Consider the following 140,557-nt stretch of genomic DNA (forward strand, 5'->3'; position numbering starts at 1 on the left):
TAGCGTGACTGACTCCATTTTGAGTTGTAGCCTGATCAGTCGCCGATCTCCAGCAGAGGATTAGTCCCGAACAATGGCTTCCCGTACTTGTTATTCAACATTGACTTGAAGAGCCTTGGACAGCATGGCCACCTGTTGGGAGACGTCCATCCCCTGGGCCTCGGCTGGCGTTTGAGGCTCCTCCTCTGGTGACCCTCCGATGGCTGCTGTGGGTGCAGTCCGGGGCTTTCTGTGCATCCTCCCCTGCTCTCTCCCCAGCCCCCACCCGCCGAGTGAGCTCATCCTCTCTGTGGTTTTAATTACCATCCGGAGGGTGATGGCTTTCCAGTGCGGGCTTGTCTCTCAGAAAGCAGCCTGGGAATATCTAGCTCGGGTGCCGCCTCGGCCCTTCCCACTCCACATGGGCGAACATGAACACATCCTAGATGTCCTCCTGGCCTTCCACCGCGGTCGGTATCTCCGCCAGCGACCCCTTGGTCGTTGACCATCGGAAATCTGACTTGATTCTTATCTCCTCCACCGGAATCCATCCTGCTGTGTGACTTGTGCAATTGCTCCTTACTTTCCCCCTCCTAATTAGCTTTCCACACCCACCCCAATACCATTTCCTGTGGTCTCCACCCTAATGGTGGAGGCCAGACTGGTCATGGCCTGCTCTGGGGCTCCCTGTCTCTGGGTCATGTGTGCTCACGGGGTCTAGCTCTTGGGTGGTGGGCCATCTGTCTGTTCCCTTCCTTCAAGATTAGTGTCATGGCTCACAGGGGTCTGGGGCCCATGGCCTAGTTCACATCCAGAGCCACTCCTTACTGGCTCTGGGATTTGGGACAAACTTCAGTTTCCTCTTAAGGGCCACTGAGAATGAAGCATGTCCCTAGCTGCTTAAGCGTCCAGCTGGTGTGGGGAAAGTCTGGCCTGTGCGCCATAGGAGACCCATAATCATTTGGTACATGAGGGACAGAGACGTCTCTTCCTGTCAGCTGCCGGTGGCCCTCTGCCTCTATTGGTAAATTTTTATGGCCTGTGAGTGATGCCACAAATGTCCAAATGGCCCTGGTTCCCTACCCCTGTGAGAAAGGCCCATCATGGCGTGTAGGGAGCCCAGGTCTTCGTTTTGAAGCATGAGCCCCTGGGAGGTGGAGGAAGTACTCCGGCCTCTGCATGCAACTGGGGAGAGAGGACGAGGTAGGGGCTTTCTACACATAAAAGTCAAGCATCATTTAACCAGGAAGAGGATGAGAACCAGGGCAAGGGCAGGGTGGGCGGGAGGGTGAGCGGCCGAGGTTCAGGCCTGGAGGGCAGAGGCTGGAGCGAGAGAACACAGCATTCCACTTCATGGAGAGAAAGACACAAAAAAATCTCACTGAAGGGAGGGGACAACCAAAATTGGCCACAGCTTATTTTCTCAACTCTTCCCCTGACAGCCAGTCCACTAATGGGGACACATGGCTACTGGTGACATTGTACAAGCAGGGTCATCGTGAGGTGCTGTGTCGAACATCTCCCAGGGCCTATGTGTTGAAGGCTGGGTTCCCAGTCTATGCTGCTATGGGAAGGTGGGCCTGGCGGGAGGCAGTTAGGTCATTGGGGGGTGTGTCCCTAAAGGGGTCGTGGGACCCTGGTCTTCCTCCCTTTGCTTCCTGGCTGTCTTGAAGTGAGCAATTTCCTCTGCTGCACGCTCTCCTCATGGGGTTCTGCCTCGCCACAGGCCCCAAAGCAGCAGGGTCCATTGTTGCTGGGGTTCTTAATGCTGCTGGGCCCAGAAAACAAGACTCCAAAGTACGGCACTGTGCTGTGCTGAGCACTTTGAACTAAAAAAAGCAAACTCAGAACCAAAGGAACCTGTGACAGTATGAGCCCAAATAAACCTTTTCTATTATCAACTTGATCATGTATATATATATTCACAATCGCAGAATGCTAGCATGCTGACCCTATCTGGAAATGTCTATTAAAAAACAAACCCATTCTTTTCCATAAGTGTCATCTTTAATGATGCTGCTCTTCTCCCTCTGTGCCTCCAGAGCTCCTTCTGTCTGTCTCCAAGCTGATCTGTCAACAAGCACTGATCTTGGATGGCTGTTTTTCTTTTTCAGTGTCAGGGACCTGGCTGGATTTCACCTGTGTTTTACTGAAATCGAATTGTTAGTTGTAGTTCCATCCTGTCTTCTCTTTTCTTGCTTTCCATTTTCCTGAAAGCTCTTTGAGTCAGAATGGAATCAAATGGCCACTTCTCTTGGTGCCCTGTGTCTTATGCACAGTTGCGGCTCCAGGATGTTTGCTGTAGCCCTGAGTGTTAATTCTGTTCGGCTTTGAGGGCAATATTCCAAAGTATGGTGCTTTGACATGAGGAATTAGAATTTTTTAACAGTAATTTTAGTCCAGGTGCCACTTAGGAGGCTGAGATTGAAGATAGCTATTTGAAGCCAGCCTGGGCAAGAAAGTCCATGAGGCTCTTATTTTCAGTTAACCACCAAAAAGCTAGAAGTGAAGCTGTGGCTCAAGTGGTAGGGCACAAGCCTTGAGCAAAAAAGGTAAGGGATAGTGCCCAGGCTCAGAGTTCAAGCCCCAGTATGGCCACAACAAAACAAAACAAAACAACAACAACAACAAAACCCTGAACAAAAATTCCCTACAGTGACTGAAATGGTTTCCATGAACCGCAACCAAACCGGGAATCTCTAATCCTGAGCGTACATGACTAAATTTTGAACCTAACTAAAAGAGTTTGCGTTCATCCGTGACACTTTATTTATTTTTGGCTTGTACAAGTATTGTAGACTGAGAATTTAGCTACACAGAATGTTCCTGACCCCTCTCTTCTCTTTCACCCATACAAGTTCAGTAAGCACAATTTCTATATTCAAGGAAATAATAAGAAATTTAGGTGGTGCCAGGCCAAGGAGAAAGCTTGGCTCTGTGGTGCTAGAGTCCTCCCAGTGGAGGAGCGAGCATTCTGTCACTCACGTTTTTTTCTATCCTCCCTTACAAAAAAGGAAGTGACGTCATTAGAAGATGTGGGCGGGCCTCGTGGAGATTTGTCTTCTTTAGGACATGATGCTTGCCCTAGCTACTCTGAAGGCGACCTGTTCTAACTCCCCACTCAGTACTGCCTACCTGGGCAGGTCTGGCCTCCTCCCTGCATTCTCTGGCCCCTTCTTGGCTTGGGAGAAAGGAGCTGGGCTGTGGGCAGAGAGGAGACAGTGAGGGCATATTATAGCCTCTCAAGGCAAGGCCCAGATGGCTCCTGGACCCTCTCGGCCGCTGATGTCAGAGCTGGCTCCGGAGACGCACCCTGTGCCAGGCCTAGGGCTCAGCGAGTCTCTATCTATGGTTTCTGGGCTAGCTCTCTGGGCTAGCTGAGGAGAACCAGGTTGGAGAGGATGGGACTAGAAACTTGATAGCCCCCAGAAGTAAGAAAAGCGCACCAATGGGATCCCCTAGCCTCCTGGGCCTCCTGGGCCTCGAAGGTGGACAGAGGGACTCGGTCAGACCACGGTGTGCCAGGCTCTGAGGGCCAGGAGGCTGTGGTGTGGGCCTTAGGGATCCCCCCACAGGCCTCACGCCCCTTTGTCCACCTGGAGGTCCACTCCACATGGGGCCGGAGGGAGGGGTGAGGCTCTGGGGGGCTGGGTGGGTGTCTGTTGGCGCTTCCCAGGCTGGCTCACACGCAGCAGGTGGGGTGGAGACGCCTTGTGTGATGGGAGCAGCCTTCTCCTCACACAGGCCCAGGAACGGTGCCCGGGGAGGCAGGAGGAGGAGGAGGAGGGAGAAGGGGACACGGGCACAGGTGGGCAGCCAGCTCTGGGCGGCGGTCTTCCTGGGTGTGGGCTCTGAGGTCCTGGGCTTCCCATCCAGAGTTCCAGGAAAAGAGAGGAAGAGGCAGGCAGGATGGCAGACACCACCGTTGCTCCAGGAGCTACACTTCGTCTCTGCTTACTTCCGTCTACCACGCCCTCCCCCTGGTGCTGGCAGCTGCCCCTCCTCAGGCTCAGGAGCTCAGTCCCAGCCCAAGACCAACTTCTCCTGTACATCACAGGCGAGCCTAGCCGGGAGGTGGAGAAAGAAAGGCCATCTCTCCAGGGGTAGTAGCAACTTCATGTCTGAGGTTCTGAGGTGACCTTTGCCTGGCTCCTCCCGCACCCCAAGCCCTGGAGGGGAGGTCTCGGGTGCTGTCCACTCCATCCTGTCTCGCACCCCTACTTGAAACCCCACAGCTGCTTCCTTAGGGAAGCTTACTTTTGGGAAGGTTCTAGACTAGGGTGTGGAAGCAAAGTGTCTTTCCTGACCTTGCCAGCAGGGGGAGCGCTGCCTCCCAGCTGCTGTGTTCCAGGGGCTGACAGGCTCTCAGAGATGCAACAGGCCTCTCTGCCTGGCTCTGCCTACTAAACTGCTGAGCCAGACAGCCTTGGAGTAATGACTGGCCGGGTCTGCTGGCTCTGGGGACGCATCTCAGCCCTCCGCCTGGCCTGTGTGATATCTGGTCTCCTAGGAGGTTGGACGAGTCTTGGGCCATTCCACTCCCAAGCCCCTTCCCAAGATGAGCCTGTCTCCCTGCCCTCCCCCCCACCCCCCTACACCAGGTCTGGAGAAGAAAGCAGGTCACCTGAGATGGTAGTGAGGTTCTAGGGGGAAAAGAAACTCCCCTGGAGGGAAAGAAACCCCTCCCCAAAGGCCTTGGCCAGCAGCTCAAGCCTGCACAGACCCCGTCTGCGTGGCCCAGTTCGGGGCAGGTCATAGGTCAGGGCAGTGCCGTCAGCCTCCAACTGGACCACCTGGTCCCCTCTGGGCAGTGGGTTCAGGGGAGGGCACCCTGGGCTGGGGAACTCAGGAGGCTGGAACTTTTCTTGTTTCTTTTACTGGGACTTGAACTCAGGGCTTGGGCATTGTTCCTTAAGCTTTCCACTCAAGATTAGCACTCTGCCACTTGAGCCACAGCCCCAGGTCCAGTTTTGTGATGATTAGTTGTAGACAAGAGTCCACCAACTTCGAATTGTGCTTTGCATTGTGCGTGTAGGTGGCAGCCTCCTGAGTCGCTAGGATAACAGGTGTGAGCCACCCACCCCCAGCGTGGAAGCTTCTCCCGTTTATTCCATGGTCCTGCATTCCAAGGCCAGGCATGGAGGGTGTGTGGGAGCTTCTATCCACCCTGCCTGCTATGGTTGCTCTTGACCAGTGTGCACTGCCACTTTGTGGAATCCTGGCAACTGGGAGCCTTGATAGCTTGCTTGGTGACCCATGCTCCCAACCATGACGTAAGCCAGACTGACGCTGAGCCCTCTTGGCTCAGCTCTGTGGTTCCCCCTCCTCTTCCACCCCAGGGCCCGGAGTTCTGTCTCCTTAGTTCAAAATTATACTGTGTGTGTGTGTGTGTGTGTGTGTGTGTTCAGTCTACTTCCTAAGGAGGATTTGAGGGAGCTAACCTGTTATTTTACAAACGAGCTCTGAGAGGGTTGGGGACAGACTCAAGTCACGTGACCTCTGAAGTCCCCTGTGGCTCAGAGACCAGAAAGTTCCATTAACGCAGACGTTGGTCTCTCATCCCCACCAGGACACCACCTCCCCGCAAGGGACTGTGGGGAGGACTGGAGGCTGGGGATGGACTGCAGGCTGTGAAGCTTGGAGAATGAGCTCAGGTGGGCCTAGAGCCAGGAATGCTAGGACGCCGTGCTTCAGGGCGGCAGCAGGCATACTCCACATACTGCCCGGCCAGAGGACTTGCGTAGAGCAAGGGTTTACTGAGCAGCTACTATAAGGCAGGCAGAGTACTAGGTATGTGAGCTGTGTCCTCTGGTTGAACACACTCAACAACCCTGGAAATGGCTCTGTTTAAAACAGGGGTTCAGCCACCTGCCCGGTGTCACTCAGCCGGGAAGGGCTGGGCTGAGCCAGCTTCCCAGCTGTCTCTCTCCCCCCATGGCGGCCCCACCCTCCCATGGAGAGCACTGGGGGCCCTGGCTGAGCATGTGCTTCCCGGGGTGCTGAGACGCAGGACCCCGGCTGTCGGGAGAGTTACAGTCTGGCCGGGGTGCTCCTGGCAGAGCCTGGTGTTTGATGGGGGAGCCCAGCTTTGATCTCCTTTTGAAGTTCTGGCTGTGGAACAGCAGCTTCAGCAGAGAGATGGTGCGGGGTGGGGGAGATGAAAGGGCAGGGAGCCAGGGAGGGGGGCAGGCCAGAAGAGAGAAAACAGATGTGTGAAGAGGAGGGGAGCGAGGCAGCTGGGGAGAGGGACAGGAAGACATCAGTGGGAAATGGGAATGGGGCGGGGGAGGCAGGAGGGAGGGGCCGGCGTGGAGGGAGGGGCGGTGGGGAGAGAGGCCTGGGGAGCCCAGCTTCCCACTTCTTCTGCACTGGAGTTGGGGCTCCAGTCTTGCCTGCCTCATTCACTGCCTCCAGTCTCAGATCTCTCCCTTGCTCCCCGGGGAGGCACCTGTCCCCTCCGCTTGGTGACATCCACAGGGTCCAGCAAGTGTCCAGCCAAGGCCTCAAGATGGCGTCAGATGGCCTCAGGGAGGGGTGGGGGCGGTGTGGGTCTCGCTGGACTTCTCGGGGTGGATGGCAGAGGCCTGCTCCCCGGTCCAGGAGGCAGGGAGGGATGGGGGAGAGTCCTCCGCGGGCTCCTGCACCTGCTCCTGCCCCTCCCGCAGGGCCGGCGGCCCCAGGCAGGCGCATGAGCAGGGTGGTGAAGGGGCCCTGGCAGGCAGCGCCGATCCCATGCCTTTTCCTGTTCTCCCAGGCTCCCCGCCCCCCAGTTCCTTGTGAGCGCCTCCCTTGTCCTCAGTGCTGGTCCAGCACCCAATGGAGGGCCTCTCCTGATTGGCTCCCCTCTCCCCTCCCCCCCCTCTGCTGAGGGTAGGAAGGCTTAGTGAGGGATTGAGGGGGGCCTCAGGGCCCGTTCTGCCAGGAACACCCAGCTTTATACCTGCCCCAGCTCCAAGCCCTTCAGAGGGGCTGGGAGGGTGTCCAAATGAAGACTTATTGGATTAATGGCTTCCCCCTCCCCCAACCCCGGCCTCCTCTCTCCCCTGGCCCCCGGTCTCCCCTACCCTGAGCTCCATGCCTTCCTCCTGCTGTTGGCCGCCCCGAGCCAGACCTCACAGGAAGCTGGCTCAGCTGTCCGTGGGGGTGGGAAGGCACCCTGCCCCTCTTCTGCCCACACGCCCCTCCGCGGTGAAACGTGGGATTCAGAGTCCATGTTGTTTGTGGGTCTCGGACCCTGACTTGGTTTCTGGAAGAGGGAACTTTCTGTAGGGGTTTCCAGAAAAGGTGGCTCCAGTGACACCCCCAGAGGATCTACCCCTGCTGCCGGGGGGAGGGGCGCGGGGAACCCTCTGGCACTCACTCCTCTCTCCTGGCCTGTCCACCTCCCTTCTGTCCTGCCCTCTGTCCTGCCCTCTGTCCTGCCCAAACCAGGGTCGTCTGCCACTGTCACCCGCAGCTAGTGGGGGGAGAGGCCCAGCCCCTGAGACCAGGGGCTCATGTGGAGGGTCTTTAGCTTCCTTTGCCCCCCTCAGGAAGGGGCCTTGATGTCTCCTTGTGCCAATGTCTGGCTTCTGTACCGAGGCTTCCCAGTATCTTCCACAGCCCAGTTGCTCAGCCTCTGTGGAGCCCATGCATGTAGAGGTTCCCCTGGCGGGGAGCTCCTTGGGGCTAGGGCCCTCCCTGAACCTGGGGTCCTCAGCGCGGGCCTATCTGAACGGGTACCCGGTGAAGGTTGTTGGTTGGCTAGTCAACTGGACCAAGGGAGGCCAAGGGGAATGCGGGCATGTGGCTTGGAATCTGGGAACCCCTTGGTAAGAAAACAAAGTGGGGTGCACTGGGAGCCATGGTAGATAGATAAGGAGGAGAGCTGGAGCAGCACAGAACCCTGGAGGTGGTCGGGTCCAACCTCCTCTCTTCACAGGTGGGGAAAATGAGGCTCAGGGAGAAAGGAAAAGGGGTGCTCAAGGCCGCAGCAGTTGGTGGCAGGAATGGAGCTAGGTGTCTGGGCTTCTGGTCTGCGACCCTTCTCCTGGCCCCGCCCCTGGCCCTGCCCCGCCCCCTTCAGGGCTGGGCTTCCCCAGCTGGCGCAGACCAGGGTGGGAGGGGCTGGGAGGAGCAGGAGGGCATGCGCAGGCTCTACCTGTTGTCCAGAGCGGGGCGGGGGGGTTAGAAGTCCATGCTAAGGTGGGCCCGACTGGATGGTGGCGTATTCTACAATGTCTCCAGACCCTGGCAGGGTGGTCTGTGGCCCGGGCACAAGCTCCAAGGCTGAGGTGTCCAGCTCTGCATAGTAGATGTCCTCATCCTTGCAGCCAGAACCCTGGGAATAAGGCGGAGGAAGAGACGGCAGGACAGGGAGCCATGGTGGGGAGGGTTAGGTGGGCCAGGGAATTCCCATGAGGTGGCAGGTTGGGTGTGCAGGGAGAAACGGGGTGGGGAGGGTGAGGGAGAAAGAGATCAGAAAAACAACTCATCCGTGATGACAGAGGAAGCAAAGCTTTTAGAAGAGGCGTTCACAAGATTGTGCTGTGAGCCTGGCACTGGTGGGTCACGCCTGTAATCCCAGCTGCTCAGGAGGCTGCTCAGGATCTAAGGATTGCAGTTGGAAGGCAGCCCAGACAGGAAAGGCTGGAGACTCTGGTCTCCAACCAGCTACTCAGAAAAATGCCAGAAGTGGTGCTGAGGCTCAAGTGGCAGAGTGCTAGCCTTGAGCAAAAGAAGCTCAGGGTCAACTCCCAGGTCCTGAGTTCAAGCCCCAGGACTTGAAAAAAAAATTGCCATGAGGTCTCTGAAGGTGTCACGCGGTATCTGTGCTCGGCACGGCCATCTCTCCCCGTAGGCCGGGGAGACAGAGGCCAGGCAGGCCCCACTTCTGGCCCTGCTGGGGCTGAGAGAGGGAGGCTCTCAGTTCATAGCAGGAAGAGACAGGTGAGGAGAGGTTGTGCCAGGCCGGGCCACCGCTGTTTCTGTTGCAGAGTGGAGCGAGGCGTGAGGGCCGGATGAGGAATGCGAGGCTGCGTGGGGACCAGACGCGCTGCCTTCCTGTTGGAGCTGTTACTTGTTGGCAGATCGTCCAACCCATCCGAGCCTCATTTTTCATGTGTAATGTGGGGAAATGAAATTGATGAGCGGTTTATCACCTTTGTGAGAGCACAGGCCTCCTCCCCCGCCGGGGTCCCTGAGAGCGCTACGCGATGTGAGCTTCTGGCGTGATTTGGAAATTTGTGTGTGTGTGTACATGCACGTGCATGCACGCAGTACTGGGGCTGGAACTCAGGGCTTTGCATTCTTGCCTGACTTTTTCCATTCAAGGTTAGTGTTCTACCACTGGAACCACAGTTACAATTCTGTGTGTGTGTGTGTGTGTGTGTGGTTTATTAGAGATAAAAGATTCTCATGGACTTTCCTGCCTGGGCTGGCTTTGAATGAGGATCTTCAGATCTCAGCTTCCTGAATAGCTAGGACTGCAGGTGGGAGCCACTGGCGCCCAGCTAGCACTTCTGATAACGGTACCGTGGCTATGTCCGTTTCTCCTCCAGTAAAATGTGAGGGTGGCTTGGTGACCAGGAGCCCTTCCAGATCCACCTCTTCCTCCTCTCATCTCCAGGGCTCCGTGCTAGTGTTTAGGCAGACAGACGGATGTCCTGTTCACAGAGCAGGGCTGAAGGAGAGCAGGCCAGGAGGGCAGGAGGTCTGGGGAAGACGTGGGCTTTGGGCAGGCGTGGGCCCTCTGAGCTGGCCCTAGCGGGCGCATGCTCGCCACTGCATTGTCAGCAGGCAAGGCTGAGTGTCCTGATTTCTCTTGTCCTCCATCAACGCCGGCGCGTGCCCATCAGTGGAGGTCAGGGGCTCGTGGCAGGGCTAAGATTAGCCCAATTGACTCCTGACTGCTCACACCTAAGTCACACTCTCACACCTCGCATCTCCACCTTTGGGCCTCCAGGGCCTGCCTGGGGCAGGGGTGAGGGGGACACCTCTTCAGAAGGAAGAAGCCCAGGACAGGAAGCTGCCCGAGACAGAAGGGAGAGGAAGGGACTGGACAGGAAGGAGGTTGGGGTCCTCACCCATGGCCTGGAGGTGGCTGTGGGGTAGGGAAAGTAGGGGGGGAAGGGGGAGGGGATAGGCAAGCAGGGGTGTGTGTGAGGGTGGAGGGCCGCCTCGCCGTGTGCCATCCTCATGGCCGTCGGAGCAGGAAACACTGACTCCTTTGCAGCCACGGTTGCAGGTGGCTGCCAGGTGGAGATGGAGATTGGACTCAGGGACCATGGCTCATGCACACACCGGCGTATGAGGCGGGACACAGCAGACCCCCTCCTCTCCTGCCGCATCATGGCCAGGGTGCCTGGAGGGGGGTGTCAGAGGTGTGGCCGGCAGTGTCCTGGGACAGCTGTGTCTGAGTTCACCACCAGGGCATCAGCAGGGCACCCTTGGTTCTGATGACCTAAGTGAGGTCTGGGCATTGGGGGCAGCGGGGAGGGGGCAGCCATGGCTTGGGAGCATCTCGGTGGGGAGAGGGGTGTTCTGCAGCTCGTGCCCCAGGCTGTGGGCCGCACGGTGAACCCAGGCACACTGCCATGGGCCTTGACAAAATCCGTCCCAGAGATGACCAGCCTGCAGTGACCCGAGACTGGCTGGCAGACACACGGGGAGGGGCCTGAGGGGAAAACAGGTACAGCAGGGGAAATCGAGTCCTGACTTACTGCCTGCCAGTGAGGGGGACCCCATCTCGAAGGTAAGCGGGGCACAGCGCACCCCTGGCCTGTCTGATGAAGACTTCAGGGATGGTGGTCTGGGAGAAGGTACGGGAGGGGTTGGCTCTGGGGACAGCAAGGCGGGCAGTAATGATGTATGGGGGCAGGGGTGGGGGAGGGAGGGCTGGCTATTGGGAAATCATGCATAGGAATGAATGAGCTCTGAGAACCATCAGCCGTGAAGGTTCTGTGTGCGAGCTAGCACCTTCTGGGAGCTTCCATCTGCTGCAGAGGAGCAGACAGGTCATGAGAGTATGGGTGGGTGGGTGGGGGAGTCATGAGAACCCCAGAGCTCAGGCAGCAGGCTTGCTGTGTGAAGGGCCCTGGAACCGAGGTGGGGTGAGTATGTAGAGATCTCCAAGGCTGTGTCCTCAGAGCAGGCAGCGTGGCCCACCCCCTTCCCTAGTAAGAGCTCCCCGCCATGGGCTAGCAGATACCACCAGCCCACCTAAGTTGGATTATGTAATTTCCTTCCTTCCTTCCTTCCTTCCTTCCTTCCTTCCTTCCTTCCTTCCTTCCTTCCTTCCTTCCTTCCTTCCTTCCTTCCCTCCCTCCCTCCCTCCCTCCCTCCCTCCCTCTCTCTCTTCTTTCTTTCTTTCTCTCTCTCTCTCTCTCTTTCTTTTTTTGGTGGTACTTAGGTTTGAAAGCGGAGCCTCACACTTGCTAGTCTGGTGCTCTGCCACTTGAGCCATGCCTCCAGCCTTGCTTTATGCTGGTTATTTTGGAAACAGAGTTCAGTAGACTTTTTGACCTGGGTTGGTCTTACACCATAATCCTCCAGACCTCAGCCTCCAGAGTAGCTTACAGGGAGGCCTGAGTTAACATCAGAGCTTCAGAACTCTACCCCTCCAATGGCTATTCAAGCAGGCCTGAGCTCACAATGCTGAGAGGCTGCCAAGCCTCTCTCCTCAGAGGTAAGGCCATGCCTCTCTTCCCTCCACTCCTGGATCTTCTGAGGTCTCTCTAGGATCTAGTCTCCATCCACCCAGCTCTGCAAACGCATGCATCCTCCAAGCCCGGGAACCTCAGCAGGCACAGGAGTGCATGCAGTGTGGGCCTGGTTTACGCACAAGGCCCGGACCCTGTCAGGCTGAGGCACGGAGACTGGTCAGGCTTGCAGGTGCTGGTCCTCCCAGCTCCCCACAGCCTGCTCAGCCCCAGAACTCCACCTTGGAGAAGGTGCAAGCTCCCTGCTTGTTGAGAATTGATGACAGCATCAATAATGCCACTTGTATACAAGCTGCACGGACAACAAACCGGAGTACTGGGGATAAATCCTTGGCTGGCCCAGTAATTGCTCTGTAAGCCAAAAGGAATTACACTTCTTTTGATCATAGCAGTGGGGCCTCCCCAGGGCGCTGGGGGACCTGCACACACCACCCGCTGGCCCTTCTCACAAGCACCTATCCATCCAGACGCCTCATCACAGGCCCTGGGACTCACGCTGGACCCCTGGGAGGACACACTCTCCCCATCGCCCGGCCCCTCCTGCCCAACGCTGGTGGGTGGGGGTGGCGCCCTCTACTGGTTGTCCCAAAAGGCAAATAAACTCATCCAGCCCAACTCGGGCAGAGTGGGGGAGGAGGGCTGGCGGTCTGGGATCCGAGCTGTGGGCTGGGGTCTGGTGTGCCCACATGGAAGGAGGAGTGGGCAGAAGGGCCTGTGGGTGGGAGCTGACCTCGAGCTGGGGCTGCCAGGCCCCTCCTGGGTCCCCAGGGAGGGCTGTGCATGCCCAGCCGTGGGAGCAGCGGTCAGACAGCAAGACGGAGACGCCAGCGGTGGGGATTAGCGCCCCTGCAGCTGTCCTGCAGCTCACGGCGATTTTTATGCTCAGCTTGGACCTGCTCCACACAGGATCCACTGGAGTCTCCCATGAAGTTCCAAATCGCTAACTTCCGCCGTCTTCTCCCTCTGTGCTTCAATCCCCCCCCCCCCCCCAAGCCCCTGCCCCTTCACCCTCCTGACGGGAGGCGGCTCGTGACTGGGCGGCGAAGGAGAGCATCATTGCCTACATCCTGGCAGGGACCTGGCTTTCTCTCTCCATCCTGAGCTTGCTGGGGTCTGGTGGCTCACGCCTGTCATCCTAGCTACTCAGGAGGCTGAGTTCTGAGGACCAGGGTTGGAAGCCAGCCTGGGCAGGAAAGACTGTGAGATTCTTATGGCCAATGAATCACTAAAAAGCCAGAAGAGGAGGTGTGGCTCAAGTGGGAAAGTACCAGCTCTGAATGAAAAAAAAAAAAAAGAAAAGAAAAGAAAATTTTCCCGAGCCTCAGTTTCCCCCTGTATCCAACGAGCAATCACAGGGCTCACAGCTTAGATTGCTGTGAGGTTGACATGTTTGAAAAGTGGCCGGGGCTCTGCTCCTTCGTGGGAGCTGGCAGGCCACGCGGTGCACGCCGGGCTGCGGCACACTCTCTGGTGGTGAGGATAATGGTACCCAGTGGACCAGCTGCTGTCTGGGGAGGGGGTTCCCATGTCTCCCCCTCCCTGGAGGTTCGGCTCACATCCAGGAGTGACCAGCGAATGGCCCTTCCCTCCTCCCACCCCTGCGTTGTATCAGAAGGTGTAGGCCCAGCACCCAGGGACGGAACGCCACCTCCTTGAGCAGGATCTGGCATCTACAGTGGGCCTTTGCTGGCACTTCCAGCCAAGAGGGAGGATGGACGTGCAGGGGAGACAAAGGCCTGACTCTCCCTCGGGTGCCAGGAGAGAGGGTATGATCATTGGGCCCAGGCGCTCTGGCCTGGGACTTGGGGCTGGCACCGTGTGGTTCCATCCCCAGCTCCCGAGTCTGCTGAAAGGGGCCGGGGTGTGCACAGAGGCTGCAGCCATTCTAGTGGGTGCTGGCCCTCTCCACAGCCACCGTGCAGCCAGCGCTGGCTTCAGGTAGAACTTGGCGTGTCTGGGGATTGGGGTGCCGGCTGCAGAGCTGGGGGCGCGTCAGGCTGGGCTCCGTCTCTTTGGAAGGCCCACCTCCCCGCTTGTCTGTCCAGTGTTCAGCACCCCTTTTTGCCCAGTGCCGCAGGACCCAGGCTTCTTTCTCGAGTGAGCCTCCCACATCCCTCCTTTCCCCCCACCGTCCCCTTTCCTTTCTAGTCAATAGGGGAGCCACTGTTTTCAGGGTTCAGTCATCCTTACCAAGGGCTGGTAGGCAGGGGTGACCCGCAGGTCATAGTACGGAGGGAGTAGGGGTGCCAGCTGTAATTCTTCTTCCTGCTGTGAAGGCCGCTGGGACTCCAGGTGAAGGATCTAGAAGAGCAGGAGAGAACACTGCACAGGCCTCTTTCTCCATGCCGGCTCACACAATGGCCGGGGGGGCCCTAACGCGTACCCTGAGCCTGCAGCATTGCAGCCTCTGCCTGGAAACAGCCCAGAGCTAGATACTTCATGGAGGCTCATTGAACACTTAAAGAACAAACAAACAACACCCCCCAAAACAACAAAAAAAATACAAATGGAATAAAGGAGCCAGGCACCAGTGGCTTAAGCTTGCAATCCTAGCTACTCTTGGAAGCCAGCCCAGGAAGGCCCTGAGTTCGAGGCCCAGTACTGGCACAAAATCAAACCAAAACAAAAATGAATGAGTGGTAGGGGAAGGGGGCTCCCTCCCTATGCCCCAGGGTCCTAGGTAGGAAGAGTTCCAGTTTGGCACCTGGCAAGATGAAGGCAGGGGAAAGGCCGGTATCTGTCCGTGTGGGGTCTGCCCACGGGTGTGCGTCCTCTTCGGGGCTGTCTTCTATTTTATCCTCCCACCCCCAACTTAGACATTCGGTTCTCTGCTGTCCCAGGCCCACCTGGATGTCCACAGGCGCCAGTTGACTCTGCCTGTTGGGAAAAGGCTCCAGCTTCTGGGAGGGAGACAGGTCTGTCCTGGAGGAAAAGAGCAAGGGTGAGCTCACCGCATTGGGCTCGCTCTGTGGGACACCTGCCTGTCGCTCTGAGAGGCGCCAGGCCTCTGTGGCCAGGGCTGGGGGTGCGGTGGGTTATCTGGATGGCGGGTGAGATGCTGAGGGTGGTCTGGCAGTCTTTCCTGGGTATCTCAGCCCATCCGGTAAAACTCCCAGATTTCTGAGAAATAAAGAGGCTGGCATCCAGGGCCCCGGGAATGAGACCAGGGGTAAAACAGTGGAGATGCAAAACTAAAACCTCACCCATTTCTGTAAATAATATGCAGTGCGATATTTCAAAATGAAAATGAATGCAAAAATCCATGATGAACGGAACATTTTAACTAAAGACAGGATCGGTAATAGAGGCATGCTGAGCCGTAGCGGAGCTCAAGGCAAAAGGAAAAAATAAAATCAGTCATTCTACTCCTTGCTTTAGTTAAAATGTGCTTTTGTTCATCATGGAGTTCTCTTCACTTTTTTTTTAATTAGGAAAAAAATTGTCTCTCATGCCTATAATCTGGAGATCAGAGGATTGAGATTTAAGGCCAGCCTGGGCAGAAAAGTCTGAGAGACTCTTCTTTCCACAATTGTCAGCAAAATGTTGAGCCAGAGGCATGGCTCAAGTTGTAGTTCAAGGCCATGAGTTCAAACCCCAATACTACCATCACCACCATGTGGTGGCACATGACTGTAATCCCAGCAATTGGAAGGCTAAAGTGAGGAGGATCACATGAGGCCAGGAGTTCAAGGCCAACTTGGGCAACATAGCGAGACCTTGTCGCAAAGAATAAAATACAATAAAACATTACTCACAGAAGTCATCTATAAGTAGATGCCATCTCTGCATGGAAGAACGTGAAGCAGGGCCTATTATTGAGGCTCTTTGGGCAGTGTTTTGGGACATCTATAAATCATGGATTATAATTGCACATCTACTTCTTCTAGCCGTGGAGGGTATAACACATCTCTGTGCTGGGCTTGAAGTCTTCCTGCCCAAAGTCAGACACCTCTGGCCCGCAGGTGGAAGGGAACCGAACCGCTGAGGGGCCCCGAGTGCCAGGTGCGGGACGTGAGGGAGCTGTGGGCAGAGGCGCAGCCTGGCCGCCACTCACCCGTCACTGTCCACCGCTAGCTGGCTCTTCTGCTGCTGGCAACACAGGAAGAAGACAGCCAGAGCCACACCGAGGATGAGCAGAACGGCCACGGTGCCTCCCAGGAGCCTGGCTGTGCTCCCCAGGCCCCCTTGGTGGAGGGGCTTTTCTGGAATAGAGAGGGGGGGGGGTGTGTGCCTGAGAGGGGGAGAGTCAGCCAGGCAGGTCAACAGTGCTCCGAGGACACTCGGGGCAGGAGGGACTGGCTGGCCCCAGAGCGGACAGAGCCCTGGCGCCCAGGACTCGAACCACAGACCTGGCTGTGATGTGGGATCTGGGTCATGGAGGTGGGGTGTGAGGGTGGGTGGGGTGGGCAAGCTGAGAGTGTTTGGAGATGGAGCTTCCCGGCCCCCCCCCCCCTTCATCCTCCTGTTTCTGGCCCTGCAGGGAAAATCCCTGTTGAGTTCAATTTCCTTCCCCTCCCCACCCAATTAAACAAGCAAATGTGCTAATTGGAGCTTTGCCCTCCTGGCTCTGAAGAGGAAGAGGAGCAGGAAGGGAAGAAGGGAGTTGTGAGGTTGGAGGGGAAGGGGGCACCTTGGGGACTCCCAGGTGAAACGAAGTCTCTTCTGTAAGCCCTAGAAGCTGCAGCTTATGAGAGGGAGCTCTGCCTCTTGGTCCCCTGGGAAGGAAGTGGGGGTGGGGAGGGAGGAGGGGGCAGCACCAAGCAAGCTGTTCTAGGTTGGAGCAAGCACTCAACCTCTCTGAGCCTCAGAATGAAAAGGGCCCTGGAGGTTTGGTAGCGTTTGTGGAGCTGATTCTGTCTGGGCTGAGCCATCCATCCATCTCGGGGCCAGGGGCTTACAGGTCTCTGGGCATGGTGTGTAATGCCATGGAGGGTGGGAAGCTGTTTGTGTCCCTCCCTCTGTGGGGCTCCATTCCCCACCTCTGTTCTTTCCAGTGCTCAGAGAGGAAGGACTGAAGAGAGAATCACACACACACACACACACACACACACACACACACACACACACACACACACACACACTCCTGCTGGCTTCCTCCCTGCCAATGTATTATGTGTAATTAAGCATGGGGGGGACCTGAATAGAGATGCTAAATTGTGGTTTGCAATACACATCATGTAGCCAATTTTCCTAAAGTGGTTTGACAAACACTTGCATCCCTTCCCCCCCCCCCGCCCCCCCCCCCTCCGACTCCATTTCAATATCATGAAGGAAGGGGCATCTGGCAGGGGCCCCATACAGCCCATCTCCTTCACCCCTCTGGACAAAGGCTGTGGTCCAGCGTCCTTCCATCTGTCCACAGCCACTGGAACTAACAGACCAAGGGGGGCGGGGGAGTGGTGTCTTTTGGAAGGCAGCTCTGGGTAAGAATTACAGGTTCCAGGGCTGGGCTCTCTGTCTCTGTCTCTATGTGTGTGTGTGTGTGTGTGTGTGTGTGTGTGTGTGAGTGAGAGAGAGAGAGAGAGAGAGAGAGAGAGAGAGAGAGGGACTTAGATGTCCCAACATCAAATCTTTTGTTCCCAGACCTACCTCTTTGGCAAGGAAACTACCTTGGTTAAAGAAAACCCTTCTCCCCTTTTCTCTAACCCCTGGCATCTTTGCACCTGCGTTTTTCTTCTGTGCCTTCATCCCTCTTGCTCTGCTCCCCGGGCCTCCCTCTCTGCTATAGAGCAGCACCTGTGGCGTCGGGGTAGGCAGCGGTGGGAGTTGCAGGTGCAGATCTAGCGCCTGCCTCTGATCCCGTGAGATTTCCCAGCAGCTCCTACATCCCAAATAGCACACATGTCCGGGGCTGCCTCAGTGAGCTAGGCTGTGGCCACAGCCAGCCAGCCCCCCGGCCTCCAGTCGGCCTGGGCACTTGCAGCTTTTCCTCTTGCTTGGGTGATGCAGGAAACACTCTCTCTTGGGAGGGCCTCTCTCCCTCCCCCCCTGCCAGGTGATCCAGCCTCCCGGTGTTGTTGAACACGCTTCCCTTCCGGCCTCCTGCACTGCGATGGCTCTCCTCCTCTCTGGGACTCTCCTTTGTCCCTGGACTGTGGGTGCCTCTCTGTGTGACTCGTTTGGCACAGCCATCCTGGGCAGGAAGGGCTTGCCCAGGGTGCTCGGTGAACCTGGCGGCCAGCCCTGGCCACTCCAACCTCACCTTCCACCAGGAGGCGCTCTCACCTAGAGGCCTCAGGCTGTTTTCCTGAACATGACCCAAGGATGTATGTCCCCTTTCTATGGGTCCAGCTGAGGGAGGCTGGCATTTCCAAGGGGCTGAGTGGGTGTGGCCGTGGGGAAGCCTACAATGCCCTCTCTGGCTTACGAAGTCCAGGGTTTCTTTTTCCTACTATAACCAGCCCAGCGTGGCTGGCCTGCCCCATAAGAGCCCACAGGAGGGAGAAGATGAATCAGAACCAAGAGTTGGGGTCTCAGCCCTGCCCTGACTCCATGCTGCCAGGGGTCCTCTCTCTGGGGCTGACCCCTTACCCCCTCAGGGATTCTGGGTCTACTTGTCAAGGGAGAGCCTTTTGCCTTCCTTAAATTGAAAACAAGAGTATGTGGTAGATTAGCTGGGCACTGGCAGCTCAGGCCTTTAATCCTAACCACTCAGGAGGCTGAGATCTGAGGATTTGGGGTTGAAGCCAGTCCAAGCAGAAAAGCCTTATCTCCAGTCAACCGGTAAAAAGCTGAAAGTACAGCTGTGGCTTGTGTGGTAGAATGCCAGCCTACCTTCAGAAAAAAAACAACAAAAAAACAACTAAGAGACAAGTGGTGCTGTACTCCAAGTGGTAGAGCACTAGGCTTGAGCTCAGAGACAGCATCCAGGCCCAGAATTCAAGCCCCATGACCAAGACACACAGACACAGACACACAGATACACAGACACAAAGACACACACACATACACACACACACACACACACACACACACACACACACACACACGCACACACGGAAGAGACAGTGCTTAAGCCCTGAGTTCAAGCCCCACTCCTGGAACACACAAATGCACATGTGTGTGCATGCATGCACACACACACACACACAGGAGGAGGAAATGTTAGCCTCCAGTCTGTGGCATGCCAGGCTCTGTGCCAGGGGCCTTGGCCGAACTGGGGTCGTTTGGATCTTCATAACATATCTGCAAAGTTAGATAATGCTATTCTTCATGAGCAAACTTAGGCTCAGGAAGGTGAAGTAATTTGCCCAAGGTCCCTCAGCTGACCAGTGGCCCAGGGGATGCTGGGACTCAGGCATGTGTGGCGTTGCCTGGCTTGAGTTGGGAGGCTTTGTAGAGGCCCTGGACTCTCACTGGGTACCGCCATCCTCAGATGGTCCCTCTGCAGACACTACAGGGCTACCTAGTCTCCCTGCCCCAAGCGGGGCCCCTGGTTGCTTTGTCTCTGAGCCCCCCCCCCTTGACAGCTGTGAGGAGGGGGCCTGGCCAGGGCCCCAGCTGGAGCTCTGGCATGGAGCCCCCAGACGCTCTCTGCTTACACCGTGACCAATCTGTTTTCCCGGGCCTAGTCCACAGCTTTAGCGAAGGCCTTGTCACCTGCAGGCAGCTGGGCTTGGCTGGGCTGGGGCTGGAGCCTGGTGCCCGAGAGAGCTGGGGCTACACCCCGTCTGTGCATGGGCATCACGCCTGTGTGTGGCTCTGTGTCCCTAATTCTGAGAAGGCTCAGCTGTCTAGAGACTGCCACAGCTAGACTTGGGTTTCGGTGACTTTATTTGTACCAGGGCTTGAACTCGGCAGGGCCTGGCTGCTGTCTGTCCCTTAGCTTATTCACTCAAGGCTGGTGTTCTACCACTCGAACAACAGCTCCACTTTGGGCTTTTATGGTGGCTAATTAAAGAGGCTCACAGATTTTTCTTGCCCGGGCTGATTTCAAGCCTTGATCTTTAGATCTCAGCCTCCTGAGTAGCTAAGATTATAGGCCTGCGCCACTGTGCCGGGCTGACTTAGTATGAGGTCTTGCTACGTTGCTGAGGCTGATCGTGAAGTCACGGATCACGTGATCCTCTTGCGGCAGCCTGCATTACAGGCATGCCCCTTGGCTCAGGGTTGGCCGTTCGAGTCTTTTTTTTTCCCTCACACATCAATGGGCCTGATCTCCTCCCGACTGCTTCTCTCCCCTGGCGATCATGACAACACCCCTGGGTGTGCCCATCTCAGATGAAGTGAACCCCCCCATTAGGTAGCACCACAGGCCTGGGTGTGCGGATGAGAGGGCTGCTAACCAGGGCCAGCTAGGATCCTGGCTCTCCCAGAGGCCTACCTTCCCAGCCCCCCGGAAATGGGAATCACTTGTACCTGTCACATGACATGGAGGTGGAGGTGAGGGGTGTTAGAGTCCCCAGCACAAAGCCCAAAGCCCTGCCTGCCATCAGTGTTGGTGGTATTTCTGTGTGGGTTTAGGAGGGGGTCAGGATGCCCCAGTGTGTGTGTGTGTGTGTGTGTGTGTGTGAGAGAGAGAGAGAGAGAGAGAGATTCAGAGGTGCCCTCTTTGGGGAGGGTTGAGGAGCATCTCCCTTTCCACTTTGCTCATGATATACTGTCCATCTGGAATGTTCTCCTCCCCCCCCCCCCCCGGCCCCTTCCCACCTTGAGTTGTCATTAGGTAGGAGGAGGGGGCTCTGAGCGGAGCCTCTCCTGGGTCAGGCCCAGCTGGAGGGCGTTAGTGGGATTTCATGCACATTCCATCTCCCTGTGGAGACCCTGTCCAGCAGGGACCTGACCCCCCAGCCCTCTTAGACAGAGGTGGGGGAGCCAGGGCCGGTTGGGGGAGGGCCCAGGGCCCGGGGAAGCCATTGTTCTGTCACATTTCCATCCCTCACCCTGCCAGGCACCCAGTTTCTCTCACAAGCCGCCACCTTGAGTGATGGAAGTGCCAGGCAGCCGACCCTGGGAACCCAGGCTGGAAAGGCTCCGGCGCAGTGGGAAGGCTGACAGCGGGCTCCCCAGGGGCTGCTTTGGAGGAGCGGGTGATAGGATACTAAGGTTTGAACTCCAGGTCTCGAAACTTGTGAGGCTGGCGCTCTACCACTTGAGCCATGTCCCCAGCCTCGTTTGCTTCAGCTTGTTTTTTTTTTTTCAAATAGAGTCTTGCCATTTTGGAGGGGGGCGGGCAGAGTGCTGAACTATGATCCTCCTGTGTAGCTGGGATTTCAGACGCATCCCACCATACCCACATTTCTTGTTGAGATGAAGTCTGACTAAGTTTTGGCCCCTGTGGACCTTGAAATATAATCCTCCTGAGCTGTTATCTCCTGAGTAGCTAGGATTACAGGTGTGAGCCCCCAGCTCCGCTCAGCTAATCTGGTGGCTTTGAGTGGTTCTAGCTTAGTGGGGTCTTCTATATCCAAGGCATGTCTTCCTGGCCAGTATGGCTAAAACAAAAAGGATGGCTGATACCAAGAATAGGTAACACGGCAGAGCCATGGGAACGCTCGGGTGCCGCTGGCGGAGTCTCTGTCAGCCCTACCCCTTTAGAAAACCGCATCTACAGCCCTAATTCTACCCTGGGGTAGGTACACACGGGAGTGAGTGGGGTGGGCCCCTGTACCAGTGCTTGTAGCAACTTGATTTATAATTGTCCAAATTGGACACAAGTCATATATTCCTTGCTGACAGCATGAATGTATTGTGGCCCGTTCCCACACCAGATCACGCTCAGGGGAGCGTGGTTGTACGATACAGGAGCCTGTTAAGGTAAAGGCACTGGACACTCAGGTACATGTGATATGCAGATTCTATTTCTTTGGATTCTAGCATGAGGGTGTGGCTGGTGGAGTTGGGGAGGGTGAGGGAGCCCGTCTTAATCTGGGGGGTGGGGTGACATCTGTATACACACAGGACTGGGCCCTGGAGCTCTGCATACTTCACCGTTGGTAAGGCATCACTTAATTAAAAATGTTAAAAAAAAAGAGCTTAACAAACTACTAAAACCTTACATGGAATCTTGATTAGTTGAACAGACCCACGTTGAGGCCTGTCTTCTTGCTTTCTGCTTTAAGGAGTTCTGGGACCTTTCTCTCTCTCTCTTTCCTTCCTTCCTTCCTTCCTTCCTTCCTTCCTTCCTTCCTTCCTTCCTTCCTTCCTTCCTTCCTTCCTTCCTTCCTTCCTTCCTTCCTTCCTTCCTTCCTTTCTTTCTTTCCTTACTATCTTTCCTGTGCTGTGTTATCAAACTCAGAGCCCCATCCATGCTGGGCAAATGTTCTACCATGGGACCTTGGAGATTTCTGCCCATGCCACTTTGGAGGCTGCACTAAGCATTTTTGTTGTGGAGCAAACAGGGCCTCATATCCTTCAGCTGGCCCTAGGCCCCATGCACGAGGGTGGTCCTGTGTGGGTTCCCAGCCAGGACCCTGCTCTGAGAGACACACCCCAGCCCCTCCTGTATCCCTCTACCCAGCTGGGGGTGATGTCCAGTGTGCAGATCAGGAAAAAAAAACCCAAAGAGGGTGGTGGTCTCTACATAAGTTGGAAGGCACAGAGCTAGAGTCTTACCTAGGATTTGGCAAGTGTCCTAATACCTGATAGCATTTCCCTGGCAGGTTCTGATTCCCTGCCTGGGGCAGATTATGCAGTAGTGAACATTGCAGTAAAGAAAAAATACTATTCTCACCAAACTTGTCTGAGCACTCGTTCTGTTCCAGGCACTGTGTTGACTATTTGACAAGAAGATTATTTTCTTGTAATCCGTATAGCAACTGCCTGTGGTAGGTGCCATTCTTATCTGTCTTTCTAACAGCAAGTACTATCTCTGAGGCATCTGTAGCCACCCCAGCAAACTGTTCACATAGATTGAGAAATGAAGCTCTGGGAAGGCAAGCACTTCCCCCAAGGTCCATGTGGCTCGTGAACAGTGACGAGGGATCGAATCACGGTCAGTCTGACCCTCCAGCCCTGTGTCTTTCCTTTCACACTGCTTCCAGGACATATTGGTGAGCTGATCATGGAAGAGCTTCTGAGGTACTGCAACAGCTCAAATGTTGACCCCAGTCATTGAGATAACACATAGCAAAGACACACAAAGATCCCCACACTGGGGGTAAGATAGGCAGTCCAAGTACGAGGGATGTTGATCAATTTAGGCCAAGCACACAAGAAAAGATTCAGAGGTTTACTTGCCTATCGAAACATCCATCAGTCTATCCATCCATCTGTCCATCCACCCACCCACCTACCCATCCCTCTTTATCCAGGGCTGTAACCACTAGGACTGAGTCCCACTGCCAACCCCATGAAGTCTAAGAGTTGGTTGTGCCCACTACGTAAGAGTAGCAAGGCCAAGGTTAAAGTGTTCACTCCTGAACTCTCATCCTCTACAGGTCAGACTAGTTTTCAAAAACAGTATTTTATCTCAACTCCTTTGGAATGAGAGGGAAATGGTAATTCCCCCCTTCCCCCATGAACACCTGGAATAACTGGAACTTTCAAAAAATAGATTTGATTTTCTATTTCACAGTGTGGGCCCAGGAAGGCACAGCGTGCCCTCCCGCACCGTCAGCCATCTCTACCAGAGTGGTGCATTTGTTATACTGCATGAACTCACCCAGAGGCATCATTACCTCCTGTAGCTCAGAGGTGACTGGGACTGCGATGCTGGCTGAGCGCTCATTCGCTCTCGAGATCGTGTTTCCCCACAGCTATTGACCAAGGGGGCCAAGACTTGAACTCATCTTCACCTGACTCCAAAGAGCAGCATCTTGGCAAAGTGGTTTGTTGACCAGTGACCATCCTCCAATAGCTGACGATGCTGCACCAGGCTCACACAGGAGTTCTCCTGCCTGGGCTTTTAGCTCAGCGTCTAATTCTCCCTTTAGGCAGATTCCCAGGAATGGTGGAAACCACGGTGGAAACCTGCTTCCTGAAGCTCACAGGTGAGGCTTCAGGATGAGTGTCTCGGGGAGGCCTGGCCCACGGGGGAGGCCTGCATCACGCAGGCTCTCACGTCTTGGAGGTGGAGATGAAGATGATTAATGACCGATGATGGCAACAAGAAAGAGCGGAGCTGGCACTTAAGCCTCACGTGGAGCCATTCACGGAATCACCGATACCCACAAGAGGCGGAGTTTGTCTCAGGACCCGCCTCTTCCTCATGATTGACACCTGGAGCAGCCCTGACTCCACCCCCGACTTGGCTGCTCATCTTTTAGAATCTCCTGGGAAGCTTATTAACAAGTCCCAGCCCCGGAGGCTCTGCCCTACTTGCCTGGGTCTGGGGCCTGTTGTTTTCAATCCTCGGGGATCCGGGTGTTATTCTGGGCCAAGTTCTCTGAGCTCAGGGGGTGTCGATGCCCTGATGCTAGCTCTCGAGCCCAGCTCAGCCATCCCGGTGCCTTTCCCAGCCTAGAGCTCAGTGTGCACTTGGCCATGGAGCCAGACATGACACCGGTATGGTGTGCGTGCATGTGCACGCGGCTGCAAGGGAGCGGTGGTTGTCCGTGGCTGCCTAGGAGTTGGTGGTAGCGATGGGGAGAGCCAGTAGCAGCTGTAGAGGAGGACCTAGCCTGGCTGTCTTTAAAGGGAAATAGGGCCTGGGGCCACAGGAGCCAGCACCCAGGAGCCGAGGGGCAGGTGCACAGTGTTCCTCCACCCTAGGAGGTTCCCCACCCTCTCCCAGATCCCCTCCTTCCTCCTGCTGCCCTGTCTTGCCCTTGAACATGGTTGGCACACGCTTTCTAAGGTGGGTTGGGGGCAAATGGCAAGCTTTTTCTGAAGACGTTAGTTCTCCATGTGCTAGACTAATGTAAGGGGCTAAAGTCTCTGCCTGGAGTCCATTGAACCTGGAGATCTCTTATACATCCTTCAAGGCCCAGGTGGAAGATGACCTCAAATCCTCCTGAACAAAGTTAGCCACTCCTGTCTTGTATTTCCACAGTGTTCACATGCGGCTCTGCATAGCCTGTGGACAGGCTGACACTACCAGTATGTGAAGCTGGGGTCCCTGGGGTCCTTGGGTCACTCAAAGTGTGACCTAGGTGAATGAATGCACGTGAATGAATGAGTCCTTCTACTCACTGAGTCCACCCTCTTTACCATCTTGCAGTCAGGAGCAGGTGGGGTTAAGGGGATGGAGGGAGCAGAGTCGGCAGTCTCCAGGTATCTGAGAACGAGGCCTAGCAGTCGGGAAGGGGCAATGGCAGGCCGCAGGGAGGATGGGCGTGGCCACTCGGGCAGGCCACCTCCAGGCAGGCAGTCTGGCTTTGGCTCCTCAGCTCTACTGAGGGCGGGGCGGGGCAGGGCAAGGGCTGGGATTTGGGTAGAAGGAACTATCACCTAACTAGTAGAAAGTTCTTTCTAAGCCAGACACAATAGGAGTTAAGAGTGGTAGCTGGGCGCCGGAGGCTCATGCCTGTTATCCTCAGGAGGCTGAGATCTGAAGACTGCGGTTTGAAGCCAGCCTGGGCTGAAAAGTCTTTATCTCCAACAAATTACTCAGAAAAAGCTGGAAGTGGTGTGTGGCTCAAGCAATACCCTTGAGCACAAAGAGGCTCAGGGATAGCACTCAGGCCCTGACTTTAAGCCCCAGGACTGGCAAAAGAAAAAAAAAGAAAACAATCACTGGACTCTGGTATCCTGTGGCCAAGGCCTGGGTTGGTTTCTCTGGCACAGAGCTCCTCCCAGAGAGGTGGTGCTTGGCATTCACTGGCTTGCCCTCCTTCAGCACAGCCAGAGAAAGTCTTGGCTAATTTGCCGGAACGCTCTAGTTAAATGCCAATTAGGACGCTCTGTCCACTGCTCTCTTCCAATATATTAATAACGTAATTAAGCATTTATTGCCTGTGCAAATTAAAAATTAACTTAAACAGACAGCCTGAAAAACCAAGGAAGTGACCACTCAAGCAACCTATTTGCATCGCATTCGAAGATCGGCATCGGAAGGCTGCCCTGTCCATGGTGGTCCCCCCTGTCCACGGAGAGGGGCCCAGCCAGCTGCCAACAGCTGCCGGCTTCTCCTCTACGCTGCATTCTGCCGGACCGTCCTGCCCTAATCCTAGGTGTGGAGGATGTGGCCTGGCCTACACACGGGCAGGACTTTGTGCTCAACAGCTACCGTGGCATCTGTCCCTCCCCCTCTCCCAGGGGTCCTTGGTGTGGGTTTCAGTGAAAAGAGATGCTACTGGCCAGGGGGCCCGGGGTGGGCAGTCCCCTCACCCCCTACCCCTCCCACCCAGGTCCAATTTGTCCTGCATTCCAGTCCAGGAGATGGGAAGCAGATGTTGCTGGCATGGGGAGGGGGAGGGAAGCAAGGAACACGGGGATCTTCCCCTCCCCACCCTTAACCGGGTCCTTGGGGAGAGATGGGGTTGTTTGGCTTGGACTGGCAGGAGATGGTCCGGGCAGGATGGATGTGAGGATAAAGCGCCTTTCTCTGGCCTTGGGACTCCACCCGGGCGGGCGGGCGTGACCCTGCTGGTTTTCTGTGCCAAGGAACCATGGGAGGAAACCGAGCAGAGCTTCAGGACACCTTGAGAGAGACTACGGGAGAGCAGGGGAGGGGCAGGAAGCAAGATCTGGGGACAAAGGACAATGCCGCTGAACAGTAATATTTATTGAAATAAATTCCAGGAAAGGAAACAGGATGCTTCCCACCCCCCCCTCCCCCCCCCCCCCCGCTGCTGTTGGTGAAGATGGCGTTGTCTGTTTTTGCTTTTTGGTGGTTTTTATTGTTTTTGTTTTGTCTTGTTTGTTTACCTGTATTTAAGAGGAGGGGCACAGAGGGGCATAGAAATGGAGGGACAAAGGGTGACCAAATGTAGCTGTGATACTCAGTAGACACTATGTTGAAAATGAACTGCACAACTGTGGCAGAGGAGAGGGAAAAACTGGCAAAGAGTAAAGGGGTGACACTGCCCAAAAGAAATATACTCTTTACCTGACGTATAAAATAGGAGCCCCTCCACACATCATCCTAATTTAGAAAAAGATGTGTGCAGCAGAGGCCTCTCCCTGGCTATGCCCCTCAGCCTCCTTTCTTGTTTTTGGTTTTGTGCCAGTATTAAGGCTTGAACGAAGGTCCTCACACTCTTGCTTGGCCTTTTCTACTCAAGGGTGGCTTTCTACTACTTGAGCTACAACTCCGCTTGGGCTTTTGGCTGGTTAATTGGAGATAAGAGTCTCCTGGATTTTTCTGCCCAGGTGGGTTTTGGACCACAATTCCTTCTTGGATCTCAGCCTCTCGAGTATTTAGGATTGCGGGAGTGAGCCACTGGTGTCAGGGTCAGACCGCCTTTCCCCGAGGGGCCCTACATCAGCCCAGGCTCCATCCACAGCCCACAGTCTTCCCATTCATTGGGACATTTGTCCACAGCCGTCTGCAGCTTTATTCCCCCACCCCTACCTTGGTAATAAGAGGCAGTTGGGTTTGTTTTAAACATTTTATTTATAAAAAAGTACATTTTTTTTCCTCAGTACATTTTTCAACCCATCATTTTTTTTTCTTTTATACAAGTAAAAGGGGGGTGTGGCAAACACCCCGGGATCAGAACCAGGAGAATGTGCGGGGCCGTCCCCAGGACCACAGACAAAAATGGTGACATAGAAATCGAAGCAAATCACACTTGGTGATGAGGGTGGCAGCTTCTCCTGGATTTTGTTTCCATTTATACAAAAGAGAGAGAGAGAGAGAGAGAGAGAGAGAGAGAACCAACTTTTCTGGCCAACAAGCCTGATCCTCACAGCAGCAGCCAGGCCTGCAGCCCTCCCCTTGTGGGCAACTCTGGTCCCAGAGTGACTTTAGCCACCTGCCCTCACTAGGAGCGGGTTTTTGTTGGCAGTCAGGCTTGGAGGTCTCCAGCTCAACCCCTCAAGGCCTGGAAGCATCCCCCCCCCCCCCCCGCCTCCTCCAGGAGAGGAAACACTGATGTCTGCTGGGCTCAGGTGAGCCGTCACATCCACCTGACATGAGTCCTGATTCTCCTGCTTTGATGGCAGTAACGTTATTGCACCGGTGACTGGGGCCCGTGAGGGGACAGCTGGCCAATCTGCCCTGGAACCAAGCACTAGGAAACGATTGCTTCCCCTGAACGGCGCTCCGCAGGATGCACCCATTCTTCTGCTGTGTCTGCACTGACTGTCCGTCTGGCCGTGTATGTGTGTGTGTGAGTGTGCGTGCACATGCACAGGTGTCTGTGCCTGCTGGCGGTGAGTGTGCCCATGTGCGCGTGTGCTGAGCTTGTGTTCACTGATTCCGTGCTGCTGCCTTTTAGCTCCTTCTGGCAAAAGGGGACACAGAGGGTTGTCGCACACTAGAACAATATCAAAATCCATAGGGAACCGGGGGCCGGGGGCCGTGGGGGGCCACGAGAGGCAGGATGACAGCTGGGCAGGCCTTGGCACGGTAAACACCAGGTTTATTTTATTTCCAGCGAAGCGGAAGCTCAGCTCATGCTGGGGGCATGAAGAAGCAAAATGTCCTCATCTTTCTGCTGGGCTGGCCCTCCCTCCGGCAGCTGGCTGTGTCTGCCACTGTCCCAGGGACACAGGGCACAGGAACCCCCAGCTCCCTGGGCCCGAGCGCTAACCCGTGCCTCGCGCCCATTCTCACCCCAAGGCAGCAGCTGCCCGGTGAGCAGGCAGGGGCCGGGCCCTCAGCCCCTGCTGCAAGGACCCCATCATTTGTGCTTTGCTTGTGGGGGGTTTGGAGATGTTTTATGGGGGACTCAGTGCTTTGGCTGGGCCCAGGGCCTCTTCAGTCTACCACAGAGGGGCGGGGAGGGGGCGACTGGTCCCACAGGGATAGGGACGGCCTCTACCAGGCAGACCCCCAGGCTTGCCCCTGGGGGGGAGACAGAGCAGTGGGACCCATGTGGCATGAGGAGGGAGGAGGGCAGTAATGTGGCGTGGGAAGGGACCTTGGCCCTAGGGGACACTAACACTGCTGAGGAGAACAGCCCAGCTCTTCCACTTCCCTCCGCCTTGTGGCTAAAAATCCTTGAATTTCCCCTCCCCATCCTGCCCCATCCAGTGCCTCCAATGCCAAGAGGGGAGAGCCGCCCCCGGGCTGGCATGGCTTCAGACTTCTGCTACATGGCTACTGGGCGGCCTGGGCTGGGGCTCCGGCAGTGAGGGCCAGCGGGGTGGCCAGGGCAGAGATGGAGCTTCCGGCTGGGGGTGGGGGTGGGGGTTCAATAGCAGCACCTGGGCGGAGAAGAGGCTGGGGCTGGAGGGCTCCCTTGGGAAGCCTATGGCAGGGTGGTCAGTGCCCCTGGGGCACAGAGTAGTCTGCTCCTCTTCCCCCAACATCTTCCACAGTACACAGCACCCTGGGCTGTTAGCCGAGATTGTGATGGGCAGGCCCGAGGGTCCTCCGACCCTGCCTGTCCATCCCAGGGGGTGGGCATGCCCATGTCGAGTGCAGGGAACCTGGGAGGAGAGGCAGGTGGAGGAACTGAGGCACTTTGAGCTGGGGGACAGAGAGGGCTGGGAGAGGCCAGCATGGGAAGGCCTAGCCCTGGACCACTGAGGAGAGAATCTGAACTCAACGCAGGGCTCTCCCTCCCAGGCCGGGCGCCAGGGGCTGCTGAGCAGGGAAGGGAGAGTGGACCAGCAGCAGTCTCCTGGCCGCGCCTGGCTCTGCACTGGCCCTGGGCCTGCGGTGAGGCCTTCCTGTCCTCCCCAGTCTACCCAGCTGTCCTCGAAGCTTCTCCCACAAGGCTTCCTTCTCCACAGAAATCCTTGGCCTCCACCTCTTGGACGGAATTCCCTTCGGAGACCCCAGCCCTGAATTGCCAAGAGAATTAAGTGTTGCTGGCAGTTGATAGGTAAGAGAGGAATCTGAGAAACTTCTATACTATAGGGAGAGGTTGGGGCCATCCTGCAATCCTAGAGTGGCAGCAGCTGGAAGGCTCATCCTAGCTGTCCCTAGAAACTTGCAGATGAGGATTCATCTGGAGAGGGGGAGAGGCAAAGCAGGAAGGGTGGGCCCTGGGCAGCGTCCAGCCTGGGCAGGATGCAGGAGCCCTGGGAGATTGGGGCAGGCCGAGTGGCGTGGACATGTTCCCCTGTGCATGTGTGGGCAGAGGTGTTCAGGAAGGAGGGGTGAGTCCCCCCGGAGTGTCTCACAGTGTGAGGGGCACACCCTGGGGGCACAGGGAGGGGCGCACCAGAGCTGGGTCAGCTTGACTCCGTAGGCCAAGGGGGAAATAAAAAAGGTAAGACCACCCTCACCGAGAAAACATACCACCCAAGGCCCTGGGGTAGCAACCCTTAACAAGACTCCTCTGCGGGGCTGTGGGACGCCTCCCTACCCCTGTCTCTTCGGTGTGCTGGGTGTCTAGACCAGGGTCCCAACCCCCTGGCTGTGTCAGCTTACGGTGGGGTGTTGGGTTCCTTCTGTCTGGAAAGAGGAGCAGCATCCAGGAGTGAGGGGTGTGTGTGTGTGTGTGTGGGGGCTCTTCCTCTTGGAGCCCCGTTAGCCCTGCACCCCCAATGAAGAGAATACGAACAAATTTCCAGTGTTAGGGGGTGGGGGCAGGGCGGGCTCCCCAAATCCTGGAGGGAGGCCCAGGTACACAAGACAAGAACGGGGCTCCCTACACAGTGGGTAGCGGGTGGGGTTGTTAAAGGAAAGATACAGCAACACCAAAGCCACAGTGGAACACAACACCACGGGGAAGGGCTGGGAGAGGGAGGAAAGAAAAAACAAAGCCAAGGCGGCTGCCCTGGGCTCCCCTGGCTCCCCAGGGTGGAGGCTGGCTTTGGACAGAGGGGCGCGGGAGTCTCTGTGGAGCTCCTGGGGGAGCGGGCAGTAGGGGGTGGACAGGGGGCGTGCGGGTAGGGGCGGGGAGAAGTGGGCACAGACAGAGGCTCCGCAGATGGGGGGTGGGGGCTACACGTACCACTCCTTCTTAGAAATGAAAGACCCGTCGTTCTGAGAAACCATGTTCTCAGCCAAGTCCAGCTGCTCGGGGTCGTACTGGTAGCCCAGAGTCCGGTCCCCATAGCTGTCCTGTCGGGCCTCGGCTTCGTCCACAGTGAAGTAGGGCCGCTTAGCATCCTCGTCGTACTTAGGGTGGGGGGCGCCCACCTTGCGCTCGCCCCCTCCGCCGCCCTCCTCCTCGTCTTCCTCCTCGTAGCTGCTCCCGCCCAGCGGGCCGGCCTTCTTCTCGTCGTCCGAGTCGTCGGGGTACTGCAGGTTCTGCGCCATGGGCGGGTGGTGCTGAGGGATGCCCGCCTTGCTGTAGCCGTTGCCGTACACGTGCTTCTTGGTGCTGTAGTCACCCTTGAAGGTGTGTCGGCGCCGGCGCAGGGACACCACGATCCCGCCGACCACAATCAGCACCAGCAGGACGCTCCCCGCCACGCCCCCAATGATGGCCGTGGGCACCGGCCCCGCACGCAGCCCATGCTCAGGAGGAGATTGGGTATAGGGGAATTCTGGGTGAGGAAAAGAGATTGCAGGGGAGAGTGTCAGCATCAGCTCTTTGGGAATCAGTGGGGGGAGGAAAGTGGAAGGAAAGGCCAGGGTGTGGTCCGGGGCTAGGGATAGGATGTCTGCACCCCAGGCTCAAGCAGCTCTGCTTCCAGAAAACCCTGGGCACCCGCCCTCCTGAAGCTCAACCGAGGTAGGCGAGGGGAGAGGCTGAGGACAGATCCGCAGGGTCTGCCACCATGTCTGTTCTTGGAGGGCGGCCGTGCACTCGACCCCATGTGCTGGGGCAGAGAGGCACACGGTCCCCGGACCGTAACACCAGGCACCACTCGCTGTCGCAGCCATGCCAGGCAGACTGTTACTCATTTCTAGTTGATTCACGCAGCAGATGAGGCGTACGGAGGTTAGATAACTTGCTCAAGGCCACCCAACGGATGATGCAACCGTGATTCCAATAAAGCCTGTGCAATGTCACCACTGTCCCTTTGCCGGACACCTAGAGGTCACTGTACCCCAACACTACGGCCTTGAGACTCAAAGCTCAGACAAGACTAGGAGATCCATGACTAATCTAATCTGCTCCCCAGGACACAGGAAAATGAGTTCCCTGGTTTTGGCTCAGTAGATGCCAAATTTTGGCTGACTGTGAGTGCCAATCAGCTGCTGAAGGTGCCAGAAACCAGGGCTGGGGCTCTTGGCTGTGGTCTAGGCCTGCAGGGCAAGGTGGAGACGTGGTGGTGCTGCCCACCTGGGCTGCAGGCATGAGACACGCAGCATGGCAGGTGGCAGGCTCACAGCAGGGCTGAGCACAAAGGGGAAGTGCACGCACGAGCATGCACTGAAGACTTGAGTCTCCGAGGCTGCGCATGTGCATGGGCTGCAGCCTGCCCTGGTGTGAGGAATGCTCTGGTTTGTCTATGTGTACGCTGAGGACAGAGCAGAAACAAAAAAGCAGGTGATGGAATGAATGGAAAGGAAGAAGCTGGGCACCAGTGGCTCAGGCCTGTAATCCTAGCTACTCAAGAAGTCTGAGACGGTAGGATGGAGGTTCAAAGGCAGACTTGGCAGGAAAATCTGTGAGACTAATCTCCAATTAACCAGCAAAAAGCCAGAAGTAGAGGTGTGGTTTAAGTGGTCAAGTGCCAGCCTTGAGTGAAAAAGCTAAGCAAGAGCACAAAGCCCTGAGTTAAAGCCCCAGTATCAGCATAAAAAAAAAAAGAAAAAGGAAAGGAAAAGAAAAGGAAGAGGAAAGGGAGAGAGCGGATGGGAGAGGCCGGGTCGGTGGCTTTTGCATCAGCAAGCCATAGTATTGTGGAGCTCTGGGCCATGCATGCTGCTCCTTCCTTTTGCTTCTAGAGCCTAGGGGGTGGGGAGGTCAAACCAAGCCATACTAGGCAGAGGCCAAGAGGTCCCAGGTAGAGGCTGAGGGAGGTGGTTCCTGGCACTACCACAGGGTGGCATCAGAGACCGTGACTGTAGGCCTAGAGCAAACCTGGAGGGCCATCCCTAGCTGCGCTCCCTCCCCTCTCCTGGTCAAGGCCAAGTTGAGAGCCAGGGTACAGGGTCTGTCTGTCTTGGCCCATGCTGTTACCCCTGGGAGTCCGTTGCTGCCAGCTCACTCCCTGATTCACCCCATCAGAATCACGTCCCTCCCCGGAGCCCATCCCCTGCTTCCGATGGAGCCCAGCCCTGAGTGAGCCTGTAGGCTATGGGGTGGAGACTTTGGAAAGAGGAAAGGCCTCTTGAAGGGCTAACGAAAACACAGGGGCCCCAAGAAGGGGCGGCCATTTGTCCATGATCACATGGCTGAGCTGAGGTCACCCAGATGTCTCTGTGCTTGGGGCTGGAGAAAGAAGCACAAGCCCGAGGACTCGGTCCCCCATTTGTCGCCTTGTGTCCTCAGTCAGGCCACCGAGGGGCTGCTCCGCATTGACTGCCCATATCTAGAACCTCAAGCACCTGCTACCCCCTGAGACGTGAGCCGCCTCTGCATCAGGTGTGCAGGGCAGCTAGGAAGAGGCTGCTCCAGTCTGTACTTCCAACCTGCTGCTCCCTCTTTGGATCTCTCCAGATCTGAATTCTATACCTGCTTCCATCTTTACACTCAGCAAACACATCCTGAGCCTATCTTTGCTGGTCACAGTATCTAAGAAACTCAGCCTCTGGAGGGATCCAAAGGGTATGCTTAGAGTCAGAGCGGTAGGCAGATACCACGGAACTGACAGTGAAGTGGTCAGGAGTACGGGGAAATGGAAATACGGTGGCACAGACAGTAAGCAAAGGGCACCCGGATGGAGGGACCTGCCTGCTGTTCCTCACACATGTCCCTTGCCTACCAGGATGAGGATTCCGGGATCCTTGGTGTTCCTGAGTACTCTGTCTCCGGCACAGAGCTGGGCCGTCTCTCTGCCCCAGCTGTCTCCTTGGAGGCTCTGCCCTTGGGCCGTCTGCTGTCTTTCCTAATGATAGACTACTCTCGGTTTCATGAGTTATCTTTATCTTCTTGGCTTTCCAAACATTTCAGGTATACAACGCTCACCTGACTCCAGAACTTTACCTCCAAAGGCCTTGCAGACACAGTTTCCAAACTGTACAGAGGAAACTTGAAAAATTGGCTCAACAGTCAGCAAAATCTTCAGGCCAAACACCCAGGGAAACACTGGCTTAGATACAGCCTCAGGTTCTCACGCACACTGGAGGCTACAAGAGGTGTAGGGTGGGATGTTCTCTAGCTTCTGGAGTGTGAGGCCCAACCCTCCTGCTCACAAGACATCACAGAGATCCAACATTTAAGTCGGGCATTTGAGAAGCTGTCTCTGAGCCTTTGCTGTATCTTGGAGCGCCCCACCCCCTGGGGGGGGCGGATCCTGAGTTCACACTATCATGGGCTCAAGCACCAGCTTCTGGTGGAGGCCATGCCCACCCAACCACATTGCCGTGTGTGAGCCCTCTGCTCCCAGCACCTCTGCTTCCCCCAGATCCCCCCACTCCTCTGTTCTTTTTTCCATTTTACTTCAAAAGTATTACAAAAACTTCACGGGACAGGGGTGTGGTCCTTTTTTGCTCACAGATCGATTCCTGAGCACCTAGAAGGCTCCCATGTGGCTGGAGTTCAAAAATCTCTTTTCAAATGAAGGAATAAATTGTCTCAGAGGTGAGCCCCGGTGTAGGGCGAACACGGGCTCAGGGGACACTCAACTGAACCAGGCATGGGGCACCCTGGGGACCTCATTTCACTGGTGTGGGGCACAGGAGTGGAGCGGTGGCTCCTGAGCAGATCGCACATGGTTGCCTCCCTGATCTGGGCTTTCTGCTTCACTTGTTTGTTCCTAGGGCCTATGGAGGTTTACTCTTCCCTAGGGATCTTCTGGGATCAAAAGGAGACTTTATTTTTGGCTACTTTAGGGTCAGGCCTGAGTAAGAGGCAGAGGGAAGGTTAGGATGACCTTCCAGCACCGGGAGAGGACAGAAGAAAAGGGTAGGTGTGGGGACCTAATCCGGGTGCAGGCGGAAGGGGCTGTGTGCCGTGGAGCATCCTCCCCCTCCCCCTCTGTCCCTCCAGCTGTCACATTCAGCCAGTAGCTGCTGTCTCGGTGCCAGGAGCCGAGCCCCAAGGGCCGCAGCTGGGGGGAGAGAGAAGGGCGGGGGGGAGAGAGAAGGGCGGCAGTGGAGTCGTTTGTGCGGGCGGGCAGGGGCCCAGCCCTCCCACTCTCACAGAAGGGGCAGTTTTGCTCTGTTTCTGAAGGGTTGCTGTCTCTCCTCTGAGATCTCAGACTGGCTAGGCTGGGACGGCAAAACCGTGCAAGTGGGGCTTTGCATTCCTCTGGGGCTCTGGCTCCCTGACCTAGGTGGATGGGTTGTGTGGGGATGTATCTGTGGTAGAGTGAGGGACAGAGTTCACAGTCTGGATCTAGAATCTGGAGGTTTGGGGGTCAAGGAGAAATGTTTTGGATTGTTTCCACAGTCAATGCGCGATGCTCCCTCAGACAGGAAATGCTCTAGCATCTGTCCAGCATCAGATCAGGCTGGGAAACGGTGAGAACTACATCTCCCAGCATGCAGTGCAGATGGCTGCAGGGAGAGTGGGAAGGCCTGGGGTCACACTCTGGGAAGTCTGGCCATCCTGCAGCTGAGTATTGGGTCTGACCACCAGGGGCCTTGCTGGAGGCCTCTGTCCTCCCAGAAGCATGGGCTCGGCTGCCTCCTAAGACTCTTGGACACACTGCTCATTTGTCAACAGCTTCAATATTTGCACACTCAACATGAAGACAGTGGCAAGCCTGCTCACAGTTACACGCTCACAGAAACACATATCCACACTCATGCCTGAGTGTGCACACCTGCACATCAGGCCTTGAAAACCAACCATCCACGGAATTCCTGGTTTGCTAGGTAGAGCCCATGACCGCACACCCAAGGGAGTCCAGACTGCCCTGGAAACAGAGTTAGGTCTGGTGCCTTGCCCCTCGCAGCCTCCCTGACCTGCTCTTAGAAGAGGGGCAAGAGGCTGGGCCCCTGCCAGAGATGTCTGGCTACGCCCCTCCTAATATCCTGGGAGTAGATGCTATACCATTTGGTGTCCTGAGCTGGTCAAGGTGACATTCTGAACCCCTTCTCTAGCCTTGGCATTAGCCCCTGAGGAACAATGTGGAGAAACTCTACGTGTGTGTGTGTGTGTGTGTGTGTGTGTGTGTGTGTGTGTGTATGTGTGTGTGTGTATGTGTGTGTGTGTGTGTGTGTGTGACCACTAAATCCTTGCTTGAAATTGTTCCTCAGCACAAGGGCTTGGGCAGGGTGGGCTTTTCTGGTGCCACGGAAGTTCCCACACACACTCAGTTCTCACCACTCCCACAGACACAGCCTGGGCTTACTGTTTTATACTAGATGTGACTTGTTGCGGCAGCCCCTAACGGGCATCCAGTGCCACCACGGAGCCTCCTGAATGCCCAGCACTCAATCTAACCCGTGTGCTGGATCTGCTGCTTTCCTGAGAGCCACCCAGAGCCCCTCTGCAGTCCTGCTCCTTCCGTGCCTGCCAGAGCTGCAGCCTCTCGCCTCCCGCACGCCCTCCCTACCCCCTGCCTGGCACCCTGACCTCCACGGCTTCCACTTATGCCTCTGTGTCGCCCTGTCCATGTGCATCTACACACACGAGTGACTTTGCGCATGCCCCGCAGCTTACAGCGCCTGGCCTTGCCCTTGCTGCTCTTCATTCCCCTCTCCAGATGTGCGCAGGGCAAAGCTATTACCTGAACGGATGGCCAGAATGAAAAATTAAATTTCTACTTATCCGTCTCACTCAAGCATTGCCTCAGGACCAGTGGGGCTTGGAGCACAGGGCCCAGCTCTGCCTCGTGGCTCCCCCCTCCTGGAGAATTCCCATGTGGGATAAAGGGTGCTAAGGTCGGCTGCTAATCAGAAATTGACCGGGAGCATGACAATAAGCAGTCCTGAAAAGGCCTAGGTTACCTGGAGCAGTTCTCTAGAGGGGGCTCGGAGATGCCCTCGATAGGGCAGGCCAACAGTTCCGGAGCATGGCAGTGATTTGGTGAACGTGGCATGCCTAATGGGGCTGTCAACAGCAGAGTCCCGATATGTCCCTCTTCTAGCCACAGTTCTCAGGGGGGCCTTGTCCATCTGCCCTCCAGAGGCAGCACTAGCGTAATGACTGGCACAGCCAGGATAGCACACCACCACCGAGATGGAGCGCCAAGCTGACCCTGGATGCCACAGCAGGTATGGGGGAGTGGTCTCCCATCCCACAGGGCTTTCTCTCCTCCCAGCTCCAGATCTGAGCCTTGCACTCTTGGCTGTCACCCTGCCCCTTAGTCTTTGGAGATAAAAAGCTGTGATCCTCTTGCTCCCAGCTTCTGGGGGACAGGCACACGTTATAGCTTAGCAGGGCCTCTGGCTGGTGCTCTTACACAGGGGAAGACCCTGCTGTTGTGTTTCTTGGCTTATCCTGATTTCCCAATCAGCAGTTTCTCCAGAGAGCCCAGGATAGAAGGTGATAGATACATCATGACACGGGCATGCCACCCTTAAGGGAAGGCATCACCAGCCACAAGAAGCTTGAGATTCTAATCATGAAAACCAATGACATCCACATTACAGAGTAGGAAGCTCAGGCTCAGAGAAGTGAAGAACTTGCTCAGGGCTACACAGTCCAGAGCTGATCTTGAGAACACGTAGGCCAGGTTATGCTGTCCCGCACCACACTGCCTCTGAGAATTGTCCATTCCCCCTCTGACTGCTCCCTATGGAAGGGGACCCTGCATTTCCTCGTCTGACCCAGGGGGCCCCTGGATCACAGCTTGGCTCAAACCTGCTCCAGAAGGAAGCCGTGTGACAGCTCCTCCTTTCTGTTTGCCAGGCTGTGGGAGTCCCCGATCTCTGTGTGTGTATGGAGGAGCCTTTCCCAGGCTCCAGCCCCGACCCCAGGAAGCCAGGCATCACTACCTAAATTCCTGGAAGTCCGACGCCCTTTGCACATATTACGTTACTTCTTGCCCACCTGGCAGCAGCAGGGTATCACTTCCTGTTCTAGAAGGTTCTTTCTGTCACTTTCTCACCCTGCCATTAGCTCCAGGAGTGACATTCCTTGTGAAGTTTGATGGCAATGACTCCTCTGTTGCCTTGTTTTGATGCTTCCCTTAATCATGATAATGACAGAGGTCATCATGATAATCACAGAGCCCTGGCCATTTATGAATAGACGGATCTGTGCTCGCTAGGTTACCTGACCTACATTGTGTATCATTCTGACATAGCCTGTCCTGCCAGCAGGCCACATTATCCCCACGTTACAGATAAGGCCTGCCGTGGGGCTTCTCCACGGGACATGCTGGCTTTGCTGTTCCTTTGCCCTGAGAGCATCACACATGCTGACAAAGATCAGGGGGGAAACAGCAATTCAGTTGCTGCTGGCTTTGGGCTGTGTCCTTGCTCCCATCTCCCTGCCTGAGGCAAGCCTCACTCCTGCAGCCCAAAGGGTTTCTTCAGCTGCAGATGTTGAAGATGAGCTCTGTGTACAGACTGCCCTGCTAAGCTCGCATGCCACAGTAGAAGATCCCCAGGCAAGTCTACCCCCCCCCCCCCCCCCACCGTTCGCCCCGCAAACAGCATCCCTGCATCCTCCTCCTTCCTGGCCCTCTCTGATTAGGGCCAGGGAAGGGAGAACCCTAACTGCTCCATATAGCCTTAAATAAAGCAAAAAAGAAAGCAAAATTAGACCCATGGCTAGAGCTCCAGGGAGAGCCAGCAAAGCAGAAGACACAAAGAAGACACAAACTTTCCAGAATGATAGAGCTTAAAGATGTGTGTGTGTGTGTGTGTGTGTGTGTGTGCGTGTGCGTGTGCGTGTGTGTGTGTGTGTGTAGAAGAGAAACCCCAGGGCGGGACAGCCCGAGCAGGTGCAGCTTCCTACCTGTGATATTGACCTCCACCTGGCCCGAGCGGGTACCGATGGGGTTGGTGGCCTCACAGATGTAAGTCCCTGCCAGACTGTAATTGATGGGTCCCCTGAAGAAGAGGGTTCTGTTCTGGGCCTCCACACCCTTCGGGAGAGAGCCGTTCAGCCTGTAGGCATGGAGAGACAAGGTGTAAGGTTAGGAATCTTCTAGACCTTTGGGCCAGGGGCTTGGTTCCAAGACTTCTAGCTCTTTTGCTGAGTGCCTATGGTAGTAGTCAGTCTTAGAAGGAGGAGGAAAGAAATCAATAAGGACTGCTTGCATTTGGCAGTTTTATATTATTCAGCATACTAGATCATCATGTCACTGAAATGTATACAAAGCAGGTTTAACAGATAAAACCTGAAGTTCAGGCCAAGGAACCCAGCTAGCGAGCAAGCAGCAGGATGAGACCTCTAATCAAGTCTCTGGACTCCCGGTAGAGTACTCTTTCTACTGGTTGTTGGTCCTCAGTCTTCTGGGTACTGGGTAACAACGGGAGACACCTTGATCCTGACCTCGGATCTCCTGAAGCAGGACAGAAGCCTGGGCCTCTGCATTTTAAGAAGTTATTAGGGACAACGAGATGGGAGCTGTTGTGCTCCATGCCACTCGGGGCCTGGGGCTCTTGCTGGGCACGCCACAGCACTTTTTCAGGTGGAAGAATCCTGGAGTTTGCAGAGCACAGAGAGCTTCCTTCCTTCCTCTTGATTCCCAGGACCATAAAGCGATTGCTCAGTTAACGGAGCAGCCCCTCAGCACACAGGGTCTGCTGGCCGGTAGCCTCTACTCACTTGTACTTTCAGAAGCATGTTTTGTTCCCAGAAGTGGAGGCGAACAGACAGGGCACACCAGGGTCCCCTGCTTCTTGAGACGGTGTAGACTTGCTCTGTGCTGCTGTCCTCTGGCCACCCAAGTGACCTTTCTTGGCTCCCCCCACCCCTGTCTCTGTTTCTTCTAGATCTTGGTGGGAGGAGCCATGCTTGGAGCTGGCTGGAGGGGATCCGGATCACTGTGGTCCAGGCCCCAGACCAGGAAGGCAGGAATGGGCAGAAGGGTGAGGGGTGGGTATTCTAAGGGCACAGGCATTCTAGGCTCATGACTGCCTCCACTCCAAGAGTCTGCAGAGAAGGAGCAGGAAAGATCTGGGATGCTCCAGAATGCCAGCTTCCCCGGGGACACCTCGATAAAAATAACTACCAGGGGGGGAGTGACTCAGGCTGAATCACCAAAGGAAAAATGACAAAAGTTCTTTCTTAGTGACAGGGAGGGAAGCAACTTGAGAGGGGAGCCCCTACTGGCAGGATAGTTTGTCCTACTGACCCTGGCACTCAAATAGAGGTGCGTGCGTGCGTGCGTGTGTGTGTGTGTGTGTGTGTGTGTGTGTGTGTGCATGTGCTGATATGAGGTCTCTTAAGGTTCCCGTCTTACTGAAAAACCTCAACACCGTCTTCCGCCTCCCTGCTAAGGCTCCTGACCTCACTGTGAGCTGGCAGCGAGTACCTCACGCACTTACGTGGTCCAGTGGTACTCCGTGGCCGGGGGGTTAGCGTCAGCTTTGCATGTGAGCCTCACATCTGTCCGCTGCAGGTACCAGTTGCCATCAAACCCCTCGATGGTCACCTCGGGCTCATCTGTGGGGCAGAGGATGATTTTGGAAGGAAGTGAGGTCAGCAGAACAGGACCTGGGGTGAGTGGCCCCCAGAGAGGGAAGGAATGGAAGGAACAGAGACATGGGGACAGTTGGGAAAGAGAGAGGGAGGTGGCATTGTGGGACCTCAGAGCAGAAATGGCAAAGGGGAATGGGAGGGAGGAAAGGAGGAGGCAGGTGCCAGTACTGGGGCTTGAACTCAGAACCCCAGAAGAAGAGGGAGCCTGGAGGGTGGGGCTGGAAGAAGCCGCCCTGCTCCCAGTCCCAGCTCACACTGCACATTGAGAGTGAGGCTCTCCTTGAAGCGGTCCAGATGGTAGTTGACAATGCAGGCCAGGGACTGCCGGTGGGCCTCCCGGCTGGGTATGAGGCGGTAACGGCTAATGACTGTCACGGTGCCATTGGGGTTTCGGATCTCCTGGTACTCGGCTTCGCCCTTTAGCCGGGTTTCCCAGGACACCACACTAGGAGGCTTCCCATTGGCTGAAGTGCAGGTGGCCACCAGGACCTTGTCATCTTGCCCCTTCCGGACTCGAAGCACCGCCTGGGTGCCTTCTATCCAGTTGGTGGGTTTGGCTGTGGGGAGTCAGAAAGCAGCAGCAGGTCAGTTCTGGGAAGCAAGGTTCCCCCCACCCTGCCTCAGCTCCCCTTGGCTGCCTGCCTTTCTGCGCACAGCTCACGCACGTGTTCCCTGCTGCACTGGCCAACGTCAGCCTTCCTGGCATCTACCTGAGCTTTCTCACTCACGGTCGGTGCTCCACCACTGGAGCCACAGCTCTGCTTCCAGATTTTTTTAAAAAATCACAGTCAGTCTCACTGGCTTTCTTGCTACAACTGGCTTTGAGTCGCGATCCTCAGATCTCAGCCTCCTGAGTAGCCAGGATGACAGGCGTGAGCCAACAGCGCCTGGCTTGTGTCATGGTATCTGGCCATGTAGCCTGGCCACTCACAGTGTCCCGAGGCAAGGCTTCCTGCTTAAATATTGACTCTATTTGGTTTTCTTCCCCACCTTCCTCCCTTCTTTTTTTTTTTTTAAATGGTGGTGGGGATGGAACCCAAGTGCTCTACCACTGATCCTCTATTCTGTCCATAGCTTTGTCTAGCCCAATCCCTAGTAAATTGTGGACAGTCTGGCTAGAAGCCTAGAGCTTTGCCCAAGGAGGGTATCAGGGCCACCGAGGCAGCATTAGAGACGGCCAAGCTCCAAGAGCACAGGCATCTGGAGAGACACGGAGGGCGGCCAGCTTACCCATTACAGTGAGATTGAGTTGGCTCTCCCGGTTGCCGGTTGGGAAGGTAGCAAACTCGCAGATGTAGACGCCCTCGTCCTCCAGCTCCAGGCGGGAGAGGCGGATGGTGCCGTCGATGAAGGATGGCCGCAGGAACTTCACTCGCTCACGGTAGGGAGGCAGCACGGACACACCCATGGCTGGATTATAGATGGCCACATTCTGCTTGGAGCCGTTGGTGGCCTTCTGCCATGTGACCTGGGTAATCTTCACAGCAGGCAGCGGGTTGGCAAAGCTACAGTGCAGTACCACGTCTGTGCCGATGAAGCCATACATGGAATCGTTCACCTGAACCACCTGCGAGTGGGTGCCTGGCAGGGGGAACGGCAGGGCACGGTCAGGGCCAGTCCCAGCTCCCTGTCCCCCTTGCTCCCTGTGACTTTTACAGCAGTCGTTAATTTTTAAATTCTTCTTATAATTACTTGTTATAAAAACACTCTGGGCAGTACTGAAAACTATTGAGAAGAAAATTACACCATCACATCTGTAGAATCCATCTTCTCTCTCCACATAAATGAGCAAAATCACAATTACACCATACAGATTACTCTATCACTCCTTTCCCATTTAGTAACATATTGCTATCTCTGCATGCTATCTATCTGTCTATCTACCTACCTATCTACCTACTATGTATCTATCTATCTACCTATGTATGTATGTATCTACCTATGTATGTATGTAGTATGTATGTATCTATGTATGTATGTATCTACCTACCTATCTTCTCCACCCCTGTGAGACAGGATCTTGCTATCTATGTAGCTCAGCCTGGCCTTAAACCTCCTGCCTCAGTCTCTTGAGTGTTGGGGTGACGGACATCTATCACCACAGCCGGTACATCCTCATTTTGGGAAGTGTCAGATGCTCGGCTTGCAATTAAGAGTCCCGGCCCATGAGCTCTGAGCTTCTTTACTTTCCTGGCCTCAGTTCCCTCATCAGATAAATGGGGCGGATAATCCAGTCTTCTGTACCTCAAGGGGTTGCTAGGAGAAGCAAAGGCACAGGGGAGAAAGTGCGTCATGCGACAGGAAGCCACGGGGGAGCATGAGGGCTCACGGTGACCCACATTGCGGCCACTGCACTGTCTTCTCCCTCATGGCTCCCTCGTGTGCTGGGTCAGCCATTTTCTGGTGGCCAGGCAGAGGGACATAAATGCCACCCAAGGCAGGGTCTCTGCTGGTTCTGATGCCTTTATAATCAGGTCTAAATGCCTTAACTTGGCTTTTGGCGTCTATGGCGGTTGCCTTTTATCCACACCTTTCCAGAAGCTGGGCTCTTCAACCACATCAGACCTGTCCTCAACATGGTTAATTTCTGTTTCCTTCTCTCCCTCCTAATTACCCCAGAACTGTTTGCTGAGTGGCTATATGCCAGGATCTATTATTGGTACTTAGGTCCTATCAGTGAGTAATTAATTCAGCCAGCCCCTGGCAGATACAGCCAGCCGCGTGCAGAACCCATCCACACAACCCTTCTCAACTTCTGTTCATAGAGTTCCTTCAACTGTGTGGGTCGCTCTCCCTCCCACCTGGGGGGAGTTTGTGGTAGCCCCCTCCCAGCCAGAAGCAGCCAGCTACCTGAGCATGGCTCTTTCTGCCTTGGAGTGATGTTTATGTACCTTCTATGTCTGCTCACGTATCTGCTTAGGTATCTTATGTATCTAGTGTCCAGACCAGCCCCTGGCCCACAGGACAGGTTTCTAGGTTTACTTTTCTTTACTACTAGCAAACAGTTCTCCTTGGATGAACTGCAAGGGAAGGCCCGATAATAATGATTTGCAAGGAGGGAGCAATGGGTGTTGTGGAAGGAACAAATCCCCTCCTGAATCCCCACTGATGACATGGTCACGTCCGGAATGTTTTGGTTGAGCATCCTTTCCCTTGAAATTGGCTGTCTCCTCTATCCTGGCCTGGCCGTCCCCGGCCCTAGGCTCTGCCCTCCGCCCCCCAGCCTGTGTTCACCTCTCAGCCTGTCAAGTCTGCATCCTTGACACACATTTGTGTACTCATGTCCTTGCAGCTTTACTTCACAGAGTCAGTTTATTGGAGGACCATCCGTACTGTCAATAATGCAGACTCAGAGATAGGGGGACGGGCTCCAGGGGAGTCTAAGATCTAAGGTGAGAAATGGGGGCGTGTGCATGATGGAGACTCAGGAGCAGTGTGGGCTCCAAAGCCCACGGTCAAGGTGTTTCATGGCTCCCCACCCTCTCCTCCAGAGCACAGGTGACTATGGAACCCCAGAGCTCAGTACACAGCAGGAACTCCACAAGTGCTTGCTCAGCCAGGTATGGTGGTGCACGCAGTAACCACAGCACTCTGAAGGCCGAGGCAGGATCTTGCCAGGCTGAGCTTGCAGAAAAGGGTGAACGAGGAACCAACAAGGTCAGTGTAGTTTATGTGCAAATACAACAATGAAACATGTTGAAATGTTCTAAGAAGGGGCAAGTGGATGGGGAGCGAGACAGAAGGTGAGGTGGAATGGGGTGTTCGTGTATGGAAAGGTCATAAGGACCATCCCCCAACAATGCACATTAATACTAACTAAATAAACAATAGAGAAAGAAGCAAAACTGTACTTGAGTCTGTGTGTGTGTGTGTGTGTGTGTGCACGAACGCTAGCACTAGGGTTTAAACTCAGGGTCTAAGTGCTGTTCCTAAGCTTGTTTTGCTCAAGGCTGGCACTCTACCACTTGAGCCACGGGGCTTTTTGGTGGTTAAGTTGGAAATAAAGAGTCTCAAGGACTTTCCTGACTTGGCTGACTTTGAACTGAGCTGCTAAGAGCTCAGCTTCCTGGGTAGCTAGGATTATAGATGTTAACTACTGGCGCCTGGTTCTGTATATGGCCGTCTGGGTGTCCCCATCCCTTCCGCTGCTCCCTGGGCTGTTCTGTGGGTGCCTAGTACCCAATAGCTTTCAAGCAGAGGCAGTGAGGGTAGAGGAGCTGCAAAGGGACAAGTGCCACCGACAGTCAGAGGCTGGGCTCTGCCTGCTTGTGCCTTTGACTGGTCACTGTGAGACCTTGGCCAGTCGCTTCCCCCTTTTTGAATCCTTTCTCCTTCTTTTGCAAAGGAGCCAGCTGGGCTCCCAGTTTCTCCTGGCTCTAACTGACAGCAGCCCAGCCCGTGCCTCACCCCAGAGAAACAGTCCCACAGAGAGGTCAGTGGGTCAGACAGTCCAGCACTCTTGCTGACTGGCTGGCTGGAAAGCGGCTAAGCCCCGGAGGATCCTCCCCATCCTCGGGCAGGAGAAGTGGGTGCTCCGTGCCCGCCCCCCCCCCCCCCCCCAGCTTCCACTCCCCAGGCCTGCTGGAGGCTGCCCAGTAGCTGAGATAATATGGGCATAATTGGAGAACTTGCGCCACACAAAGCCAGGAACTGGAAAAGCCAGTTGGAGGGCTTGGGCCCTAGGTGAGAGAGGGGGATGGGGCAGGATCTCAGAGCCATCTTGAGACTGGTACCAAGTGTGGTGGGTCTATAGAAGGACACAGCCTCCTCCCTTTCCCCCTGCCATGCACGGGGCCCAGCAGGGCACGGGCCCAGGCCCACGGACTGACAGCCACCCACCGCCTCCCAGGTGACCTCACGCTTCAGGCCAGGCCAGGGCAGGAGGGGAGGTCCCTGTGTGGGCCGGGAAGGGCGCTAAAGGGCCTGGGTGCCTAGGCAGTGAGCTCTACCAGCCGCAGCCCTGTGGCTGGACAGTCTCCTCACTGCACATGGGCGTGTCCCCAGTCCTAATGTGGTAGTGATGGCCAGGGTGGGGCCGGAGGACCTCTGACGAGGCGGCTCCCTCACTTTCACTCTGGTCTGTCATGGGTGACTATCAGCAGCGTCAGGGAGGTGGCCCTGGAAGGGCCTGACGGACTCTTGGAGCAGCGAAGGTGAGGACAGCTTCCAGCCCGAGAGGGCTGGCGGCTCTTCAAAGTCCTCCTCTTCCCTATTTCACCCAGACCCAAGCTTCTGCCAAGGGGTGCCTGGCCTGGTCAAGGGTTGCAGAATAGAGACAGCATTCCTAGCTTTGAGAGGGCACACGGGAGGCCTCCTGGGGGGAGAGCAGGGGGTGGCCCTGAGAAGGGACAGGAGGGGCTGGAATCCTGAGCCTTCCTGGGAAAGCTTCGGAGAAGGGTCCAAGATTAAAGGATGCTCTGGATGGGGGGGGGGGGGGGTCATGTCCACTGAGACTGCCCAGCCTCAGGCAGTCCCAATGCCATGACTTCTGAAGCTGGGGATGGGGGTGACGGCTCCCACCCTCTGAAGAGCTCCAGCCCCTCAGGAAGAGCCACCATGTGTTTTGTTTTCTGCCTCTGCAGAAGACTGGCCCTAGGCCAGTGACTTAACCTCTCTATGGCTCAGTTTGCACTAAACCGTATGTCTCCAAAACAGGGATTCTTATCATCAACACTATAAAACTATATGCCCCAGAAAACTGTTGTGAGAATTAAACGAAGGAGTATAAGCAGCATTCAGTACACAAATGCTTAATGAATGTTGCTACCATGCCTACTACCACCACCACCACCACCACCACCACCACCATCATCATCATCATGACCATCATGATCATGATCATGATCATGATCTACTGAGCATCAATCCCGTCCTGGCCATTGTACTGGGTGCTATGAGACCATTCCTCTATTGGGACACCCTTTCCTTCTTGGCTGACACGTACACCTCAACAGTATAGAACCTGCACCTCTACCTCGTTATTGTCCATTTCCAGACTGTGTAGGGTCTATGTCCTGTGTCACAAGAGTTGGCAGACCCCTGTGAGGGAGGCAGGAGCAGGCTGGGCCTTGGATTGCATTGAGTGCACTATACCTCACCCTTGTAGATCCGGGGCTTGAGGGACATCTGCCCACCCTCTGTTCCCAGGCAGGGATGCTGCTCACAGAAAGCACCACCTACCCCCCACCCCCAAGGCCGTGGGAAATTGGACCACTCACATGGCAGCACATGGGAGCTCAATAGACCAGGCAGCCTGTCACTTTCCAAGTCTAGCAGCCTCTGGCCTGGTGCTCTCCCACCCTGACTCAGACCTGACTCTGGCTGAAGTCTTCCCAGAATGCACTTTATAAGCCTCAGACATCCCCTACAGAAAGATACAAACTCCTGTGACGGTACGCAGCCGCAGTATCTGCAGGCACCCCACCTGCACTGAATTTTGGGGAGCCCAGGTGACAGTATCTGCAAAAGGTTGCTCTGAATAGAACAAGATGAAGAGAGAGATGCCCGCAACACCTGTGCCCGCACAGAGGGGCTCTTGTATCCTGGGGATACAGAAGTTCCACCTATATTTTCTCTGACAATCCCTAACATGCTCAGGGTACAGGACACAGGTTCCTGGGGCCTGTGCTTAGGTGCCTCAGTTTCTCCCACAGATGCGTTGGGCTGGGCAGTTTGGGTGACCTGGCTTTCCAGAAGTGCTGAACCAGCAGGGCAGGCGTCGGGCCTGCCCCCCCCGGAACGTCACAGAGCTGCAAAAGCCCGAGCTCAGCAACAAAACACAAAGGCTCCTCAGTTGTGGTGGACAAACCTGCTCCCCAGGCCCAGCCCTGCCTGCCTCAGAGCTAATCTGCAGGTGGGAGGCGCAGGTTCCCACAGAGGGTGTGGCACACGGGCTTGGAGCAGTTTCTCTTCTTGCCCTGTTAGGCCTCAGACCCCTTCATGTAAGCCACACTGGCTGGGACTGGGCCCAAGTGAGTGGGCAGCTGAGCAGGGGGACTGGGTGACATGAGGGGGAGTTGAGGGTTCTGTGGACCACCTTGCCCCCCTTTTCCTGACAACTGAGTGAGCAAAAGTGGCAGCACACTGTAGAGAGAGCAAGTCTCTGCGTGTGTGTCCATGTGGGGTGCTGGGCTCCCCAAGGATCCCCAAGGGATCTATTTCTAGGGCTTTCCAGGGACGCTCCCTGTCCCCTCCCCCATATCTAGGAATTGGCAGGAAGGATGTGAATTCTGGTGAGAAACAGCTAAGTGTGAATGGGGATGGCTCACCCATGGAGAAGGAAAGGGTCCCTCCCTGCCTTTCCCCCCCCCCCCATATTAGGATCCTCCTCTGGTGCAGCCTCTTCCCCAAATACCCACTCCCCAGGCTGGCTGGCTTCTCACCCTCCAAAGCCCAAGCTGGATCCACCTGGGAGAGACTGGCAAGGCAGAGGGGACTGGCAAGGCAGAGCGAACCGCCTCTCTGGGGGTCTCCTCTTGGAAGGTTTTGCCAGTCAGTGTCACTTGCACCTGATCAGGTTTTGCCTGCAAGAACCCACAAGGGCAGGGCTCTTGAAGCCCTTGGAACTTGTCCTGTCTTGTATCTATGCCCCAGGCACAGTTCCCCATTAGTTTAGGGGAGTCCTGGGCCATATCATCTGCCTCTAGACTCTCCTCCACATCTGGGGCCCAATGGACAGAGGAACGGGGCTCAGAGGGGCCAGTGGGCAGAGAGAAGCAGCAGCTGACCCAGTTCTTGTCCCAGTAACCAGCCTGCCCCCCAGGGCCAGCAACTGGAGTCCAGTGGGAGCTTTGGGTGCTGGAGTTAGCCCAGCATCTTGGTGCCCTGCTGGGGGCTGGTGGGAGGAGGGCCCTGGAGGATTCTTTCTTGGGGACAGTCCTTCTGAGGAGGCTCCAGGTGTCCTGGAGCCCCCAAGCCCCTTCCACACCCCCTTCAGCAGCAGTGGTGATAACATCCCATGATCCCAGAGTCGGGGGACTAATTGCTACTGTCCAAGCCCAGGCGCCTCCATCCCCCTCCGGGGTCACAGAAACTGCCCATGTTTTCCTCTTGGCTGAGGCTCCCCCAAGTCCCCACACAGAGCTGGTTAATGATGGGCTGTGGAGTTGGCGCCCGCCGCCTTGGGCGGGGGAGCACAGCGCGTGGGAGAAGAGGGGGTGCGGCAGCCTGGGAAAAGCCCCGAGAAGGAGCTGGATCCCAGGATCTTTCAGACAGGCCAGGCCGGCCCTGCTCTGCCAGCAGCTCAGGGGCCCTGGGGTGGCAGCAGCCATGGGGGTGCTCTGACAGGCCCCTGAAACCTGGAAGGACAGGTTGGGGGACAGGGATGAATCAGCGGTGGGGAGGGGAGAAGGGGGGCTGGGTCTTGCCTTTTCCCACCAAAGAGCAAGTGGCTGAGGATGCCTGAATCCTGCAGGCCTATGTCCTGCTCTTGGCTCCTTTCCAGGGGCCCTGGCAGGCAGATTCTGACCCAGCCCTTCGCTTTCCCATCAGCAGTCAGGGGCCTACATGGCGGTTCCCTTCTGGCCCTGTCCAACTCCATCTCTAACCGTCAAGGTGGCACCTCTCTGCCTATTCTACACCTCCCATCCTGTGTCGCACCCACTCTCCCTCTGGGCAGGTGGGAGAAGGGAGGGCTCCAGCTGAAAAGTGGGAGAGGCTGTTGTGGTTCCCTCTGCCCGATCGATCACTACTTCTGTCTGGAAATGAGTGCTGTGCTCTGGACTTGACTGGCCAGGCCCCTTCCCCCTCCCAGCTTTGCTCCCTGCCCTGGATCAACATCAGTGGAGTGTGTGGATCCAGTGGCCCTTGGCCTTTGTTTACTGGCTGGCCCTCCAGGAAGTCCTCCGGGAGGGGCTGAGCTCAAAGCTGGGGTTCATAGGATCTTCTATCGTCAAGCGCTCAGCCCAGCCAGCTGATAGGAGTTGCTTAGTAAGTTTTGTTGACCTCCCCCTCCACCTCTATCAGTCCAATTCACTGCTTTGCGCCCCTTCCAACTACTGCATCTCTGACTCCCTCACTTTCTTGGCACTCCTGGGAACCTTATACCTACATCCCACCCCTCCCCACTCCCCACGCTTTGCACCAGTGCAGCCCAGGCCAGCTCGTACCAGTCTATGGCAGGACAGTGCTAAGTCTCCAATCCCTCTGACATAGTACCCCAACCCTTAGAGGCTCAGCAGCCAGCGTAAACTTCCTGTATTTCAAATCCTCCCATGGCAGTCTCCAACATCAAGTCCAAGGTCTTTCTGGGTTCTGGACTTTATTTTGGATCTCTGTAGTCCCCAGCCACCTCTTCTCCCTACTTTCTCTCTCTCCTGCTACACTGAACAATTCTCAGTTCCTTGTCATGTTCTTCCTTCTGCTAAAAATGTCCACTTGTGGTTTTCAGCCTTCTGGAATCATCTTAGACCTGGATCTTGAGGAGATGGCATCTGGGAGCCTCCCTCTTGCCCATCATGAAGATCCGGTGTTCAGGCAGGGACCTGTGAGGATTTCTGCTCAGTGCCTGACAAATAGGAACTGCAAGGGTGCCCCCAGTGGTTGATAAGGCTGTATGCTAGTTGGGGGTCCTGGGCCAGGAGGCTGACTTCCTGGAAACTGTGTTCACCAAGGGAACTACAAAGTGAGGCCTCACGTCTGCACAAGAGAGACACAGGTCAAGCCTGGAATCTTCTCTTTCTTTGACTAAAAGCAGGAAGTGACATCCCAGCGTGTTCCAAGCCCATACCTCCTCTGCTTACTTTCCAGACTTTATTTCTTGATTCCTTTCCTGTCTCCCCCGGCCTCAGTTCACAGCATCCCTCCTTTCCTCACACCAGACCATAAGGTGAAAAATTGTTTTCTCACCAAAGCCAGTTGCAGCCCTGAGGCATTGCTCCCAAGATTGCAGTCCTGTTTGTGTCTGCATGTCCCCCCCCCCCCCCCCCCCCCCGCCCATGCAGCCCGGCTGCTCCCCTGCCCCACCCTTCCACAGCCTCCCAAAGCCTTTGACTCGAAGGCCAAGATTGTGAAGGGCCAGGCACTTGAGATGATGCCAGCCCCCTCTGCCCCAGTGGTGGCAAATGCCACTGTGTCCCAGCAGACGCACAGCTCGGGTCTTCCTCTGCAGACGTGCACTGACACTGACGGGTCTCAGGGTGTATAGGCAGCAGCCTTTTGGAAGGCTACTGAGCAGGTGGGAAAAGATGGGGGGGGGTGCTGAAAAGGCAGAGGGAGAATTCCCCAGGCTTCCCCAGGGAGCCTTTGAAAAGCTCAAGGTTGATGCCTGCATTGTCTCAGCCCTTCGGGAGCCAATGCATGTTGAACACAGGGCTCTCAGATCTGCCTTCTACCACACAGGCCCCATTGGACCACCTCACAGCCCAGCTCTGTGGATGCCCTGTCCAGCTGCTGCTTGCGTCTTGGCGGTGAGGAAGGGGAGGAGGTCAGGTGGGTACAGGGCTGGTTTTCAGGGAAGGAGCATTCTAGAGCAGAGGTGGGTGGAAAGTGTGCTACAAGGAAGGGGTTGAAAGGTTCAGTGTGGAGGGGTGTAGGATGGTGGGGTATATAGTCTATGAATAGTGACTTTAAATTCAGACAGACCTGGGTTTGTATCTACTCTGCATTAGCTGGGCAATGCTGACTAAATGGCATTCATCTCTTGGGGTGGGGGGGAGTGAGTCAGTTTTCTCTTGTATAAGATGAGGTAGCAAGTGGAGGTGTGGCTTAAGCACCGCCTGGAGCAAAAAGAAAACCTAAGGAAGAGCGAAAGGTTCTGAGTTCAAGCCCCAGCGCTGGCACAAAAATTACATAAAATAAAACAAAATGTGAATGATAGCACTGCAGATGAAATAGAGTAGTACACCTCTGTTCTCAGCACAGTGCCTGGTACACAGGATGCGACACAGATGGTTGTGCGTGACAGGGTGGGGAAAGACTTGCCTAGGGTTCAGGTGAGCCGGCTGCTATCCCTGCAACCACCCCACATGACCCTGGGTAAGGCCCTCCTGGGCTAAGGCCACCGCCCCAGAGCGCTGGGGACCACCGAGGACCACTGATGCGCTAGGCCAGGCAATTCTGTCGTGCATGGCAAGATGTCTAGTGACACCCCTGGGCTCTCCCCGCTAGATGTCAGGAGCACCGCCTCCACTTCTGACAACCAAAAAAACATCTCCAGACACTGTCACACAATCCCCCAGGGAGCAAAATAACCAAGGATTCAGACTGCTGGCCTAGATGGAGAGGGGCTGAGCTCAGGCAGGGGTGGCAGAGCTAGAGCTGGGTGAGAATGGGGTGCAGGGCTGCTTCTGGAGGAGATGGGGGGGGGTGACCAGCATGTCCCTAGAGGAAGCAAGAGCACAAGCAGGGGCCAGGAAGCAGGTGGGGAGACATGTGAGGGAGGGCCGGGAGACCCTGATCAGGGCGGGCAGGAGCGCAGCTACGCCTCTGCTTCTCAGAGCAGAGAGGAGGCCAGGTAGCGTCTTCCTTCGGCGAGTAAACGGCTATCATTTCGGAAGGATTTTCACCTCATTTGGTTCCTGCTTAAGTGAAATCCACAACATGTGTTCTCTGCATTACTGGAGTGTTTGTGCTTAATTAGTGGCAAATTCTTTCATATTAAAGTCATTAAGTTTTGCCGTTTGCTCTCCTTACCCTGGGCCTGGCTCTCCTTTTAATGTGGGCAGGACTGACTATAGATGCACAGGTTGTTCTAGCCTGTCTCTGTCTGTTTCTCTCTCACACACACATGCACGTGCGCACACACACACACACACACTGTGCACATCTATTCCCTGGGCCTTCACAGCACCAGCCTGTGTGCCTCCCACCCAGAACTGACCTCTGCCCTTCCATCCACACCTGGCACCGACTCACAGTGGGCAGCCTCCTCCTGCTCTTCCTGGCTCCTTTGGGCCTCCCGGCTTTAGGGACAGGGATGGTCCCGGCTGTGAGGTATATGTTAGGCCCTCCTACAGAGGGGTGACCCTCACAGAAGGCCAAGTTCACACAGTTCCAGAAGGCAGCAGGATGGAAAGCTGAACATGCAATACTGGATCTGGACTGAGGGATGCTGGGCTGAGCGGAGGTGGATGGGCCTGGCTTTGTCCCAGCCTCTCAGGAAGGACTCGGTCTCACCAGTCCCTAGGCCTGGAGCTCTGTGACCTCTGGGCGGTGTTTTGAATCCCAGCATCATGAGGACCCGTGTCATGAGCCTCCGTGTCTGAAGCAAGTTGTTCCTTCCCATCTGTGGTCAAAGCCACTTTGGAAGGGCCCCTGCCCAAGGAGGCCGCGGCCTGGCCTTGTCTCAGTGGGAGTCATCTGGACCCAGGCCCTGGGGGGCCTGGGCTCTGTCCCTGAGCTTCTTTGTGCTCAAGGTTCCCGCTCTACCACTTGAGCCACAGCACTACTTCTGGCTTTTTCTGAGTAGTTTATTGGAGTTAAGAGTCTCACAGACTTTCATGAGTGGGCTGGTTTCGACCTCCATCCTCAGATCTCAGCCTCCCGAGTAGCTAGGATTACAGGCATGAGCCACCAGTGCCAAGCCTGATTAACTTTTAGCTCCTGCCCCCCAGCCCTGGTTCAGCTAAGGCTTAGGGAGCATGAAGATGCCAGGCAAGATCTGGTGCTGGGTCCCCTGAACTCTGAGACTACTAGTGTTAGGGGTCATAGCCAACTTCCGGCACCCACCCCAATGTCAACCCCCTCAGCGTCCTCCCCAGCCACCCACGTGAACCTCCACAGTAGTCCCAGCCTAGCTCGATGCCAGTGCCAGCTGAGACCACCACAAAACCAAGGGCATGACCCCAAAGCCAGACGCCAACCTCTTCCTGACTTTAACCACGGAGTGCAGCCAACCCCAAACACAGTCACACTTCAGTGATGGCTAACCCCTCTTGATTTTAGACATGAGTTGCTCTGTCAGGACTCCAGCCAGCGAGGAACATGGGTCCACACCACTGCACTGGCCCAATCTCAACCCTGGTTGGCCCACAGGACACTCCCAACTCTGTTTCAAGCCCCTTGAGGGGGCAGAGAGAAGATGCGATCTGTGAAGGATCCTGATAGGGCGTTTGGGGGAGAGGGAGGCTGTACTGGAGGCCCTCCCACTCTGTGGGAGCTATTGGATTGGGGTATCCTGTGCTCAGCAGGCCTGTAGCATAACAGGTCCTGACAACTCTCCTGGGCTGCCCTTTCCTCCAAAGTTCCCTCTTTGTCTTGGTCACCTGAAGCTGCCCAGCCTTCACAGCTTTTAAAGGAGTCCTTAGCAGTGAGGCACTGGTGGCTCATGCCTGTAATCCTAACTACTTAGGTTAGGATCTGAGACCTGAAGACTTAGGTTCAAAGTCAAATCTCTACAGGTAACCAGCAAAAAGGCCGGGTAGAGTTATGACCCAAGTGGTAGAGCACTAGCTGTTAGCAACAAAGCTAAGGGACAGCACCCAGTCCCTGAGTTCAAGCCTTAGATTGGCACCAAAAAAAAAGAAAGAAAAAGAAAAAGAAGAAAGAAGAAGAGGGCCCTCATACGTCCAGCTCTCTCAGCTGGGGTGAGGTCACCCACATAAGATGACCTCCCCAGTCTGGGGCAGTCTTGTGGGAGACTAGCTCAGCCTCCTCCATTCCCAGCACCACGCTGTCATCCTCGTCCCCTCTTCCTCTCCAAATCATCACCCTCCACTTGGTAAGATGCTGAGGGGAGCACATCCCGACGCCCGCCCCGCCACAGCCCGCCCCGCCACAGCCCGCCTCCTTCCTGCCCCGCCAGGCAGGGGTGCGCAGAGGTGAGGGGACCAGGAGATGTGTGTGGGAGCACTTGCGCCCCTCCCCCAGCTCTGCTCATCCTCAGCTCCCTGTTTCCTGTGCTGTCAAAGTTTCAAGTGTGGGGGTCTCTCCCCCCTCCTCCCCACGCCCACCCTCCCTCGGCCCAACACCAATCTACCAGAAGCCTCGCCCGGTCCTGCTTCCAGCTCAGACTTGTCGAGGTTTCTGGAGTCACTGGTAGGGGCTGGCATGCCAGGGCCTGCTCCTCATCCTGCCTTGCAGAGGAAGTCAGCACGTAGGCACAGGGCAGGGTGCCCAGCTGCAGGGATGGATCCTGGCCGCTGAGCCACCTGCTTCTTTTCCCTCCCTTCTCCTTCCCATCTTCCTGTGCCCTCCTGTCCCTTCTCAGCAAGGCCTCTGAGAGTCCAGGATGGCCCATTTCCTTAGCAGCAGCCCCTAGGCACCCAGGTGCTGCTGGGTGAGCAAATACAAGAGGGTCGCTCTTCCTGCCCAGCTCCCTGCCGGGGGCTCCTCCCAGAAACACAGAATGGTTAGTGCTGGCCTAGGTCTGAATGTTTACATGTGCTAATTTACTTCATTCTTTTTTTTAGTTTTAGCATTCTTTCTTTCAAACTTAGCATACTTTATTTACCTAAGGGCAGATTTCATAGTGTCATTTCTATGCGTGTATACAATTCACCTAATCTCCATCTCACCCCCTCTACTCTCTCTTACCCACTCCCTCCATCCTGAAACCATTTAACAGGCTTCCTCGTTCTATCTTCATACATGTGAATTATCTACTTGGACTGCATTCATCCTCATTCGTCATTTGCCTTTCTTGTTAGTCCAAGCCCTCCTGCTGCCACCTCTAACCCCCCACCCCCAACAGAGCCATTCACTTAATCCTTACAACTCCAGGACCCAGAAATTATGATTGGCCTTATCTTAGAGACAAGATGCTGGGATGCAGCTTGGAGACAGGACACTTTGCTAGCATGCATGAGCCCCTGGGTTCCATCCCCAGTACTGGAATTCAGAGGGTGCAAGGCAAGCAACCCACCCAGGGTTAGCTGTGTGGGGCCCGTTCTGATCTGGGAGGTGTCTCCAGAGGCCACGCCTTTCCTACCACACCTGCCACCCTATGGCTTGAGCTTCCCTTCCTGGAGCAGCAGTGGCTGGCGCTCTAAGCCCAGGGTGGTAGGGAAGGTGTCCACTTGGAACCCTCATCCATCGCCACCCTGGCTGAGTTTGATGAGAATTCTTTGCAGGCTGGAAAGACGCCAAGCCCTCTGCCTTAGCCTTGATTTAGGGAGAGGCTGGGCCTCTGCCACCCTCTCCCTCGTAGGACATGGCTAAGGGCCAGCCTACCCACAAAGGGCCACGAAACCTATGTACTTGGGCTCTCCCCCTGCTCCCTGACTTCTGTTCTGCCATTCTGGCTGTGGTCTTTGTCTAAGCAACTCAGCCTGGGAACCAAGATGTTGGTTGGGCTCTGCTAGGAACTGCACAGGGCTAATGATGAGGGGAGCACCTGAGCCTCCACTGGTATGGGGAAATTACAAGTATAATCTCATTTAATCTTCATAAACATCCCTGAGGGTCCCTCCACCTCAGGCCCAGAGTGGAGAGGGACTGCTAAGGCTGGGGAAGTGCAGGTATTCCCCCCCCCCGCCCCCCTTTGGTGTGGCCTAGGGGCTTGAACTCACACTCAGGGTCTGGGCTCTGGCTCTGAGCTTTTCTGCTCAAGGCTAGCACTCTTAACACTTGAGCCACAGCACCATGTCCTGCATATTTGGTAGTTAACTGGAGGGAAGAGTCTTATGGACTTTCCTTCCTGGGCTGGCTTTGAGTCTCGAGTCTTAGATCTCAGCCTCCTGAGTAGTTAGGATTACAGCTGTGAGCCATGAGAGTCCAGCAAGTGCTGGTATCTGTTTACTTCCTTTCCACCTGTCCCTCCCACTTCCTATGCTACATACCCCCACCAGTCTTTCCTACTCTGACTTGTCAGTGAACTCCAAAGCCATGGGAGCCAACAGGAGGTACTCATCAAATATCACCCATTCCCCGAGGGTAGACTTGGAGGCTCAGCTGAGCCCCCAAGGGGAACAGGGGCCCATCAACTCTCCCACCACTACTACCATCACCAAGCACCGAAGGCTGGTCAGTTCTACCTCCGGGCCCTCCCACCAGAGGCAGCCGGGATAGCATGCCAAGTTAGCTTAATGAGTGAGGGCCCCAGCTTTAATTGGGGCCTTCTGCAGTGCTAACTCCTGCTTTCCTTTTTAATGCAGGGAAAGGGTAGGCTTTATTTTTTTTTCTCTCTCTCCTTCTCCTATGCATTTTCACCCTGGCTAATGGCTCTTCACTCAGAAAGGCCCCTACCACTGCTAATTGGATTTAATTGCTGGGGTAATTAATGATTCGATTGGCAAACTAAAATGCTGTGGGTGAATTTTGTGTATAAATAAATAGGGATGTCCAAGGGACAGAGAACTCAGACTGACCCGAGGAAGGTCTGGGGGTGAACGGGAGGAACAGGCTGGGGACCCTTCAGCTGGCAGACCAAAACTGACCTGGGGACCAGCTGGTGCTGGCTCCTCCTTTATAGATCAAGAGAAAGGTACAGAGGAAAGCAATTCTGTCAAGGTGGCGACGCAGTTGGTGGAGAATGGGAAGCAGGAGCTGGCAGAGTCACCCTGGAAGAAGAGAGGTGAAAAGGTGTGACTTGCCCTGCCAGTGGCTCCATCCCATGCGGACGGCCGAGGGAGCACCTGGGGAAGACTTATCAGCCAGACACAAGCCGTAGAAATGTACGATGGTTGTTTCTCTTGTTGTGGTTACAAAGGCCCTGCCTCTGGGTCACGAGATAAGCACACAGCTCATGGAAACAGGAGGCTGCCAGGTGCAAGAAGAAAGAAAGAGCAGTGGGTGTGAAGCTGGAAGGCCACCCCTGTTAGATGTGCACGTGTCCCCTCTTGGCCTCTTTCTCCTGGCCCAGATGTCTCTTAGGGCCCTTGACCTGCTGGACCTTCCCTGCTTGATTCGTGCTAACTTACAGACCTGCAGCAGCAAGATGGAGGCTGGAGAGGGTGGTATAGGCAAGACCTCCTAAACCTCTATGGTGACTTACAGGCCTCTACAGTTCTGGGAAGAGGAAGATGGAAATGGAATAGCAGATAAGGGTGTGGAGCAGGGCTGGTCACCTTCCTCTGTGTGTGTCTGTGTGTCTGTGTGTGTGTGTGTGTGTGTGTGTCCCACCCGTGTGGGTGGGTCCTGGGTGAGGGCCTGAATCCATGTGTCCAGCGGCCAGCTGGACATCTTGCTCGCCACGTGCCTCTACTCAACTCTTCTCTCCAGCTGCCCTCGCCCTACCTCCAGGGCCAAACACACCTGGCACAGCATGGCTGTGAACTTTAGCTCAGACCTTGAGCTTCCTGCAGCTCACAGCAGTTCACCTGGGAGTCTGCCTCTCACCATTTCTTACCTGAGATAATCATGGGTAACACTTAAGAGAGGGAACAAGCGGATCACTTACGAATGGCATCAAAGTCTAGCGGCTGTGACGTTACCCAATGGAATCTCATTTTATCCTCACACAAACTTCGTAAGAAGATGCACGTCACAGTCATGCTGGGAAACTGAGGCCCGGGCTGGTGAGAGTGACTCTGTTCAAGCCATCTTGCTAATAGGACCCAAGTCTTCAGTCCTCTCCATTGCCTTGGGACAAAGCTAAACGACTCCTCAGACCTTCCATCTGTCCCTGCCCAAATTGCCAGCTTCCTCTCCCTTTCCTCCTACATCCCCACTTTCCATTCCAGCCTTGTGGAAAACTCCTACTTCAACACTCAGGACCCACAGGGCCACCTGCTCTATCCTCCAGCTTTGCCCCTCACCTCCACCCCCCAGATCTGATGCTCTGTGCTTGGCCAAACCTGGAACCGTGACCCGTCATCTCGGAAGCCCCAGCCTGTAGTCTGCACTGGGAAGGTGCTAGACCTGGTCTGCTTGATGAACTGTGTGCCAGTCAAACCCTAGGGAGCAGACTCAGGGATGTGTGTCCCTGCTGACTTCTCAGGTCACCGAGAGCTTTCACTCAAGACATCTTAGAAGCTGACTGATCAAAGGAAGACGAGGCTCCCTGGTGAAGGCCATGAGCATTGGCAAAAAGGAAAGATTTCAAGAGGAAGGCTGAGAGGCTGCAGGGGTGCAGGGAGAGGACCATTCAAGCCCTGTCCTCCTCATCCTAGTGTAAGAGTTAGCACCCCTCCCACCCTCTGCAATCCAAGCTGGCTCTCTAGGGCTGGGCCCTCCACTCTCTTCCTCCAGTCCCATCTGACATCCCAGGATTCTGGGACAATCAAAGAAGAAGGTGCTGCTCATTTTGAGGATGATAAAATTGAGACCCAGGTGATGTCTTGCCTTATTTGCATTTATACAATGAATCGAAAAGCCAAGGGGGTGTGGGGACATCTCTGGGCCTTTCTACATTCCAGGTTCCAAAGCAATGAGGAAGTAGGAGCAACCAGAAACAGCCTTCCATGAGAGAAGGCTTCTGGGTAAAGGTCTTGGGTGGGGACGGGGGTGCTAGCTAGCATCTCATGCAATGCTGCTTAAAGACCTAAGCTGGCCCTGATGGGGGTGAACATGGGCTCCCCATTCTTGGTTCCCTATCACCCCTGGGCCATAGCAGCCCTAGGCAGGGCATCTAGTCAGTGCAACCAGGAGGTGCTCGGGAGTTCAGCCCCGCCTGTCCCCTTAGGGTGGGGGTGGGAGGCCTGGAGAAGCAGGTCAAAGCCAGTCCTCCTCCTGCCCCACCCCCAGTGAGAGCAAGCGGCAGAGGCGAGCCTGTAGGACCAGAACCAGGCGCCCTGTCCTGACACGTCCTGGAGACACAGCTTGAGTGGGAAGTGAGGCAGTGAGTCAGGACTGGAGGAGAGGCGCAGGGGAGACAGGTAGAGGAACACGAGGTCTGTCCTCCCCTGGAGAGGACAGAGAGGTCAGGGCCAGCAGGAGGTAGGGCAGGATGAATTCCCCATGTGGGTCTGTGGGTCTTTGGTCCCTGCCTGCCTGGCACAGGCTCTGACTGGGGAGCAGGGCTGCTGATGGAAGGTGGGGGTGAGCCAGGAGTTCACTGCCTCCTGCAGCGGGAAGCACCCGCCAGATAATAGTGAGATAGCTGCACACTGTATAACTCCAAACACACCACAATCCGTAGGAGACCTGGGGAGGAGGGGTGGGCACCAGGCAGGGGGCAGTGTCCTCAGGGGGCAGCAACCCCTGTGAGGCCTGCCAGCCCCTGTGTTGCCCACCGCGGCAGGCAGAGCTGGCCCTGGGTGTGGCAGTGTCCATACCCCTCAGGGGAGGCCTCTCACCCACAATGGTGGTGGGGGTGGGGTGGGGAGGTTGGGGTGAGGTTTAGGGCGGGGAGACGCTTTGAACCCCAGAAAGACTGGTGGGAACTGGTTCTTGACTCATGGCAGAGAACAGGGGGTGGGGAATGGCAATGGGCTTGCGCTTTATTATTATTATTTTTGTCTTTTATGACATGTGAACCCAAGCAATTAAAAATATGCATTTTACTTGATACCATCTTCCTTGCTGGGTCCAACCCTGGTCCCATCGGAATGGCTGGTGGTTCCTAGTAAGTTTTCATTCCTTGGAGAGCATAAGCTAGATGGAGCATGTTCCTATCTACAAGGCTCAGCCCCCTCCCACCTTAGGGGCTCCATCAGTACAGAAAGTAAATACAGATGAACACAGGCATCAGCAGGCTGCTCTATGTCCACCAATACGTCTGAATACCTTCAATGCTTGCCTTTGGGGAATCTTCGCTGTCATCTTCTAGAGATTGATATTTCCATTTTACATGGGAGGAAACAGAGGTCCAGTGGCTGAGAAAACTTGTCAAGTTGCATAGCTAAAGCATGGTGGATCCTAGCTACTTCGGTTCGGGAGGCTGAGATCTGAGGATCATGGTTTGAAGCCAGTCTGGTTAGGAAAAATCTGTGAGACTGCAGCTGTGGTTCAAGTGGTAGAGCATCAGTCTTGAATGAAAGCTAAGGGACAGCACCCAGGCCCTGTGAAACCCCAGTACCCAAATACACACACACTGAAAAAAAAAGAGTGGCAGAACTTGAACTCAGACTGGCCCTGCCCCTGCGTTTCTGACTTTCCCAGGACTGCAGGCCAGTGTTTGCCTCCCTGCCTCACACGGAGGCCTTGTTCCAGGATTGGATGATTCTCCAGAGGCAGGGTCTCCCCTGCCCCTTTCCAAGGACAGAGAGAGGGGAAATTTCCAATCAGATGGGCCTTGGAGCAGTGCAGCTCTCCAGTCTGGTGTCCAGACAGGTAGCAGGTGTCCACACCTGCCCAAGCCCTGTCCTGCCCTGTCTAGCACAGTGGCCCAGGTACAGTGGCCAAGGGCTCCTAAGAGGACTGAGGCAAAGAAGCCTATGGAACGGTGAGACCCTCTTGGCCAGGTGGCAGTTGATGTCCAGCCAGGTGTGGCCTGGTCATGACCTTTCTCTGCCTCTGTCAGAGTCTGACTCCACACATCTCTATCCTGGGAGATCCAGGAGTTTCTTCTCCTCCCTTCAGTATCTCACAGCAGGGATTCTACCATTTCCCCTGGAAAACTACTGAAATTTCCATACACCCTACACTAGGGAGGAAGTGGTTGAGGATGTCTGTCCTTAAGTCCTCTTGCTGCAATAGAAGCACACTGTCCTGTGGTCTGCTTGGGACCTGTTGGTTCAGGCATCAGAGATGGGGACCAGGCTGTTCCCGCTTGTTAAGTGAGCGGGAGGGGGGCAGGGGAAGGGAGGGAGGGTTAGTGGGCTGCCTGGCAGACCAGAGCTTGGCTCTTCCACTCACTGGTAAACTGCCTTAATGCAGTGAGCGTTGGCTTTCTCATCTGTAAAATGGACTTGATCTTTCATTTCAAAATCAACTCTGAGGACTCAAATGAGGTATGGCCACAGTTAGCTTGGTGCCTGGTGGACTAGTTGCTCAGGACGCGTAGGCGGGTATACCGCCATTCTAGGGTCAGGAGCTAGGCCACAGCTGAGACTACTCTTCAGGGCCAGCAGGGGCCTTTCTCACACCTCAACTGGACTCTAAGGTTCTCCCATTTGTCCAGGTTTTCTAAGCTGCCCTGTGCTGGCCTGAAGCTCTGAGCTCTCCAAGAGGTCTCAGCCATTTCACTGGTTTTCCTCCAAAACAGCCCCCTTGCTCCGGCCTAGTGTGCTGTCCTGGTCCCAAGGTGGAAGTCAGTGTGCCGGGGACCCAGGCGAGTCCCACAGGCCCTGGGCAGCCTTGCCCCCCAGTGTCCCTGCCGGCCAGGCACCTGGGTGAGTGACCCTCCTGCCTCTCATGCTCACCCTGTGCCCTGGGACAGGCCCCAGGGGTGTGGCAAGAAGGACTGGGGGGTGCGAGAGCTTCCTCGATCTCCTCTGCAGGACTCCAGAGTCCAAGAAAATTCCACTGTCCTCAAGGGACCTCTGGGATGCTCCCAGACCTGCCTGGGACGCCAGCCATGCTAGCTCCTCCCTCTCCTGTATCCCTCTTCTCACTCTGCAGGTTGGCCACACCTGGCTGCTGTGCCCAGCCCTGGGTCCTGGGGACCTGAGGCCTCCATCCCACGGGTGTGGCTGGCTGGGCATCCAGGCCTGGCTGGAGCCACAGCATGGCCGGGAGGGCCCCATTCCAACATCTCCACCTGCTCCCTCATCACCCATAAACGTGGAGAGGGAAAGTGGCAGGAGCCCAGGGCAGGGCCTTGTGAAAGACACGCAATGGATTCACTGGGCACCGGCACCAGCCTGGGGGTGTCACACACTGGCTCATGACGTCCTTATCGCCATGTTTCAAAGCAGGTGTTACAAGACAACCAGGGATGCTGAGCATGTCACTCAGGAATTGCCAAAGTCACAGTGAGCAGCACATCGAGGATGCAAGGTGGGCTCTGCTGGGCTCCCAACAGGCCAAGCCCTGTTGCCGCGATTTGAGGACACGGATCAGGAACACATGTCCCAAGCGAGTGGGGAAACGGATTCCTGTAGTCACTGGAGGATGGGGGGGGGGGGGCGGCTGTGATCTCATCCCTGCGCTCTGACCTTGCAGTCTGGCTCCTTGGGCAGAGTCTCACCTCCCGCAGAGGTACCTGTTCTTGGCTCTGCAGGTCCCTGCTGTGACAGATTCATTTTCTTTCAGTGTCATTTATCAACCACTGGCAGTTTATGACAGTCCTGGCCTGGGAGGCAGGGGACCCGGATCGTAATCCTGGTGCTGCCAAGAGCCAGTGGGCTGTGTGGCTCGCTCTTTCCGGGCCTCAGTGTCCTCATCTGAGCTACTGGAGACTGGCCCGTTGGTCCTTCCCCCAGCTCCCTAGGCGTGGTCAGTTGTGAGTCTATTCTGCACCAGCCCCCAGCAAGGCAACCTGCTCTGAGGCCTGGGAGACCCCTCTATGTGTTCCCAGCTGGGCCAGACAGCAGACTGGGTTCTGTAACCCTTCAGTGTGGTGACTGCCAGATGTGGCTGGTGTGATCAGCACTAGCCATGTCTCCCCGAATGACACTGCAGGCCAGGCCCCATTCTGGGATGTGGTGAGTGGAGGAGCGGATCGGCTCCGGGAAACCAACCAAGAGGAAGCTGAGCTCCTGCCGCTGGGATGGTTCCCAGGCTGAGACCTCGCGCTCACACCCAGGAAGTGAGGCGGTTGTTAGTAGGGGAGACTCCCGGCGCTGAGTCAGGCCCCGGGATGGCTTTGCAGCGGCTCTGGTCCTGCCCTGTCAGCCTTTCTAGCTGTGGCCACACTAAAGCCCTTAACCACAGCGCTCAGTTTTGCCATCTGCTCCTGACACCTCAGGAGCCTGCGGCCAGGGCCAAACCCAGTGACCTTGTGAGGATGGCACGATTCCGAGGACTTTCCAGGATCTTACATCGTCCTGTCTCTCAGAGTAACACCAGGAGCCGACTGCCCTGAGTGAGACCTGGACCTGTCCCACACGGTCCCCATAGTTCAGAATGAAGCCACTGCTTCACTGATGAGGTGACTCAGGCTGGCGGGCAAAGTAGTGGAGCTTTGGTCACTGGGGTTTTCTAGGACTCAGCATCCAAGCGAGGTGGACAAAAGCCCTAGAAGAGGGTTCTACAATCTCCCTTCGAATGGAGCCTGTCCTCTGACCTATCCCTGGGGCAGGTGCTATGGGGACAGGTCAGGGATGAGGCCTCCTAGCCCAAGCCTGGCCTCTCGTGACCTCTTTCCTCTCTTCTGCTCTGGGGGCATCTGGAGAAGAGACAGATCTTGGGGAGATGTTAATGAATTCTGACAAATTAATAAAGAAAGCTTAATTTAGTCTCCGTATCTAATTTCCTTCCCTGTGTTTTATTTTCCTGCCCAACAAGCTGCTGTTGGGAACATGGAGGGGAAAAGTGTGTGTATGGGGCGGGGGGATCAGTCTCAGCCCCAATCCACACGCCTCTCCTGGTGGGCCCCTGGCCCTCCCCTCTCCCCCACTAACAGCTACCCCCACCCAGCTAACCCAAGACATTAAGCTGTCAAGCCGTTCCCAATTATCTCCCTCTATGCCTGCGGGCTCTAGGGGCGACAGTTGTAGCAAGCTGGAGTTGACTCATTCTGTCACCCGCCTGCCCTGCTCCGGGAAAATGTGATTTAATAAAGTCCAATGGCAGGGCTGGAGCACACGGGGGTCTTAGGAAGAGGGCGGTGCCAGCCTGGGGTGGCTCTAAGTCTGCTCTTCTCCTGGGACAGTGTTTCCAATCTGTGTCACATAAACTCACGTCTCAACCCTAGACGGGTCACCCTGGACCCCCTTTTCTTCCATTCACCTTCCCAGCACTCTGAGCAGCAGTGGCATTAACCTTCCCCGTGAGGGCTTCCGCCTCCCCCGGCTGCCTGTTTTACTAGCGTATGGTCATGACGGTGGGGAAGCCCTTCCTGCTGCTTCATCTCCATCCTTTCTGCTGCAGAGGACATGCTTTTCGATACTGATCCCGGTGTGGGTCGGACACCGCCAGATGCCACCCAAGCCAGTCCAAGGCTGGAGCAGAGTGAGTCTTCCCCTTTGCTTTTGCTCGGGCTGCCCTGGCCCTGGGCCTGGTCCCCACCCTGCCATCCTTCCTCTTTAGAAGCACTTGCTGGAGATCCCCATTCTGACAACGCCCTCTGGGTTCAGGCTTCTGGGTTCAAATCCCAGCTCTCCCACTTGCTAGCCTTGGGAGAATGACTTCATACGCTCTGTACCTGTTTCCTCATTTACAAAAATAGAGGGAAGTGGGGTAACTATGCCCGATAGGAAATGGACTCATTACCTTACTCATGTAACTGTAACCCCTCTGTACAGCATCTTTACAATAAAATATATATATATATTAAAAAAAATAGATGGAAGCCAGGCACCTGTGGCTCCTGCCTGTAGTCCTAGCAATGGAGGAAGCTGAGCTCTGAGGATTGTGGTTTGAAGCCACCCTGGGCAGGAAAGATTGTGAGACTCTTACTCTCAGCCACCCAAAAGCCAGAAGTGGAGCTATGGCTTAAGTGGTAAAGTGCCAGTGTTGAGCAAAACAGCTAATGGCACTCTGTCCAGTTCCTGAGTTCAAGCTCCAATACCAGCACCAAAATAAAGTAAAGGAGGGAGAGCCAGGCATGGTGATGTATGTGTACAATTCCAGTACTTGGGAGGCTGAAGCAGTCTGGGCTATCTAGTGAATTCAAGGCTAGCCTGAGCTACACACATGTACACACAACATACATGCAGGGAGGGAGATTACTCATTTTCTCACTGGTGTTGTTGGATAAAGCCCATGGACCACAGGGATGAGCCCTTGTGCTACGGCCAGGTGCCTGGCAATTGGCAGGGCCAGCACGCGGGAAATCGGCAACAAAGAATTGGCTGATGCATGGCATGACCAGGAGGCCAATGTGGCCTCCATGCTTCCCCAGCCCCAGTGGAAAGGGACAGAGGATCTGACTACGACTCCCTTCCATATGCCGGAGTCCCAGGAGTCAGGAAGAGTCTACATGCAGGTACCAAAGGGATGGAGAAATAAATCTTAGGAAGAGGCAGGATGGCATCTCCAGCGTTAGTGCTTGGCCCTCAGAAGTTACAGCCCCACACTTGCTTGTTCCAGAGTTGTCTCTGAGGCCTGGGACTTTGTGGTAGTGGGGGTGGTCTCCATACCCACGACATCTACACTGCGCAGAGCAAGGACCAAAAGAGACTTCATTCAAGCTACAAGTTCAATCTTCTTGCTGTACAGATAGGGAAACTGAGGCCAGTTTCCCTAGAGAGTAGATAGGGTGAGCCGACTCTCATTCCAGGGACCAGAAGCTAGTCATCCCAGACCATCCAGGGCTAGCGGGAAGCAGAAGTGGCCAGGAGTGAGGAGGAAGCCCTGCATAAAACAATGGCCTTGAGGCAGGCTATGCATAGGCGTAAAGCTTCCAGTTCCCCTTTTTAAGATTACAATTGAGAGAAACAGAGCCCTGAGCAGCCCCCTCCCCAGGGCCTGGAGCCAGGCCCTCACTCCTCCCAGCCTCTTTCCCTTCTGCTTTGCTTTCCAGATGCAGAGATCAAATAACTTTCACTTCATCTCTCCTTACAACACAACCCCAGCACCTGCAAGGGGTGGGGGTGGGGGGCAGACTTAGAGGTAATCAATTGGCTTTGTTTCTGTAGGGGCAGAGGTCTGTAGGTCACTCTCCTTAGGATCTGGAGCCCCTGTGGCCTGGGCCTTGGGCCTATCCCTACCACATCCTACCTCCAGCTGCAGGCAGGACAGACTGCCCTTGGCTGGCAGAACTCCTAGGAGCTAGGAGGGAGGCCCAAGCAGGCCCCCGTGGTGATTCTTGTGTCTGTACACCTGCATCCATGGTAGGATATGTGTTTCCCACCATGCCCAAAGCTCACAGTACTGTTTGCTCTCTAGTTTATTTGAAATCATCAACATGAACTGTTGTCCAAGGCATAAAAGACGGGGCAGATCTTGGAGGTTCCTCCATCCACAGATCCCAGCCCCTGCTTTTTCCACTGGGTAAACTCAAGCCTACAGCCCACCTGTGGGCAAACATGGCACAGCCCTGCTGTGCATCTGCACCTCCACCTCACTCGAGAGCCTCTGAGGGCTGGGTGAGGAAGGAAGGAGCAGGATTAAGATCCATTACTTGGGTGGACCATGATGGATGGGGGGTGGGGGGGAATTCCATTGGTTGCAGGTAGAAAGGTCACTGCTTTGTCCCTGAGCTGCTAGGCTCCTGCTCATCCAGCTGGGCCCTGTTCACCCTCACAGCCCTACTCTGGGATATTTTAAGCACTGGCTCTCACCTGCTCTGACGCTGCTCACAGAAGTGACAACTGGTCTGTGGTATTTTCTATTTCATTGGAAGCTCAATCTAACAAGGGCCCCAGACATGAAAACAAATAATTACTGCATGCTAAGTGCTGGGTTTTGTTTGTTTGTTTTTCTGAAAGTATGAACCAAAAAGCGAAGGGAATTGGGAAGGAGGGGCGGTTTTCTTTGTGGGTAAGGGAAGTATTATAGCAGAGGTGAGATTTTTTAGCTGAGTCTTGCAGGATGAAGGAGTCCTTGGGAGAGAGGGCTGAGAGGGGGACAGAGGAGGAGATCAGAAAGATGATTAGAAGGAAGGTAGGAGCCTGTCCTACATAGACAAGGGTCTTGTTGGTAATGGAGCACCACTGAGGCTCTCTGAGCAGGGTGATGACATCAAAGGTACCTGCTTCCACTTAATCAGTATGTCCAGAATAGACAGATCCCAGACACAGAATATGGACTGATGGTTATCAGGGAAGGTAGTGCCAGTGACGTGGTGTGGTGCAGGCGCAGAACTCCATGAACATTATTAAAGGCCACTGATTGAAAGCTTCGAAGGGGTGAATTCCATGCACATGAATTGTATCTCAGTTAGAAAAAAAAAAGTGGGTGAGAAGAATGGGTAGTAGGGGCTACCAGATCTCTGCAAAGCTACAAATGAGGGGTCCTCAGATCAGCCATGAGGCCTCAACCTTCTCCCTCACTTCCCCGCCCAGCACTGATTCTGAAGGGGTGGGCACCGGAGAGGTTTTGGGACCCCACCTAAAGAAGCATCCCTGAAGCTGATGACAACTCGAACCGGAGTGACAGGCAGGTCCCCTGATAATCGAGCAGGCCTGGGGAAGCTCTGTCATGGATGGGGAAATTAGGGCAGCAAAATGACATCATGCAAAGAGAAGAGGAAAGTGTTCCCTCTCGTCCCAGCAGTGCAGGCTGCCTGAGCTCCTGGAGCCCAGGGTCTCTGGGCTTCAAGCTGCCACACAGTGTTCCTGGGCCCTTGCTGGTGCCTTGAAAGGGGAAGGAAAGGCTTGGAGGAAACTAGGACTGCTAAAGAGGGCCATTCCTGTGGGGTCCTGGGTGGCTGAAGTAGGGCTGTGAGGGACTACTCGCTTTCCCAGGAAGGCCCCTGGGAGTCTTGTTCCTAAGTCCTTGCTCCCTGCGGGCCCTGGAGGAGGCCATGTGGATATACTGACTTGCAAGAGAAACTTTCCAGGGGGAGGGGGGGCAGGGAGAAACCTGGGTAGGCAGCAATCGGTAGAGGTAGGAGCAACCCAGGTGCAGCAGTACAGGAACACTGCAGGTTTCATCCTGCCCCAGGCCACCCCCATCTCCCATCCCTCCCAGGGGTGGGGCAAGCAGCATCAGCTGGAGCCCCAGCCTCCAGAGTAGAAAGTACTTATGAATGGAAGTAGAGAGAGGAAGGGAGGGGGAGCCACGTGTGTGGGAAGGCAAGAAAGAGCCTGGGAAAGAGCAGGGCAGGTGGCAGAGGGGGCTGGGGTGGGTGGCACAGGGGAACTCCTCGGGTCGGGGAGCAGGTTCCTTCATTCAGGATGTGGGGTGAGGGCAGGGCAGAGAGGAGAGGAGAGGTGGAGGTGGATGGGGCTGAAGAGGAGGACCTAGCAGGTTTTTTTTTTCCCAGCATCCCTCAGGCTACTTCTCTCACCACAAACCTCAGTCTCAAGCCACTTGGTTGCCATGGAAACAGGACGGAATAGAACAGATGGTCTCCACTAGCCAAATTCCAATTAAACAGGGCAGAGATGGATAGGGAAAGGAGGGAGTGATCTGACTAGGCCATGGAGGGCTCTGTGCCCCACCCCGCCCCCCAACCCAGCCTGCACACCCTTGGTTACCCCAGAATGGAAGGTACCCCAGGAAGAGGGGCTCACCACTGGGCATTCCTACCCTTGCCCCTTCAATTCTCAAAGATGGGGGATGTGGAGGTTGAGGAAATGTTGGCTTGGGGGTGCAGCATCGGGGGGTATGCATCCTTAGATTTGCAGAGCGCAGAAATAGACATACACACATGCACACACAGATGCCCTATCACACGTAAGAGCCCTGCTGTTTGTGTGTACACATCTACATGCACAGAAGCACAGACCAGAGCAGAAAGGTTAAGCAAAGTCATTACGCACAAATGCACTTTTAACACAGTACAAAGAAAATGCTTTGGAAACTAAAATGAGCAATTTATCCTCATTTATTTAATTAACATGTAGTAAGACTCCATCAAGTGTCTGCAAGTAGGAATTATATACACACCTCTGCACTGAATATAGTCCCTGGGCTCAAGAATACAGGATAAATAAGGTAAGTACATGACCAGAGATGGGATGGTGGGATGATGTTTGAAGATCTGTGACAACAGAGGGAAGAAATCATGAATTTGGGGAGAGGGATTCGAGAAGGAAGGGCATGTCTTAGAGGAGGTAAGATCTCTCTGGGCTTTGAAGGATGAGTAAGAGTTTGCCAGACAGTGACGTAGGGCCCTCCAAACACAGAAGACAGAAGAAAGATGGTCGGGTGGGATGAAAGGTCATGTCTTGCGGAAGGGATCAGCTCACTTGAGTGAGCTGGATTGCAGAGCAATTATGGCAGAGAAGAGCTCAAGACGCATTCTGGCATGGCTGCATAATTTCTGACGCAAACACTCCCCATATAGCAACACGCCATCACTTACCTCGGCCTGCGAAGCCGCACAGCCGCACACGACTTCACACACACAACCACAGCGCATCCTCAAATGTAGCAAACGTTCGGCAAATGGAGCAAAGATGATTTTGTTTGCTGTGAACTAAACGAGGTGGGCAAGGAGGTGTGAGGGAAAACGGAGCCACTCCATCCTGGCTTCGGGGAGAGACAGGGTGCCAAGAACTACACAGAAAGAGGGGCTCGGGCGAGGAAAACCTGGATTACTGGAGCTGAGAAGCCAGCCGATGATGCCTGTATCCTAATATACACTTATGAGGCACCCACTGTGTACCAGTACTGAGCAGGGGTCAGCAGAGGTTTTCAGGTCATCTTTCAAGGAGCTGAGGGTCTCAGGTTGAAGATGACAAGAAGTGTGAAGTACGAGAAGGAAGGGGAGGTGCTCTGGGACCTGGAGGCTCGCACGGGGGTGTGTTGGATTTGGTCATCAGCAGGAGCCAAGGCCCGGAGCACACCTGTCCAGCAGACAGACCACCACCATGAAAGTACCTGGCCCAGTGGAGGTCCAGGATTAGCGCAGCTGGGGGGGTGCCTGCTCCCTTGCTTCCGTCCTGGCCCCTTTCTCCTCCTTCCCTGCTCTCCTGACCACAAAAGCAGCTCAAGGTAACTATGCAGGAGGCTGCAGGATGAGATGGCTCCCAGGGTCCCAAGCCAGAGGCCAGACAGGGACGGCCCATGAAGAAACCCTCCCCCCCCCCCACCACTCTGCAGGATCACAGGGAAGCAAGGCCTAGAACCTCATCTCCAGTACAGGTCCAAACAAATACCACCTACTGACTCACTGACATCCCCTGAAGGGTTAGGAAAGCATGACTCCCGGGTGACTCCATGATACCGCGTGACCCACAGACAGGACCCTCAGCCAGGAGTCAATGAGGGCAGGGGCCGCCGCTCACAGGGTACCTGGAGCCCCTCTCTGGGTGGCCCTGGTGGGGGTGGGGGGACTGTCTTTCCAGTAGGAACTATTAGGGACATCCAAACAGCCCATGGGGGAGGGCAGGGAGGGCAGGCCGCTAATCTCTCTGAGAGATTATAAACCAGCAGTGGAGACCAGAAACCAGCTGGGGGGTGGAGCGGGGGAGGGTCAGAGGACCGTTCTTGGCCTGGTCAGCCCAGAGCAGAGCTGTGCTCCCCCCTTCCCCCTCCTGAACTAGTCTAGAAAGACTTCCTGTGCTGAGGGCAGGGGACTGAAATTGGGAGAACAAACCAGCTGATGATTAATTAACCAGAATTACTAATGATTAACTAGCTAGACTCCAGGACTTCTGGGCCTGATTTTGGCTTCCTGCATCCTCCGTGCTGACAGGCCTTCCTCAGGCCACCTCTGGACCTGCTCTTATCTCCTGTGCCCTGGTGCTGGCTGCTACTTACTAAACCACCCCTACTCCCAGGACTGAGCTGGTTGGGGTGACGTGGGAGGGGCCGTGACCTAGCATGGGACGTCTCTTCATTTTTTAACCTCTCTGCCCAGCCTTGGCCTGCACCACGCGAAGGGACGTGGGGAGGGAGGCACTGTTAGGCCAGGTCTTGGGGGACAGCCCTCAATCCCCCGACGTAGGGGTCAGACGCCAGAGAGGTGGCAAGGCAAGCTCCAAATGGAGCATGCAGGCTTTGGGGGAAATGAGACGCTGGACGGGGGCCGATCCTGAGCAGCCCCCTCACCCGGCGCTCAGGAAGGCAGCTTCTGAGTTACCTGGGGTAAAGAAAAGTTCTGACCTCCAGGGGTAGAAAGACGCACTTGGCCATGGGAAGCCAGGAGGCTGGTGGCTATGAGGCCCCTCTGGTGAGGAACCCTTCAGAGGGGCAGCAGGGCCTGCCTGGCGGACTTCCTGGAACTATCTATGGGGTGAGGGCCCTGTATTTCTGAGTGTGCAGCCTCTGCCTCTGCATCCGAAGAGCAGAGCGCCCCACCCACACATGTTGGGGCTGGCCCCTCAGGGACAAGGCACCAAGCTGCCTCACCGGGTCATGAAGCACCGGCAGGTGACACAAGAGGCTGCTGGGAGATCATGCTTACAGCACCTCTGTGACACGCCTCCACGTACCATCACCAAATCCATTCCCAAGTGGTCTGCAATTAGTCCCCTTGAGGGGACAGACGGCTGGGAGTTCCGGCCCAGGTCACTGATGCAGACAGAGGGTCCCACAGCTCCGCCATCTCCTACTCTTCCCTGCCCCCACTCCACTGCATGCTGATCCTCTGCATATGCTGGCTCCTGTCCCTTCTCTCCCCATCACCAACTTAATTCCTTAATTCCCACTGGCGATAAGCAGATCTTTCACCACAATTTACTGTTAATCCAAAAGAAAACAGAGGTGGGAAGGGGTGAGGGGTGGGAAAGATGGGTGAGGAAGGAGGGTACTGGCCAGCTGTATACTCTGCCTCCTCTTGGACCCCAGACAACTGTGGCTGGTGTGGGGGACGCAGTTCCCAATCTCCAGCTGCTCAGGCCTCTTCTGGAGCACAGGGTTCAATTTTGGGGACCACTCTTGTTGCTGGGGAATCTGACAACTTAGTCCCCAGGATAGCAACCAGATGGCAAGGCACGTGACCCTGGGTGACAGAGCTGGGGGAGAGGGGAAGCTGTGGACCAGGGCGTGGCCTGGTCCTGGAGGCCATGGCCAGTGGAGTTGGATGTGTTCCATGTCATTCTAAGGGGCAGAAAGGGCACCGGCGGGCAGAGTGCAGCGACATAGGTCTGGTGGACTCCATGCCAGGGGCCGGTTGGGGCTGTCCGTGCGGAGGGCTTCCAGGGGGCGGCAAGCTCGCCGTGACCAAGAGCATGATGAAGCTGGAGCACTGGCTGTCTGGCAGGGATGTGGTCAAGAGGTTTCAGGGCATGAAGAGCACATTCCATGATTTGATTTCCTTCCCCAAGCGGACCCAGCACTTTGCTCTCACCTGTAGGGCTGGGAGGTACCTTCAGGTGTGGGCCCTGCTGGGAACTGGGGGGCTTGGAGAATGAAAAACAACACAGTGACAGCCTAACCCAGCTGCCTTTCAGGTCCACACACACAGGGTGTGCATGAGGGTACTGCGTCTGCCATGACCACCAGGCCTCACAGCTTTGTCTACAGTGGCTGGCCAGCCTCTGTGCTCAGGGCACTCCTGCCGGAAGGAGCTGGTCCCCTCAGGCCATCTGCTGTGCATGATGTCAGAGGTCAGATGTCACCCAAGGTGAGCTGGCACATTATGTTTGCTGCTTGGTATCCTCAGCACCCACCTCCGAGCCTGGCACATGGTGCTGACAGAATGTGCCCTCCTGTGCTGACCACCCTGGTGAGGGATCCTCACACAGCATTTGGGGTCACAGGCTGCTGGGAGGACTTCTCCTCCTGGAGACTGAACCCTCCTTTCCTAAACTCGGGCCCTGAGCCAGCTGTGGCTAAGGGTGACCCTCCATTACCCTGGGTAAGCCCCTGAGGTCTCCCACCCAGTTCCAGTTAAGAGAGTGGAAGCCTGAGGAGACAAGACATGAGCCACACACCGACTCACTCACAAAACACGCAGACCATTTGGCCCCCACATAGCCAGTGGCTTCAGTGAATTTCAAGAAGAAAAATAGATCAGTTGTTTATGATCTTATATACAAAGCAATTATCAAACTGACCTGCACCCAGCCTCTAACTGGCAGCTGGGGGCAGCACAGGCACAGCCTTGGAAATCAGCATCTTTGATCACTTGCCCACTTCACCCCCTGTACCCAGGCCCTGCCCTGCACCAGGGGCTGGGTGAGACTTTCAGCCCCGTGAAGATGACAACCGGTCTCACAGGACCGAGGTACATGCATGCACGCACACACGCACACACACACACACACAGCATGTGACCCCGCACTGCTATACAGCTCCCTCATACACACAGAGGACATAAAAACACTTACAAAGAAACACAGAAAGCACACAGATTATCATTGTAGTGTGAACATGCACACAGGGCAGCAGGGATGGGTGACAGGGGGCGGGGAGAGTAATCCGGAGACAATTCTTGCCTGAGAAGGGTGCACACAAGCAGAGGTTGCGGGGGGGGGGGGGGGGGGGGGGAGGTGCAGGGGGGGAGAGGTCATGGAGACCCTTCCCAGCTAACCTTGCTGCAGCAGCCCCAAGCAAGGGGCGAGGTGGACTCCATGGGCTGTGGCTGCCTCCCTTTCAGTACTCAGCCAGACCCATTATCTGCCTCAGGGGAGGGGGAGGGCTGGGAAGGGTGCTGTCACCTAAGTTCCCCCAGAGGCCCATCCATCAAGTCAGCAGAGATAATCAGAGTGCTCAGCTGGCCTGGGACCCTGCTGACACTCTGGGTACCATAAACACGGGAATAAATCTGGGAAGGGGCTGGGAGGAAGTGCCTCGTAGTAGTAGCGGGGCTGGCCACCCTGCCTGGGAAGGGTAAGGGGCCCCCATCCATCATTCTGAGAGATGCAGCAATCTAGGCCAATGAGATGGAGATAGTTTGGGGGCGGGGAGGTGGGCCACAGTAATAAAATCATCCTGTGCAATGTGGTGGCTCTGCTCCTATCTTATTTATTTACACTCGGGGAGATGCATGCCTTTGCTCTAACTGAGACCTGGGGGCTGCTGCAGAATGTGTGTGGCATGCACTCTAGCCCCCAAGGAGACCCAGCCGGGGAGGGAAAGGGGTCATAAAAGCCACTTGGCCTCAGAGCAGAGCCACACTCTGAAGCCCCCAGGCAGGGGCTTCCTTTGTGTTGGCTGAGTGATCCGTGGGTTTGCAGAGACTCAGGCAGGCCCTAAGCCCACTTTCCTCATAGGGCTTCCAAATACTTTGTGGGTCCAGGGCAGATCCCAGCCCCAGGAACCTAGGCATGGCTTGGCTGGTTGTCTGGGCCATGGGGCTGCGTGGTAATTCAAGCTAACGGAGCATGGATAATCAGGAACAGCAGAAGGTCCAGGAGGAATTTCTCCTTGGCATTGAAACCGATCAGATGACTCTTCTGCAGCCCTGTTACCTTCCTAATTAAGGAGGGAGTCTATGAGGCTTGAGCCCCTGGGGTGACAGGCTGGGCCAGGGGTGCCAGGAGGAGCTTTGGCCTGAGGTGACTGATGTCAATGCTTAGTCTTTAGTCACCATGCCAGGAAAGGGCTCTGGTTTTTCTGCTCCCTTGGTCTCTGCTGGAAATTTTCTTCACCTCACCATGAGGTTGTGAGGGCCTGGCCCAGGATTCACTGTTTCAACCCTAGCTCCTGTCCCTAGGCTGCCTGGGGCAGAGGAAGCACCAGACCTTTCATCCCAGGAGATCAAAGCTACCCATGCAGGTGAACACCCTAAATCCTCCCCTCCCCTCACCCCCAGGGAGGGGCCCCTTCTCTTGCCATCTTTTGGGAGAATGCAAGAGAGACAAAAAACCTTCCAGAAGATTGAGATGAGCTATGGTATAGGACCAGCTTGCTAAACACTGGATGCACCGCCGGGGATCTGGGGTCAGAATGGGAATCTGCTATGGCCTGGGGACAGAGCAGGCAGCCTCTCTGGCAAGGGTCATCATACCTGCTTCATACAGCGTGGGAGCCCTGCAATGCATCAGTGAGACACAGACAAGGATGAGGGAGCAATCACACCCAGACAGTCCACCCTGGCACAGCCACACGAGGCCCAACAGGGATGGCAACAGGATGTACCAGGAACACAGCAGCTGGACTTCCAAGAAAGCCAGAGACAATCTAATGGTAATGCCACCAAGACCCTGGGAAAATGTAGCCTTTGTAACTGCCCAAATGCTCCAACGGTGTCACTGCTGCACAGCTGCTCCGGGACCATCACAGACCCATGTGTAAAAGTAATGAGGTGCCACGGGAAGCACAGTTCCACAGGCAAGGTCTGTGAGCAGTCCAGGTTAGCAGGCTGCCTCCTCCAGCACCTACCTGCCTCTGAAGAGAGGAGGCTTAGCATGGATTAAGGCTGATTTTCTAGTCCTGAGTTCTGGCTCTGTCACTGAATATTGGAGTGACCACAGGCAAATGACCTAACGTCTGTGTGAGCCTTATTGCCCAACATGCAAAAGTGTGGAAGACAGAAGTACCTTCCACTTGAACTGTAGCACACATGCTGCTACTGGGACTTGAACTCAGGGCCTTGTGTTCTTTTTTTTTTTTTTTTTCTTTTGTTGGTTGTGGGGCTTGAACTCTGGGCTTGAGTGCTGTCCTTGTGCTCTTCAGCTCAAGGTGAGTGCTCTACCACTTGAGCCACAGCACCACTTCCGGTTTTCTAGTGGCTTACTGGAGATAAGTCTCATGGACTTTCCTGGCTGGGCTGGCTTTGAACTGTGATCCTCAGATCTCAGCCTCCTGAGTAGCTAGGATTACAGGCGTGAGCCACAGGCGCCTGGCTTAGGGCCTTGCGTTCTTGCTTAGCTCTTTCACTCAAGGCTGATGTTCTACCACTTGAACCATGCGTCCACTTCCTGCTTTTTGCTGGTTCGCAGAGTCACAGAGATTTTCTGCCCAGGCTGTCTTTGAACCTCAGTCCTCAGATTTCAGCCTCCTTACTATGCAGGATTACAGATGTGGGCCACTGGTGCTGGGTAAGCTGCTTCCAGGAGTCTGGCACCTATGAACTCTCAATAAAAATGCTTTCATCACCACCACCACCATCACCCATGGTCCACAGAAACACCATCTATCTAGGCAGCACTCACTGCTGGGAACCAAGCCCCATCAGCCAAGGATTTATGTCTTGTGGAGAAGATACAACCCAGGCTCAAATAACTATTCAGCAAGGTGGACAGTAATTAGTGTCATACGGGGTGGCATGGGGCGAGATGCGGAAGGGTTCTGAGATGAAAGGGGTTATCCTCAGCTGGGGTGGGGCAGTTCATGAAGTCTTCCTGATAGAGTGGCTCTTGACCTCAGCATTTAGATTTAGTATTTATGGGAAGCAAAGGCAGGGTGGTGGGAAAGCACTAGGCATGAACGCAGGGATGGGAAGGATGCCAGAGCCAGGGAGGGACACATTCCCTCCTGTCACATGGTCTGGGCCTGTGATATCCTCAGGTATATTTACCTGGCACACTGGAGCCAAGAGTTGGGGCAAAATATAAGCCCTGCCAACAGTAATGTTATCACCAGTGTCCCCTCCAGTGGCAATCAAGTGGAATGACCAAGGGATGGCCTGTCCCTGGGGTACCTTCTCAACATTCTTGTCTCAGCAACTGACTGCATTTGCCCACAGACACCAGGATGAGGGAAACACCTGGGGTATGCCTCGGGGTCAGGAGTGACAGCCACCTAGCAAATCCTATGGGGATGGGACCACAGAGGGCCTGACTGGATGCCCAGGGCAACAAAGGCCTCCAGCCCCCTTTTCTCCATGCAATCTGCTCAAAGAGATCCTCACTGCCATCTCCACTGACTCATCTGGCGGGGACATCAGCTCAACCTGCCAACACGTGGGCTGGACTGGCATGGCCCCTCTCCTTTGCAGGAACAGACTGGAGCAGGCCTCTAGGCCTGGCCCATTTTGTCCCCTGCCTACCTGAGGAACTGGGAGGGGGCATGTTTGTTAAGAGTCTTGGTATTCTAGTATGTTCCACTGTAGGGAAGAAGGATGAGGTAGAAAGGGAAGGGATACAGGCAGGTTGCCAGTTAGCAGGCACTGGAACCTCTGGTGGGAAGCGGCCCAAGATAGAATCTAAGGCCCCACCCCAGTGATTCTGGACTAGATACTCCATTTGAGGGAGGACACCAGGCTAGGAAGCCCTGGCCAAGGCTACTAGGAAACCTTTGGTAGGATCTGCTCTTTAGTTACAGGTGGGTAGAATGCTTTGCCCCTGAGGCTCCAAGTCCCCACCCACACCTCTTGGATGGAAAGACAGGCCAAGATTCAAGCTAAGGCCACCAAAAGGACTCCAGACTCCATCTTTGCTGCAGCTACATGTGGGATGGGTGCTGTCCCTGTCTCCAGAAGCCCTCTTGCAAGGAATAATGATGTTGGGAGTTTCATAGCTAGCATCTCAGAGAAGGCACAGTCTTGGAACAGCCCCCAGGGGAGCTGTGTCCCCTACACCAGAAGTGAGGGGAAGAACTGACAGTTGCATAGGTGGAGGGAGACGCATGTGGACTTTGGAGGAAAGGACTCCATTTAAACCCACAGGGCGGAACTCAGTCTCTTGGCTGGGCCCAGGGCCCAGGGCCCAGGGCCAGTTGTGCTGCTAGGGCCACTCCTGCAGCTGTGTCCCAAAGGAGCCACAAGCCAGCGAAACTAATGTCCTCTAATGAGATTCGGGACAGAGTGGTCGGGAGGGTTTTATTGTCTGTGGCATGGTAATGAGACTCCTCATAAACTGGAAATGACACTGGGACCTACACAGACAAAGGGGGTGCTGTGGCCAGGGAGAGGAATCTGATGCTATTGGCCAAACCCCATCCCTCTGTACCCGCCCCCTTCCCCTGCCTGGGCTGCTGATCTAGTCTGTGACACTTTCTGAGCCCCACTCTCTGTCCCAAGCCAGGCCCACACCCTGTGCCAGCCTGTGTCCTAGGGCTCCATGCAAATACCTTGGGGCCCTACCCAGGTCTCAGCCTACATCCCCAGGAGGGGATATGCCAGGGCCTGCACAACACCTCTCCCCTGCTCCTCAGTCATCCAGTCCTGGCATTTTCTGTGCCAATCTGAGATCTGAGGTCAGCTTCAGGTGACATACACTCTCAACTCCTCCCTCCCCCCTACTTCCCCAGGAAGCCCTGGTTCCCTGGGCAGGGAAGAGGGGAGCTAAGTCATCCATCCCATAGATGTGCTTTTGGCTAGTCTGGCTCAGTCTCTGGCTGGTCCTAGCTAACCTCCTCTTCCTGATCTACTGGACCTGCAAAAACTGGTCAGTGGCATGAGACAGACAGCTACTTCCCAAACATTTCCTTCATCTGTGAAATAGAAACAATAACAAGCCATTCCAGGGGAAGGGAAGTGAGATAAGGAGTTGAAAAGTCTGGACTGTGGAGCACTGTAGACATTGTTGCTTATTACAATGTTGCAGAAAAGTCTCAAGCTGTAACAGTAACAGCAGACAAGAAAAGAAAGAGGTGGCCAGCACTGGTTCTCTATCTACCTAGAGGATACCATCTTACCTGGGCATCAGACTCCTGGAGAGAGGGTCCTGCAGCCCACACTTCCCTCAAATGTGGAAGTCTGAAGGAAGGCTGGGAGGAGACCCAGGTCCTCCTTGCCAGCCCCGGGCTGCTGCCAGTGAATACTCCAGATGGGCAATGGTGCCCCAGCTGGGCTGCAGCCAGGGAGCGAGGCAGGCGTAGGAGAGCCCTGGGCCACACACTGCAGAACAAAGGCCGCCCAGCACCTGCTGCCTGTGTTGTATTCGACCACCACAGGGCGGGCCTGCCAGGTGCTGGGGCCAGCCAGGCCACCTGAGTCCCTGCACTGGCCCCTGCTGGTCCCCAGTGGCTTTGCCATCCTTTCCAAGTGGAAGCAGGGACACACTCTCTGAGCAGTGCTGGGTTGGAGGCACGAGAAGTGAGCTGGCAGTGAGCAGGCAGCTAAGTGGATCTTTCTCAAGAGAACATGAAGGTGGCGCTGGCCGAGAAGCAGACTGGAAGGCACAGGGCTGGAAGTTGCTTTACCAAACATTTAAAACATGCCTGGCTATGTGCTAAGCACCTCTCATTTATCCTTCTCAATCCCATTTGGGCTTCTTTGGAAATCCGTATTAATAGAAACCTATTGTACAGATGGGAAAACAGAGGCCCTTAAAGCATTCATCTAAGCCATCAGTCCAACTGGGATTCCAACACAGTCCAGCAGGCCTTACTCTGCAGTGATTCTGGGCTGCCAGACTGCAGAGAAGATTGAGCTATCTTCTTCTCTTCCATCCCCCTCCCCCCCCAGGAGACCATGAATGGCACAGCTTCCATGCACCCCCAAGAATATACACTTATTTCTTCCACCAGCCCCTGCTCAGGATAAACCTGGGGTTACCCATGGTCCTGAAGATACTACAATCCACCATCCAGAAAGTCTTTCTATGCTACAAGGTTTAGAGAGAATGCCTGATGGCTTTCTTCCAGTCTCTTCTCTTCCCTCTCTCCCAGCTCCAAACAACACAGGGAGTGCAGAGAAAGGGTTAACTGGAAGAAGGGTGTTATCTCCCCTCAGGGCATTCCCTCTGCAAGGTGATCCCAGCTCAGATCTTATGTTACCTCCTGCCCAGCCAGAGCATCTGCTGCAGGCTCTGCGAACTGGCCTCTACAGAGGGGTGAGGGCAGCCTGGGAGGGGGGGGGTGAGGGACAGTTCCCAGTTGGCTTTGGGCACAGAGTGCTGGGCACCTGGGACTTCTGTCTCTCTCCTCTTGGTTCCTCATTTCTACTTCCTTTCCTAGCAAGTGGGCTGCCACCTTCTGTGCAAGCCCAGGATGCTTCTAGACAAGTGCATGTTGTCAACCTGAGCACCCATATGGCCCTGCAGGGCTCCATGTGGAAGGCCAAAGCTCCTAGCTCCAGCAAGTCCAGAGTATGCCCCTGTGATTGCTTTTTTTCCAAGTAGCAGTGCAGGAAGCAAAGATGCCAAATTAGGAGCTGCAGACCAATCTCCCTCAGCCCTTCCCAGGCATGTAGGGTTCCTGACAGCCCGTGAGGCAGGCCAGGCAGCAGTTAACTCCAAGTTCCAGCATTGCTTGGCGGGCCCCAGGAAGGGTGACAGAAGAAGCAAGTCTCTCCAGGTGTTGTCAAGGACTCAGAAACCTCCCTGCAAGGATGCAGAGGCCAGGCTGAAAACCAAGGGCAGAGCAGAAACGGAAGCTGCAGCCAGCCTTACTACCCTGCCCCCTCCCTCCCCCCTCCCCCCCCCATCCCTACCCCCACCTCCAGGGCCTAGACCTGGCAGCCTGTCTTGGAAGGAGCAAGCCAAGGGCAAATTCTGGGTCTCCTCTCAAAGTCATCCTCACTGGCACTCTGACATAGACCAGGCATTATCAAGGCTCAGAACCAGCAGCAATCAGTCATGTGTGAACAGTCATTTGATGTTATATATTGGCCCCAGATGGTGGCAACCCACAGAAGAACATGCACACCTCCTAATCCTGCCCTACTGATCATCACTTGCAGCAGTGTGCTGTAGATCACCAGCAAAAACACACAAAGCCCTGCTCCCGTGTGTGCATTTGCTCACACTAGATCAGAGGTGAGGCTGTCAGATGTGTGAGCAGCGAGGTTCCGCAACTGGTGAGCATCCATTCCAAGCTGGCAAGCTGGCTAATGTTCAAAGTCAAAAACAAAAAATATCCCACCAGGTGAAGACACAGGCACCTTTCCATGTGCCCTGGTCTCAGGTAGGAGGCGCTCAGTTTGCCAGGTTAAACAGGAAAGGTACCATCAGGAAAAGCGAAGACACATTCACACCTCCCTGGGGTATTTTCTATTTGTGCTGAACAATGAGCATTAGTCAGCTTCTAAACAATGGCCGCATCATAGATTACAGCAAGTGGAGCCCACCCTCTGCCCCTCCAGCCTGGCCCACTGGTTCATCTGTCAGGATTCTGGCCAGCACGACTGTGCTGGTAGCACACTTCTGGCCTTGCCACAGGTCAGGCAGCCCAGGCAGCAGCCCAGGTAGATTCACTGTACAAAGCCAATGCTGGAGGAAGTAACACTCCTGGTCTCGGGGAACATCAGCAGCCAGGGACTACCTGTCTTACACACTCCGGACTTCCTAGGCCAGGCAGTCAGGGCAGCTGGGTGCAGGCCCTGTAGTGTCTCTTTCTCTTCCAGTCTTCACTGTGATGCTGAGAGACACTCTCCACAGTGCTGCAGGCAAGGAGACAGCCCGTGTACACAGATCGCAGGCTCCAGCCCAGCCACAATGCTCTGACCCATAAACCCTAGCACACCAGGGTTTCCTTGTGAGGAACAGAGAGAGAGATGAAAAGAACCCACCAGCCACCAGACCACCACGAGAGCGAGCTGAGCACAGGCTGTGGAGAGGGGTAGGCTACGAGGCTGTAGGTTGACAGGTCTTTGCCTGGCATACATGACACCTAGGGTGTGTGTTCTCTTACCAGACAAAAGGTGTGGGGAAGCTAATTAGGAAGGGTGTGGTGTGGGTGGGACACCTCCTCCTTAGGCAGGTTCTCGGTCTCCTCCTCTGTGGCTCCTTGACCCTCAAGTAAAAGCCCAGGAAGGAGCCACATCTGTAATCTCAGGAAACAAAGAGAGGCTCCGGCCTTCCCACCCTGCCTGTATGAGGCCTGTGGCATCGGAATATACTTCTGAGGTCACTTCAGGAGCCGGATCAGAGTGTTCTAAACGTCAGGGGCCATGATACACACGGTGGGGGAGTCTCCTCCCTCCCCAACTCCCTGATTCTCCCTGCCACAGCTCAAGAGAACCCAGAAAAGAGCACCAGACTGGTGATTCCCTAGAGGGAAGCAAGAACCAGCAGGAGATGGGGGTGGGGTGGGGAGTGGAGGTAGGCTGGCAACTTCCAGACCTCTCTGCCTTCTTCATCAGATTGGATGCAGCCATTTCTACCTGCTCCCTTCACCGAGGACCCCAGAGAAAGCAAGCAGAGGCATACAGAAGACATTGACTGGGTCCAGGAGCTCCAGAGAGCCCAGGAACTCGGGCTGCTTCGGTGGCTGCCATTCATCAATCACAATCAACGGAAGAGCACTTATTAAGAACTGTCTCAGCTATAGTTCTGTTCTGGGCATCCTGCTGCTCATTTAGATTTTTGGTGGAAGGAGCAACCACCTAGAGCCAGGTGAACCTCCCCTCCCTGCCCCCACCTCCTGAGTGGGTGGAGCTTAGCAGGCCTCCAGCCCCCAAAGAATTCATCACCTTTCCACAGAAAGCTGGGGAAAGAGAGTGACAAATGGAGAGAATGAGGAGAGCTCCTCAGTGCAAGCCCTCCAATCCTTTATCCATCCCAGGATTAGGTTAACCCCTAGTGTGCCAGGACTCCGGGGCAAGCTCTCCTTTCTCTGGGTTCTGGAGATGGACACACATATTTAAAAGGTGCTGACCAGCCCAAACCCCAGGGTCTGGCAAGTCCTGGAATCAGAGTTTAACCTCAGGCTGTCTGGTGTGAGACCAAGGCCTCTCACGCCCAGCAAGCCCAGGCCCCTACCTGCTGGGCAGTGGCACCTGGGCGCCTTAGAGTCTCCCTTGGGACACCGAGTTAGGCAGCACCCCAGGCAGTGGGGTGCATACCTGCTTTCCTGGCATCTACCCCTGTGGGAGATTTCAAGGTGCCCGGTGGGCAGGAGAAGGGGCACTGGAGTGAAGGAGGCCGGGCTCCTGTTTTACAAGAGAGCACCAGAGCCACACTGGACAGCCAGGCTGGCCCCTGGCTGACAAACTTCCAGATGGATTTTTGGCATCAGAGCCTCTATGTATCTAATACTCTTTTCCCAGGAGCAACCAGCCTCTGTATTCCAGCCCCCCATCCCCCGCCTTCTGACACCCCAAGTCGTGGGCCATGTGCTTCAGCCAAGGGCTAAAAGCCCCTCTGCTGGGGCAGGAGATCGTCTCGGATTTCTTCCCAAAAGGGCTCTATAGGCTCCTCCCCGCCCCCCTCGGGCCCCAATCGGGTGTCCCGCTGGGAGCCCAGTTGCTTCCCCAGGGACACAAAGGGTTAAACGCAGGCCAGGGGACTCGGTCGGATTTGCCTCCTAAACGCATTTTCCAGTTCATTCCCCAGTACAATATGCCCGGGCCGGGCCGGCCCCCTCCGCCCCCACCCCTCCCCGTCAGAATGGGCCACCGTGGGCCACCCCGGGGTCGGGCCCCCGGCTTAACCCGTCGACTGCCGGCAGCCGGTACCTCGAGGAAAAAGACACGCGGGGCACCCTCGGGAAAGTGGGTCACGCAGCCACCTGGCTGGCAGGAAGCCTGCAGCGCCTCCTCCGGGGAGAGCCCCCGCGTTCGAAGCGGGGTTCCACGGCGGAGCCGCCCAGGGCCAGGAGGCTGCGACCCCCGCGGCTGCCTCGGTTTCCCCGAGGAAAGCACCCGCAGGTGCTGAGCGAGCGAGAAGCCGCGGGTGCCGCAGGAGCGAGCTCCGCGCGCGCGCGCCGTCGGTCGCGGGGCGGTGCGGCGGGGAAGGGGCCCCGTCGGGCCCGGGGTCGACGAGGGAACGCGCGGCCCCCTCCGCCGCGGCCCACCCTAGCCCCGAACCCACAGCCCCGCGGCCCCCCCGGCTGACGCCCTCCCCCGGGGGCCGCCGTCTCACACCCCAGACGCCGATTACGGTGATTATCCGTGCGTTTATGTAACGCGCAGTGTTTCCAAACTGCTGCTCGGGCTGAGGACCGGTTATTAAACAAACAGAACGCGATTACCTACGACGAGGATCGTGCGGGGCGGCGTGGATGGAGAAAGTGCCCGCGAGCCCCCGGGGCCTCGCCCGCGCCGCCGACCCCCTTCACCCACGCCGTGACCCAACTTTCCGGGCTCTCCCTCCGCTCCCTGCCCCGGGTGGGGAGACCGAGGCGAGCCGGCTTACCTGGGAGGAAGAAGGCGGTCACGGCCAGGGCGAGTCCCCACCAGCGTCCAGCGGCGCCCGCGAGCCCCATCCGAGCCATCGGGGGCCGGGGGTCCGGCGCGAGCGGCGGCGGGGAGGGCGCTCCCCGCGCTCCGGAGTCCGGCCGGGAAGACGAGGACGGAGAGCGCCGGCGGCCGGCGGGCGCTGGGAGGACCCGGGTCCGCCGTGGCCGTCGGCCGGGGTGCGGTGCGGTGCGGAGCGGTGCGGTGGGTGGGGCGGGGTGTGCGCTCGGCGCGGCCGCGGTCGGGTTCCCGGCCGCCTCGGGCTCGGGTCCTCAGAGATGCCCGCCGCGAGTTGCTCGAGTCCAGCCCCTCGGCTCCTCCCGGCGCCGGTCCCCGCCCTCTCCTTCCACGCAGAGCGGGGCTGCGGACAGGCACCCACCGCCGCCCCCCTCCTCCGGCTGCCCGGAGCCCGCGCCGCGGTCACACCCGCCCGCTCCGCTCCAACTCGCCGGCGTCCATGGCCGGCCGCGCTCCGAGGGTGGCGGGCCGGACGAGCCCGGGCGGCGCGGAGGGGCTCGGGGCCCAGGCGGCGCCGCGCGGCTCGGCGGCCGGGCGCCCGCGCTGCCTGGACCGCGCGGCCGAGCACGAGGAGAGCGAGCCGGGTGCGCCGCGCGTCCCCGCCGCCGGCTTCGCCTTCGCCGCTCGGCCCGGGGCCGGCGATCCGCGCCGCTGTGGAGCTGCCCGGGCTCCGAGGCGAGCCGCACTCGCCGCCGCGCTCTGCCGTCTCTTTCTCTCACTCGCCGCGCTCCGGCCCCTCAGCCGCGCTCCGTGATGTCAGCTCGGGGGAGGGGTTAGCGTTAACCCCTCCAGGCGCCGGCGCGCCCGGCCCGGCCCCGCGCCGCCCGGCCTCCGCCCGCGCGCCCGCGCCGCCCCCCACGCCCCTCCCGGCGGAGGCGGACGCGGGCGAGGCCGCGGGGTCCCGCGCCGGCCCCCGCTCCCGAGATGCCCCCTCGGGGGTCCCCTTTCGGCCCGGGCCCTGGCGCGGGGCGGGCGGCCCTGCTCGGCGGCTGACAAAGGGAGGCAGTGACCCCTAGCGGCCGGCGGCGGGGAGCCGCGGCGCGGCGAGGGTGGAGTTAAGATGGGGCGCGGGGCGGCCGCGCCGGGGCCGGCCGGGGAGCGCCGGGGCCGACCGGGTCCGCGCCGCGCGGGCTCCCCGCAGCCCTCGCCGGCAGCCCTGGGCCCATTGCGCGGACGGGGCCGCGGAGGCCCGGGGGGAGCGGCGGGCGGCCGGGCCGGGCCGGGCCGAGGCGGCGCCGGGACTAGAACCCCCGCGGCCGCAGCCCCCTCGTCCCGGCACCGGGCCGAGGCCGCTCGGCGCCCCGCCAACCGGAAGCTGCCGAGGAGCCGGTGGAGCGCGCTAGCCGGGAGAGCGGGGTGCGCGGGTTTCGGGCGCGGATTCCCGGGCGGCCCCCGCCGCTTCCCGAGGGTCCTTCCCCAGCCGCCAAAGCGCCCGACCTTCCCAAAGAGCGCGAAACCCGCGGGCGCCCTTTCCCGGCGCCTCTGCCCCGGCGGTGTGCGGGATTCCCGCGCCGGCGGCCGTCCGGGACGGGTCCCCCGCGGGCGGTGGCTCGCTGCCCGTCCCGCTCGCCACCACCCCACATCCGGGAGGCGGCCTGCCAGGGCGACTGCGCCCTCCCGGCCCGCCCGGCCCGCTCCCCCCGACCTCCCGTCCGCATCCCCGCCCCGGGCGGGCAGAGGGACGTGGGCTCCCGCCGGACCCGAGCAGGCGCGGCTGCCTCTGCCCTTTGTGCCCAGCTCTGCACGCGGCGGAACAGCTCTCTATAACGTGGAAATTATCCACCCTGAGAATGGCCGGGGGAGCAGGGCACGGGAGTAGGGGGCCCGGGAGGCAGAGGGGCAGGGGGCCTGGGGAGGGGCCTGGGGGGCAGAGGGGCAGGGGGAGTGGGCTGGGAGGGCAGAGGGGCAGGGGGAGTGGGCTGGGAGGGCAGAGGGGCAGGGGGAGGGGGCCGGTGGAGGGGACTGGGGGGCAGAGGGGCAGGGGGAGAGGGCTGGGAGGGCAGAGGGGCAGGGGCAGGGGGCCTGGGAGGGCAGAGGGGCAGGGGGAGAGGGCTGGGAGGGCAGAGGGGCAGGGGGAGGGGCCTGGGAGGGCAGAGGGGGAGGGGGGCCGGGAGGGCAGCACTTGTCCACTACTGCGGTGGGCTTGGCATCTTAGGAAGTAGTCACATCCAGCCTCACATGAACACTCACCCACTAGCATCGTTTTCCATTTCACACTTGTAACCAGGGCGGACTTTGTACCAAAACACCATGCCCAGCCTGTGGATACACAGACATCACCACCACATCACCCTTGCCCAGTGGGAGCTCTCCTTGGCGCAGGGAGACAGACATAGAAACAGGTGTGACGTGGACCCGTGGACTGGAGGGGGTGTGGGTATGGGTAGCAGGGAAGTACCCAGTTTAGCCTGGGCTGAGCTGGACATCAAGAAAGGCTTGTGGGAACAGAACATGGGCTGAGTGCGTCATCTATGAGACGTTTAAATGTGGGAGGGGTAACCCCAGGAGACTGCATTGAGGGTGAGCAATGGAGGAGGGGGTGGCTTGGGGACTCACAAATGGTTAGTCCTGAGTGGAAGCTGGAGAAGCAGGCAAGCCTACTGCAAGTCCATGAATCATTCCAGGCAGCTGCTGGGGTAGGGGTGGCTGAACTAGGATTGTCTTGTCAAATGCAGTTTTGGCAGCCATGATTCTCAGGTACCTTCAGGGCCCAGGCTGGACGGCCTCAGCCTCAGACTATGCCTGCCACCTTGTGTGAGCTGAGTGTGGGGTGGGGGTGGGGGGTGGGGGAGGTGGGGGGGGTGGGGGGGTGTGATTGTGGCTGTGATAATGCCTGCTAGTTCTCTGCTCATAGTCTCCCATTCTCCCCACCCCTGGGTGAGGAGGATCTTAGCTCAGCTACCCTGAAGTGGATTTTCCAAGAAGGCAAGTGTGGAGAGGGAGGGGCATGGCAGCCTGGGGTGGGTCGGATGGAGAAGGTGAAAACAAGCATATAAGATTATATGGCCACGCAGTTATTTTCTTTAAGCCAGTGGGAATGCAGCTGGCAGTGTTGACTGTTGATGCTCTCCCTGAAGGATGGATCAGATTTGGAGCAAGGGAGACCGGAGAGAGAATTCCAGGTGGAAAGGCCAACTTGTGCAAGGAAGGTGTGTGGAGGTGGGTGAGGTTCTACCTTCCTGGGATGAGCAGGGGGGTCTGGTTTGTTTCGCCTTTTGGAAATGTGTGGGAGAAAGAGACAGGTAGGTGCAGCCAGCTTGTGAGCCACCTGGAAAGGTTTCCTTCTGTGGTGGGAAGAAAAACCGGACCAAGCATCAAGAGGATTGACTCTGATCCTTATTCTTAAGCTAGGAGCCCAAATGCAGTTCTGTGTCTTCTTTCTTCTTTAACTACTTTAACTTTTTTTTTTTAAACTTCTTCTGTAACTTCTTTAATTACAATCTTCTGACTCTAAAGCAAGCTCTGCGGGCTCTACCTACCATCTATATCTTACATCTGATGACATTGTCTGCTTATGCTATTGACACCTTTTTCTTTACAATACCTTCTAGCCAGGGTAGCCAGAGCACATTGAGGAGAGAGGCAAGCCATATATATTGATTGAATACCTGGGATCTGGGAGCTAGGGGGCCTGAGACTGAGTTCTTAAACACCAGCTCTGGCCCACAGTATTATGCTGTCCTTGGACAAATGACTTAACTTTTGCATAGGTAGGTTTCTCATCTGTAAAATGGAGTGGCATAATAATGCCTACTTCATGGAGTTATTGTGAGGATTTAAGTGATTTAAGCATTTTAAACACTTGGGATAATGCCTGGTGTATAGGGAAAATGGTTTCAGTGTTAGTCATCGTTCTAACTGGACTCTGTCTCTCCATATCCAGTCTGACTTCTCTCCTTCCAAGAGGACATGTGTGTGTAAATTAGGGTCTCCCTATCTTGAGCCATGGCGCCACTTCTGATTTTCTGCTGGTTAATTAGAAATAAGAGTTTCATGGACTTTCCTGCCCAGGCTAGCTTTGGACCACAATCCTCAAATCTCAGCCACCTGAGTAGCTAGATTACAGGTGTATGCCACAGGTGCCTCACTTTTCATTGTGAAGTAATTATGGATTTCCAAAAGAGTTGTAAAGTAGGTACAGAGTTTCTGTATACCCTTCATCTGGGCTTCCCCAAATGAGAATATCTTATGTAAATAAATGTAGTACATTTATCAAAACTAAGAAATTCCATCACACAGATAATTTTGGGGGAGTTCTGATTAATATGTATTTTTCTGTAGCCTCATGTCACCCTGCTCCAGGGCTTGAGGAAGAGCCACTTGACTTTCCTGAAGTTCCAGCCATCAGACCTGCCTACTATACGCCCAAGCTGTTCCATCGGGATTCAACACTCATCCCCTTCTTTTTGTTCAACTACTTTTCCTTTAGGGTTCAGTTAACATGAGTCACTTCCTCCCAGTGGAACAGTCCTGTCTCTGTATCCTCTGGTGACTTCCTTCATATTCTTGTCACCATTTCAGTAAGCCTGTGATGCTTGATCTACTTGATGCTTTTATCTCTTGAAGGACAGGGGCGGTGTGTTGGGGGTGGGGTTTGCTCTCTCTCATATACGCTACACCTAGGACATGCCTGGTACCTGGTTAACACCGAATGGGATATGTGTTGGTTGATTCTCTTACATCCTGTGCTACTTACTACCAATCACATTCTGTTTCTGGGCCTTAGTTTTCTTTTTTTTCTTTCTTTTTTATTTTTATTTTTTGCCAATCATGGGGCCTGAACTCTGGGTCTGGGCTCTGTCCCTCAGCTCTTTAGCTCAAGGCTAGTGCTGTACCACTTGAGTCACAGTGCCACTTCTGGCTTTTTCTGCTTATGTGGTGCTGAGGAATTGAACCCAGGGCTCATGCATGCCAGGCAAGTGCTCTACCACTGAGCCACCTTCCCAGCCCCTGGGCCTCAGTTTTCCTATCTGTATTGTAAACTTCGTGTGGTCACTAGTTTGCAAATTATGTTTTGAGAGACCTAAAATTTCCAGGGTTCCTTACTCCTTGCTTCTCTAGGAGTTTGCGTTTAAAGAGTATGTTGTTTGGGCTGGGAAGGTAGAGCGCTTGCCTTGCATGCCTGAGGCCCTGGGTTCGATTCCTCAGCAGCACATAAGCAAAAAGAAAAAAAGCTGGAAGTGGCACTGTGGCTCAAGTGGTAGAGCGCTAGCCTTGAGCTGAAGAGCTGAGGGACAGCGCCCAGGCCCAGAGTTCAGGCCCCACAACCAGACCCCCCCCCCAAAAAAAAGAATATGTTGTTTATAAGCCCTGTAAACATTAGATTTCTGAGGATTCTTCGTAATGTCTTTTGAAGATTCTGATCTTTAAAGGTTCTGGGTAGATTATTGCATGTTATCTTATGTATTAAAGGTTCTGGATAGATTATTGCATATTATCTTATTTATTGTATCTAGTTGCATGGTTTCTGTTTTCTTTCGCAGGCGATGGTGAGCCATTGAAGGTTTCTCAACACGGGGTGCTTATTGGGAACTGTTGGAGCTGTGTTTACAGGAGATGAATCTGGCAACAACGTGGGTAGGATGGACAGATGATGATTGGTCAGTGAAGGAGGAGGGGAGCAGAGAGAGGGGGTTGTCATGGAAGCCAAGGGAGAGGATTTAACAGGGGAGGAAGAAGATGAGGGGGAAAGGAAAAGGGGTGGAAGTGGAGGAAGATGTTGCCAACTGTGTGTGATGCTGTGGGATGCAGTTGTAAATCAGAAGGGGGCTTTGGAAACAGTAGCAAAGACACCAGTGGCCTCTGAGAGGAAGATGTTGACTGCCATGCAGAGGCAGAGCTCAGATCAAACTGGGGGGGGGAGGGGAGGGAGGACAGGAGGGGAAGAGCAAATGGGAGGGGGTGGGGTCCTGCTTCCTGGAAGTTTGATGGTGATTGAGGAGGGAGATGATCAGAAGCTTGGAGAGGGTTAGTGAGACAGGCCAAGGAGCTTGTTTTCTCCTTTTTGATGGGAGATCAAATGCATCTTGTAGGCGCATAGACAGACAGCATCTTATAGATGCGCAGTGGACATTGTAGGGCTGGAGAAGTGCAGGAAGTGACAGAGGGTGTGATGTTTGTTAGAGGAGCCCAGGAGATGGGTGGGAGGTGGGACTGAGGGTGGGAGGGGGCAGCCTGGGGAGAAGAAGAGGAATCCAGCTCTGAACCTGCAGGGAAGGTGAAGGGAGCACAGAGGTGGAAGTTTGGGGGTGGAAAGCTGGGAAATTAATAATAAGGGCACTGCTGTGGAATGGGAGATGAAGTTACCTGCAGAGAGAGGTTGGAAGGTGACTTCAGATTTCACAAGTGGGCAGGCAAGAAGATTGGAGGGGAGGTGTGATTCGGGATCTGCCGGCACCTGCAGGTGATGCGGGCCTGCACAGGGAGAGTCAGCACTGTAGGCATCTCCTTGGGGCCGTAGACATCAACTTAGTCTGGGGAAGACCAGTTAGGGATTCCAGCTGACTGTGGAATGGATTCCCAGGGGCTTTCTGACTGGGCCACAGGCCCGTTCGTCAGCAGTGCTCTCCCCAGGACTCTTGTCCCTTTGTGGACACTGGACGAATCCCTTGCCCCCTCCCGTCTCTGATGCTTGATGACTGTAGACGTGACAGGCCACTCACAGGACAGGCAGTGGGTTCACCTCACCCCCCTTGATGTGGGGGCAGCAAGGAGGGCAGGGAGGGGTCAACCCAGTCGAGACAGGCCCTGAGGGAAGGGCCATCCCTAGGAGAGTCTCCCCAAAGCTTTCCCTCAGCTTCCTCAGGCTCTTTCAGACAGGCAGCTGTTGGACTTGGAAAAGACCCAAAGTCAACAGAATAATGACTTCCCCTCCCCGCCATCTCCCAGGCCCCTTGGTATCATCCAGTCACTGGCTAATGAAGCTCACTTTGATGTGAAGGGAATGCTATGAGGAAGTCTCCAAGATTCTCCAACCCCCTGAAATCTGTTAGCAGGAAAAGTTGCTGGCGTAGTATGCTCACCAAGAGTGTCACCTCCTGGGTCCCCAGCCCTCGATAGGAGATGTCATTGGAGGCTTGAGGGCAAAAGCAGAGGAGGAGGAAGAGGAGGAATCTCATGGAGCAAGGGTAGCCAACACTCTAGCCAGCCTCAGAGACACCCCACCGGCATGGGTACCATTTTCCCTAACCTGACAGGCCCACCTCACCCCAGCCAGTGCTCCTGGGGGTGGGTGAGAAACCAGGGCCCCTGATTACTGTAATCATCACTGTGGTAGCTGTGGTGATTATGATGGTGCCTCCGTATCCCACAGTGCTTAGCAACATTTAATTGCTGTTATTCCTACAGAGATCACTGCAGAAACTCCCTATTGCCATGGCTGCCATTGCTTTTGGGGATAGATTAGCTGAGCACTGCTGCATCCCACCCCCACGTCCAACCATCTCATGTGCCAAAGGGGAGCCAAAACAGCTTAGCAGGCAGCCAGCCTCTCCCTGAGGGCTGTGGTATCTCGGGGGCATACCAGGGCTGCTGGGGGGGCTGGCATCCCATTGTGACCCCCCATTCAAGAGCAGAGTCTGGGAGGTAAGTTTGTGTCTTTGATCTGAAGGAATGGTCACACCCAAACCTTAGAGAATTGTGCAAGCATTCCCGCCTTGGATGGCAGTACTTAAAACTCTCCAGTGCTGAGAAGAGTGCTTGAGGGTCCAAATGGACCGGGGAGATTGGCTCATGAGCTTGGCAGGGCTCCCGCCTAGAGCATGCTCAGTGGAGGAGGATGGAAGGAAAGCAGACTTTTGAGAAAGGAAGACATGCCTCCCTCCACCTCCTAGAGGGAGCCCTTAGGAGTTGGGGTGGGGGTTGTGATCATTCTCATCCACCACTCCCGCCTTCCCCCCAGTCCCGCTTATTGCCAGCCACAAGATATCAAGAAGTGGAATCTGTCAAAAGGGGAGAAGGCAAGTCCAGCCAAGAGAGCAACTGTGGCCACCGGGCCTGGGAGGGTGGAGACGGGGCTGAGGCCTGAGGGCTGTGGATCTCTCTGGGAAGGACCTCAGGAAAGCTGGGGCCCTGGGTTCTGGAATCCACACATCTGCCGGGGCCTTGTTTGCATGACAGGCTGCTGAAACCAGCCGGGCGCTGCGTTGGGAATCCTCACTTGACTGAAGAAGGGGTCCCTTGTAGGTGTAGTCTGGAGCCCATGCTCCCTGAGACAGGGCTAAAGAGGGATGGCAGTGACCCATCTCCAGCGAAGAGGGCCCGGACAGGTTTCTATCACATGAAGAGCAAAGAAGTCTCTGTCTCTGTCTCTGTCTCTCTCTCTCTTTCACACACACACACACACACACACACACACACACACACACACACACACACACTGACAATTCTGCCCAAGTAGCACCCCGAAAGAGAAAAAGAAGGCCACATGGAGAAATGAAAATAATTTGTGAGTGAAGATTCTTTTTTTAAAAATTTAATTTTATTTAAAAATTTACTTTAATATAATTATAAAGTTACTTTAATAATAGATTTAATTTTTTTCCTATATTACGTAAAGTGCTTTTTCTGCAGAAATGAGCTTCTGAATTATGTTTGATTTAGGTTAATATTAATGCCTTGTACTCCTTGAAGCACATGCTTCGGAGAAGAGGTGCTCTGGGAGGGCTGCAGGCAGCCACGGAGTGACAGCCGAAGGGTAGGCAAGGCCAGCGCAGGTAATTGGATTTTGAAGAGACCACGAATCACTTGCTGGCTGAGCAGGGGGAGGAGTCGGGAGTACAGGGTGGAGTCCTGGGCCTGCCATTTTCCAACTGTAAGATCTGGGATAAAGGGGGTGATCTCCCATTCAGGTTTACCAGGGAGGGATCTGAGAGGGTCCTTGAACAACCCAGGACACAAGGTAGGCACTTTCTTCATGAGGTACTTGACTTCTCTGAGCCTTAGTCTCCTCCCTTGTAGATGGTGTTTGATGGAACCTCAGGAACCTTTGTACAAGGTCTTTGAACTCCACTCTTGGGGATGGTGATGATGGGTGGGGTGAGATGCAGGATGGATGGTTCTCTCCAGCCTTGAGAGATGAGAGACTAAGAGCTGTGATGGTGGTTCACAACTATTTTCCTAGCGGCTTAGGAGGCTGAGATCTGAGAATTGCAATCCAAAGCCAGCTTGGACCCAAAAAAGCTGGAAATAGAGAGCTATAGCTAAAGTGGTAGAGTGTCAGTCTTGAGTGAAAAAACTAAGGGACAGTACCCAGGCCCTGAGTTCAAACTCTAAGACTGCCTGTCCAGATTAACAGCATGAATGATTTATGGGAACTTAGGGCAACCCCTCTGTCACATCAGACTTTAAATTCAAGAAATAATTATGAGGGCTGGGGAACTAGCCCAGTAACTACAGACCACCTATGATCAGGTTCTGTACTGGGCACGGAATAAAGTCATAAATAACTGCCCATCCCCCTTTTCTGGGACCACAGCGTAGGCAGGGACTGATAAGGAAGTGGGGAATCTAGGAACCCACTGGAAGGCCAGGTGCGTGGTCCAGCAAGTTGGGTTGGGAAGTGTTTTCTGCAGGGGTGACCAGAGTCTGGAGGCCCCTGGGCCTGACCCATCTACTGAGCTCCCCTGCAGCTACTGACCTGGTACATCAATCTGTACGGTCCCCTGGCAGAGGCTCTGCTGCCTGGCATGGGCTGTGGCTCCAGAGGGCCGAGCGGCATCTCTCCCAAGCACGCTGCTGTCACCACAGTGCCTGTGTGGGCCTGATGGCTGCCTGCCAGCGGGGCTCACAGCAGCCCAGGCAGCCGAAAAATAATGAACAGCGTCACTAATGGGCCCAGGTACAGGGAGGTGGGTGTGTAACCATATACATGTGTGTGTGCATGCTTGCACACATGTGTGAACATTTAGACTCATTGGCTTTTTTGCCCACACCTCCATTGAAGCTCAGGCCAGCACACGGGGACATGCCCTGCTACCTGTGTGAGATGAGTCCAGGGTGCACACGGCTTACACGCCACTGCCAGCCCACACTCCCCGCAGGTCCCTGCTGACGTGTCGGGGGCGGGGCAGGAGGGAGGCTATGCTTCTCAGGGAGCGCAGGAGCATCTGTACACAGTGTTTAGCTCGAGGCCTGGCACATAGGAGTGTTGCATTTTAATATAACATCATTATGTAGGATCACATGAAGACACTAATGTGGGTACTGCAGCACTCCTAATAGACACGTGTACTCTGCCCCCCCCCCCCCCGGCGTACTTTCGGAAGCAGGTGCACACACAGGAACCCACAATTCCACAGCAGTGGCACACACATCCTAGTGTACACAAACAAACACGTTCAGTCTCTTGGGCTTGCTATAATTTCCTCTCCCAAGTGTGCCTACACAATCACAACCACAATAACCACCACGGCAAAACCCAGTTGACTGATTTCTTTCTGCATGTTCAAGGCCTTTCAAGGCTGTGATCTCGAGTGGTCCCCGTGACAGGCAGCCCCTGGGCTAGGTGAACAGAGCAGGAATTTCTCCCCCAGGCTTCTGGTTGAAGAACTAGACACAGGAGGTGAAGGTTGCTCGCCCCCCCACCCCACACAGAGGTGGATGGAAGCCCAGAGCCATCATGGTGGTGAGCTCCCCTGTCGCTGGGTGTGGATCTAATGACCTCCAGCTCTTCTGTGGAAAGCCAGCCAGGGCCGGACCCCGGACAGAGTCTTGATTCCTAGTCAAAACATTTCCCGGAGTCAACCCTGACTGAGAAGTGGGATTTGGAGGCTGATAAGGAGAATCTGCCATCATTTGAAATCCCATAAAGTCTCATTTACAACTCCCTGTCAGATGAAAGGAGCGATTGGATGTGTTGGAGGGAAAGGCAAATACCCATTTCCCTTAGGACTCTGGCCTCAGACAGCTGACGGGAGTGGGGGGCAGGGGGGGAGTGGGAGGGCCTAGGGGAGGTGTCTGCCCATCTGGGCTTCACCTCTGTGTGCTTCCAGTTCCTCTCTCCAGGGTAGCCTTCCGGTCCTTAAGGCTCTGGTTCCAAGGGATGAGAGGAGAAAAAGACAGCGAAGAAGAAGGGTTTCCCCCTGCCTCAGAACCCCTCTCTTCTGGATGAACTTCCCTTTTCTGCCCAGGGCTGAGCCTGTAGCACAGGGAGAACACCTTGCTTCATTCCTGACTGGGTTGAAGTAAGCAATAACCCGCCCCCACTCCCCCCAGTACCTGCCTGCCATTTCTTCAGAGGCTGGATTTACAAACTTCCAAGGTGATGAGGCCAGCCCCCCCCCCCCCCCCAGGCAGGTCTCTAGCAGAGAGGTGGCCTGCTGGGGACAGGTTAGGGAGAGTGACATCCCTAGGGCTGCTCCTGGCCCACCAGCACTACAGGCCTTTGTTTCTGTACCTGCAGGATGGGGATGGCATGAGCAGACAACAAGATGGGTTTTGCAGAGCCTAGGTTGGTGCCTGGCACACCGCCGGGCCTCCACACTGCCAGGGCTGGAAGTCGGGCTAGCAAAAGGTGCATGCCCAGCTACCTGGGTGTGCCGGCTCTGGCTGGGAAGGAGGGAGCGAAGAGGGAGGGGCAGGGAGGGGACATCTGTTTGACACTCTTGTCAGCATCCGTTACCTGGTGTGTATTTTCCCAGGAGCTGATTACATTACAGCGTGTGTTGATAAACATTTGGAGTCGAAGCACAGAGGAAACTGAGCAGAATGTTAAGCGGGAGGTGGTTTGGTCAGGAGATGCTGAGAAAGGGCTGGCTGGGATGAGCCCCTGGAGTCTATAAGAACCTAAGGCCCGCCTGGCCCCTTTCTCGTTCTGACCTCTCTCCTCCCCGACTGCTTGGACCCCAGCAGAGTTACACATGGAGATGGCTTGTATAGCAGAAGAGGTGTGTGATTTGGATCCCAGACAATCATAGGTTCCAATGCTAGCTCTGCCGCAGATGGACTTTTGGCACTCTGGTCCAGTCCCTTAACTTCCCCGAGCCTCAATCTCCCCTTCTGTAAAGTGGGCCCAATTTCCACTCCACAGAGTGGAGTAAAAAACTCAAAGACTTCACCCTGCTGGGCATGGAATTCAGCACTCAGTAGATGGTAGCTCTTTTTCTCTCGGTGCCCAGATTAATTGCAGGAAGATGCCCCCCCCCCCCCAGCTGTGCCGGTGGCTGCTGTGTCTCATTTTTTACTTTGAACTGAGAGATGGGTAGCTTTCCCTACTTCCAGCCACAGCCAGGGGAAGAGCAGGTGGCCCCCGGTGAGTTGTAGCATTCATCTGTGGGCTTTGTGCGGTAATCTGCCTGGTGCGATGTTTTGTCCGGCTCCTCCCAGGGGGACAGAGACTGTGTCGGTCTTGCCATCACGCAGTGTCTAGCACCTGGCACTGGCCTATCTGTTGGTCCGGAGAGGAAGGTCAGGTACCTCATGTCTGCAGCCTGCATTGTCTTGTTTCTGAGTTGAGAACACCAGCTAAGCTTCTCCCTAAGCTTTAGTCATGACCTTGGGGAATGCATCTCTACCCTCTCTGAGGTTGTGGCATTTAGACCTTCAAGAGGAGCAAGTCCAACTGTCTGTCCTTCTGTCCAGCTGTCTGGTGCAGTGGAACTGGGTAAATGAACCCACTCCGTGGGGCCTTGAGTGGGCACCTGCCACCCGGGCCGCGTTCAGGTGCACCTGGCACCTCCCCGGCTGCTGGGACAGCGCCACCTAGTGGGCCCTGGCCCGGGAGATGCAAGCCGGGGTCTATTTATTCTGGACTGTGCCCCAGAGCCCCGTCTGCCCTGGCAGGTTCGTGTTCTCCCGTGCAGGACTTGCAGAGATCTCGAGGGGCCACATCCCTCTTGTGTTCGGGGGAGGGCACGCGCAACCGGCAGGCCCTGGGCAGTGCGCAGGAGGCACCTTCCCATCCCCCGCGTGGCATGTGCCGGCCTGCCACAAAGGGGCCATTGATTGGGATGAGCAGACTGGCTGTGGTAGAGAAGCCAAGGGAACACACACACACACACACACACACACACACACCCCTCCTTCAGCGCCCTTTGCTCTAAAGGTGGGGGTGGAGGAAGAGCATGCAGCCCCCTCCCAGGCTCAGGCTCCACCTCCTTATTAGGACCTCACCTGTCACCCCCAGGCCTCCCTGTTCCAAGTGTCTTTGGATAAATCCACAGCAATGACCCCAGTCCCCATCCCCTCCCATATGTGGTCCCCTCTCCCAGCAAAGGTATTCTCTGGCACTTAGGACCTCTTTGTAATACCAGGCAAAGCTGATACCACAGGCAGCTGCTGCAAAGGCAAATAAGAGACAGCAATGCATCCCAGCTGCTCTGGCTCACCAGCCTCGGGCCTCTCCAGGGACGCTCCAGGAAGGCTGTGTGTGTGTGTGTGTGTGTGTGTGTGTGTGCGCGCACGCGTGCGTGAGCGAGATGGGGCTGGGTGAAGAGACCCCAGGCAGCAAGGAACCTCTTTTCCTGCTTCTAAAGTTAGGAGGCTGCCCTGACCTAAAAATGGCCCTGGATTTGAACCCCAGCTGGATGTAGGCTTCTGGTCCTTCTGTAGACCTGTGCTCAGTTCCTCTGTGACAGGGGAGCCCCAATTTCTAACAGCCTCTGCATTCTGGGTACACTGACCTTTAGGGGCTAGCAGTGCCCAATTCCTTCCAGTCTATTGTGTCAGAGGTAAGAGCAGAAGCTGGGTTACAGACCTCATTCCTGCTCCTTGCCCCCACCCTTCCTCAGAGCTGTATCTGGGCAGCCCCAGGTAGCTGGCTGTTGGTACTAGGAAGAAAGAGCTGGGAGTGTCCAGGAACAGGCTCGTGGACATTGTTCTTGTCTCTCGCTCTGCTCCTGCTGGCCACCTGGCTTCCAGTGTGTACACAGGCAATGCTAGAGGCTGTGGGGAGATGGGGTGGGGATGCTGGCATGCTGGGTTGCTAAGGCCTCTTCCTGCTCCCCAAAGCCTGTACGGAGAGTGTGTCCCCATTTGTGAGCAAGGCTGTACCCACATGGGCGCCTGGGCTTAGGCTTAGAGCCACAGGTTCTCAGGGTTGGAAGGACTTGGCTAAATGCTCATCTGGATTTTGCTTGATAGCTCATGGTGACTGGAAGCTCATGTCCTTCCTGGATAGCCCACTCTGGCTGCAAGTTGGCATGTTGAACTGAAACTTGTGCCAGCTACCCTCCTCTTCTGCAGGAAAAGAGAGCCAAGACCAAGTGTTACAGGCACTGCCCTCACAGCTAGCATTTACTGAGGACCTAGTACCAGCTAGGTGCCATGCGAGTGTCCCACATACACATTGACTCTCATAGGTCTTGTCAAACTCAGAGGAAAGGGAAACATAGAGAAGTTAAGGAACTTGTCTAAAGTCACACAGCCAGGCAGTGTCGGAGTGCCAGTTCAGAACAAAACAAGCTGGTGGCTCAAGCCTATGATTCAAGCTCTTTGAGAGGCTAAGAATGGGATGATCATAGTTCCAGGCCAGCCTAGGACTCCATTTAAAAAAGGTCCATAAGACTCCCTCAGCAGAGAGAAGCTGAGCGTGTGGCACTGCACACCTGCCATTCCACCTACAAGCCTAAAAAGGTGGATCGTGGTCAAGTCACCTGCCCCATGGAAGACGGGAAGACCCTATCTCAAAAAGAACCAGTGCAGAAGGACTGAGGTGTGTGGCTCAGTGGTAGATCACCTGCAGACCAAGTGCAGTATTGCAGAAACAAAACAAAACAGATGCCACCGAATCAGGAAGTATCGCTCTGAGTTTAATCAATACATTATCCAATGGGGGTGAGGGCAATTCATTTGGGTACATTCATTTGTATATATACCTTTATTGCCAGTTCTAGGAAGCAGAGCTCCATGGTGTTTTGGCAACCAGGAAGAGCTCTCCTCCTCCTCCTCCTCCTCCTCCTCCTCCTCCTCCTCCTCCTCCTCCTTCCTCTTCTTCCTCTTCTTCTTCCTCCTCTGCACCCTCCTTTTCTACACTGCTGAGAATTGAACCTAAGGCCTTGTGCATGCTAGGTAAGCATTCAATCACTGCACCAGCCTGGTCTTTCTTCTTCCTGCCCCTTCTTCATTCCCCATCACACTGTCCTTACCTTCATCTAAATGGAATGTCCCCTTCTCCATGTGGATGCTCTTTGGAGTTCTCCGGAAGCAGCGAGCAGCCAGGCTGAGGCAGGCGTTCAGGACTCACACAGGCAGGCTGTGTAGACTAGAAGCGGTTACTGAATGGGAAATAAACAGGGAAGTTCTGTATTTATGTTCCACACGAGCCCAGGGTTAGGTGGTACACGGTTCAGAGAATTTTATGTTCAATTTTATGTCTCGACAGAGTTTTGGGATGAGGTTATCACTTCTCATCTAATTAGCTCAAGAAAGCTTTCGCAGGCCCTGCTCTAGGGGACTTGCTTGCTGTCTTGGCTTTGCCATCTGTCCCCAAGAGTAAGACTTGGGGGTAGAGTGAGCCCAAAGAATGAGCACTAGATTAGGAGTCTGAATATCTTTGACCTTGGTTCTAACTCCAGCTTGCCACATGGCCTTGAATAATTACCCTGCTCTTCTGGGCCTTCACTTCCTCATTTGTAAAACAAGATAAGACAAATCTGCACAGGACCCTTCCGCAGGTGAATCCCCTGAAGTCTGTCAGAGACTGCTGTGTGCAGGTGGACAGGTTGTGCACTGGGCAGATAGAGACCTGGCCAAAAGGTAGAGGAAGCTGAGATCCAGCCTGTGATCTCACCAGGGGGTGTGCCCGGGTGAGGCCTGCCTTCACCTGGGGTAAGAGGCCCTGTGTGTAATTCACACAGAGGTGCCTGAGGTCTGCAGGTGCCTGCAAGGTCCTCTTGTGGGCTGGCTTCCTGTGGTGAGAATGGGAGTTGAGGTGGTGCTAAAGGAGTTTATTGGGAGGGGAGATGTGGGCTAGGGCTGAAGGGCAGAGCTGGGAGATGGAGCGGGGCAGTTGGAGCACATCATGTTGGGGCTGAACTTCAGAAGAGAGGGAGAAGGGAGAGAGGCAGGCTGCGCTGCACTGACAGTGGCACCCATGGACTGGGTATCTCCAGGAATAGTGGTTTCCTGTCAACGGCCCAGCTCTCTCCCACTCCAGGCAGCGCTGACAGCAAGCCTGGATGGCGTGGGACCTTCCCTGACCCTCCCTTTGGAGGTTTGGGGTTTTTCCAGGGCTCCTCAGAGGCCTTTCTTTCTTCAACCTCTGGATCTGGGGTCCCAGAGGCCTTCCGTGCAGTGACCAGGCAGTGTCCTGCCGTCAGGGGGGCTCAGCATTTCCCAGGGTTCCTGGGCAGGGGTGTGATGGGAAGGGGCCCCAGGCTTTTGTGGCTGGGGATGTGTGTGGTCACTGGACTCAGCCTGACCGGAGGTGAAGGTGACCACAGATTAGAGGATCATTTACTCTTGAGAATGAAATCTGCTGAGGACCAATGTCTGTGTCCCCCCCTTCGCACTCCATCTCAATCTGCAGGAGGAAGTGTGGGGGGTTGCTGAGAGGGAGGAATGGGGCTGAAGGCCTAGGAAGGAAGGGGGGGGTGGTCTTGGGGAGCCTGGTAAGGCCTCAATTTTGCTTACTTGGGGCAGTGACAGAACAAGATGACAGAAGGAGGGGCTGAGGAGAGCTTGTTCTGACCGACTGTTCATCAGTCAGACTGTAGCTCTGGCAACTGTTTCATCCCCTTATTGTCCTTGCCTCCAGCACCCAGAAAATAAGGAGGAGAAGCAGCCCGACCCATCAGCACACCAGTCCTCTGAGTAATTCCCACACTATCTGCTCCCAAGAGGAAAGTGCCCCGCCCCGACCCCGCGCCCCTGGGTCTCCCCCAAGTGCTTCCTCATTGCTGCACAGCACAGCAGGCTCAAAGTTGGAATGTCAAATCACTGTCACGGCCAAGCCCTCCTGGCCACTCTGTCTCCTTGGCAGGCTGATTGTGTGAGGTGGGATGGGGGCAATTAAACTCCCTGCTGTGAACTCTGCAGGGACAACTCTAGGAATGTCAACATGTCTGTGCCAGACAGCCCCACCCCTCTCTCCTGGGTGCCCACTGCTCTGGTTCTTTAAAAGAAAGGGGGTTTGATCATCTGTCTTACACTCACAGGGTGGCTGTGCCCAGTGACATTTTGTTTCTGGCCTTACAGTCAGTCTCCTTTCTCCTTGCAGTGAGATACAGTGTCTAAGCAGGTTATTCCACCCTGGGTGTCCTATATCCCGCCCCATCACAATGATAATAACCAGCAGCCAATGTTTACTGAGCTCTTCATGTATGCCGGACAACTCCTCAGAGTGCGCATGCACAGGTATTAGTTTCCTGTTGCTGCTGTAACAAATGATGCTAAACTTAGTGGCTCAGCCTCACACAAGTTTATTTTTACAGTTCCCATGAGGGTTAGAAGTCTGACCTCAGATTCCCCAGGGTTAAAATCAAGGTGCAAGCAGGGCAGCACTGCCTTCAGGAGGTTCTGGGGTGGTGTTTTTCCTTTCTTGCTTCCTGGCATGTCCTCCGGTGGCGCCAAGGTGAGTGAGTGCTTTGCCTCTCTGCTGCTCTTTCTGCGGTTGCTTCTTTCTCTCCCTCTACCCCAGCCTGCACAGGTTAAGGACCCTTAAAGACTGGTGTGAATAGGTCTGTCCACTTAGATTATGCAGATGGCCCCTGCATCTTGAGGGCTATTGTCATGGTTTAGATTTCAAATGTTCCCCAAAAGCCATGCATTGAAAGGCATTGTGATGCTATTAGGATGTGGTGAAATCATGAGTAGGCGGAGTCTGGGAAGGAAGTTAGGTCATTGAGCCTCTTGCCCCGCCCCCTCTACCTTTTGCTTCCTGGCTGCCATGAGGCCAGCTGATCTCTGCTCCGTACTCCCCAGCCAGAGGTTCTGCCTCATCCCCAGGCCCAAAGGCACTGGAGCCCAATGGCCAAGGACGGAAACTTCTGGAGCCTGAGCAATTGCTCAGCTTCCTTAAAGCTCACTATCTCGAGTACTTTGTCACCACAGTAGACACCTAATGAACACAGCCATATAAGTCATGTCTGCAGAGTCCCTTTGACTGTGCAAAGAAGCAGATTTCCAGACTCAGGAATGAGTGTATGATATCTTTGAAGTCCATTATTCTGCCTACACTGTATACTTGAACTTTTTCATTCAAAAGATGCATAAAATGTCGATGAGGGAGGCACAGAGAAGTGGATTCACCTGCCCAAGGTTACTGTGACAGTTGTCCTCTGTTGAGGATTCTCATGGAGGCAGCCTTATTCTCACCCTGACCCTGTATGACAGGGTGGGGCCTCCTGCACAGGTGAAATGGGAGGGAGGATCTGAGCCCCCCCAGCGGGGGCTCCCTCTCAGGGCTCAGGTAGAGGAGAGAACGGGTCTGCTGCATGAGCCGGGAGCCCGAGGGCAGCTCAGAACCTGTCGGGCTGGCTCACCAGGCCAAGTATACTCCCCCATCCATCATGATGGGGAATAGGCCTAGGTGGGCCTGGGACCTGCAAATCATGGAAATTAAGACCAATGAGAGGGGGAAGCAGCAGCCCCTGCCACAGAGGCATCTCAGAAGTTTTATGGCTGCTCTCCTGTTTTGTGGTCCAGCTGGGAGGCAGGGAGATGCCAGCTCAGCACAATGCTACGTGAAGATGCTGTGCAACATGTAAAGGGGGGCATCACCTCCACAGGATCTGCAGCCCCCTCCCCACTTGCTGGCTGTCCTGGTCCCGTCCCTGGGGGCTGCTGACAGCAGCGTAGCCTGCAGGACCCCTCTCAGCCTCCAGCTGTGGGCTCCTTTCTCTCTGTACTGGCTCTGTGCTCCAGACAGAACTCTGGAGATTGAGTCTGTGAACCCAACGGATGGAGGGAGACAATCTCAGTCTACAGAAAGCTGAAGACTGACCGTGGTGAGGCAGGGGCTGTGCATCCTGGTCTCAGCAACATTGTTCATATGAGATCCACCTCTAAGAGCCAAGTATCCCCACTGACAGCAGGGGAGTCAGGAGCAGCCAGGATCACGTGACTTCTAAATTGAAAACCCTGGGGTGCCTGTCCTCCAGACTCTGAGAGCACATTGGGGGGAGGGGTCCTGTTCTGTAGACTCGGCTGAAGGGTGCACAGGCGCCTGGGGCACAGACACCTACATGTGCATACGTGCTCAGGCACGCTCTGTCCTCTGTCCCTGCCTGCTGCCACAGACATGAGCAGACCTGGCCCACTCTGACAGGGCTTCACCAACTGGCACTCACTGTGGCTCTCCTGATGCACATGCAGCCTGTGTGTGTGTGTGTGTGTGTGTATGTGTGTGTCCTGCCTCAGTCTGCATGATTCTCCGCTGACGATGCCTTTCATATTTATACAAATAAATGCAAAATCCAATAATCTCTCTCTCTTACACACACACACACACACACACACACACACACACACACACACACACACACACACACACGAGTCCCCAGCCCATCCCTCTGCTTCTCAGCTGCTTGTCTGCTGGTCTTTCTTTCTTTCTTTCTTTCCAGTCCATGCATAGCTCTGGGTCCTGATGAACCCCATTCATCTGTAAAGGCCTGTGCTATGTCTCTTCCCACTGTCTCTGCCCCACTTTCTCAGGGGCTCTGACTGTTGGGGGGAGACTCTGCTAGGCCTGCCACTGACCCCTGAGTCCCTGTGCCCTCTGGGGTCCCCTCTGTAGCCAGGCCAGAGAGCTGGATGTGCCCCTCCCGGAAGGGCATCCTGGGAACATCTGGCTGGAGAATGGCTACGTGGGTGGGGACCGCACGGCTGGAAGGGATTTGGAGAGTCTGAAGAATTTTTGTCGATTTGCCATGATGTTCCATTCATTTCAGCTGATGTCATTCTGGTCCTTGGGAGTGGCTTTGACCTCCATGTAGAGGAGGGCAGAGCCCTGACCCAAGAGTCAGGAAACCCTGGTGTTCGTTCTGGAGGAAGCCCGCTCTCCAGATACAGGAGGGGGTTGGAACCACGGGTGGAGGCTTGTTTACTTAGCGTCTGAGTGCATCTGGTCGCTGCAGTCAGGGGATCTGTATCACTTGTGGAGCATGCAGACATCATGTGTACAAATGTGCACACACTCATGCATAGCTACATATGGTGCAGCTACTCCATGTTCACTTCAGCTGGATCTCAGATCTCTGGGTCTGAGCAAAGGAAAGAATTATCTGTGTGTGTGTGTGTGTGTGTGTGTGTGTGTGTGTGTTGTGTGTCCATACCACTTTGTGGTGCATCTCTGGTTGAAGTGTGCCATTTCCATTCCTCTCCTGAGATTAGAGACCAGCTCCCAAGCCTGGTCCTTGCTGCCCTGTCCCCTTGCTAGGCACAGGAAAGCCAGGAAACCCTAGGCAGGTGTGCAGACATCAGAGAGCTCTGGGACATCCATGCTGGAAGGGCCATCCCCGACCTCTCCTTTAGCTAACAGACTACTGGACACTTTGCTTGCTTCCAGCATGGAAAATATGAGCCAGGTCTCTCTCTTCTGGACACAAGGTCAGACAAAACCCATGAAAAGCCACACTTCTCATGTGAAGGTGTGTGGCAGCCCTGCTCAGTGACCCTCTGTGGCCATACCTCCCTGTCCTGGGCAAGCAAGCTTCCTGCAAATACAGCCTTAGAACTTTGCTTAATTCAGTTTGAATCCACTTATCCAATGCATCAGTTCTCTGGTGAGGTCCCTGGGACCAAAAGCAGTAGCATTAGATACTTCAATGAAAAAAATGCAGATTCTTGGCCAGATGTGGTGGTTCATGCTTGTAATTCCAGTGATATGGGAGACAGAGGATCATAGTTTGAGGCTGGCCTTGGGCAAAAAAGCACGAGACCCTCTCTGGGAAACAAGCTAAAAGAATGAAAAGGACTGAGGTATGGAGCTCAAGTGACAGCGTGCTTGCTTAGCAAGAGCAAGCCCATTCCCAGTTCCATTCCCAGTGCTTGTGAAGAAAAAAGGAAGAAAGGAAGGAAGGAAGGGAGGAGAGAGAGAAAGGAAGGAAGGAAGGAAGGGAGAAAGAAAGAAAGAAAGGAAGGAAGGAAGGGAGAAAGAAAGAAAGAAAGATGAAAGGAAGGTAGGAAGGAAGGAAGGAAGAAAGGAAGGAAGAAAGGAAGAAAGAAGGAAAGCAAGCAAGCAAGCAGCTGGATCACAGTTCTGGGGTGGTCCCAAGGTAACCGTGATTCACAATGCTGTCTTGGAATCACTGGGCTGGGCCCCTGCACACTCTACAAATGAGGACTTGAAGCCCATCCTGTGACCTTACCCCAGGTCATAGAACACCTACCACCTGGCCCTGGGCAATGACTCCAAGCCTGTCTGTAAGTGGCTATGGGATGAGGTTGGGTATCATTTTACATTTCTGTCTTCTCCTTGCCCATCCTAGAGATGACTCAAGTTGGAGACATTTTCCTCCAGGAAGTCTGGATGGTTTGTGGAGGGGAGGTACCCCGGTCTAGCCACAGGAGGAAGGCTATGCCTGACTACAAGAACTTGGTTAGGGATGACGACTCCAGGTATCTCTGATCATCAAATCATGTGATAAATCTGGGGAGGCTTCTAGGAAGAGGCAGATTCAGAAGATGGTACTTGGGGAAACAGAGGCATATTTGAGCAAAGGCCAGGGGACAGATTGGCAAGAAGGAGGAGAACCAAGGGGCCTCGGTGGGGCATGTGGCTGGCAGGGTTGGGGTGCCATGATAGGAGTGCAAGTACTCAGCTCCCCAGCCCTGCTGTCAGGTCCCCAGAACCCCGAGGACTTCTCCCGCAGAATTAGGGAGTGTTTAAACATCTCAGGATAATTAGCTTACTGCCTGCTGCGAAGGCTGGAGGAGAGGGGCACGGGAGCCAGGCAGCTTTGAAAGGCAGGGCTGCTCCCTGACAAAGCCGGCCTGCAGAGGTTTCAAAGGCAACTTCTGAGCGGCCTGCGCGTTTCATGTTCATTACATCCTTGCTTCCCAGGCTCCAAAGACAAACAGTGGGATTTAAGGGTTTTCTTCCCTTTTTAGAGACAATTCGTTCTGAGCTGAGCTTTCAGCCAGGGAGGAGGCACCGAGGCTGAGCATCTGGTTCCTCTAAATCCCCAGTCTAAGCTGAATCCAGCTCCAGCTCCTCTGCACTCTGGAAGCTTCCCAGGGGCCCCCAGAAGCTCTGCACAGGCTGGATAAGCAAGCAGGTGCCAGCTGGGGTGGGGTGGGGGTACAGTGATGCCGGGCACAGATACTGTGGGGCCTTTAGCTCAGAGAGGGCAGGCCCCCAATTTTTATATGTCTTCATCTCTCCAGCATGTAGGAGATCAGTAAGAGCTGACTGAATGAACAAGTCAATGAAAGGGTGAATGGATGTGCCAATCCTTGTGCTGAGGCTCCCAGGCCAGTGTTGTATTCCAGGGAACTACACTTCCCAGGCTCCCCTACCTTCTGGCTTCTGCCTAAGTCTAGCCAATCAGAGGCACTGAAAGAAGGTGAAAGGAGGGAATCCAGTATTGGGTCCAGCCATACCTCTGCAGCATCTGCCTCTCCTCTTTGGCTCCTGCTGGTCGGCCCTCCCCTTATGGTCTAGCTGCCTAGGGAGGCACCATGTCCCTAGCTTCCATCTGGTGGCCTTGGCAGTTGGTCTCTGAGAACAACTCCTCCCCCTCCAGTCCTAGGAAAGGGACAGCTTCCTGCTGTTGCTAACTCTGGGCTGCCCCTCTCTTCTATCCTGGCACAACTAAGTCCTTCACTTAAATCCCTCTGCTTGAAAGGCCTTGAGTGGCTTCAGTCTTGTTAGTGGACTCAGGGGAGTGACTGAGCACACTGTATGACCTCTTCAGAAACAGGACTGTGTGTAAGGAGCATTCCGGCCAGGGTGGGCTTGATCTGCCAAGGCCCTGGAGTACTACAGATGTAGCAGCCATCCTGGATGGATACCTTCTTACTGGCATGCACCTCTTGCCTGTAATAGACGCCCAGCCCAAGGCATGTTGCCTTCCCACCCCAGTATTGTTTATTTCCTTTGAGCTTGGATCTGTTGCCTGCTTCTTACACATAAGGTGTGGCTCATCTCACACCCATTAGCTAGAACCTGTTCATGTTCTAGCTAAATAGTAAGTACTGATGAGGGCCTGGAGAAACTGGAACTATTGGTAATTGGAAGTGGCACGATTGGTAAAATGACACAGCTATTGTAGAAAATGGTGAGACAGTTCCTCAAAAAGAATTAAACACAGAACTCCTATACAATTCAACAATTCCACTTCAGAATATCCCAAAGGGCTCAAAGGGGACACAGGGCACAGTGAGATACTGTACACCCACGTCCACACAACACCCATGTCTGTCATCAGGTAAATGAACATGCAAAACGTGGTGTGTACATGCAAAAGAATAATACTTCTCCTTGAGAAGAAGGGGAATTTTAGCTGGGCACTGGTGGCTTACATCTGTAACCTTAGATTAAAGCCAGCCTGGGGCAGGAAAGTCCATGAGACTCTTACCTCCAATTAGCCACCAAAAAGCAGAAAAAGAGCTATGGCTCAAGTGGTAGAGTATCAGCCTTGAGCTAAAAAGTTAAGGAAGAGAGAGGCCCTGAGTTCAAGCCCCAGTAGCAGTACACACACACATGCATGCATGCACGTGTGCGCGCGCGCACGCACACACACACACACACACACACACACAAGAAAAAAATAGAAAAGGAATTCTGACACAGGCAGAATGAATCTTAGGATTCATTCATGGATGAATCTTAGGACATTATACAGAGTAAAATAGTCCTGATGCCAAAGACAAATACTGGGATTCTATTTATATAAAGGTTTTCAGTTGTCAAAATCATAGAGACTGAAAGCAGACGTTGGTTTCCAGGAGCTGGGTGAAAGGGAATTACTGTTTAATGGGTGCAGAATTTCAGTTTTGCAACATGAAAAGCGTTTTGGAGATGATGGTGGTGATGGTTGTATAGCATTATGTATTTACTACCACTACACTGCAGTTTGATAATGGCTACGATGATAAGTTTCATATTATGGGTATTTTTGTGGTATATTGTATGTACTAAAAATTTTAAAGCCCTGAAGTGTAAGAGGTGGCACAAAGGCACAGCAAGGTGCAAAGAGCAGAAAAGTATGTACTGCCTGCCACGCTCAGGCTTTTTAGTGTCCCTCGTGAAAGCTCACAATGACACGGCTGGGCAGATCATCTATCCTCATTTTACAGGAGAAAGAGGCTCCGAGGGCTTCTGTGACCTCTTTCCTCGCTCACAAATGGCCATGTTCGCTAAGTCCTGTCCATCCCCTCTCTGGCTTCTGCATCTTCCCGCTGACCTGTCTTGTCCTCAATATTCCTGCTCATTTGAAATGCCACCTCCTCCTTCCATCTCCTATCCCGCCCGCCCCTCCGCGCTCCCCTACTTCCCATCCATTTTGGCCAGAGCCTTCCAAGATGGCTGATGTTTAGGAAACAAGGTTGGCTCTTCCTGGTAAGGCTGGCAAAGCCCCGGCTTGTCAAGTGGAGGTAGCATCAGCACTTAGGCTGTAAGTGTACTATGGGGAGATTTAAGTTGATGCACAGAGGAATTTGAGCAGTGCCTGGACCACAGGGCATGCTCTGGGAATGAGAACTTTTAGTCTTGTTTTCCTGGCAGGTTCCCAGTGAATGTCTCTTCATCAGGCACAGTTCCACCCCCCTTGCCCGCCCCCCCCCCCCCCCCCCCCCCCGCAGCCCAGCACACGACTGGAATCCCATCTTTTTCTCTTGCTAAGAAGCTGTGGGTAACTGGGGCTTAATTAAGCATGCTTGACTGGGGTGTGATTAGCAACTGCTGGGTGAGTAAGCGGGGTGGGAATGGTGAGGTGATGGGGGGGGTGGGGAGAGAATGAAGTAGAAGAAGGCTTCTGGTGCCTGGAGCTGTCCTTCTTGCTCACTTTTTCACACGGGAGGGGAGAGGGTGAGCATGCCCTCTGACCGAGAACTCCCTTTCCTAGCACTGAGAGCAGAGATCCTGTGTCTGCTGCTCTCCATTCCTTCATTCACTCAGGAGCATTGGAGCTGATGGAGATGGGGCAGGGCACAAATGTACACAGGCCATCATCACTCTCCTGCCATATGCATGAGAAGTACATAGAGGTTAAGATACCCTGTGAGTTACCACCAGGGGAGCCCACACGAGATCCCTTTCCTGTCTCTAGGTGTCCTGGCCTGGCTGGCTTCCCAGCATGCACTGAAGCGATAGGATTTCCATATCTATCTTATTCCTTCCCCACTGTAGGTGGCCTAAGGGCACAGCCCAGACACCATTCACCTCTGCGTCTCAGCACGAGCTTGAAGCATAGTAGCTGTAAAATTACTGGTTGGTTGGTGGTTGGTTGTATGAACTGCAGTTCAGGAGGCAACTTCTTGGTCCCCTGGAACGGAGGTTGACAAGCAGTAGTCTGCAGCCACATTCCAGTGTTATATGAGCCTCAAGCTAAGAGTGATTTCTACACTGAAAGCAAGCTTTTAACAGGCACCTAATAATTGCACACATTCGTGAAGTACAGAGTATAGTATGACTTCAGTTTTTGCAGTACTAGGATTTGAACTCAGGGGTTTGAGCTTGCTAGACAGGACATTCTGACACTTGAGCCACAAACCCAGTCCTTATTGTTTTCATAAGTTTTGGAATAGGATCTTGTGCTTATGCTTGGATCCACCTGGACTGTGATCTTCTTATTTATATTTCCTGTAGTACCATACCCAGCTTATATTAGTCGAGAACATTTGCTGAGACTGGCTTGGAACCTCTATCCTTCCCTGTCTTTGCCTTCTGGGTAGCTAACATTAAAGGCATGAGCCATTTCACCTGGCTACAATGCATTGTTTTTATCTATCTATCTATCTATCTATCTATCTATCTATCTATCTATCTATCTATCTATCTATAACTAGATATTCACTGTGAGTTTTTATGAGTTTAACAGGTTGGGTTGCTTTAGAAAATCAGAATAGAAATATGCTATCGATAAAGCTTTCACCAGAAGAACTTAAACGAGTTGCTTTCTGGCCTTTTGCAGAAAAAAAAATAATTTGCTCACCTGATTCTAGAAGCCTGCCTGCACTTCATGTCCTGTGAAATGTGAGCCCCAAGTCTGACACCACAGTGGTGTCAACTTCTGGATTCTGTAGTTCTTGTCTTTGCCCTGGAGGGCTCCGATTGCACTGTCCTCCATCCCCAGCATCCATTGGTGCTCAGGAGATGCCATCTGATAAGGTGGGTGTACAGTCTCCCTGGATTCCCCAGGGGTCACCAGGGACAGACAGCATCTGACCCCTGCTCCTCTCTGGAGGCTCCGCCCCTTCCCACTCCAGACCCCCCCCACTGACACGAGTTCAAGGGTGGAAAGCCAGGGAGGGCTCAGAGCCTGGCTCTTGTCGCAGCCAGCTGAGCTCATGCAAGTAATTTAACTTTCTGAGCCTCTGTTAACTCACCTGAAAAATGGAGGTGATAATCTCTCATTGACTTCCTTGGCTCCCAGGAAGAATTGAAGGAGGTAATTAAATGGGAGGGGCCTTGCAAATTCCACATCACTGTCCAAATGCTAAGAACCGTTGTTACCGTTATCGGGAGCTATTATGCTTCGGTCCTTAGTTCCGCTTGATGCGATGTAGCACTTGAAATGGTTCCCCCAGGAGGATGGCTTGGTTCTTGAACATCAAAGGGGAGACTAACACTGCCCACCAGGGTTGTGTGTGGCTTTATAGAACCTCTCTGCAGAGCCCCTGCCTGCTCTTTCTGGTGTAGGGGTTGAGAAAGACTGGGGGCAGTGGGAAAGGCCCCCACTGTCTCTGCTCCCTAGGAGGAAGTGTTTGGCTTTACCACCTAGCCGGGGGGTCCTCCTCTGATACCTTCCCCCCCTCCCCCCCACCCCGGCCTCCAGCCCCAGTGAGCACTACTGCCACAGGTTCTAGTTTTGACTGGTCTTTGGTTAGCATTTACTTTTCAATGAACTCTACTTTCCGCAAGAAGCCTACGTGTGAGAAGTGTTGCCCTCCCCGACTCTGCTTTGTTGAAGGAGATACTGATGCTCAGGGAGGTTTAGTGACTTACCCAAAGGGATCAGCCCAGCTGTGACAAAGCTCGGCTCTCTTTTCTTCCAGGGCTCTTAGTTAGGACACCAGACTGCTTTCTTCACCTGCCTCAGTTTCCTCCATGACTCTGCCTTCTCTTTGTCCCTCTCTTGGGCTGTCCTTCCAGCTCCTGGGCCAGGGAGAATGCTGGCCGCCTGTGCTGCGGTGGGTGAGTTCCAGCTCCTGCTACTTCTTAAATGGTGACAAGAGCAGGGCTCAGGCCTCCCTTGCTTGGCCTTGACCTCCAGGATCCTGGGGTAGAGAGGGCTGGGGGAGCCACAAGCCAGGGGCACCAGGGAGATGTCAGACTGGGTTACCGTGACACAGAGTATTGTGCTGCCGGGGGTCTGGGTGTCACACTGAATTAAATGGCACTCAGGGCCCGGCTGCCTCCGGCCAAGATGTGCAGCTGCCTGGTCCTCTCCGTACCCCGCCTAACGCCACTCTCCAGCCGTACTGATTGCAGGGCTGCTGTCATGGTGGGCCACTTCCTAGACCGAGAGGCCCACCCAGGGAAGACTTACTTGATCCTGTGTGGCCTCCAGTGACCTGGCTTTTATTTCATGGTTGCAGGATAGCCTAGAGTTTTAGGAGCCATCTGCATCTACTGGTGGGCTCAGATCCCAGGTGCTGCCCAGCAGAAGAAGTCTGACCAACACTGAGACAGAGCTTCAGGCCTTGCTTCCCAAGAGAGGCCGTGTGTGTGTGTGTGTATGTGTGTGTGTGTGTGTGTGTGTGTGTGTGTGTGTGTGTGTGTGTGTGTGTGTGTGATGGTGGAGGCAGTGTCCCACAGCCCTTCCCACCACGGTGGCTACTCCCTACTTGGCTGTTTTTCCGTCTGTGTGCAGCATTAAGAGGGGATGGTGGGTGGGCGATGATGGGCATGCTCATGTTGACACCTGAGGAAGAAGGAGGCTGGAGTGGGAAGGGGTATGGCTTGGCGTGAGGAGAGGGTCTGAGCTGGGCCTAGGCTGGGCCTGGAGCACTGGCTGCACCCTGTCCTCCTCACAGCCCTCTTGACTGTCCCACCATCGTCACAAGACTCCAGTCTTCCCGAGAAGCCCCTTGATGTCTCCAGCTGGATTCCTGCAGTGCAGCCCAGGCCTCTAGTGCTCCCTGGCCCACAGGATGACCACTGAGCTTGTGAGCAGGGCACGCGTGGCCTTCCCTGCTCTCGGTGGCTGGTTCTCGCACCCCCTCCCAGAGGCAGGGATGTGCAGCCCTCGACGTCCAACGCTGGTGTGTGCCGAGTCTTGACTGACACAGTGATCGGCTTCACCTCTCAGTCCAGCTCCACTCCCACCAACCCAGGCACACAGCTGGGCACAGCTGAGTCTTCCGTGGAGTGGCTCTCTGCAATGTCTCGGTGGATTGTGGATGTTTCTCTTCCACTCTAGACGGGCACCCTCATAATAACGACGTGCTTGGCCTGCGTTGTGGGTAGTTAACGGATGTTTGGAACACGTGCAAACTAACCAACTCATTAATGAGTAGGTTTATCGAGGGGTGCTCCAGGAGTTTTTCTCCTGCCCCTGTTCCTTTCCTCAAGCTCCCATTGACACCTCCTTCCCTGAGGGATGGAGGAGACAGGTTTTGGAGCTTACCATCCAGGATGTTCATAAGGACGCTTAAAGACCAGATACTGGGCTCCCAGGAAAAGAGTGGGTCTCCAAATGCCTGCTGCCCCTGCTGCCCACCCCCTGGACATCACTCTGCCCCAGTTGCTGGCATTCAGAACCGAGGCCAGTCTCCCAGCCCGGCTCCTCACAGCCTGGCTCACAAGCCCCCGTTTGAGGAACTGCACTTGCTGTGACATCACCAGCTTCGGCCAGCTCCAAACTAGGTCAGGGCCCGCTGGCAGGGCGGCCGGCACTGGCCGCCCAGCACGCTGGCCATGTGGCTGCGGCTTCTGGTAGTGAGAGCCGGTGTAGGCTGAGTGGTGGGGGCGAGACGGACGGGAAGGGAGGGGCAGGGAGGAGGAGGAAGTCTGACACCAAGGCCAAGGCCAGTTGTCCTCCGTTTTGTTTCCCCCACTGCTTTATTCAACACATACTCAACACATATTTGAGACTGTCTCTCACCCTATAGCTAGCCTTGAACTCTCTCTGTAGCACACTAGGCAAGTACTCTTCCGCCTGAGCCTTGCCCTCAGCCTTTTCACTGCTCTTTAGGAGGAGCTTAAGCTGCATGAATCTTCTGGGCTTTTCTTGCATAGGGTCTGAGAGACTTTACTGCCCTCTCCAGCTTCATTCCTCCTTCCCTGCCTGGCCCTCTGGCAGGTAGGATGAGGAGGTGAGGGACAGAGAGAGGTCTTGGGCTCCCCACTAGGAGAAGGCCTACTTTGCAGCAGCCCCCGCCTCTCTCAGGGGCCGGGCCCAGCAGCCCGTTGGGCCTTTAGAGTGAGAAGGAGCAGGTCGACAGAGAAACTCCAGGCCCTGGAATTGTGCCATGGGTTTTCTCGTCTCTGGAGCTTTTCCCTGCTCTCCCTCAACCCGTGGAAGGCCAGGAAGGTGGGTGGGTGGGTGGGAGGACAGGAAGGGACTGGGGAGGCCCTTGGATCAGGGAGAGGGAGTTCCAGCTCTTTCTCCTGCCTAGACTTGGTCCTGGTACTCCGGGAGCCCTAGCTGATGTCCTCTTCCTGCCCTCTGGTGTCACACGCGATGTGGTGTCTGCTACAGCAAGGGAGAAGTGGCAGGCGGAGGCGGCAAGGGCCGGTGCCCCCTGGGGCAGGCAGCCAGGAAGGGCAGGGAGGAGGACACAGAGGGGGAGGGGCAGAAGGTGGGTGGTGCCAAGGTAAGATTGGGGCAGGTCTCCCCCCCCCACTGTCTCCCCCCATAGGCATGTGACCTAATGCACAGCATGGCTGTCAATTGGCCCGGAAGCGGATAGAGCCATTTGCCTGCTGTTCCCACATTGCCTGGGACACATGGAAGGGCACTTGTCCCCTAGGGTGGTCTCTGCCATCCTGTGTTGGCACTGGGCTGGGCAGATGTCATTGCCTCCGTGTGGGGAGGGGCGGTCCCCCTGGGTTGAGTGGCGGCTTGTCTCTGTGGTCTGGCCTCAGCGATGGGGATGGGTCAGTCCCCCCATAGGGCAGGGGAGATAGGTCCTGGTGCTTGGTGCCGGAGACGGACATGGGTGAAATCCTGTCAGGAGATGTTATTTGTGTGGTGCTCTGTTTGGTTGGTGCTTTGAGTTTGGTTTTTTTCTATGACTGGATCACAAATAACCACACATAGATGCAGTCACCGAAAACAACATGCATTTATCATCCCACAGTGTCTGCAGCTTAGGAGGCCAAGGTCAGCGTGGCTGGAACTTGCTCAGGGCCCCACCAAGCTGCCATGGAGACACTGCCTGGCCTTGGGTCGTATCTGGAGCAGCCGGGGCCCTCTTCCCACCGCTCTCAGTCACTGGCAGGATTCAGTACTTTGTGGTGATGGGACGGAGATCTTCTTCTGCTGGCTTCCATCCCGGGGCCTCTCATAGCTTTAGCGGTACTCACTGGTCCCTGCTCCCTCGTGAAGCCCCTTGTTTCTTTGGCGTCCCTAAAAGATGCTTTAGGGACCATTGCCTGTTTGTTTCAGCACCCAGGATAACCTTCCTTTTAATGAACTGAAGTCAGTAGATCTGAATTCTTCACTGCTTTGCCCCATCCTATCCCTGAGTCCTACCCACCCTGCAGGGAAGGTGGGTGTTGAACAGGTAGATGGGGGGGGGAGGGCAAGGATATTGGGGGACTGTCTTAGAAATTGCTGTCACAATATTTCACTTCATCTATTGAGAGATGCAGGGGATTAGGGAGGGAGGGAGAGGTGTTTGCACTCATTTAATGGGGAGTGGGGTGGTGGTGCTTAATCCTTATTATCAGAACAAAAGAGTTGTAAAGAGCTCCTCTTCCCCCACCCTGCTTGTAATGAAAACAGTTGATAATTCTGCATTTTTATTATAAACAGTGACTGTTGCATGGATAGGAACCAAAAAGAGCATTTGCTGTCTGTGCTCATTTCTTGCAGCGAATTAATTGGTGAGAATCAGCTCAACCCAGGACTATTGCTGTTGACCATCTGCGTGGATGCGTCAACAGCTTATAGGACCCGGGGACCACAGACTGAGCCCAGCGGGGCTTGTGGGGATGCCACAATGCGACCCAGTCACTGCACACATCACGGCACATCTGATGCCCAGAGACCGGACGTGAGCCGTGCATGCTCACACAGATAGCTGGTAGCAAGACTTCGCTGGACACCAGCCAATGCCCACTCCTGGAACCAGCAGGTCTCAGGAGAGGATCTGTAGGGCACAGATGTGACCTTGACCCTCTCACGTATTCTCTGCGACATCAGTTTGCCTCATTACTCAGACCCTGGAAAGGGATTGGCTTCAACAGAATCCGTAATGTGTAGCATATTAGTCAGCAGTTGCCTTCCCGGTCCCGCTTGGCCCAAGGGAGAAGGCAGAGGGGATACTGCCTGGGCACAGATGGGGTGGCAGCAGGAGAAGGGGGCTCTGCAATCTGCAGTGGCAATATTTGTGTGCATGTGTGTGCACGTGTGTGAGTTCTGTGTGTGTATACATGTGAGTGTGTCTGACTAAGATTCAGTCCTGCCTGCTCCTCCCCGTGCAATCACCCTCCCCCCCCCCCCCCGACCCTGTCACCTCCCCCCCTCCAGCAGCCTTTCTCAGGTCCGGGATGCTGATTCACAAGAAGCAGGTTGCCAGGGAAGGTGACGAATGGCAGCAGCTGTGGCTGCTCTTCCTCACCCAGCCTCACTGACCTTGTTCTGCTTCTCCTCATTGACGCCTCTTCTCCTGGCCCCACTGCCCCCTAGGAAAAGACATGGCATTCGGAGATGGGGAAAGGAGGGCGTTTGGTCCTGTGCATAGCTGCTCTGGAGCAGGCACCATGCCAGGCTCTTTTATTGGTTCTCGTGTAACAGTGCACATAGAGAGATGCTTCCAGGTCTTGGGGGGGGGGACATAGCGGGGGACTGCTGTGTTCTTCTGCATTGCCATAGAGGGCAGTGCCAGGCTGGTTTCCTTAGCTTCTGTAATTGTTTGCTTTGCTGAAAGGGTGAGCAGGGACAATGACTTGACCAACGTCGCATGGAACTGGCCTCTCCTGCTTCTCCTTCTAGCAGGTGGCCTCACATCCACCTTCCAATTCTCTTTCCATATATATATATATATATATATATATATTGCCGGCCATGAGGCCTGAACTCTGGGCCTGGGCGCTGTCCCTCAGCTCTTCAGCTCAAGGCTAGCGCTCTACCACTGGAGCCACAGCACCACTTCCGGCTTTTTCTGTTTATGCGGTGCTGAGGAATCGAACCCAGGGCCTCATGCTTGCAAGGCATGCACTCTACCACTGAGCTACCTTCCCAGCCCCTCTTTCCATATTTTTGTTCTCTTTTAGGAGCAGAGTTGTCTAGGGGGTTCTGCTTTTTTAGGAAAAATAAAGTCTCTACTGAGGAAGATTTTTAGACAGGAAGATAGCCGGTCCCAGTGTTTTCCTCTGAGCTGCTTTGCCCAGCTTCCTGTCTGGGGGTGAGCTCCGCAGTCAGGATGACATTAATGGACAGGGCCTGGTGTGTAACAGAGCTTCTGACACAGGGCACTGTGTCCTTAGCTCCTTCGTGTCTGTCTGTGTGGGGGTGGGGAGGGGTACGGTGGGGCAGGGATAACTAGATCAACATAGTCATGATGCTAACATGCATTCAGAGTTCAAGTCCAACTCCTGATTTGTGGAGTATGACAGTGGGTCTTCGCCTCTTCTTATATGTTGGGGGAAAATGAGGAATCATGTAAATGAATGACAGAGTCCAAAGCAAGAGAACCCAGGGGTCCTTTATCTATCTCAGATAGCTCCTGTTCTGGGGCAGGCTGGGAGGCTAAGAGAGAAGGCTGGGCACAGTTCTCACTTCCTGTCCTTCAGTGAGTTTGGCAGAGGGAGAAATTAGATCAGAAGAGACGCATGGGTCTGGCAGGCCTGACAGCCCCTGGCTTGGTTGTCTTGCGTGCTTGACGGGCTTAGAGTGAGCCGTTTGAGTCCTTCCCCCTGCAGAAGGAAGGCTGAGCGGTGACTTCAGCACCTTGGACAGGGCTCTGGCAGGGAGGCCTTTATGCCCTTTGGTGCCCCCACCAGGTCCACGTGATCGCAAGCTCAGAGCTGCCAGGAAACCCAGGTGTGGGACTCAGACCTCACTGCCTAGGATCTGTCAGAAACAGGAAGTGTCCTGGAGTGAGGTTGGTCCTTGGGGGAGGACCCACGGGCCCTTGCCCAGGACAGCAGTGGTTGGGACAAGTGCTCCCATCTTCTGTCTCTCGGCTTCCTTGCTGTGAGCTCCCTGACAGGAATAGGAGTTCATATTTCCTGCTGGGCTCCAACACCTAACAGTGCCTGGCACAGGCCTGGTGCTATCCAGTGATGAGTTATTGGCTGAGTACTGAGGATGCAGGCCACACAAGATGAAACCAACCCCCCCCCCGCCCCCTCCCCCCCCCCCCGGACTCCTTAGCACTCACTGGGATTTTGGGTTTTCCATATGGGTGTCTCTGTTCTGTGTTGGGAGATCATCACGCTATGGCTTGGATCTGAACTGTCCTCAGGGACTCATGTGCTGAAGGCTGGGCCCCCAGTGCAGCCATGTTCAGATTCGGGCATTTGGGGGAAGTGATTGGGTCATGGGGAATCTGATCTCATTGATGGATGAACTCACAGATAGCTTCATAATGGAGTGGACTGGAGTGGTGGTGAGGGATGGAGATGCAGCTCAGTGGCAGAGAACTTGCCTAGCATGCACAAAGCCTTGGGTTCACCGCAGAAGAGAAAATGACAGAAAAAGGGAGCTGGTGGAAAATGTAGGAGGCGGAGTCTACTTGGAGGAAGTAGGTTATGGGGCTGTGTCCTGCATAGCTGGTCCGTGCTTCCTTCCTCTCCCTCCGGTCTGCCCTTGCCTTCTTCCACCACGAATTCATCACTATACTGTTCTGTCTCACCGTGGACAGAAGGTCGCCACGGATTGAAACCTCCCTTTAAACTGGTTTCTCTCAAGTATTTTGCCACAGCAACATAAGGCCAACCAACACACCCGTTCTTCAAAAAAATAAATCGAAGAATATATTTTATTGAACCCAATGTATCATTTCAATATTGCATTCCCCTTTTAAAAAAACGTGGTACGTGAGGTATTTCCATTCTTCTCCTGAACCCCTGGAGTTTTTTGTTTTTTTTTTTTACATTTATAGCACATCTCTATTTCCAGGTAGGATGGGCTGTGTGTGTGCTGGTGCTCAGAGCATGCTGGCAGAGTGTGGCAGGAAGTGCCACGCCAGGCCACTTTGCTGGGTGCCACCAGATTTCGAGGCCCCTTGAGGCATAATCAGACCCATGCTACATCTCTCCTGCTATTCACCCGGCAGCCATCTGATGGGACTGGCCCTCACTGTTTCTGTAAGGGAGGGGGTCACTTCACTTCTGCTTCCTCTCTATAGCAGGCTGCAACCTGCGATCTCAGGTTTCCCACAAATAGAAGGTGCCATATTTCCTTTGCACAACAGATCTCAGCCTATATGGCCTTGTGTTCTGCTTTGCCTCATCCTTTCCCTCTTCCGGAACTCTCCCAGCTGGCCTAGAATGTTGAGAATGTTCATTCTAATGGAAATTCTTCCCCCCAGGATGAAGTGGATACCTTGAGTGGTACAGAGCGTGCACAGGCAGATGTATTCGTGCAGCTGGCATTGTGCATGGGTAAGATGTTGAGCAGAACTTTAGGAGCTCCTTTCTCACTTTGAGATTCAGATTCCTTGATTCTATCGAGTACCCAGAGGGGAGGTAGACAGCAGGAGGGTCTGAAGATGTCACGTCTGGTCTCAGAAGATAGAAAACCACCACACACAGGAAATTTCTAGAAAAAAAAATAAGCATTAGCCTAAGTGTCCTAGGACACGGAGGAGTGGGTCCTTGAGATGGGAGAGTCGGGGTCGGAGTGAGCAGGCCCATGTTCCTTCATTGGAGCTGTGTTCCATCTCTGCAGACATTTGTTGATGCCCGGGGTTTCTGTCTGGGATCTCATCTGCTACAAGTACAGCCTTGAGTGTCCACTCTGCGGTTCTCTGCAGGCTCAGGATGCCTTGTTCCTCCAGTTCATATGACAGTGAAGGCCAAGCACAGAGGTTAGGGGCACCTGATCTCCGGGGCCAGAGTCCTGACTGTACAACTTACGGTAGGATGACCTTGAGCAAGGTGCTTACGCTCTCTATGCTTCAGTGCTCATCTCTAATCTCACTCTCTGCACCCCGAGGGGGCTGATGCTAGTGCCAGCCTCATACTGCTGTCACGAGCATGGTAGCTGTGCTGGGGTTTTGGAAGAATTCTGGAGACTCTGCAGCATGTGGCTTTGCACAAAGTCAATCCATACTATGGCTCCAGAGTCTCATCCTCAGCTCTGACCAGTCTCCCGTGCAGCTGCCTCAGTTTACCTGGGAGACACAGGACTGCGCACACAGCTTTAGGAGCAGACCTTGGCCTTCCCCACTGGCCAGGAGTCCTCTGTGCCTGCAGATCAACCCTGGAGACTCACGTCTAGATGCTTGTGGCTGCACCCCCACATAGTTTGTCAACTACATCGTAAGTCTATCTTCCATGTGCTGCTGGGACACAAGTTTGGAACCATCCTGCATTTGTGCAGTAAAACTCTGCCTCTGCGATCCTCCCTTCTACCTGCTTATGTGGGAGATGAACCGCTGCCCTACCTGCCCGGGTGTGTAGGAGTGTCTGGGTCTTCGTGTTGACACACATTGGTGTCTCTGCTTAGGACCACCTGGGGATCTGGCCAGGGACCTGTGTGTCCTCCTTGGCCTCTGACATGGAGAGGTTCCAGGAAGGTGTAATGGAGACACAGCAGACTTCTGGGTCTTGTCTTTGGTCTTTCCTCTGCCCTTGCTAGAAGTCTTTGCTGGGTGGTTTCCTGTCCCTTGTGGCTCTTGTGTTCAGGTCTTGGCCCTCTGCCTGCTTAGAGGGTCTTTTTTATTAATAAGTTTTTTTATTGTGAAAATACCTTACAGAGGGGTTACAATTACATGGGCAAGGGAATGGGTACATTTCTTATCAGGCATTGTTGCCTCCTCCTTTGTTTCCCCTTCCCATCCCTGTCCTCCCATCTCCCTCCCCCACCCCAGGGTCTTTATGGCCAATGTCCAGATGGCCTGTCTCCCTGGCTGTTTTAGGAGAGCCCTATCGCCTCTCTTCAGAGTTCCTTATCTCCCTCTGCAGTCTCCATCCACCGCTTTCTTGGTTCTCTCATAGCCAGAAGTGGTGTGTGTGTGTGTGTGTGTGTGTGTGTGTGTGTGTGTGTGTGTGTGTGTGTGGTTGTTGGGGGGAGGCCTTCAGCCCTCAGCAAAGAAAGCCATGACCAGCTCCTCTGGGGCTGTCAGGAGGTGAGCGAGGCTGGATCTCATGGGCCGAGCCTGGGGCCTCCCTGCCTGCTCAGCCCAGCCATCTGGGGTGCTATGTGAGTGACTCTGCCTTTGGCAGGCTGTGGGGCCTGCGGGTGTCAGAGGGTGGTTCACCTCCTGCCTGCCTTCTGAGGTGTTAAGGAAACACTAGATGCACCCCTCCTGCCCGCTTCCAGTGATAGGTGCGCCCTACCCTATGCCTGCCTTACAGTGGCAGGTGGTGGCTCCCCAGCCTTCCAGATGCAAAGACAAGGCGCCTGCGGGGAAATCAGCCAGCCAGTGGGGGCTGAGAGGTCCCTCTGGCAGGAAGGAAGCTGGGCTTTGGCTGAGGCCTTTCCAGCTGCTGAGCATCTGCAGGACCAGACAGACACGGAGCCCATTTGACCAGGGTGTGTGGTTAGGAAGAGGCTGACTTGGCATGGTTGGGGCCGGGGAGCCAGGCATGAGCGGTGGGAGGAATGAGGCCTTCCCACGCAGGGTATCCAGCTGCTCCCCCACGCGGTACCCCGCTGCTCAGGCCTGGAGCTGCCCTACCACAGCTGTAGAAAGTCTCGGGAATAAGGGTCAAGGCAGTGTGTCCGCCGGCTGGCCCCTGGGCTGAGGCTTTCAGCACACATCTATAATCAGCCGGTCTGTGAGATCAGGGGGCTAGGCTGGGTGAGGCAGCGGTCTGGCACCATCCCATGCCAGCACATCTCTGCAGCCCCAGAATTGGCCATGGAGGAGAGCCCCTCGCACAGGCCCGCGCCTGCCCTGATGAGCAGCACTCTGCTCTGGGCTGGAGCTTCCTTTGAAGGATTCATCACTCTAGGCTCATCCCGCTGCTGGCTCAGAGGTGTCATGCGCTCGTCTCTGCCTTGTCGTTTATAGATGAAGCCACGGACACCAGCGCGGGAAGTGACTTGCCTGTGGCTTCGAAGCTGTCACAGAGTGGCAGAAACGGATCCAACCCCAAGCCTCCTGAGCTTCTCTGCAGTAGGCTGGGCCCAGTCCTCCCATACTTCCTGTCCTGGGAAGGGTCTAGTGCTGCCCCAGGCAGCAGTCCCCTGCCCAGTTCAGCAGGGAGGGCAGCCCCTGAATGTCCCACTGCAGCCATTGGCGGAGGTGGTGCTTCATCCCCAACAGTGCCAGCACAAGGGCCTGGGGTGCCTCACGCATCCTGAGTAAGGGCCCCATGGACCTCGTGGCCCAGCCACCCTTGGGAAGGCTTCCTCCCTTTTCCTTGTTAGCCCTGAGGGACAGGAACTTCAGTGCCACAGCTGCTGCCCTGCTGGGCGCCTCACACCACCACCTCTGATTGCAGTATATGTCGTTCATTCCATTTTTAACAGCCCCGCTTGGTCCAGGCTGCCTGAGCCCATCCAGAGGCGGGCCTGGCTCTTGATTGCAGCGCTAAAAATACCAGCAGTGAGCTTCTGCCGGGATCAGGGGCTCGGCTTCCCTTTCACCCAGCCCCTTGGCTTGTGCTGACTTCCTTCAGTGCCCTTTCACCCAGCCCCTTGGCTTGTGCTGACTTCCTTCAGTGTAGGTGTGAGGACTGGGGGTAGGAGAGGGTTCTGGGGGATGGGGGAGGGGAGTCCTATCATTCCCCCCCCCCCGCCCCGCCCACCATGCCTTTTGTAAGGCCCAAAGCAGGTCTGAGAGGCCTTTCTGAATATCGGTGCTTGTGCCTGGTGCTGGTGGCTCACACCTGTAATCCTAGCTACTGAGGAGGCTGAGATCTGAGGATTGGTGGTTCAAAGCCAGCCCAGGCAGAAAAATCTGTGAGACTCTTCTTTCCAATTAACTAGCAAAAAGCCAGAAGTGGAGGCATGGAGCACTAGTCAAGCAAGAACACAAGTTCTTAAGTTCAAGTCCAGTATTGGCGTGCGCGCGCACACACACACACACACACACACACACACACACACACACACACACACACACACACTCTGAACATTGTGATTCCTGGGTATTTTTCCAAAGGGTGTGGGCTCCATGTCATGGTGTTTGGGGAAAAGAGGTGAGTGGTTTTCTGGATCTTTGCTGTGGAGCGAAAGCCATGTCTTCCCAGGCTTCTGGGTACCTTTCTTACTGCTTCCTATTGGTGGACAAACCCTGTAGGCTCCACCTCTTCCATGGTATCTCCTACCACCTGGTCTTTCCTAGTACCTCTGCCTCTGTTTGTCTAGCCAGAGCGTTTGTTTGGTTGCTAGCAGCTTCCTCTTGTCCCCACACCCATCTCTGCCACTCATGGCTGTCAGGATAGTTTCCTAAAGCTCACCTACTGTCAGCCACTCCTTCACTCTTAAGCCTAATTTCTGGCCCAACACCTAAGACCTTCCTGGGTTTCCTTCCGGTGACTGGCCTGTGAGAGAGGATGGCCAACCATTTCTACAGGATTGCAGAGTAACATGATCACCAAGCTGATGGCCCCTTTGCTGGAGGAGAGAGGCTGTGAACCAGGAGAGGGAAACATAATCTGCTAAGCAGGTGGTTAGGTTGTTGCCTGGTAAAGCAGCCCACTGGGGTCTTTTGGTCTTAAAATCCATGTCTGGGGCTCTTTTGGGCAGGATAAGCACAAGAACTTCCTTCATGACTTTGCCGAGGAGTTTCGGGTCGGTATCACTGCACACTCTGGGGCTTTGGCCCTGAGCCCCATCTGAGGGATGCACACCTAGAATCCCTGCTTCTTGGAAGAACAGAGCTCACAGAAAGAGAGGCAAGACAGAGTCTTACCAGATGATGCTCGCCCCGCCCCCCCCCCCCCCCCCATATTGTAGGGTGGCTCCAGGGCAGCTGCCCATTGGCCCAGGCTGCTTGAGAACTCAAGGAATGATTTCAATTGATAGGAAAAGTGACACCCAGCCTCATACGTGCCCTTCCCCAACTCTTGAATCCTGCAGTGGTCAAGTCATCCCTGCCTCATGGATATTGGGGAAACCAAGGCCCAGAGAGGGGAAGGGGATTTTCTGAGTTACAGACTGCCCAAACCTTCCAGGTCGTCAGCACACAGTCTGCCCCCTTGCTCTCCCAGAATGCCCTTCTCTCCTGGTGCAATTCTTCCCTCTGTGAGATGCTCAGGACCACTTCCTGTGTGTCCTTTAGTAGAGTTCTCCGTTTCTCGTCACCCCTTCATACTGTGCTCTTGGGGACGGGGGCTGAGCCGGTTTTGAGTCTGCACTGGCATATAAAATGAGCTCAAGAGAGTGTCTGTGGGATGAGCTAATGAATCATTGGAAATCTCTCCCATGAGCATGGTTGCTAGGTAGGGTTCGCCATGTAGTGACACCCAGTGGGTGGAGACCATGTTCCTCCTGTCCACCCACGGCTGCCAATGTCACCATCAGGGGCCCGTGCACGGTCCAGCCTGGGGGGGGGTGGCTGCCCTCCCACCAGCCCTGCTTGTCTGTCCCTGCTTGGAAGCACAGGGAGTGAGGTTATCTTCCCTGGGGTCTGAACTTTTCTTTCTCCTAAGTCAGGCTTCAGTCTCGGGGAAGAGTGAGAAGGAGCAAGGATCCAGCCGTGCAAGAGTCAGCTCTGTGCTGTGTTTCTCTGAATCCCCAGGGAGCGTGCCACAGTGGTGGCCCTCACCCAACAGTCCTCCTGGGTAGGGCTGCATGTTGCGGGGAGCGGGGAAGGAATCTGGGGCCCCTCTGTGTTGGCCACTAACTCCAGGTCTTAGGCAGGGAGGGTCTGGCTGCCCAGAACACAGCCCCTGTCAAGCTGAAGGAGCTGGCGTTTCCTAAAGGTGCAGGGTCACCCATGAGACCCAGCCCCAGTGCGGCCTCCAGGGCTCCAGCGGACCCCCTGCCTGTTTCTGCCCCTCGCAGGGATGCTCTGGGATCCGTTTTCCTGTCTTGCTCTGCAGAGCAGCTTCCTTTGCTGGCTCATCAATACATGCTCCTAAAATAGCTGCTCTGGCCTGCTCCAGCCCTGACGCCTGACCTCAGCTTCAGGCCTAGACACAGATGGGGCCCCAGACTCTGGGCTCCTGAGTTTCAAACTCAGAGGGAGAGAGGGAGGAAGGGAGGGTGGGAGGGAGGGAGGGAGGGAGGGAGAGAGAGAGATACAGACAGGCAGACAGAGACAGACAGAGACAGAGACACAGAGACACAGAGAAGCCAATGAATTGTCTTCTGTTGGGTCAGGGTCCTGGATTCCCAGTAGGCTGAGAGGCTGGCCTCTGCTCCAGGTTTCTTGTTCAATGATGGGGAGTTGCTTCACAGAGCCAGACCACTTGAGGAGCTGTCCGGAGCCTGAAGTGCTGGGGTTGGGCAGCCTCAGCCTGGCCTCTGACAGATGGGCAGATCCTTTGCCCAAGAGGCCTCCCCAACCTTCACTCTAGTGCCCCCCATGTCCCCTACCACTGCATGCTTGAAAAGACTTCTGAGAATTCCCCCAGCATGCTTGGCTGTGGCTGTGCGTGCCCTGCCCCTGGCCTCGTCCTGGGGCTTTGGGACGGGGTCGGTGAGTCCCTGTCCCTTGACCTGGGTCACTCTGCCCTTTTCCTTTGGAGCAGGAAGGTTCTTTTGTTCTTGCTTTGCCCTTTGGGCAGATGCCACCGTCTCTGTGGGCAGATTGCTGTCATGGTGCTGCTGGGGATCTGGGGAGCCCAGAGGCCTTAATGGTGGTGGAGAGGCTGGGGTGGGGGGATGCTTCCTTCCCGAGCCTGGGAATTCTTCCCAGTTATTGCCTTGCCCCTAACCCATGCTTTCGTGGCTCTGAGAGACTCTCAGTGCCACCCCTCCTCACTGCGGTTTCCAGCGTTTTTCTCTTACATAAGGGAAAGGTCGAGAAACGACTGGATTGCATTTTCCTGCTCCCTGTCTTGTGTCTCTGGAGGGGAGTGACCCTCTGTCCTTTCCTGCCTTCTCTCCTGCTCCCCTGCCTCTCTGTGTCATGGGGTCTGGCTGCCTGGGTCTCTCTGCTGGCTATGGCTTCCAGTCCCCTCAGCAGGTGCTGCGCTTTTTTATTTCTTTATTATTTTTTTTTTAAAGCCAAATGCACTGGCCTCTACATGGAGCCAGATTGCAGGGAGCTAGCGTGAAAGTGGAGAAGGGGGCACGTGGGTGTGGAGCGAGGGTGGTAAGGTTGAGAAAGCTCATACCCTTAGCTGAGCTTCTCCTGGGGTTGGCAGGCTCTCCTTAGCCCGCAGCTGGGCGTGGCCTCTGGGGGAGACTGTAGGGACAGACCAGAGTAGGAGGATGCAGGGAGGGCTCAGGTGCACAGCTGTGGCAGCCAGGACGCAGAGGCCCGCCTTTGCACCCTTGTAAGCCAGGCCAGCTCACCGGCCCTCGGGTGCCCCTCTACCCCCAGCCACCACAGCCACACAACCTCAATATCAAGTTCATGCTCACCGCCGCCCCTCCAGCTCACACACTCCACAGACTTGGTACCATGGAGTGCTTGCTGTTCGGAGGGCTCAGTCTCCTGATTGGAGGCCTGCCTCCCAGGCAGCTGTGAACACTGGCGGGAAAATGTGAGGAAGGCTTTGCCTGCCACGTTCCCCCCCCCACCACGTCCTAAACATCTTGCTGATGAGTTGCATTTCACATTCACTCACTTTCATTCACGCTCCAAAATTAGCAGAAGGTGTGGCAGGAAAGGGTAATTCATTTCTCCCTGGAGCCATTCACTGGAACCCTTGCGCCTACGCCAGCCCCATCTCGCCCTGGCCAGGCTCTCCTGGACCTCCCCGGAGCCCAAACCCACCTCACTCCAGTAGATCTCTGCTGACCCTCCATCCCGCATCCCATGCAGGTGGGCAGTGCTGAGGGCACACTGCATAGCTCTGCCCCTTCAGGGCCCTGCTCTGTCAGCCCATCCTGCAGCCCTGCACCTGGTCCCCAGGAGCCCGGCCTGCTCCCAGCCCTCCTGGGATGCTGTGGTAATTGGCTCAATTAATCAGCTCAATTAGCACCTTCTGGGTGAGCGCATCAGCTCAAAGCTTTCCCAGCCTCTGCCGAGTAGGCTCGGTGGTATTTGAAGCTGTGTGCCAGGCTCAGTGCGGGGTACAAGGCCAGGAGCTGAGGGAGGAAGAGAGGGGTTCGCTGTCCTGGTCACGTGGGTCAGGGGGTTAGCCAGTAAGAGAACACCGTGGACCTGCCTTCCTGGGGGCATTATCCCCTACCCCCCCCCCCGCCTGTCATTGTCCCCGCCTGCCCCCTGCCCCCTGCCACTTCCTGCCCTGCACCTTTATCTATCTGGGATTGCCGGCTGCCTGCACTGTGGTTTGGGATTTCTGGCCTTAAGAGCCGTGGAAAACAAATACATGTTGCTATCAACCAACCCGTGTGTGGTAATTTGTTACGGCCAAGGAACAAGTACAATCAACTTTGTTCCAAATAAATAAATAAATGGTCTCAATTCTAAAACGCAGTTCAACAATCATCGCTGTGGGACAAACAGAGACTCCAGGAGTGGACGTGGTCACGGTACGCAGGCAGTGGCCGTGGCGGTGGCAGGACCAGAGCCTGCCTCATTCCAGGTCCCCCGCAGGCTTAACAAGTGAGCTACAGCCAGGCCCCCTTTCTGATGCCCTCAGTAGCCCCTCCAGGGGTGGGTTTGGGGCTTTTCTCATGGGCCCCCAAGAAGGGGGAATGCGTGAGTTCTTACTTTCAAAGAGGTGGGGCGTTACTGTGGGAGAGCCTCTTATGGCCTGAGGGCCCCCAAAGTCTGATGTGGATCTTCTTGGGCCAATTGCCCCATCCCAAACCTTGAGGAGGTGAGGACGTGTGCCCGGCCGCAGAGACTCTGCTACGGTCTGAATGTTTGTGGCCCCACCCCACACTGAAATCCTAGCCTCTAGAAGGAGGGTGTTTGGAGATAGGACATTTGGTGGATAATTAGGTCATGAGAGCAGAAACTTTCTGAATAAGAAAGTGGCCTTAACAAGAGACCCCAAAGCCAAGCAAGGTGGACATGCCGGAAATCCCCGTACTCAGGCTTTGGCAGGAGAATCAAGAGGTCTAAGTCAGGCTGGGCTAGACTCATTGAAAAGGATCCCAAACCAGGTACTGGTTGCTCCTGCCTATAATCCCAGCTACTCAGGAGGCTGAGAGCTGAGGATCATGGTTCAAAGCCAGCCCAGGCAGGAAAGTCCATGAGATTCTGGTAAGAGTTAGATTAATCACCAAAGAGGTGGAAGTGCAGCTGTGGCTCAAGTGTAGCGCATCAGATTTGAGCAAAAGAGCTAAGGGACAGCGCCCAAGCCCTGAGTTCAAGCCCCAGAAGTAGGGGCTTGGCTCTGGAGGCCCCCAGGGGTGCGGTGCTCTATCCCCACCTAGCCCGCTGGGACTGGCCACCAGGACTGCTACTTGGTGAGTCCTTCTCTACTTCTCTGCATGATGGAGACCCTGATTCTGCCTCCCTCCCCTTCCCCGGTCTCCATTTTACCATGTAAGAGGCCCAGGTGACCTCTCAGTCCACTGCCCTCTCCCCTGGTGAGTGGGCCATTCCCTGAGCCCCTTGCTTATACATACACAGTCAGGAAGAGGAGCTGGGCTGCTCTACCACTGCCTTTTGTCCCCACCTCCCCTTACTCCTGGGCCTTAGTTCCTCTATCCAGCTCAGGACCCCAGACTACTGAGAGAGTGTGACCCAGCCAAGTCACCTGGACAGAGGGGGGCAGGGGCCTCAGGAAGGGGGTAGGCACCCCTGTGGTGAGGTTCCAAGGGTGTGGGGGGGAGGAGGGTGGCAGATGTGCCCCTTCTCTCCCAGATGAGTCCCCTGCCCTGGCATTTCCTGGGCTTCAGAGCCCTGCCAGGTGTCAGGTCAGCGTTAGGCAGAGGACTGGGAGCCTTGCTTGTGTGCTGTTCATTTTCTTTCTGTTGGGACTTGGTGGAAGCGGGTCTTTCTCAGCTCCTTGCGTTCCCAGGGCTCCAGCGCCCAGTGCCTGTGGGATGTTTACCACTCGCGGTTGTCAAGGTGGCCGGGCAGAGCTCAGGGCCGCAGCGGGGAGCAGGGTGGGAGGTGCGCAGGAAGACTCATTTCCTGACAACTGACAGGGGAGCGATAGCATCTCTCCCCCGTTCCCCGGGGAGCCTGCGTACAGCGGGGGGCTCAGCCGGAGCCATGGCTGCCGTCAGCCGCACCTTGCTGTCCTGTACTGATAAACTCATCACTCTGGCAGGTGGGGGGGGGGAGTAGGAGGGCTGGGGGAGGGAAGGGGAGGCATCCTTCCTGTCCCATGGCTGGTGACTGTCAGGGTGTCGGCCTCACTAGGATCTCTTCTCCCATCTCTTCTGACCTTTTCAAAGGCCAGGCAAGTTGGTCTGGTACAGGCATGAGCGGTGGATGGCGGGGAGCAGGTGCCAAGGCCCTGAGGTATCTCTGCAGACAGAGACACAGAGGCAAACAGTTGCTCAGCCACGCGGGCCCACTTGATGCCTGTGGTCGTTAGCTGATGATCCAGAACACTCCTCAGAGAATGCAGGGCGAGAGGGGGCCGTTCTGAGCCTCTGCATTGGTCAGCTACAAGATAAACTCCCAGGGAAGACAGGACAGCAGCTTTGATCTCGTCTCTAGTCTTGCCCTAAGGTTCAGGGGTGTGCGCAGACACACAGTCTGGTGGGTGATCACAGAGCAAGGAGGCGGGGGTCCACTCTCCTGCGGGCGTGGCAGACCCTGCTCTGCAGGATGAGGGCCTCTTGGTTGGCGCTAGAGCCAGCTGGCACAGGGCTGTCCCCACCCGGCAAGCCTGCTCAGGCTTCCCCTATCCTGCCTTGATTCCAGGATCACGTTGCTGGGGACGACTGGAGATGTTGGACAAAAAGGCTCCTAGTCTGAGGATCCGGAATTGGCGCCATCTTGTTCATACCCTAGACAAACACTACCCCCCCCCCCCACCCTTCCCACTTTTCTTTTTCTGGTGCCTGAACTGGAGCTTGAACTCAGGGCCCGGGTGCTCTCCTCCTTAACTTTTTTGCTCAAGTCTGGCCACACCTCCACTTCTGGCCTTCTGATGATTATCTCCAATCACTGGGCTCACCTGTCCGGATTATCGTTGAACAGAGAGATCTTTGGATCTCGGCCTTCTGAGTAGCTAGAATGACAGGAGTGAGCCACCAGCTCCTGGCTTCCCCGGCCCTCTCGTGAAGGAACAGTGTTGGAAATAATGACTGGGGAGCACTTGCTCATCTATGATCTTGATTAAGTCTCACAGCCATGTGGGAGCCACGGCCTGTCTTGCAGGCAGACCAGGAGCCAGGCACAAGGAGCCAGGACCCTGTCCCCCATCCTATAGATAGGAATCTCTGGGGAGTCAGACTCCAGCCAGGCTGATGACTACACCTGTGCCGTACAGAGTCCCACAGCTCTCTGGAGCACCAGGGAATAAGTGAGGCCTGAAAGTAGTATGTAAGGACAGGAGGCAGATGCTCTCCATATGTGTGTAAGTGTGCGAGCACACACATGAACCCGTAGCTGTGTGCACATGTGTTGTGCGCACTAAATTCACTCGAAGTTAAAAGAGACGTGTCCTGATTTGATCCCACAACCATGTGTGGGCAGCAGGAGGAGGGGAGAGGCCTGGGGGGCCTGGGGGAACTTGAGGGGATTGCCGCACCCCAGCCGAAGCCAAGACACACAAGCATCCTTGTGTGTTTATAACAAGCCTACTGGCTTGATTCAGGCCTTGTTTGTGGAATGAGGATCTTCCTCTTCCTTGGCTGTGTGTGTGTGTGTGTGTGTGTGTGTGTGTGTGTGTGTTACTCATGGGGAGAAACCATCCACAATGTCCAGAGTGGCTGATGAAAAGGTTGATAGCATCATTCCTCTCTCCGCATCCCTTTCTCTGGCTCAGATTCAATGTTGGGCTACATCCTGAGATGTAATTCAGCCTACTCCTGAGAAATCAACTCACGCATCCTTGTTCACCAAGTGGTGGTGGGGGGAACCCACTGGATGGCCCCAGTTCCCTTGCCCTCTGACTGATAGGCATCTATGGATGCCTGGGCAGCCAGCTGAGACTACAGGAGGAGACTTTGGAGCTGACCTAAATCCTACATGCTGCAGGCAGGAAGGAGGCTTGGAAGAAGGGAGACGCTGAGTGTGGGTCTCCGTGCCCTCCTCCCAGGGCACTGCCTTGCTCCGGAGCATGGCTGGGCTGGCACCCAGCTCAGTGGGTGGCAGAGTTACTCAGCCTTAGATCCAGCAGCAGCAGCTCAGTGGGGAGGGCAAAGGGAGGCTCCTCCCCCCCAGCCCCCAGATCCTGCTGCCAGACTTATTTGTGTTTATTTTGGTTCCTCTACACAACATGGAGACAATGAACTTGGCCCCCATGGCTCTGTCTGCTCTTCAGCAGACAAACTCGGTACCAGGCCTGTCTCAGTCTGGCCCCTCCTCCAGGGCAGACTTCCACTTCTCCAAGGAGAGGTGGGGGGCTGCAGCACAGGACTGAGGGCTGGGCAGGAGGCACGAGTAACGGGTGAGACAGAGGGACCGCAGTGTCCTGGCACTGGGCACCAGGAGACTTGGATTTTCTGCCAACTCGGCTACCATCTTAAAGACCAGGGCTCCCACTCAGTGTGACTACCATCTTAAAGACCAGGGCTCCCACTCAGTGTGACTACCATCTTAAAGACCAGGGCTCCCACTCAGTGTGACCGACTAAGTGCTTTACATTCCTTCAGACGCACGATCACAGATTAGTGGCACTTGGTGCTGGGCTCACAGCAGAAACGAGAGAGGAAAACATTCTACTGTCACATGGTTTTCTGGCTCCATCTTACAGATGTAGAAACTGAGGCTTGGGAAGGAGCGGCACCTTACCTGAGGTCACTCGCCGTGGCTTCTGATTCCTTATGTGTTTCCTCTTCGACCTCAGCTTCTCCTTGGTGAAACCCTGCCCACCTGGGTGGTTTGCCGAGAGGCTGAGAGGCAGGAAGAAGAGCCGTCCATGCGGGATGGTGGCCGTCCACGCGCAGTGTGTCAGGACGGAGTTTAGGAAATGGCTGGCAGGGGGTCGGGAGTGAGCTGTGGGCAGCGTTAGAGAAGGCAGCGTTCTGAACCTGTTGTAGGTGAATGGTGCTTAGAGCCAGGCCCTGCTGCTTGGACGAAGCTTTTCCTCCTTAAACTGATGACACAACTCCCTGGAAGGACCACCTTCCTTCTGTTCTATGCCCCGCATGAAGACCTGGGCCTGGGAGGATGGAAACAAATGACTCTTCTGACCCTTGCAGTGCAGAGAGGCCCTGAGGGTCATTGAACCCCAGCCTCTGCCTCCCTCACCCCTCCCAGACCACCTAGCTTCCAACCTGCGTTTCGAAGTGCCCTCACCCCAGCCTTTCTCCTACCTGGCCGTGCACCGGAAAGTTTGTCCTCAGGTCCGGCCTGCAGCACCCTGGCCAGTGGGGAGGACCCCCCTCCCCCTCCTCCCCGGCAGTGGACCATGCTCCCTCCTGCGGGGTGCGGGAGTGGATTACTTGTGGCAGCATGTCAGTAGCTCGGCGTGGTGCGCTGGGCAGGCCTGACAGCGGAAATTGGAAGCTGGCTGCTGTTTGACAGGTATATTATTCCCGCTGCCCTCGGTTTATTTACCAAACAGCACGCAGAGCCCCAGAAACTCCCAGCAGAAGGGGGCGGGGGTAGTTTGGAGCCCAGGGGGTTCTGCAAAGGGTCGGCAGCCTTGTGCACTGATATTGGCCTGTAAAAGAAGAGGAAGGAGCCAGGCTGGTCCAGGAGGCTGGGGTCCCCCCCCTGGGGACTCACCCAGGTCCCCTGCCTGGCTCAGAGCTACCAGGGAGATTCTTCGGACCCCCCTGCCCAGGGAGGAGCTTGCCAAGCATGGCATCCTGGGCCCAGGGTCAGGGGGTTCTCCATCAAAGTCAAGTGAAGGAGCTGTGTCTCAAAGGTGGCTTGGGGACAGGCCCTGCTGTGGCCAGTGTTTGTGGGGGGTGGCAGGAGGGCCAGGGCAGCCAGGTGGGGTGAACATGTGCAGGGCATATGGTGTCCAGCCAGTTGTTGAGGGGCGTCTGACCTCGCCCCAAGCACTAGTAGCCAAGTTGGACGGTAGGCACAGGGCTGTGTTTGCCGGGGGTGTGAGATGGGTCATCGTGTCACAGCTTATAAGGAAGTGCCACACAGTCAGTGCCTGGCCGGGTGGCTAAGTAGCATTTTTAGAATCAGGCAGTCGGGGATCCAGGCTCAGTTCATCGCCCTTCAGTGACCTGGGACCAACCTCTGTGTGGCTCAGTTTCCCCCTCTGTAGGGACGTTGGGCTGGTATGGAAAGTTCGTTCATAGACCCATTGCCTCTTTCCCATGATGCTAAGGGACTCCTGGGTTTGGCTGGGCAGCACAGACTTGAGATGCTTCTTCCAGCCCTGCCCCCGATCCTGGCATCTGGATGTGGCTTGAGGCTGGAGTCCCGAGTGCTGAGCACTTTGAAAGAAGGCGCTGAGGAGGCCAGCAGGGCACGCGGCCTGCCAGCCGGGAGCCCTGAGGGGTAGAGCCCTGTCACGTCCACTTACACTTCCGTGCTGCCTGTCAGTCCTCCAGGGGAAGCAGGGACAGTGCCAGGGAGCCTGGGAGGCATCTGTCTCCCTAATCCCAGCCGAGGCAGCCTCCTCATTGGCAGCCCCAGGGGCCCAGTCCTCCAGAGTCCCCAGACCTGAAGGTGCCCTGCCTCTCCGCATCTGCCCTGCTGCTCTGCTGGGAGGATGCTGCTCCTGCCCTGGCCTGGCTGGTGCTGCTCTGTGTTTGCCCGGCCCTTGCTGGTCTCCGAACCTGCCTGATTCCCCCTCCCCCTGCCCAGACCACTACCTCTGTTTCTTACTCTCCATCCCTCCTGGCCTCTGCCTTCCCGATCCCTGGCCTCTCCCTGCCTTCCTCCTTTCTCCTCACTGAACCCGAAATGTGTTGTCACTGTCTCATTCCCCATCTCTCTGGGGAACCTCCCTGTGCTCAGAAGGGTGGTAAGGAAGAGGAAGGTGGGTCTGCACACAGGCCAGGGAGAGGAGATCCCTAGAAGTTTCGCTGGACTGCCTACCATCTCCCAAGGGAACTGCTACAACCCCAGAGGGGAGGGGCCCTTGGCCCAGGCCCCCAGAGGCCCATGCATATGCACTCCATGCCCTCAGCTGCACATGCATTCGTGGGCAGCACCAGGCCTTTCTGAGGAGGGGAAGGAGGCCATGGGAAGAAAGGGAGAAAAGCAATCAAAAGCGAGGCAGAGCTGGGCCTTGGTGGCTCACATCTATAATCTTAACCGAGAGCTGAGGATTGTGGTTCAAAGTCAGCTCTGTGAAACTCTCATTTCTACTTAACTACCAAAAAACAAGGCAGGCGTGAAGGTGTGGCCTAAGTGGGAGAATGCCAGCCTTGCAAGCTAAGGGAGAGAAAGAGAGAGGGAGGGGGAGGGGGAGAGAGGAGAGAGTGGCGAGGAAAGAGAAGAGAGAAAACAGGAGAAAGAGAGAGAGAGAGAGAGAGGATGAGAGACCTCTCTCTCGCTAGAGGCCTGGAGAGTTTGACTGTTTGTAGTCCCTAGTGGCTCAGCAACCTCCTGAGACCTGTGGCCACCATTTTGGAGTGGCTGGCTTAGCTCCCCGGTTCCACATTGAGCTCTAGGTTGGTTCTGTACAAGGAGGCAGTTTGAGGGAGGCCAGAACAAAGGGAAGCAGAGGCCATGAGGGTACTGTTCTTCCACCACACAGCTGAGGTCCTGCAGCGATGTCTTGGGCGGCCCCCCTCCATCTCCTCCATCTCCTCCATCTCCTCCCCATTCCTGTCTCCACAACCCCCACCTTCTGGTCGCCCAAGGGAGGGCTCTGGACTCTGGTGGGTAATGCAGTATCGATGACTTTCTTCTTTCTCTCTTCTTAGTAACCAGCTGGATGCACAACAGATCAATTCGCAATCAGAGCTGTACCACCACCACCCTGGGCACTAACTCGGCGCTGGGGCCCAGGTGACTGCTTCCCACCGCCTTCAGCAGGGAGGTCTGGGGGTGGGAGGAGGTGGGGTGCATGCTGTGGGGGTCCCTGGGGGTGTCCCCGCTCTACTGGATCAGGATCTCATAGGTGGGGTCCTGGCATATGAATGGTGATTCTGATAAGAAGCACAGGTGTATCAGATGGGGAAACTGAGGCTCTGAGGGTAGGAATGAGCCGACAAATGTGAGGAGGGTAGGTGGGTTTGGGGCTTTCTGGGGAAATGTACTGGAGTAGATGTTAAAGGCAGGAAAAGAAAAATGAAGTGTGTGTGTGTGCATATGTGTGTGTGTGTGTGTGTGTGTGTGCGCGTGAGTGTGTGTGTGTGTGTGTGTGTGTGTGTGTGTGTGTACTGGGGCTTGAACTCAGGGCATCATGCTCTCGCTTAGCTTCTTTGTGCCTTGTCACTTGAGCCACACCTCCATTTGCAAGGGGACAGGATGGCAGAGGGGAGGGGTGGACGGTGCAGGCACGTTCCAGGGACTGGGGATGCGCAGTTCCGACCACCTCATTGCCCGGCTGGCACCAGTGGGTCACCTGTGATGGCCCAGGGCTGACCTTGGAGATGCCCTGTTCCTGCGAGGCGGAGCTCTGGACTGGCCCAGCCCCGGGGGCCCAGCCTGAGGCCAGTCTCCGGCCTCCCACCTGGCACTGACGGATGCTCAGGCAGGCGCCCGGGAGGGCTGCAGCCGAAATCAATACGCTAATCAACACCACACAGACCCCACCAGTGCTTCCCTCAACCCGAACCGAGGGAGGGGGTATTGGGAGTTGCCGAGAGGAGAAGATGAACTCCAGTGTGAATAATTGAATCAGGGGGAGCAAGAGGAGTGGCAGGAGCGGGGACATGGATGCGACAAGGGGACGTCTCTCCAGCTGCAAACTGTGGGGCTCAGGCCGTCCTCCCGGGCCTGGATGGCTGGGAAAAGAGACCAGGGTCAAGGACGCAGGCTCCCAGGCTGCTGCCACCTCCCGCTGTCTGGTCCTCTGCTCACAATTCAGTGTGCTCACCTGCGTCTCCCCCCAGCTCCTGCCCCCGGCCCTGGATCTGTGCTCCCACAGACTTCCGCAGGCCCCATTCTGCACTGCACGCCATAGCCTTGTGAGGCTCCTGGGTGTCTTTTTCTGTGTGGGACTCTGGCTTTCCCTCCAGCCCCGGCTCAGCACCTTTTTGCCTGGGAGCTGGCGCGCATTGCTCTGGTCCCTGCCTGAGTGGGTCTGAGTCCTGCTGGCCACCTACAGCGATGGCTTTTGTCTCTCTGCTGTAGGTCACTCTTCCTTCTGGGGAGAGCGGAGGAACCTGGTCTGACGCCGCCTCTCCTCCCCTTCGGAGCAGCCTCTGCTGCCACCCGGGGCCTCGCGTGCCTCCTCCCCAAACTGACCTCCCCCCTGACCCCACACCCTGGTGCTGAGAACCTTGAAGGCCGGGCCTCCGAGCTTGCACAAGTCCCACCAGGCAAAAGGCCGGAGCTCCGTGTGGCCCTGGGTGAGTCACCTCACCGTCCCCCCTCCTTCCCAAAGGGCTTCTAAGGGTAGAAGACACCATGGTGGCTCCTCAGAACCTATGAGGACTCCAGAAGGCCAGCGGCGGGGTTGGGGCCAAGCCCAGGCTGCTGGGTCCGGACCTCCAGACAGCGGACCCCAGGGCCCCAGTGGTCTCTGAGTATGGAGGTTTGATGGGGATGGAAGACCAGAGAGGGGTGTGGAGAAACTGCCAGAAGTTGAGGGGACTTGGGGACACCCCCAACCCCATGGCAGCCTCTCCTGTCATCTCTCATCTGGCTCTCGCACAGGAATCCCAGGTGTTCATGGAAAGCTGGGCTGGTGTTCCGGCCAGTGGCAGTGTGGCCACTAAGCCGGGCTGGAAGAGTGGCTTATCTGGATGCCGTTGTACACAGGCCTCAGTGTGACCTTTCACTCGGCAGTCCCAGCGGCTCCTGGCGAGCCCTTCATTCCTCCCCGTGAACTACTTGGAATACCATAGCTGGGAGGTGAGAACAGGTGAGATCTCCAGAGTCCAGAGAGGAAAAGCAACCAGCTCCGTGCCACACAGCAAGCCGGACCAGGACCCAGCCTCGGGGGTGAGGGGGTCACCCAGCTCTTCATCCAGCGGATGTTTTACACACTGGGTTTCTGGGGCTCCAAGGGTCTGGCTGAGGGGTACCAGGATGGAGAGGGCAGTGAGGACTGGTAACCAGGCGTTACTGCTTTCTTCCCACGTCCATCTTAGCCAGTGCATCTGCCTGCTTTTAGACGTGGATTTAATTTCTGGGTAATGTGTAAGGAAAACAGAATTTTATAACCCAAGCTGTGAAAACCTCTACCTCGTACTTCACACCTCACCCAAGGCTGCCCACGGTCATCTCCTCAGCCTGGCCCCCAGCCCCCCCTCGGCCCTTCCCATGGGCCCGGCCCCCGGCATCGCGTCCTCATCAGCACCCAAGTGGTTCTGGCCACAATCCTCCGGACATCTCTGTCTCTCTGTACCCTTCCTTGCAATCAGACCCAGCCCGGTAACCAGCCGGTCCTAATGGCTGTTCTCTCCTAAGAGCTAATAATGGACGCGTGGCTTCCATTCCAGGTATCCATTTGTACTTTAACAGGCCTCATCTCAGAATTTGCTTCAAAGGTTGGAGGAGCCAGCGGGGAGCTGTTCCTGGATGGGGAAGCCTCTTAGGGCCTCTTCTTCAGGTTGTGAACCCCCGCTCCCACTCTGCTGCTTGGAGGAGTCTGAGAGGCAGTCGGGGTGGGGTGGGGTACCGGGGCAGCAACATACCAGAGCTGCTGTCTGGCTGCCCAGTCAGGCTCCTCTGGGCTTGGGCAAGCTCCCTTGCTTGGAAATGGGGCTGGCGACCACAGCACTCACCAGACCTAGAAGCAGAGCCTTGTGGAGCTCCACAGATATCGAGTGTGGGGGACAGGCTGGCATGGGCTAGGGTGGTGGGATCTCCTCCCAGGACCAAGTCCTTGTCGGCATGCTCGTCTCTAACTGTGTGAGGACCTCAAGCCACCCGGCCAATGCCATGTATTGGACACAGGAGGCCTCCCCTGCCTCAGTTTCCCCATGGGAGCCATGGTGGACACGTCAAGGCCTTCAGCTTGTTCTGGTCTGGAGATTCGTCCTGCACTGAGCACCTGGGGACCTGGGATGGGTCATCTAACCTCTCTGAGCCTCACTTTCCTCTTCGCAAAAAGCAGGTCCACCTTCTTTGTCAGGTTGGCCTCCTGGGGCTGCTGAGGGAAAGGAGCGGGCCCTGTTCTTCCGTGTGTGAAATAGAGAGGCTTGCTTCTATATCCTGCAGGGGTGGACCAGCAGATTGCATCGGAGGACTTGACACCATCTCTGGACTCTCCACAGCCCCAGCCACACCCGCGGGCTATCTGGGGTGCTTTGTCTCCCAGGAGACTCACTCACGGATTAATTTCTTGTTGGGAATGAGGTCAGCCTGTCTCTGGGGACAAAGTGGTCCCCAGGTTCACTGTCTGGGGTTCTGGTGGGACTGGGTGCCGCGGCTGGGTGGTGGGGGGGAGGGGAGAATCTGTGTGACTTTTGGATGGGAGGAGTTTAAAGTCTGCCTAGGCCCTTGCCTGCCGCTAGGCCCTGGGTCAAGGGGCTTAGTAGTGCTGTTAGTGAGGAAGGAAAGGGAAGGCGACTGGAGCCTGGGATGGGGAGGGGGCTGGTGGGTCAGGGGGCCTGACCTCCATCATGGTACCACACTGAAGTGTACAAATGGGGGCCTTTGTTCCCTCCCTGGGAACTAGAGTGAACCCCAGCATTGCCCTGGACCTTCCTGGGGAAGAGAGTTCATCAAGCTTCTGTTTAAACGTCATCCTCCTGCTCGGGGCCTGCTCCCACCCTCTTGTCTGGAAGCCTATCACTCACGGTGACTGGAGCCTCCTCCTCTAACTTGTCTGACAGGGGTTCTGGCCACCATCTAGCCCACGGAAGCGGCAATGGACTGAGACCCTCCCGGTCCTCCTGGCCATCTGGCACCCGTCTGAACCGGAGAACACATTTGTAGTCCATTAGGCCGGCGGGTAAGATGTGTGTGGAGGTTTGGAGGTTCCTGACGGGAGCAAGACCCACGGGCACATAAAACAGGCAGAAAATGAAACACTCGGCTTCTCGTGCGACCCGGTAATGGCCACGTATCCCCGCCATCAGTGCGCGGGGCTGGAATGGAGCAAGAGCCGGGTCCCATCACCGCCCGCGTGTGGCTAATAGAATGGGAAAGTTGAAATGCAGTAGGCGTTTAGTTCAAGTTGGATATTAATAGCCTTGGGATGGGCTCAGAAGGAACGAGGGGAGGAGAAGGAGAAAGAAAGAAAGAAAAAAAGGAACGAGGCTCACCATTATCATCCAATTTCCTCAGAGAATCAGAGGAAGGAGCAATGTCTGAGGCTGAGGCTCTGGTCTCTGGGTCTGGGGAATAGGAGGAGAAGAGGAGGATGAGGAGGAGATGGCAGGGGAGGAAGGGCCTGGGCCGGGGCTGCTGTCAGAAGATGCTGATGCTGCAGCTTCCTTCCTAGAAGCAGCTCTGTTAATGGAGGAGTGAACGATAACTGGGGACCCCTGATGCTCTGATTGGGGAGTCCTGGCCCTGTAGGGCCTTGGGGGGTCACACTGGCATCTCATTGCCTGGATGCCCATCGCTGGCTCAAGCCACCGAGGCCCGTTCACCTGACATTGTGTGCTTGCTCAGACACGCCCTCTCGTTCCTCCTCTAGGAGGCAGGGACACGTCCACACCTGTGCAGGTGTGCTCTGGGACATGCCACGTCTGCTCTACTGGACTGATATGTCATCCCTAGCCACCCCTCCTGTGGAGCTCTGCCTTCAGTCTAGAAGGTTGCCTCCTACTTGTTATGCCCGCCTCTGTCAACAATGAGCCCAATTGTGGTACAAGGGGGTGAGCTTCCTACTAGGCCTGGGGATTGATGTCCCCAGAGTGACCTAGGTATGAGGTCCTAGCTTTCTTAAGGCCTTCCCTCGAGAGGGGAGGTGTCAGTCCATCAGGGGCTTGCTTGATGGTGACTCAAAGATCCCTTCCTTCTGCTTCTCTTTCTCTCTTCCAAAGAATCAGCTCAAAATTGTGGTCTTGCAGTTAGCCTCTCCCTGGTACTTCTACTATACAACTCACTCTTCTCCAGATCATGAATGATACAAAAGAAAGAAAAGAAAACAATGATGCTACCCAAAAGCTCAGCACTGGACTGCTGGATGTCCAGCCTCGGGTAACGAAGTCTCTGGCCTCCAGTCACCTCATCTGTGAAGTGGGAAGCAACATGGAATGATGGAGTTGCAGGGTGGTCAAAGGGGATCTGGAGGTGAGCGTCTTTGCCCTGTTAGGGACTTGTATTCATATCCTCTGGCTTATGTGACAAGTTGCTATGAACTCAGTGGTCAAAAAGAGGTACATTTTTATCTTCTGGTTCTGGAGGCCAGAAATCGTGTGAATGAGCTTTCCCCACCACTGTAATAAAATACCTGAGGCAATTGACTTACTTTGGCTTCAATTATCTGCTAGGCCCCATTGTCTTAGGGCCTGGGAGGGAGGAGCAAGCTGCTCACTTCCTGGCAGCTAACAAGCAAAGAGAAAGAGGAGATCTAACGTCTCAACAGGCTTCATCTTTCAAGGCTTCAACAACACTGTAGGTTAACAACCAAGTCTTAATCACAGGGCCTTTGGGGACATTTCAAACACAAGTAGAAGTTGGGTCTCAGCCTGGTGCTGGTGGCTCACGCCTGTCATCCTAGCTACTCAGGAGCCTGGGCAGGAAAATCCATGAGACTCTTATCTCCCATCAACTACTCAAAAAAAACCCAGAAGTGGTGCTGTGGCTCAAAGGAGTAGAGAGCTAGCCTTGAGCAGAAAGATGCTCAGGGACAGTGCTCAGGCCCTGAGTTCAAGCCCCACAACTGACAAAAAAGAAAAGGAAAGAAAGTAGGTCTCCCTGAGCTCAAATAGAGGCATGATCAGGGGTGCTCCTCTGTCTTTCTCTGCCTTCGGCTTCTGCAGGCTGCCGTAGTATACTGTGGGCCAGAGGCCAGCCAAACCTCTCATTGCATCGCGCTGAATCTCATTCTCTTACCAAAGAGGACCTTTGTGATTCCATCAGCCTGCCCCGATAATCCTGAATGAACTCACCACCTCAAGATCCTTAACTTAATCACATTTGGTGGCAGGGAAACCTTGTCTTAGGTTCCAGGGGATTAGGAGGTGGACACCTGGAGAGAGGGCATTGTTCTGCCAACAAGTACCCAGGGGGCCTACTCAACATGCATTTAGTTCTTCTCCCAGCCTTTTGAGAAGGTCAAGATCACTGTGAGGATTAAAGGATTCAGTGTGTGTGAGGAGAAGTTGCTCTCCTCTCTTCTGAGCTCTTCTTGCTCCTCATCTAGGTGTCAAGTTTTCCGGAAATGCTTCCACAAAAGAGCCTGGGTCAGAGGGCAGAGCTTCAGGTCCCGTATGTGGAGAAGCACATTGACCTGGCACTGATCTACTGGAAGAGATGGTGAGGTGGACTGAAATAGAGGTTGCCAGGCAATGGCAGGGACAGAACTTTGGCCTGTGGTAACT

The 140,557-nt window shown here is 55.4% G+C and overlaps 1 protein-coding gene across 2 annotated transcripts; it reads right to left on the minus strand.

Moving 5' to 3' along the window:
• Positions 1-13,847: 13,847 nt before the first annotated feature.
• Positions 13,848-83,621, minus strand: Nectin1 (nectin cell adhesion molecule 1). Of its 2 annotated transcripts, XM_042682945.1 has the most exons (8): positions 83,485-83,621; positions 41,453-41,803; positions 40,477-40,779; positions 40,069-40,186; positions 38,531-38,682; positions 15,733-15,880; positions 14,525-14,600; positions 13,848-13,979 (listed from the first exon to the last, which is right to left on the minus strand). In XM_042682945.1, exons 1-8 carry the CDS (start codon positions 83,561-83,563, stop codon positions 13,848-13,850), a joined length of 1,359 nt encoding a protein of 452 aa, XP_042538879.1. In that variant the 5' UTR covers positions 83,564-83,621. The 2 variants fall into 2 exon arrangements, with proteins under 2 accessions (XP_042538879.1, XP_042538878.1); XM_042682944.1 differs by lacking the exons at positions 13,848-13,979; positions 14,525-14,600; positions 15,733-15,880 and adding an exon at positions 27,564-31,109.
• Between the last annotated feature and the right edge of the window lie 56,936 nt (positions 83,622-140,557).

This window comes from Dipodomys spectabilis, unplaced genomic scaffold, assembly GCF_019054845.1.
Source record: "Dipodomys spectabilis isolate Male_0828 unplaced genomic scaffold, ASM1905484v1 ptg000076l, whole genome shotgun sequence".
In the NCBI taxonomy this organism is placed as follows: Eukaryota; Metazoa; Chordata; class Mammalia; order Rodentia; family Heteromyidae; genus Dipodomys; species Dipodomys spectabilis.

Bases quoted from the DNA above. Each gene is read 5' to 3' on its own strand.
- Nectin1 (XM_042682944.1), bottom strand. From the start codon at position 83,563: ATGGCTCGGATGGGGCTCGCGGGCGCCGCTGGACGCTGGTGGGGACTC. The intron at 40,780-41,452 runs GTAAGCTGGCCG...GACTCCCCACAG, and splicing joins ACTCAATCTCACTGTAATGG to CCAAACCCACCAACTGGATA. The intron at 40,187-40,476 runs GTGAGCTGGGAC...TCTGCCCCACAG, and splicing joins CCTCACTCTCAATGTGCAGT to ATGAGCCCGAGGTGACCATC.